At 37.6% G+C, this 144179-nt stretch overlaps 3 protein-coding genes, 1 long non-coding RNA gene and 1 other non-coding gene across 5 annotated transcripts; 2 read left to right on the top strand and 3 right to left on the bottom strand.

The window, feature by feature from the left end:
* Positions 1 to 10864: 10864 nt before the first annotated feature.
* Positions 10865 to 12688, top strand: LOC140889309 (uncharacterized). Its single transcript, XM_073297027.1, has 2 exons — positions 10865 to 12497; positions 12663 to 12688. Exons 1-2 carry the CDS (start codon positions 10865 to 10867, stop codon positions 12686 to 12688), a joined length of 1659 nt encoding a protein of 552 aa, XP_073153128.1.
* A 29494-nt stretch (positions 12689 to 42182) lies between these two features.
* LOC140886182 (uncharacterized) lies at positions 42183 to 85831 on the bottom strand. The gene is made up of 4 exons (XR_012151460.1): positions 85800 to 85831; positions 85452 to 85502; positions 85272 to 85359; positions 42183 to 42676 (listed from the first exon to the last, which is right to left on the bottom strand). It is a non-coding gene; the product is annotated as an uncharacterized lncRNA (long non-coding RNA).
* Positions 85832 to 86929: 1098 nt separating this feature from the next.
* On the bottom strand, positions 86930 to 89095 carry LOC140886264 (paired amphipathic helix protein Sin3-like 2). Its single transcript, XM_073292785.1, has 6 exons — positions 88987 to 89095; positions 88592 to 88894; positions 87708 to 87844; positions 87385 to 87460; positions 87275 to 87304; positions 86930 to 87094 (listed from the first exon to the last, which is right to left on the bottom strand). Exons 2-3 carry the CDS (start codon positions 88821 to 88823, stop codon positions 87738 to 87740), a joined length of 339 nt encoding a protein of 112 aa, XP_073148886.1. The 5' UTR covers positions 88824 to 88894; positions 88987 to 89095; the 3' UTR covers positions 86930 to 87094; positions 87275 to 87304; positions 87385 to 87460; positions 87708 to 87737.
* Positions 89096 to 101176: 12081 nt separating this feature from the next.
* TRNAP-AGG (transfer RNA proline (anticodon AGG)) lies at positions 101177 to 101248 on the top strand. Its single transcript has one exon. It is a non-coding gene; the product is annotated as a tRNA-Pro (tRNA).
* Positions 101249 to 121857: 20609 nt separating this feature from the next.
* LOC140889306 (uncharacterized) lies at positions 121858 to 123368 on the bottom strand. Its single transcript, XM_073297023.1, has 3 exons — positions 123090 to 123368; positions 122769 to 123030; positions 121858 to 122450 (listed from the first exon to the last, which is right to left on the bottom strand). Exons 1-3 carry the CDS (start codon positions 123366 to 123368, stop codon positions 121858 to 121860), a joined length of 1134 nt encoding a protein of 377 aa, XP_073153124.1.
* Positions 123369 to 144179: the final 20811 nt, after the last annotated feature.

Below are 144179 nucleotides of genomic sequence, written 5' to 3'. Positions count from 1 at the left end.
TTGATTTTGATCAGGGTCCTTTTTGCAAATTTTGGAAATTTCAGGGACTAAAATGAAAATATTGATTTTTATATATTATCTACACTTGAAATTGATTTCTAAAGTCTTCCTCCTCCTCCACACAACCGAGAGACTCCATTGAAGCGCCCCTTTTGGATTTCAAGCTTCCAGATTTCCTCCCGAGCTCGATCCGGCCGTTAGAAATTATTTCTGAAGGCAGATTATCGATCACTGCAGTGACAGCTCTGTTATACCGTAAGTATTTCTCCGATCAGACATGTTTTGTTTTTCAGAGGTTGTTAGAATCGATCTAGATTCTAGTATGTTGTTCTTGGCAGAGTTCTGATCGTTTATTATCTGTCGATTTTGAATTAGAGCGACGTTCGGATTTGTTGTGATTGTTGGAAGCCTTTTTCAAAAGTTTGAGTTTTGAGATTTGTTGGGATTGCTTTGTTTTTGTTGTATTAGCATTGTTATGAGATTATATCGGTATTGAACTGCTGTCCGCGTTTTCGGTTTGTTCAGTTTTTAGCCGTTATGCCGTCGGTTTGAGTTTTGGGATTTCGAACCATTTTTGAGTGTTGAACTTGGCTTGTAAGTTGATCATGGTTATTGATCTTTGATTTGTATCTGAACAGATTCGTTTGGAGTTTGTCAAGCCCAGGGTTAACAGCATTTGTTCGTTTCAGAGATTTGGACGAAGAACGGTATAGATAATTACCTTGAGCCTTGTTGTTGTTTAGATTGGTTAGACTTTGATACAATCTTTTGTTGTAGCTTCCCAGAAGTTGGAACTACTGCCTTGAAAGGTAAAAGCAGACATCGATAGCGGGATAGCATACTCGGGACATTTGGTTCTCGAGTTTCCCTTAAAATCACATACTTGCATCTACACTCGTTCTAGCATGAGGAACTTGTGTTTTGTTATTTTGATTGAGCTTTTGTTATATGGCTATGTTTTATGTTTCTGTTATGCATTCATCTTGAGCCAATCTTGTTTTCAGCGGGCAGAACCGCCCTTTTTGTTTAGACATTTGGGAACTATGATTGAGTGGCCTAGGTCATAGTCGTTTCGCCTAGTGCTAGCATACTCATTATAGTTGCTCAAAGTCTAGAGGAGTGGGATACGTGGCACCACCTCGATTGGGTGAGTCGGTGAGTCGTTACGTAATCTCACCCTCGGGATCCCAAAAGCACAGCAGAAATCCCTCGTTTATCAGATTTGATATCCCGGTTTAAAGACATGCATTTCATTACGTTGTTATTGATTTCGTTGTTGTTTTGAAAGCATGTTTGTTGTTGTATTACTTGTATGTTGCTTTTACTGGGATTATCATTCTCACCGGTTATCCGGCTGTTGCTTTGTTTTGTATGTGTACTTGGCAACAGGTGGGGCAGGATCAAGTCAGAAGAGGCATGGTTAGCTTTGAGGGAATGTTGTAGAAGTGAGACTCGGTTTAGAAGTCTTGTTAGCATGACAATCTAGTTTATATTTTGAAGCATGTTAAGAACTGGAACTTGGATTGGAAGTGGTCTTGCTTGTGGTTAGAACTCTTGTATTCTGTATTCGGCTTGTAATAGCTAGCATCGATGCGTGTTCTTCACTTTTATGTATTTAACTGCTATGTTGTTGGATATATATTAGTTGGATCATGTTAGAGTTCTTTTGGTTTTGATATTGCACTTTTGGAGGCTTGTTTTGAGCCAATTCAGCAGGCCATGCGCGCCCGCGCCTCGGGTGGCGCGCCCGTGCATCCCGCACTTCGTTTCGAAAGTTTTGGTCAGAGCTTCAGGCGCGCCCGCGCGAGGACTTGGGCAGGACGCCATGCGCGCCCGCGCATCCCCTTTTTTTTAAAAAAAAATGCTCTTGGCTTTAATTGCTTACTTATTGAATTACTCCTTTAATAGTTGTTTAGAACCGAGGTCTCACATAGGCGATCTAGCCTACAGATTAGCTCTTCCTCCTGCTTTATCTGCTATTCACGATGTCTTCCATGTCTCTATGCTGCGGAAGTATCATCCAGACCCTTCTCATGTTCTTCAGGCCGACGAAGCTGAACTCGATGAAACTCTGAGCTACTTCGAGAGACCGATTCAGATCCTTGACAGGAAGGAGAAACAGCTCAGAACCAAATCGATACCTCTGGTGAAGGTTCAGTGGAGTCGTCACGGTGTCGAAGAAATGACTTGGGAGACAGAATCTAATATGAGACAGAGATTTCCTGATTTATTCATCTGATGTGAGTTCTTAATTCTATTCTTGAGTTCTTAATTATCTTCTTATGAGTTATCTTTGATTGATTTCGAGGAAGAAATATTATTTAAGAGGGGGAGAATTGTAATGCCTCGTTTTTATCTTAATTGATGTTATTTGAGATAAACAGTGATTTAGGAATTCAAGAGCCGACTTTTTAGAGATCAGGGTCTAATTTGCAGTTTTCGAAATTTTCAGGGACTGAAATGCAAATATGGGATTTGTTATATTATCTACTTGACTTAGTCATTCTTTTTCATCCCATCTTTTTCCTCCAACTCATTTACAGCCATGGAAGGCGTGAGAAAGCTTTTTAAGCTTTTGTGATTTTTTTTCTAGCTCGATCCGTCCGGTAGAATTGAATTCTGACTTGATATCTACGATCACAGCTTCGAGTGCTCCGTTTGGAAGTAAGTTTTTCTTCGATCAGATATGTTTCATTTTTCTGATTTTGTTTGATTTGATTGAGATTTGAGTATGTTGTTCGTGGCGGAGTTCTGATCGTTTATTCTCTGTCGGTTTTGAGTTTGAGCGACGAATGGAATTGTTATGATTTTTCTTGCCTCTTTCAAAAATCTGATTTTTGGGATGTGATGGGTTTGAGTTTGAATGGTTGAATGATGATTGAGATGAGTTGTTTAGATTGATATCTTGCTATATGCATTTCCGGTTTGATCATTTTATAGCCGTTATGCCGTCAGTTTGAGGTTTGAACGTCGTTTTGATGTTTTGAGTTTGAAATGAGTTTGATATCGATTTTGATCACCATGACTTCTTCTGATAGATTGATTCGAAGTTCTTGGAGATTGTGAGACTCGTAGTCTTGATCAGATTTGAAGAGTTGAGCCAGTATTGTATCGATGTCTTCTTTTATCGATTGATGAACTTGTGTGGATATTGATTGAAGATTTGTTGTTTACAGATTGAAGATTGTGAACGGCGAAGAAGAGGTATAAGATGACTTGGATTAGAATAGGACGATGAACTTGAATCGAGATGGATTCGAGTGTCCTAGGAGAAATCACATATTGCATGTTTTGAATTGCTTATTTGATTATATGATTTAATTTATATGGAATGCATGAGATTTCATAAGCATTCATATTGAGCCTTGAATCATTTCATTTTGAATTAGACGATCTAGGGATTGTAGTTGAGTGGCTTAGTAGGCGATTTACTACTTTGTCGAGTAGCTCACTATAATGCTTTGGAGTCTAGAGGATTAAAACATATCACGTCCATCTCGAGAGGGGAGTCGATGTGATCGTTGGATGTTTTAACCTTGGGGATCCCAAACCGAAGAGGGAAAGAATAGAAGAATTTCAACTGATTATCTGAGTCTTATAATCCAGAGTTTTTAAAGACATGCATATCATTTTAATTCAGTACTTGATTGGATTAATTGTTTTTATGAAGATCGAGTTCATATTATGATTTGATATGTTTATTTGATAGCATGTTAGTCTCTTTTACTGGGAATTGTATTCTCACCAGATTATCCAGCTGTTGTCTTTGTCTGTATGTGTACTTGGCAACAGGTGGGGAAGGATCGAGTCAAAGACATCATGGCTAGACGATTGAGAGGATAGAGTGAGGCCCTTGGTTTTAGGAGTTGAATTGTATTCAAACTCTTGTTGTATTTTGGTGTTGTAAACCCTTAACCAAATCATGTTCTATTAATTTGGATGAATGTATAACTCTAGAACTACCTTGTATTTGATTATGCATGATTTTTGGATGATTGTTGCATGTTGAATGGTGTTAGTTTGAAAGAATTGGAATTGAATGAGTTGAGCAGCATCTGTTCTTTTCTGCAGAATTGGTGCCGCTCGATCGGTAGGATCTTACCGATCGAGCGAGCACCTTTGTTCAGAGGCAGAGGATGAGTCATTTTGCTGCCGCTCGATCGGTAAGTTTTTACCGATCAAGCGGGCACTGTTCCTTTAAAAAAAAAATATTTGTTTTAGTCTTGTTTCTTGTATTGGAATCGTTGTTTAGTTCCGAGATTAGAATATTAGAATCAAGGCCTCACATTGGAGACTCGAGTACAGAGGGTTGTATGCGCCCGCCTGGATTGTGAAGCGCCCGCACGTCGCTAGATTTAATTGTGGGAATTTTAATCGGGAAGGAAAGTTGATCTTTTCTTGGGCTTTTTGACTGGGCTTTTCATATGTGATATAAAAGGGAATTATTATCAGACTTTAGAAGGGGAGAGCCGCCACAACTGATTAACACGCATATCAGAGATTTGATCGTGATTTGAAGAAGAATTTCTGGAGCTTAATCTGAAGAACAAAGACGGAGTTTGATAGACCGGACACGGCATCGACGGCGGATTTGTTTTCTATCTTTTATTTAATTCTGAATATGTTTAGATTTATAAATTATTATTTTATTCAGAATTTTATTATGAACTAAATTTTTAGAGTCTAGAGGTCGGATGAAACCTGGTGTAGACACTTTCATGAATTCTTGATTTTATTGGATTGAGTTTCTTCTAGATTAATTGTTTTTCTAGAATTGATTGTATTTTCAATTATCTGATCAATAATTGATTTGTAATATTTATTTGAAATCTGGCACTCGGGAGAGGAGATTTTGAATATGACCAATAGAAAATACACTGTTAATTATTTATATTGCTCGGGAGAGTGTATAATTTTAACAGAGCTTTTAAAAAGAACATCGTCTTGAATTGATCACTGCAAGTAGATTCTTAATAGGGATATTGGAATTGAACTGTAGTTGATATATTTTATTTGGCACTCGGGAGAGGGAATAATACACTTAAGTGTTCTTGGCTATTAATTGATTGAAATTCATGAAGATTAATTAATTCGGATTGATTGTTGTTGAAACCATGTGAAATCTATACATCTAGACCATTTTTCTCTGATTGATTTTTAATCTGAAAGTTGTGTGCGTGCTTTTAAATCTCTTAATTATTTTATTTTTATTGCAAAATTCTCAAAATTTGATTTTTTAGATAAAGTTTGGACTATTTTAATTACAAGTACTAAATATTTTCATTTTACTCCCTGAGAGATCGATATCTGATTTAATCACTATATTAAAACTTGACACTCGTACGCTTGCGAGGAATTTTCACAACACTACCAACAACGAAAAATATTCAAATGACTATATTCGAAGATAATATTGCTTGCATTGCACAATTAAAGAAAGAATATATTAAAGGCGATTGAACAAAACATATTTCGCTAAAGTTCTTCTACACGCACGAAGTTCAAAAAAAAAGGTGATATCGATTTCCAACAAATTCTCTCCAATGACAATGTAGCTTATTTATTCGCAAAATCATTACCAACATCAACATTCAAGAAATTGGTGCACAAGATAGGGATGCATCAATTAAAGGACATTCGGTGTTTGAAATTAGGGGGAGAATCAAATGTTGTACTATTTTTCTTTCGTTCAGGTTTTTTCCACTGGGTTTTACTGACAAGGTTTTAACGAGAAAACATTAGACTCTCCACTAATCATCTAAGGGGGAGTGTTATATATAGATGATATTTATGTAGTGACCCTTAACCGGATCACCTACTAAACAGAACTTAGGCATGCAATTAACTTAATTAAATAGATATCAGAATAAAACTGCGGAAACCAATAACATTATACAATCCCAAGTAAAGGAATCTGTAATTATCCAATAATATACAACCAAATCGAATAGCTGTATAAACCCAAACAACAGTAAAAAAACCTAGACGAAGCTCCAGCTGGCCAACCACTGACTAGCCCCTCCTGGATCCACCCTCCTCGTCCAATCGCAAACCTGCCCCATGGAATAGGGTGTCCAGAAAATACAGAGTACGAGACGTGAGCATAAAACGCTCAGTGCGAGAGTATGAGTATACATGCATGCAAAGTGAACTCCCTATAGACTCGAGGTCAAGGATCAGATAACAGAGACAGACCGGGCCCTGGTATGTAGCACGCTGTGCCGTCGCTTCAGGAGGTGGCTCCCATACCGAGATAACTGTGGATACGCCGGACCCAAATCGATGGAAGTCCATCCACTAACAGGATAGGGTACAACCCTACTACAGACATCTCGAAGGAGATACAGCAAGATGCAAATGAATGCAGCATAATATCATGGCATATAAATCATGCAGTCATATAATACATGCATACTCAGTCAGGATATCTCGAACAGTACTTTCGTACCTCAATACAGTGAAAGCTCTACCAACTCTAGGTCCACGCCTATAGTCTGCTCTATACTGCCAAATGATACTACTATCATTAAAGTGCTCTAAAAGCCTTAACTAAGCTATTGCATACTCCTAAATATTTATAGGGAGCAAAAGCTATACCTTCGTCCGTCGTTAGCCCTTTGATGTCGATGCCTCCAGAACTTGGGCACGACTCCGCTACGACTACCGAACGCCTCTCCGACCTCCGGACCAAGCCTAAGAAGACCAGAACAGCTCCAAAAGGACTAGAAAGGAAAGGAGAACTCGGAATTGGCAAATGAAAGTGAAGTCTCGGCCTTCTATTTATAGACAACGATCGGAACTTCCGATCCTTGATCGGAACGTCCGAACCTCGATCGGAACGTCCGATCCTGTCATCGGAGCTTCCGAAGATCCTGATCTGCCACGTGTCAAAATATCACTTGATGACTCCGGATAGGGGTGATCGGAGCCTCCGGTCCTGATCGGAGCTTCCGATCCAACCACACGTCATGCCTGACGTAATAACATCGATGCCTCCGATCGCTCATCGGAGCTTCCGATCCTGTTCGGAGCTTCCGATCGTGCCTTCGGAGCTTCCGATCCGTCTGATACCTAATTCAATTAATTAGCATTAATCCTTTAATTACTCAATTAGGGCACGGGCTACTACAATTTAGGTGATTGATTTGATTGTATAATTCCTTTTGTGTAACATTCCCTCTACCCTATAAATAGAGGTGTATAGTTGAAATGAGAATTAATTGATTGCACTCATCTTTTCTCTATTGTATTTCTCTAGTCTTTGATTTTCTTCCTCCCTTTTATCCACTAAATTTATAACAATTACAAAAATTTGTAAGAAATATATTAATTTTTGGAGTTAAATTGTATATTAAACATGATATAATATTTTCCCAAAAATCTAAATTAATAATTAAATAAGTAGATATTATACAATTAGCCATAATTCATCTTCTTCATCACGTTGAATAACCTAGCTGCCATCCACCCCATCTCCCTCTCGTTTTCAACAGAAAACTCACATCATACACAAGCACTTTGAAAATTTAATCGATGTTTTGAAGCCCGTTCGTCCCGGTGATCGCGGTACGCGTCATATTCACGTTTTTCCTTCAAAGATCATCTAATGTACGTTCGAGTCCTCTTATTGGCCACCATTTAAGCCATATATTCTGATCTTTCATGAAAATCATTTATCTAGCATCCTATGTTTGATTTATATGAAGTTTATGAGCATATGCACAAGATGTCCATAGCTTCTTGTTCCTTTCATGAATTTTTACTCACGTTTTCTATCATGTCTTGGTTATGGCTGCTGGTGAATGGCTAGGTGGGTGTCTTAGGGTCCCTAGGGTCAATCTTGGTCAGGGTTTGGGGCTGGAATGGGCTGGAATCGAATCCATCTCTTCTGATGCATAACAGGTCGCAGTTTGAGCAGTTCCAGGAGATTGGTTCGTATACATTGTAGGGTGTGAGTTAGAGGTTGGTTCTAGTTAGGTTAGAACCCCAAGACATTGGGGAAGGTATTCCAGGTGGTTCTCCGGCCGTTAATGGCCGCAGCTAGCGGCCGAATGGCCTGAATTGGCGGGTCGCATTCTGCACAATCAGGAACTAGGGGTATATTTTTTTGGTTCTTTCTCCTTCTACACGACTTGGTTTGAGGTCAAATTTATTGGGTTATAACTTCTTGGATGTTGTCTATGTATGGGCAGTGGTTTCACGTCCAAAGCTGACCGGATCAGGTGGCACGATCAGATTTTCTGAAGCCGCTCAGGGCTGCCGTGAGTTGGGCTTAGGGAGAGGAAGGGGCTTAGGTAGAGAAAGGTTAGGGTTGTGTCTTGTGTTTAGGAAGGCCTGACTTGGGTTTTTTGGTCCGGATCGGGTATAAAATGTCACGGGTCAAGTTAGTTGGGTCCGAATCCGGGTTGTGTTAGTTGGGATCGGGTATTTTATTTTTAAGTTAATTATTAGTTTAAGTGTTTATATGGGCTTAAGTCTAAGTTAATTAAATAAATGGGCAACATGAGTTTTATTATTTGTCTTAAATAATTACAATTATTTAAGTAAGTTCATTAATTATTATGGGCCTAGAGCCCATGAAAATTATTGGGACAGTTTATGGTAAATTTGGCCTATTGGGCCAGATTAAGTTTTTAATGGGTTTGGGCTTATTAATGGGCCAAAAATGTACTATTGGGCTTAAATAAATTATTTGGGCTAAATTTAAGTTAATTGGCTTAAGTTGAGTTATTGGGCTAGTCTAAAAGTTTATGAGCCTAAGTCTAAGGAGTCAGCAGCCTGAACCAATCCATGAAAAATATGCATGGTCCGAAATATATATTTAATTATTGCATGAATATTTTAAGTATGAAGAAGTATTATTTTTATATTTATATTATTAATTAATTAAATATATATTTACGGGAAATATTTTATGAGAATAAGATCATGAAAAAATTTATGTATGTGCATGATGATATTTGTATATGTGTGATGCTGGACATGAAAAATATTTTAAGGGAGTTGAAGTGGGTGTGTGACAACCTACGAGATTGGAGATGGGATGCCTAGGCTGGAACCTTTCCATATGACACGGGACTGTGGGTCGGGATATTGGAGCCCGATTGCCTTTCCATACGACTATGATTATGATTGCCTACGGATCCGGGCTCAGCCTGGTAAAGGGGCCAAGAGGTGGAGATCTCACTGCCACGTACGCTGGTTTTAGATTGATCAATCGATATGACACGTCACACATCATGGATATAACATTTAGAATTTTTAATTTATGATATGCCCTAATTATGATGCTTGATGATTATGTTACAAGTATGTTTGCTATGTTATGAGATGATCACGAGTTATGTATTTTTGGACATGCATGTATATATATTATTTATTATGTATCGTGCATGTATTATATGTTGTATCATTTTTATTCATGTTGTTATTATTAGATAGAGCGTGTTGAGCCTTTAGGCTCACTAGACTTAAATGGTGGGGTTTTTTTATTTTTACTGTAAAAAAATAAATAAATTTTAAAAATACCGTAAAATAAAAAAAATTTCACAAATACCGTAAAACTCCAAATCTGACAGCGGACGATGATATACACGTAGGCATTGTCCTCCGCCACGGGGCGCGGACGCTGCCTAAGTGGCTCGTTTAAAATTATTTTAAATTATTTAACACTTAAAATAATTTAAAAAAATGTATTCACGCGTATTATTTGCGCGTAATACCCAAAATAATTTAAGGCGTAAACAATTAAATATATCATTTAACGCGTAAACAATTAATTTAACGCGTAAACAATTAATTCTACGCGTAATTGTATTACTATATATATGTTCAAAAATGTTATTCGGATATCACTCATAAAAATATCAATCTCTTAAAATTTTCTCATTTCTTTTATCCATTTTTCATTTTTATTTCAAAAAATCATGTCGAGAATGGAAAACATTGATATATTTTTATATTTTGGTGGTCATATTATTGTGGATAGTGGATCGATTGTGTATAGTATTCCTTATACTAGACCGATGCGAGTTCTACGTTCCATTACTTTGTCCGAGTTGGTTGAAGCTGTGCATCAAATATTGAGGATTGATCCAACTACTTTTACTCTCAAATTTTCAACGAAATATTCTTTCATGGAAAATTCATCTTGGCATGAAATTCAAGTCAATTTTATCGATGACAACACTTTAGATTTTATGATGCAATCTCCCAATATACGTATATTGCATTTGTACGTGGAAGCAAACCAAATTGACCATCACGTTGGTCATGTCGACCAAGAATCAGATATTTTACACGTCACCGAAGGAATGGACAACATGTATCTTTATCCTGAAAGTGGATCATGGGATCAATATATCGCCGGCACATGCAAACCTGATCCTGTAAGTTGGCCGCAAAGTACACGTGTTTGGGAACAAAATTCTGGTGAAGAAAATTGGAATTCAGAAATTCAAACTTTTGTGCCACGTGTTGATGATCCTAGGAGTAAAAACGAAGATGTCCAGAGAAGCGATACAGAGCCAGAGATGTCATACGGGGAGTCTGAGGAAGAAGACGATGACGATGTTGAAGAATTGAATGATGATGTACATGTGAATATCCATGCAAATACTGATGAGGAAACATCATCTCGTCCACCACCTCGTCAGAAATTACAGAGGCAAGATGTTCCATTCTTTTCTACCACTTCTGATATGCCATCTTTCTTCAATACATATTTGGGAGAAGAAATTCCTGATTCTATTGGCGTACCTCATGACATGCGGACAACATACTATAATGAGGAGAGAGGAGAACTGTGGGGACCCCGTAATTAAAATCTTAATATTTTCGGGCCTTACAAGAACTATGTGTAAACATGGTTTTCAAGGATAAAAAAGATCTGATTGCATCTGTGAAGGATTATTCGGTCAGAGTTTCTAGGCGCGAATATCTTGTTGTTGAGAGCACATGCATTTTGGGGAAAATTCAATGCAAAAATGATTCTTCCACTGTCAGATGTCATTGGGGTCTTCGCGCATCTTTCAAGGAGAAAACAGGTTATTGGAAAATAACCAGATATGGTGGGTCTCATACATGTATATCAACCAACGTCGGCATAGATCATCACAACTTGAATAGCAATATGGTTGCACATACACTATTGGGCATTGTACGATGTGATCCTTCGTATGAGATTAAATATATAATAGAGAGTGTGAAAGATAAATATGGATATCCAATCTCGTATACGAAGGCGTGGCGGAGTCTAAAATGTGCAGTGGAAATTGTTTACGGAACTTGGGAGAGCTCTGTTCAATTACTACCGAAATATATGCGTGCTCTTTGCAAATACAACCTTGGAACAATTGTCGACTGGAAGCATCTCAGAAACAATGAAGAAATAAAAACATTGAACTATTGTTTTTGGGCGTTCAATCCGTGTACTAATGGATTTCGACACTATCGAAAAATCATTAGTGTCAACGGTACACATTTGTACACAAAGTACAAACACAAAATGTTGATCGCTGTCACTCTGGATGCTAACAATCAAGTGCTACCATTGGCTTTTGCAATTGTGGATGAAGAAACGTCTGATTCCTGGAAATGGTTTTTGGAAAATGTTGGTCGGCATGTTGTATGTGGCGAAAATGGTGTGTGTCTAATATCTGATAGGCATAAGGGAATCGTGCGAGCCGTTGAAGATCTACCCTATTTCAAACCTCCACAAGGTGTGCATCATTTTTGTTTGCGGCACGTGTGCTCAAATTTTAATTTCAGGTTCAAAGATGTGCATTTGAAAGATTTATGCTGGGAAGCCGGGAGTCAACATCAAATTTGTAAATTTGATGCAACAATGGAGGCAATTAAGAACAAAAATATTTTGGCACATAGATATTTGGAAGGAATATCAAAGGAAAAATGGATTATGGCCCATGACGGAGGTTGGCGTCGTGGAGTGATGACGACCAACATGTCCGAGTGCTTAAACAGTGTGTTGAAGGGAGCTCGTAGACTGCCTATATCTGCAATAGTACACTTGACCCATCAGAAATGTGTCCAATACTTCATTGAACGTGTGACGAAAGGTCAATGTATGGTTCAAGAAAATCAACTGTGGTCGGATTATGCACGGCGAAAGTATGAGGAATGGGCAAAGAAATCTAGTGAACATCGTGTTGTTAAATATGTTGTACGATCACAAACTGCTCAGGTTGCGACCGGAGGAAATTCAAGTCGCGGCCAACACATGCAAGTGGTGAGAATATCAACAACAGATTGTTCATGTGGTAAATGGAAAATTTTTGGCATCCCGTGTTCTCATGCTATTTGCACCACTAAATGGCACTCGTTAGATCCCACGACACTTGTGCAGCCATGGTACAATATATCGGAGTACCTCGCAACGTATGAAGGAATATTTGAACCTCTTGCAGATGAAAGATATTGGGATCGTCCTACCTTTGAGTTGCAACACAACCCAGTTAGACGTGAAAGAAGAAGAACAGGTAGGGATACAACGACTCGACTAAGAAACGAGATGGACAGGCCGGTAGCGAGAGAGAGAAAACAACGAAGAACGAACAGGTATAAACATTGGAAATCTAATTTGTTACTAAAAATATATTGTGTAATATATTTTAAATTGTATATGTATATTTTTTGTATTTCAGGAGCATCAGATGAACGTGGACAATAGATTGCGTGACGAAAAATGTATAACAAATAAATGTTTGTAGGTAGCATATACGTTTTATAATTTTTTTCATATAATGTATGCATTTGAATAAGATATTTATTTGATATTGGTTTAAATGCATTTATCTATTACACTACTAGCATTTTTCTTCATATTGGTTTGAATCAACTTAATAAAGTATTTAAAATAATTGTGGTGTAATTAAACAAAACTCATACGGAAAGAAAAAAAAAACAAAAATCACATGCATAACTAATTATCAATTACTATAACACAAAAAAAAAATATCATGGTTGTTCATGACAATTGCAGTTATACAAATGACCACCGGTACCACAAGCAGGTGGTCTACGTCTACGTTGTCCTCTACGCACAACATGAGCATCAACAATTTCTTCACTCCTCTCTTGTTGCTCATCTGAATAACTAGGGAATATTACAGGTGACGGAAGTTTCTTTCAGGAGCCAGAGTATTGCGTTTACCAGTATTAAGAAGATCTGTAAAACTTTGGATATTTTCACAAAATGGAGTATGATAACGGGCATCAACATATGAACCAGATGGTCCTACACTGTAAAATCCACCGAATGGTCCGGTATTGTACAACCCACTAGATGGCCCTGCGTTGTAGAACCCACCAGATGGACCCGCGTTGTACAACCCACCAGATGGACCCGCGTTGTAAAACTCACCAGATGGCCGAGGAGGAACAAACCCCGATGATGACTGATGCGAATCAGGGGATGACACACTAAAATTTTGTGGAATATTATTGTGTCCGCCAATATCTAAATTCGATTGATATGGCCTAAAACCGCCCAGTTACTGCAGGAGATATAAACCGTACAGTAATGCGATCAAACCATGGAAAGTAATCATCATTGACTTGCCTAGATCTTCTGTGGTGTTCGCCTCGGGCAACATTACTCAATTTTTCATTCCAAATAATAATTGCATCTTTATGATACTCTCTCCAATCCGTGTTGCGATGACCTGTTCTATTAACAGTGTGTAGGTTATCGTTGTCAAATGCAGGCCTAGGAATAGATTGTTGCATTTTGAACTGCCTCAAGACCCGGTCAGGACGATGCATCTCCACAATATCAAAACAAATCAGAGGACAAACACATCGCCAGATTCTATTATCGTATGTACTAATGATTGCTTTAACATCAACATCTTTTTTGTTGTAAACTATCCAGTTAAACTGCATAATAATAATAAAATCATAATTAATAAATATAAATTAATATAATTGTTGTAAAGTTTCAATAATCCAATAACACACCTCGACATTAGTCATACGATCGAAGCAATCCCTTATAATTCTAACAGCGTGCGTTGGTGAATGAGTGTAACTAAACACATTTGACCACCTACAATAAAAAAAGATTATTAAAATTATTACAAAATGAATTTGTAATTTATACAATGCTAATATTTTTCAAATATTACCATGCACCATAAGGAGCATATGGAATATTTTCCTCGAATTCATTTTGACACACAGTAAGAGATAATCCATTCATATCAGGATTAACAAATGTAATCCTGCTCCATGCCCATACATGCCCTCAGTAATAAATTAAATTAGAAATTATTATAATGTGATATTAGATGAACATAAAAATTTATACCTGTAAGATAAATAGAGGCCCAGATATTATAGTTTTTCTTATCCGTGTTGCATTGCATAACTCACGATATAGGAATTCCAGAACTATACTTCCCCAACTATAAGATCTGATGCGTTCAATATCCCGAAGTAGTTGCAAAAAAATCAATCTAACAGATCCTCCTTGATAATCCGAAACCATGATTCCTCCAATAATCATTAATGCTACACAACGGGTATATTTTACGACATCTATGTCTGGACTATTATCATCGATATGTGCAGCCATGCAATGCTCATATAAAGCGGTCATCGATAAGTAACCACCTTTGAAATGCGACGTCAGTGGCGTAAATCCCAATAAACTCAAACATATATGCTGCCACTCCTCAACTCTGTATGAAACATCTATACCAATTACAGGTTCACCATCAATAGGCAGACCCTAAATAATGGAAATATCCTGTAAAGTGATTGTTGCTTCACCACATCTAAAATGAAAGGTATGTGTTTCACGTCGCCATCGTTCAACCAAAGCAGTAATTAAATGATTATCATATTGTCGAGATTCACACAGCAAAACACCATAAAACCCCATGTTATTCAAATATGTAATCACACGACTGTGCAAACCATGATCATTAAATAACTGCCAAATCAAATTATCTGATCGTTTGACTCGAACTATGTCATCAATTGTATTTGTAGAAACTGCTGATGACATATGTGTTGCTTGTAAATATAGCACACTGGAATCTATTGGCCCTCGATTTGTTGTCATCCTGACAAATATACTAACAATTATATAATGCAAACCAATAAACACATATTATAAAATTACAAAATAACAAAACATAAAAATAAAATAAAATATAATAAATGTTCATCTATAGACATAACAATATATGTCTATATGCATATATATCTAATATAATAACTATAACAATAAAGTATATATATTCATCAAAGCTGATTAATTTGTTCAAATATATATATATAATATATAATCTATATTTATATAGTATATCAATAATAAGGTAATATATATGCATATATATCTAATATAATAACAATAACAATAATAAAGTTTATATATATATATATATTATAAGATTAAAATAATAACAATACGTAACATAACTATCCTTTACAATACATAATACATTTAATTTTTATTATATTAATATAATATATGTAATTATAAAAAAGGAGAAATTTAAAACATATACTAAAACATATTATTAAAATAAACCTAAAATTCAAAATAATGCTTAAAAAAATATGAAAAATAATTTATACCTCCAAATGGCTTTTTTAAGTACCTACAACCAACAATTAAACATATTTTAATTATAGAAACTCAATTGAACCAAAACACCCAAATTTCAAAACTTTAGTCTCTAATTTATCTCCAAGTTTTGAAATAGAGCTCCAACCAACCTAAATATCTTCCTACTAGCTTAAACAACGATCGGCGGTGGTGAACGACTGTGAAAAACCACGGTTGGTCGGATAACGTTTTCGAGAGGGCGAAGAAAACTCGAAAAATTGGTGTAAAAAAAAAACTCTTGTTGCAAGAATTCCAAAACTACTCTTGAATTTGTAATTGGACGAACAATGGAGAAAGATGAACAAATGTCGTGAAAGAAAATGGAGAAAGAAAAAAAAAAGGTCTTTGTACATATACACAGAAATTGAAATTGAAGTAAACAATAATACAGGTGGGCCGAAAGAAATAATAGAGGTGGGCGGAAGAAATAATGCAGCTGACAATGCAGCCACATGGGCAGCGTCCGCTGTCACTAGGAGCGGACGCTGCCAATGTGGCAGCGTCCGCTCCTAGTGACAGCGGACGCTGCCTACTAGGCAGTGGACTCTGCTTAGTAGGCAGCGTCCGTGCCTCGTGGCGGAGGACGATGCCTACGTGTATATGATCGTCCGTTGTCAGATTTGGAGTTTTACGGTATTTGTAAAAAAAATTTTATTTTACGGTATTTTTGAAATTTATTTATTTTTTACAGTAAAAATAAAAAAAACCCTAAATGGTGCAGTGAGCAGGTATATTATCAGGTAGAGAACTTATCCCCAACTGGCGGTGAGGATGTATGAGCTCTCGACGGTTGGCTAGCCCGTGACCTACGCTTGAGTTTAAGTTTTCAGTGGTTTTCATGAATACTATTTTTCCGCATGGAATTAAGTGATGTTATTTTATGCATGGAATTATGGATATTTAAAGATATTTTATTTGCATGCAAAATTATGGAATTTTATGTAGAATATTTTATGGAAGTTTATTTTTAAGTTTAAATATTTATTTATTATTTTAGTGATACACGTTATAATTTATATATAATATATTTATGGTTTATTTATTTATATTAAGTACTTATTTTAAAAAAACTTTTTAGTAGAAGTAGGAACTAGTCGTTTCATGTTTCTTGAAGAATCAAACCTAGCTCGTATTATATTTGCACTAACGATGTTTCCTGTGATTAATTAGGACGAACACGGTAAGGAGAAGGAAGAAAGGATTAGTGAATTGTCAAATGATATCATCTGTTCGATTATTTCACGATTATCTACCATAGATGCCGTTAGGACTATCGTTCTGTCGAGGAAATGGAGGCATGCTTACACTTTTACCAGAAAATTCGGGTTTTTTTTTTGTCGAAAATGTTCCATAAATCCTCCTCATTATTATAGTGAGCGGGAAGAGTGGAATCTCTAGAAGAGAAGTTTTTCCATGTGGTGAATACCTTTCTGCAACATCATTCTGGTTCCAAGATAATGTCCTTGGAGTTGGTTTGTCCTTCTGAAGGACTAATCTCGGACAGTTTCCAAAAATGGATCAAGTCTATCGGCACTTTGGGAGCAGAACATCTTATCCTCGGATATTATTGTTGTCATGTGACAGAAATCAACCGGCCTCGTTTTTTTCCTAGTGATTTTCTTGGCGAAGCATCGTCCCTGAAACAATTATGTTTGTATGACATCTTGTTCCAAGCACAAAGCCGAAACGGTCCCAAGAACTTGAGTTGAACCATGTTCATTTGATTGCCAAGGAAATAGATTGCATTTTATCGAATTGTTCCAGCCTCGAGTTTTTGAAATTGAGGGGCTGTGATCTTCCTTCCAAATTAAGTATTCGGGTCCTCATCTCCAATTAAAGAGACTGAAAGTGTCTCACTGTTCAAATGTGGCTGAAATCGATTTGTCCGCCATAAATCTAATCACTTTCGAATTTTGCGACATCTATTCGGTGATATTATTATTCGGATAAATTGTGGATAAGTTATGTTAATTGTGGATAACATGGTATCAGAGCATTACCGTCTTGTGTAACTCTCCAAATTTCCTTTGATTTACAGCACCTTCTGGCAGTGCATTTCCATGGCTTCCGCATGTTTTGATTCTTCAAATCGTTCTAATTGTACGTCCGCCATTGATGATCTTTCCAGCCCTTATTTCCTTCAACATTCGGATAACCCAGGTGCTGGTGCTGGTTACTCAAGTTCTCACAGGTGAGAATTATGCGTCTTGGAATCGTGCCATGATGATTGCTCTATCTGTCAAAAATAATTTAGGCTTTATTGATGGTTCCATCACTAAGCCCATAACTACCGAAGTGCATCTGGTAAATCCTTGGAGTCGCAGTAACAATATTGTTATCTCATGGATTTTGAACTCTGTGTCTAAAGAGATTTCTGCGAGTCTTCTTTTTTCGGAATCGGCTATTGATATATGGATATACCTTAAGGATCGATTCCAGCAAAGCAATGGTCCTCGAATTTTTCAACTCCGGCATGAATTGCTCAATTTGCATCAAGACCAAGACTCCATCAGTGTCTATTTCACCAAACTTAAGGCGCTATGGGAAGAATTGAATAACTTTCGACCCATGTGTAGTTGTGGTAGATGTCAATGTGGAGGGGTCAAGAAGCTTGATGACCATTTCTAGATGGATTACACCTTGGCTTTTCTCATGAGTCTCAATGACTCATTTACCTCAATCCGTAGTCAAGTTCTCTTAATGGATCCTTTGCCTCCGACTAGTCGTGTTTTATCCTTGATTGTCCAAGAAGAACGACAAAGGTTGATTTGTCTTCAATATGTGGCTCCTACATCAGGACATGGAGTGGCATTTGCACTCAAGAATGAACACCTACATAAACGCAACCATACCAGTAAATCTACTTGAAAATATCAAAGGGAGATGCCATTGTGCACTGCTTGTCGTGCTCCAAGTCATACCATTGAAACGTGTTACAAGATACATGGTTATCTTCCTGGATATAAGCATCGTGCAAAGCCTACAAGAAACTCTTATGCTCCAGTTAACCAAATTTCCAGTTCATCTCCGTCTAGTGGAAATCTTGGTACTAATGAAGTTTCACCCGTGACTATATTTCAAAATTTCGATCGCTTTCAAGTGGAGCAAATCTTGACAATTTACTCAACACCTTAATACTGCTGTTGATTCCCCTATTATGCTTCAATATGGTCCAAGTACTTCTCACACATGTACTTGTTTCTCTATTGACCGTCATAATGTCCTTGATTCATCTTCCTGTTGGATTATTGACTCCGGAGCATCCCGCCAGATCTGTTCGAATAAGGATTTTGATGATGTCGAAAATTTCACCTCGGGTTCGGTCTGGTAGAGCGAATCTCCAAATCCTCCACAAGCGGGTCGGGTCGGGTTTCACGTGCTCTGCACAGACAAAAGCTAAGTTAGGGGGCGCCGAAGGTGTTTTCGGCGTGACTCCTTCGATGCCTAAGTCAGTGCTCGAAAAGTGAGAGAGCTTGACAAAAAGTAAGAACAAGAAATATGCGTGCGTGAGTGTGTGAACAAGAAGTGAATAGAAGAGATGAATCAATAAACCATGAACCATACCTGTATTTATAGGAGCTTGGAGGGGTAGGTTACCTTGTCAAGGTAGAACATGTGTTAGAGTAGGACTCTACCCTAACCAAGTAGAACTCTAATATCATCTTAGAGATAATATCAAATTTTGTATTCATTGAATATTGTCCTTATCTGTTGTAGATCTTCATGTGTCCGAAAATACTGAAAGGTTCTAGGTATTGGGCTCTTCCTGGGCTCGGGTCGGGCTCCAACCATACTAGTTAGGGCTCAAGCCCATGAATTTATAATAATGAGTCCATTCCCTAACAGGGCCATCCCAAACTGGGCTTCTCATAAAATAAGACTAGATGGGCCTCAAAGTATATTTTCAAAAATATGGATTATTGGGCTCGGGTCGGATTAGACTCGTATATTTTTTAGGGGCATCAGATTTGTTTACTTTTTTACGACAAGTGAATAATTCTACAGTAACGCTGCCCAATCACATGAATATTATCGTCAAGCTTTGTGGTGACATTAGACTTGGAACATTGTTATTTCTTACCGATGTTCTTTATATTCCGAAATTCAAGTTTAATTTGTTGTCGGTAAGTTCTCTATTGGCCACTACTGAATATGTGATCAGTTTCTATCATGATTCATTTGTGATTCAGGAGACCTCCACCAAGAGGTTGATTGGCAGGGGTAATCGTGCAGAAGGGCTGTATAGACTTGATATGGAGTTGCATCCACAAAGTTCCAGTATAAATCAAGTTTCAGTTCATGTTTGGCATAACAGACTTGGGCATCTGTCTCAAATAATTTTTATATTTTTAGACCTCATTTAGGTTGTACTGTGGTTGATTACAATAAATTTGAACCGTGTAGCATATGTCCGCTTGCTAAACAGCGGAAACTTTCTTTTGTTTCGCACCATCATGTATGTCACGCCCCGAGACCGAGACGTGCCACCGGCGTTGTTTTAAATTCATACAAATTATAAAACAACCAGCCTCGTAGTACAGTATAAACCAAACCAGTCTATTATCATAAATAAACTTCAAAACATTGTCTTACAACTCGATAAATCCAAAATAACAAAACCAATGCGGAAGCGTCTAAAAACTTAATAACAAAATATTAATGCAAAAATCCCAATAATAAAAATAACGAAATTTAGTTTTAATATTCCTCTATCACCATCCCCAAAATATGTCTTATTCACGATCCTCTAAATCGTCCTCTTCATCATCTGGAAGGGGAAAAGTAAGGGGTGAGTGTTTTGAGAAACACTCAGCAAGTGGGGGTCGATCGATCATACCAAAATATATACATATATATATATTTATTTCAAAAACTCACGAATTAATTTAAATCATAAACATTTCATATCATGTCTCAACATAGCATAGCATAGCATAAATAACATCATAACATATTTGACATGACATAACATAATCTTTGACAAGACACTGAAATTCTTCTCATTATTCGTGGCTAACTGATCAGTCCCCTATATGTAATCCCTCTAAGGGGTGAGGTCATAGAACGGTTATTATACCCACCGTATCAGGGCCATAACATAACATGGTTCGGAAATTCCCTTTCCACTTCTAATTCGATTCATAACAGTGTCAAAACATTTTTTTCAGCAAAGCATTATCATTAACAATATTAAATAGCAAAATTTCAATGATTAACATGAGCGATCAAATTTTAAATCATACATATAATTTTAAAGCAGAAGCCCACTTACCGTCACACGTGCGAAATCGGATAACTTGAATTGGCGAGGCTTGAACAAAACTGGAAAATCACAATTCGAAAAGTTCAGACTTGAAAGTCTCGAAAGGTTAGGAAAATTCTTTGGACTATCTCTTGAGCACTCTCTTTCCAATTCCTAGACCACCACTTCGAAGCTAAGGGAAAAATATACATATTAAAACTCTAAATTGCTAGTCTTGATTTTTGAAATTAATAAAATAGAGTGGACCCACCTTCAAAATAAAAGATGCAAGAATTCTGCACACTCCAACCCACTTGCAGCTTTGTACTAACGTGAATAAGGGAAAAGAAGTGGACAGGCTTCAACTTTGCAACATGGTTCAGAACTCGAGGCTGTGAGGATTTTTGGAGGTGTGTTGCTGAAGAATTTGCACGAGAGTGATAGTGGTGAAGGGAGGCGGTTCTTGTACTTAAATAGGAGGCCAATAATCGGCCAAAAAGGAGGAAGAAAATCTCCTTGATTTAAATTTCTGAAATTACCTTGATTTGTGTCCAAATTATCGATCATCAGATCTTGAAAAAAAAGGTAATATTATACTCTGCATAATTTGAGAGACCCTTCCATATTGATGCATACTTGCAGGCCAAGTTTCGGGGGTTCACATTCCTCCCTCCTTATGAGAAGTTTCGTTCTCAAAACTTGAGTTAACTTGCTCTTCAAATAAATAAGGATACTTCACCTGCATCTTTTCTTTCAACTCCCAAGTAGCTTCTCTTTCAGTGTGATTTGACCATTGCACTTTGACATAAGGGATGGTCCTTCGCCTAAGGACTTGGTCCATTGTATCCACTATTCGAATAGGGACTTCTTCATATTTCAGCTCTTCATTCATATTACTATCAGTCACTAGTGGCTCAGCTTCTAAAATATGATTTGAGTTTGAAACATACTTTCTTAGCTGTGAAACATGAAACACATTGTGAACCCTTGACATAGCAGGTGGTAAAGCTAGTCGATAAGCCAATGTTCCTACTTTGTCGAGGATCTCAAATGGTCCCACATATCTTGGGTTCAATTTTCTAGCTCTGCAAAATCTCACGACTCCTTTCATAGGCGAAAGTTTGACGTAAGCCTTTTTGCCTACTTCAAATTCCAAAGGTCTCCTTTTTAAGTCTGCCCAACTTTTCTGGCGATCTTGTGCAGCTTTAAGTTTTTCTTTGATTATTGCAACCTTTCCCACTGTCTCCTGAATAATTTCGGGTCCAATAACAGCCTTTTCTACGACTTCATCCCAATAGAGAGGAGAACGACATTTTCTCCCATACAGCGCTTCATACGGAGCCATTCCAATGCTGCTATGGTAGCTGTTATTGTAAGCAAAATCGATTAAAGGTAAATGTTCGCTCCAATTGCTGCTAAAATCCAGGGCACATGCCCGCAGCATATCTTCAAGGGTTTGGATTGTCCTCTCAGTTTGGCCATCAGTTTGAGGGTGATAAGTCGTACTGAGTGTGACTTTACTCCCCATAGCTTGCTGAAAGCTCTTCCAAAAGCGCGATACAAATCTTGGATCTCTGTCCGACAAGATACTGAATGGAACCCCATGTAGCCGAACTATATTATCCATATATAGTGTAGCTAATTTGTCCAAACTATACTTCATGCGCACTGGTAGGAAATGCGCAGATTTTGTGAGTCTATCTACGATAACCCAAATACCATCATGCCTCTGTTTTGATTCAGGGAGTCCCACCACAAAATCCATGGAAATGTGCTCCCATTTCCATTCCGGGATTTTTAATGGTTGGAGTAGCCCTCCAGGTCGCTGATGTTCTGCTTTAACCTGTTGGCATACTTGACACTTAGAGACGAATTCTGTGACATCCTTCTTCATTCCATTCTACCAAAAATTTCCTTTAGATCTCTATACATCTTTGTACTCCCCAGATGTACTGAAAACTTTGACTTGTGTGCTTCAGACATGACTTCATTCCGAAGATCATTGACGTCTGGTACCCACAAACGTCCTTTCATCCAAAGGACTCCTTTGTCATCCACTTGAAAGTCTGGTAATTTTCCCTCTTTGATTTGTTTCTTGAACTCAGCCAACGACGGATCCAGCTCTTGACTAAATTTGATTGTTTCTCGGAGACACGGTTGAGCCGTTAATGAAGCTAGAATCTTCTTGCTCATGTCTTTTCGACTCAAGGCGTCAGCCACTTTATTGGCCTTACCTGGATGGTAGCTTATGATTAGATCGTAATCTTTTAAGAGTTCGATCCATCTTCTTTGTCTCATATTCAGCTCCTTTTGCGTGAATAAATATTTGAGACTTTGGTGATCAGTGAAAATTTCACACTTGGCACCGTAGAGGTAATGTCTCCAAATTTTCAGTGCGAACACCACTGCTGCTAACTCAAGATCATGAGTGGGGTAGTTTTTCTCATGAGGTTTCAATTGTCTAGATGCGTAGGAGATCACTCTCCCTTCTTGCATTAGCACGCATCCCAAACCTTCCTTTGATGCATCACTATAAATTCCAAAATCTTTTCCTTCCTCAGGTAGCACTAGTACTGGTGTAGATGCTAACCTTTATTTCAAGGTCCCGAAACTCTTTTCACAGTCTTCATTCCAATCGAACTTTACGTTCTTCTGGGTGAGTTTTGTAAGAGGTATAGCTATTGAGGAAAATCCTTCTACAAATTTTTGATAATAGCCAGCCAACCCCAGGAAGCTTCGAATTTCGGTCACTGACTTGGGTCTGGGCCAGTCTGTTATTGCTTCAACTTTCTTGGGATCCACTGAGACTCCGGCTGCTGAGATAATGTGTCCCAAGAATGCCATACTCCTTAACCAAAATTCACACTTCTTGAATTTGGCATAGAGTTTATTCTCCCTTAAGGTTTGCAGTGTAATACGAAGATGTTCTTTGTGATCCTCTTCACTAGGTAAGTATACGAGGATATCATCAATAAAAACCACCACGAACCTATCAAGAAACTGTTTGAACACTCGGTTCATGAGGTCCATAAATGCTGCAGGGGCATTTGTCAAGCCGAACGGCATTACTAAAAATTCGTAGTGCCCATATCTTGTTCGGAAAGCCGTCTTCGGAATATCTTCTGCCTTGACCTTCAACTGGTGATAGCCCGACCGCAGATCTAGTTTGGAGAAAACAGTAGCTCCTTTAAGTTGATCGAACAAGTCATCTATCCTTGGAAGAGGATACTTGTTCTTGATTGTGATCTTGTTGAGTTCTCTGTAATCTATACACAGTCTCATGCTTCCATTCTTCTTCTTGACAAATAAGACTGGGGCTCCCCACGGGGATGCACTCGGTCTAATTTGCTTCTTGTCCAGCAACTCTTGCAGTTGCTCTTTCAATTCCTTGAGTTCCGTTGGTGCCATTCGGTAAGGAGCTTTCGAAATCGGAGCAGCACCAGGTTCTAGCTGAATTTCAAATTCAATCTCTCGGTCTGGAACCATTCCGGGCAGTTCCTCCGGAAAGACATCCGGAAACTCTCGTACAATCGGAAGGTCTTCTAGTTGGAGCTCTGGCTCTTCTTTTACCTCGCTCACCATATCTAGGTAAACTTCTTCGCGACCTTTTATCGCCTTCCATGCTTGGGAGGCCGACAAGAGGGGTTTTCGCATCTTGATCTTACCTTGGAATGTAATTTCTTCGTGGTTTGGGGTTCGAAGTTTAACATTCTTATCTCGACAGTTAACCACTGCATGGTTTCTAGACAACCAATCCATCCCAATGATAACATCAAATTCTACCATGTTGAGTTCAACCAAATCAGCATCAAAGATTTGTTCACAGACACACATCTTACATTTCCTATGTATCTTGAGTGTCTCAATTATTTTGTTAGTAGGGGTTGCTACTTTCAGTGGTTCAGTTAGTTTCTCATGGACAAGCCATATCTTCTTAGTAAATCACTTAGATATAAACGAATGAGTGGCACCACAATCAAATAAAACATATGAAGGCTTAGTATTGATTAAAATTGTACCTGCACGACTTCATTCGCGTCATCAGCCTCTTCTTGTGTGATAGCAAACACACGGGCGTTGGGCTTTGTCTCTTTAGGTTGGTCCTGTGTAGCACTACCATTCGGCCCGGTCCTTGGCTTCATAGGATCAGGACAATCAGACATTCGGTGTCCCAATTTGCCACAGTTAAAACAAGCGCCAGTCTTCCGACGACACTCCCCTTCGTGTCGAAAATTGCAGGTAGGACATGGTTTGATCATTGGTCGATTAGGCACAGGGGCAGTTCCCTTGAACGATCCACCAGATTGGTTCGGGCGCTTGGGTGTTGGCCCGATAGCAGAAGATTGACCAGACAGAGGTCGTTTGTTCTTGAAGTCGTCTTCCCGACGTTTGATATCCGATTCAGCTCAGATAACTGCTCCCATCAAGTCTGCAAAGTTGGCAGGTTGAAAAACTGCTAATGCCGACTGGATTCGGCTATTCAATCCCGTTTTGAAATGGTGCAGCTTCAGTTCATCATCTCCCATAATGGTAGGGGCATAAGATCCGAGCTCATTAAACTTATAAGTGTACTCCACCACTGTCATATCTGAAGTTTGTATGAGATTTTCAAATTCACTTAGCTTCTGAATTCGAACCTCAGCTGGAAAATACTGCTTCAGGAACGCAGTGCGAAACTGTTGCCATGTGATTGCTCCAACAGCTAACATAGCAGGCGAGACAGCTTCCCACCATTTCCTTGATTTATCCTCCAGAAAAGGAATTGTTACCTCCACTTTAAGTGCTTCAGGGAATTCAAGTAAACGCAATTGGTCCTCCATTTTCTTCATCCAATTTCTTCCCACTTCTGGGTCAGCATCTCCCTTAAACATTTCAGTTCGGTTCTTACGGAGCGATTCATAATGGAATTTGACTCCATTCTGAGAAGGTGGGGGAGGTGGCGGATTGCCGTTGACATTGGTATTTCCCATCCCTTGGAGGGTCGTTGCTACTATTGCTGCGATAGCAGCAAGGTCTTCTCGGCTCAGATTGATTCCTGGAGGTGGATTCGCATTATCCCCACGATTGTTGTTGCGTGTTCTTCGGAGTTCTCCGGCCATTTCCTACAGTAAGGGAGTTCTAATAATTTGTCAAAACATGATACTTAAAAAAAAAAAATAGCAGAATAAAATGAATCAATAAATAATCCCAAGAATAAAAGTTATTTTATTGATTCTCAAAATGTCATGAAGATAAATGAAGCAAAACAAACCAAGTCTCAAAACATCAAGGTATCTTGCTGAATCAAACAAAAACAATGCTGAATAAAATGACTAAGCTAGATGAAAGCCTAATCTATAATCTCTCCATCGCCCATGGCTTCATTTTCCGCAGGAACAATTTCGGGGTTCTCTTCTGCCACCATGTCTACTTGTTGTAGGTGATTGATATGCTCGAGCAGGGCTGCGTTAAATTCATCACGAGCTTGCACAGAGTTTTGCAATACTTGCACTTGGTGTTGGAGTTCTAACGTTTCCATCATTCTTTGGTTGCTTAGGTCTTCCAGTAAAGTGATGGTAGCTAGGGACGACTCCAACTTCTTTTTCGTCTCCTCATGTTCCTTCTCTTCCTTATCAAGATAATATGCGAGTCTTTCGACGTCGGCTTCGAGGTGGTCCCGATGCTCCTCCATCTCACTCTTGTTCGCCTTTAGCTTCTTCATGTCTTCTATCATCTCCTCCTTCTCGTATTGCTCCACATATAGTGAAGTCCTCAATGACTCGATAACTTGCTCCTTGCTTCGAACAACGTTTTTGCGAGCCGTGACTTTGGTGCGAGCGATCTTCCTAGAATAAAGAGGAATGGGTTCAAGTTAGAATTCAAATTGATGAAATTTCAGGCAGAATTTATATAGAACAAGATTTTCGGGCAATATTTCCAAAAATGGAAAATTTTTAGATTTCTTTATGGGAAGAAACTACAAGTCGAGGGTGTCATGGGACAATTCGCGAAATTGGATTTCGAATTTTCTAGGTGAAGTTATAAGCGTCCGAAAACTTTCCTAAAACGGCAAAAACGCGATTTCGGAGGCTTAAACGATTGAATTCGGGCTAAAAGCGTCATTAGTCATAAAAAATATGAGTTTAACTCAAAAGATCGTTTCGGGTAAGGATACGTAGGGCTTTGGTCAAAATTTGACAACGTCAAATTTTTCGGTACGGAATCCCATCCGGATTTATGAACCTGGCGGCTCTGATATCACTAAAATGTCACGCCCTGAGACCGAGACGTGCCACCGGCGTTGTTTCAAATTCATACAAATTATAAAACAACCAGCCTCGTAGTACAGTATAAACCAAACCAGTCTATTATCATAAATAAACTTCAAAACATTGTCTTACAACTTGATAAATCCAAAATAACAAAACCAATGCGGAAGCGTCTAAAAACTTAATAACAAAATATTAATGCAAAAATCCCAATAATAAAAATAACGAAATTTAGTCTTAATATTCCTCTATCACCATCCCCAAAACATGTCTTGTTCACGATCCTCTAAATCGTCCTCTTCATCATCTGGAAGGGAAAAAGTAAGGGGTGAGTGTTTTGGAAAACACTCAGCAAGTGGGGGTCGATCGATCATACCAAAATATATACATATATATATATATGTTTATTTCAAAAACTCACGAATTAATTTAAATCATAAACATTTCATATCATGTCTCAACATAGCATAGCATAGCATAAATAACATCATAACATATTTGACATGACATAACATAATCTTTGACAAGACACTGAAATTCCTCTCATTATTCGTGGCTAACTGATCAGTCCCCTATATGTAATCCCTCTAAGGGGTAAGGTCATAGAACGGTTATTATACCCACCGTATCAGGGCCATAACATAACATGGTTCGGAAATTCCCTTTCCACTTCTAATTCGATTCATAACAGTGTCAAAACATTTTTTTCAGCAAAGCATTATCATGAACAATATTAAATAGCAAAATTTCAACGATTAACATGAGCGATCGAATTTTAAATCATACATATAATTTTAAAGCATAAGCCCACTTACCGTCACACGTGCGAAATCGAATAACTTGAATTGGCGAGGCTTGAACCCAAAACTGGGAAATCACAATTCGAAAAGTTCAGACTTGAAAGTCTCGAAAGGTTAGGAAAATTCTTTGGACTATCTCTTGAGCACTCTCTTTCCAATTCCTAGACCACCACTTCGAAGCTAAGGGAAAAATATACATATTAAAACTCTAAATTGCTAGTCTTGATTTTTGAAATTAATAAAATAGAGTGGACCCACCTTCAAAATAAAAGATGCAAGAATTCTGCACACTCCAACCCACTTGCAGCTTTGTACTAACGTGAATAAGGGAAAAGAAGTGGACAGGCTTCAACTTTGCAGCATGGTTCAGAACTCGAGGCTGTGAGGATTTTTGGAGGTGTGTTGCCGAAGAATTTGCACGAGAGTGATAGTGGTGAAGGGAGGCGGTTCTTGTACTTAAATAGGAGGCCAATAATCGGCCAAAAAGGAGGAAGAAAATCTCCTTGATTTAAATTTCTGAAATTACCTTGATTTGTGTCCAAATTATCGATCATCAGATCTTGAAAAAAAAGGTAATATTATACTCTGCATAATTTGAGAGACCCTTCCATATTGATGCATACTTGCAGGCCAAGTTTCGGGTGTTCACAATGTATCTTTGTCTTCATTTGATCTTATACATTGCGATATTTGGAGTTCGTTTCATGTTTCTACATATAATGGATATCGATATTTCCTGATGTTAGTTGATGATTGCACACGGTTCACTTGGGTATTTCTTCTCTATCACAAGTAAAAAACAACTAATGTAATGTCTAGATTTTATACAATGGTTGAAACACAATTCGATAAGAAAATCAAAGCACTTCGTACAGACAATGCGAAGGAACTCGCTTTTATGGATTTATGTCAATCTAAGGGAATTTTTTATCAATTTTCTTGTATCCAAACACCTCAGCGAAATTCAGTGGTTGAACGGAGGCATCAACACTTACTTAATGTCGCCCGCGCCTTATTATTTGAATCACGAATTCATATTCAGTTTTGGGGCGAGTGCGTCAACACTTACTTAATGTCGGCCCCGATGTAATGGCTAGAGGACACAGGTTTCCTTGCCAGTAAACCAATGAATTCACCTATGGACTCTCGCTCGCATCTTACTCATGATGATTGAGAACTACTAGAAGATATTTCTCAGTATCGTCGTCTTATTGTTAAACTTCTTTATCTCTCGCTTTCTCGGCCTGACATCATGTATGCTATACACAAGCTTAGTCAGTTTGTTTCGAAGCCTCGAACGCCACATTTACGGGCTGTTCAGCATTTGTTGCGTTATATTAAGGCAGTACCTGGACAGGGTATATTTTTTCCTACATCGTCGTCTCTTGCACTTTGAGCTTTTTCCGAAGCAGATTTGGCCTCTTTTCCCGAAACCAGGAAATCAATTACTGGATTTTGCATTTTATAATTATCGTTTTCTGATGTACCGATGCTACAAAATTTGTTCTTGGAAATTTGGGGCAGCAACCAGATTCCTTGTGCATTCGGAAAGGTTTCGGAAGATCTGCCGCCTCATCTCAAGTGCGTGTATTTCATGTATTCAGCCAACTTCTCTGAGGTGAATTGAAAGAAAGAAATCTCTCTCACTTACTTAATTCCTAGTAATAAAATTAAGTAATATTCAATTTAATCTTGCATATATCTCAGAGATTTGAAACAGGTGAAATTAGCAATCTCAGCAACCTCAGACGATTGGCTTTGTTTTTATAACATTACAAAAAGCTCGATCTGCTACAACTTGCTACAATCATCCTAGACGCGTGCCCCCTCCTCCGAAAGTTCCATTTATCATTGGTATTTTAATCACATTACACCTTACCTTGCTCATTAATTCATTCATGGCTCGTGATATTTTCAATGGTTGTAGGATGAATCGTTGGCATCCAGAGAAAAGCAAGCGGCGGAGAATAGAGTGGTCAGGCTTCATACGCAGTTGAAGGAATTGGAATTCAGCGGATTTAATGAAATGAAGAACGAGTGAGATTTTATTTTATACATGCTTGAAAACGTGGTCTCCCTCCAACGATTCTCAATCTTCACGCGTTTTAAATCCTACGATTTAGATCATGGACGTTGGTTTCACACAGACGCTGATCCAAGGTATGGCCAGAAAAAACAAGGAATTATCCGCACCTGTTTGCGAGGACATGCAATTTCTAACAATCTTGACATAATTATTCTTTGACTAATTTAAAATTCAACGTAAGCCTTCTTTTGCCATTTTCTTGCTTTATATTCCATCATGCTTTTTTTGTCATAATTAAATTTAATGTTGATTATTCATTTTATTTAAGTTTTTTTCCATGTTGTCTTCTTTTTTTGTTTATATTATCATTGTTCAAGCGTCATGTCTTCCTATTTTTTATTTCTTCCTTATTTTAAGAGTCATTTGGTCCTTCCACAGTTTTCACCACCAATGACAACATATCAGTTTTTTTCTACAAATAATTTTTTTTAAAAAAAGATTTGAATAGGAACTTGCGTAGTGCCTTGATGTGTTATAGAAAATAGTTCTTTATTTCATATAATTTTTCTTGAACTTTTATAATCAAGATTATATGTGTTACAAGCATAAAATATAGATCTAAAATTAATATATTTCAAAATATTAATATTTAAGTGTCGAACTAAATGTATTGTATCATTATTTAAGAACTATGCAGAAACTAAAATATAAATCATAATTAAGATCTAAAATTTAAGATACTAACTGATATAGAATTGTGATGAAAATTTTAAGAAACAAATAGTGTAAGTCCAAAAGACTAAGTATGTGTTTGGATACAATAATTGTCTCTGTTGGTAGAGTGATCGAATAATGACACTTGGGTACTTGATGTACGGTTTAAAATATTTGAGTTGCACTATTACCACCAGATGTAACTTTTGGTAATTAAGCGGCAAACGCTTGGTCGTACAATTATTATTAGAGCCAAGGTCATGATTCGATTGTCATTGACTGCAAATTGTTAGGGTGCAATAATTATCCCTGCTGGCAGAGCAATCGAATCATGACGTTTGAGCTGCTGTACGGTTTAAAAGATTTGAGTTCCACCATTTACCATCAATTATAGCTTTTGGTAAAGTGGCAAGCGCTCGGTCCTACAGTATAAAAATTGTGAATAACATTTTCCTAATTAATTAGAATATTTTCAATATATGTGCTTAATTAATTAGAAAATTTTCATAATAGTATGTTGATAATTATTTTTCTGTATGAGTTAATGATTGCCTTACGAGCATTTTTTATTCCTACCTTAAGTTCTAATGATAATGTCTTGTAAGTTAAATACCAAATTAAACAAATTATCAAAATAAAAACTAATAATGTTAGTTTTCTAATATAATAAATATGAAACTCATATTCGATGAGTTTGACAAGAAGTCGCGTATAACAAAATATAATTTTAATGAAAAATTGCTCGATCTTAGAAGAAAACACGTGCATTGCACGTGGACGTAGTTCTATTTGAATCAAAATTAGATAATTCGGATAAAATTAAAAATAACAAGTATATATTTTTTAATTCATATTAATCACTCGTGCATCACTACAAGAAAGTATATATATATATTACACACTATTTTTCAATTAATCTTATAAGATAATATATAGATACTTAAAAAAAATTCATATATATGAGTAACAATTGTGAATTAACTTAAATATTTTTATTTTTTACACACTATTTTTCTTTTAATATATTATCTAAATCAATTATATATTATTTACTATTATAAATATGAGTTCTAATTATAAGTAATGTATATACCTTTGTTTTACTCTCTATTTGAGTTCTAATTATGAATTTACTTAAATATTCTTGTTTATTATACAATTTTTTCTATAAATTTTTTAAAAATAATATATGTATATTTAAATAAAAAAATTGTATAATGTACTACGTACCAATATTTTTATGTTTTTTACACATTTTTTTATCTACTAATATTACAAGATAATACATGGATACTTAAAATAAGTAGAAGTGTTGAATCCTGACTTTTGGTGATAACAAAACAATACCTTGTTTTTTTAGAACGGCCGCCATTTACTTGTATACACGAGTAATCTACCGACGTCAAGATATCAGCTGACCAAGAAATATCAGCTGGATTAGCAGTATCAGCTGATCAAAGCATGTCAACCATTACTTGTCAACCGAGCAAGACATATCTACCGGCTAAGATATCTACTGAACTTCAAAGGTGGTAAGCTACACGCTACATTTAGAAGTCACAGATTCCCAGTTCTGGGAAAGTTGACAAGACAACTTAAATGCAATGGATGAAGCATTTTAGGAGCCATCTGATAAAGTGAAAAAACCATAAATAACATTTAATGTGAGCGATACATTGAATAAACAATTAAAGGCGTTCCCAGTACAAGATATTTAGAAGATATTATCACTACCTACTTACCAGAGATTGACAACTGACATCAATAGACGCTTTCCTACCGTTGACAGAAGAGAAATACGTTGGAGAAAATTGAAATAAATATCAGAGCCTCTCTACAAAGAAAAACGACGCTTAGAAAAAATTTTCATACTTGAGCTCTTGAATCTGCATTGAATACTCGACCGCTCATTCAACCCTTAGCTAAAAAGAATATCCAATCTATAAGGAGATCTTTTCAAGAGTTACTCTAATCCTGCTGTTGTTTGAAGAACACTATCTGCTACTAGGATTTGAGAGTCTAAGTCCTCAAGAAACTTAGACATCTATCATTACCAACTGAAGAAAAGTTTGATAAGAGCTTTAAATCTGTTCACTGTGAATCTAGGAGTTCCATCTTAGGCATTTGATAAGTCCTAACTTGGATTGGGTGTATTGCAAGACGTTTTAATAACCAAAGTCTTCTAGTGAATCCTTCCGAGGTGAAAGAAGGGGTGACGTAGGAGATTGATCTCCAAACATCCAGAAACATATTTGTGTTTATTTACGTTACTGCATTAATTTACTCCATTATTATCATGTAGTATATTAAGAGCTGTTTCCGCACTACCATAAGTAGCTCTTATACTTCTAGCAAGCTAACAGAAAATCGGTTGAGTAAACTAACATTTTCTCAACTACATTGCAATAGAATTAAAGATTTTCATAAGTGTGTATTCACCCCCCCCCCCCCTCTACACACACATTCGATCCCCAACAAGTGGTATCAAAGAGGGTTTTTCTATTAGCTACTGATATTCATCATGACTTATCTAAATAAAATTCCTATGTTCCCTGAAGAAGATTATAATGACTGGAAAATCCGTATACAGGCATACCTTTCTGCTCGAGATGATGACATGTGGTACGTCATCACTGATGGACACATGAAGATTCTAAAAATCAACACTGCTGCATGCATTTCAGGAGGCGAACTGCAGATGGTTGAAAAGCTCAGAGAAGAATGGACTAATGAAGACAAGAAGAAAGAAAATCTTGATAAAGTGGCCAAGGACATACTGTACAAAACACTGGATAAAAACATGTTCATCAAGATCAAGACATACTCAATTGCCAAAGAGATTTGGGAATACTTACTCAACTATGCGAAGGAAATTATCAAAACAAGTAAAACAAACTCACTGTAGCCATTCAAATTTTTGACAATGCCAAAATGAAATCAGGAGAAACCATGGCTGAGTTTGATGAATTTTCAATAACAGTCATCCCTCCCTTTTTAGGCACTACTTTAATTGGACTCACCCATTCACTATCAGATATAAGATAGATAATACGTGTATCAAGGAGTTTTATCATCTCCTTTTTAACTACCTCTTGCATAGCCGGGTTGAGTCGCCTCTGTGGTTGAGTAGATGTCTTATGCTCCGCTTCCATCAATATTTTGTGCATGCACATGGTTGGACTAATCCCCTTAATATCAGCCAAGCTCCATCCTATGGCTCTTATGTGTTCTCTAATCACCCGCAAAAAGTTTTCCTCCTCACAACCTGTCAAAGAAGATGAACAGATTACTGGCAGTTTATCATTCTTTAATAAATACAAATATTTCAAATGAGAAGGGAGCAGTTTAAGTTCAAGAGTGGGGGCTCCTCGGTGGAAGTCTTCAGTGGTTTTGGAGTATGGTCAAGCTCCCCCCATCTTAGTATTGATGAGTCTGTCAAAGGGCAGACTCCAATCCAGATATCGTGCCACTTCATGAACTTCCTTTCTGACATGCTCCTCATCAATTTTTCCTGTCAAACATATTTCTAAAGGATCTACAAACAACTGTTCCTGCAGAAAACACTCAACCAAATCATCAGTAATATCAATTCTGAAACAATCAGAATTGTCTGCAGGATATCTAATTCCATGAAAAACATTAAATATCACTTTCTCATCATTAATACACAATATCAACTCTCCCTTATGCACATCAATCAATGCATTTCCAGTGGCTAAAAACGGTCTACCCAAAATAAGAGGTATCTCACTATCCTCTTCCATATCAAGCATAACAAAGTCCACCGGAAATATAAATTTATCTACCTTAACCAGCACATCTTCCACAATCCCCCTTGGATATTTAATGGATCTATCAGCTTATTGCAGGGAGATAGTGGTTGTCTTAACCTCACCAATTCCTAGCTTTTCAAAACATGAATAAGGCATAATATTAATGCTTGCACCTAAGTCACATAGAGCCTTGTTAAAAAATGAATTGCCAATGGTGCATGGAATTGAAAAGCTACCGGGATCCTTAAGTTTCGGAGGGAGTTTATTTTGTAAAATGGCAGAACATTCATCCGATAACTTCACAGTTTCAAAATCCACCTATTTTCTTTTGTTAGACAAAATCTCTTTTAAAAATTTTGCATAACTTGGCATTTGAGCCAAAGCATCTGCAAATAGAATATTGATATGAAGCTTTTTGAATATCTCTAGAAATTTTTCAAATTGATTATCCAATTGCAGTTGCTTTGCTCTTTGAGGGAAGGTGAGTTTACTCAAATCAATATGATCATTAATCATGGGGTTAGAAGAATTACCTTTCTTGCCCGTAGGCGTCAAGTCTGCCTGCTAGGGTGCTTCCCCTAACCCTTGTTCCTTGAGTGACTCACTTGCTTCCTCATCCTCGGTACTCTTTTCTGTAGTCTCTGCTTGCGATCTAGTCACCACCAGAATAGCATTGAAATCCTTAGGATTCCTCACAGTATTGGTAGGCAGCGATCCTGCTGGCCTAGTTGACAGCTGTGTTGCTATCTGACTCATCTGTGTTTCCAACTTCTGCAACATTGCCTCCTGATTCTGTAGACGGGTCTCAGTACTATCTACATATTTCATCATGATTTGTTCAAAAGATGGCTTCTTCTCGACTGGATTTGATGTGTTGGCTATAGGATCTGCAGCTTTCCATGAGAAGTTCGGATGATTCTTCCAGCCAGGATTATAGGTATTACTATAGGGATTGTACGGCTGTCTCCCTTGGTTTCCCATAAAATTCTCCGCATCAACCTCAAATACTTGCTGTTCCTCGGGCTGTTGAACTTGCACTTGATTGGCTGGGGCTGTTTGCATAACTGCCATCTGATGAATAAGAGCGTCAATTTTTTCATTCAGTGCTATCAGTGCATCTACTTCTAGTACTCCAGCCTTTTTCTCCTTCTTAACATCTGGCCATCCAATGTTGCTTTCAGCCATATTTCCAATGATTTCCCATGCTTTTGCCGGTGTCTTCCTGAATAGGCTTCTGTTAGCAGCAGCATCCAACATGAATCGAACAGATTGATCCGCCCCATTGTAGAAGGTCTGAGTCTGCTGGCTCTAAGTAAGATTATGTTGAGGACACATCCTCAACATATTTTTGAATCGAGTCCAAGCCGTATGTAGAGATTCATATTCCTTCTGCCTGAATGATATGATGTCAGAAAATAGTTTTTCCATCTTCGTGGGAGGATAATACTTGTTCAAAAAAGTCTGAACAAGTTGGTTCCATGTAGTAATAGAACCCACAGGCAATTCATCCAGTCATTCAACAGCTTCGCCTTGTAGAGAGAAGGGGAATAACCGCAGTTGCACTGCATCAGATATTACCCCATTAACATTGAACGTGTCGCAGATCGACAGAAAAAGCTCCAGATGAGCATAGGGGTCTTCCACATATGTACCCCCAAATATTGCTTGCAGCTGAATCATCTGAGTGATTGAAGGCTTCAATTCAAAGTTATTCACCTCAACAGCAGGGCGAACAATACTAGATCCATAGCCTTCAGTGGGTGGACATGATGTTTAGAACAGTTCTGTTGTCCGCCATTTCAACTTCTGATTCAAATTCTGACTCTAATTCAAGATTGATAGATTTCTTGGCTTTTTGGATCCTGCTAAACGTGCGTTCGATCTCTAAATCAAGTGGTAATAATTCCCTAGATTGAATGATATGCATGCACAACAGAAGGTACCTGAAAATCACCAAGAAATAATATTCAGAATTTAAGAAAATAAATAATGTCTAATATCAAGCGAAATAAAAATTCTGATATCAAACAGTCCCCGGCAACGGCGCCAAAAACTTGACCGCTAAAATCGGTGTGATAAAAATCAACTGGCAAGTGTACCAGGTCAAGTTATAGATAGTGAATAAAATCAGATGTCAAACCCACAGGGACTGTATAAACATGACTACCAGAATATGATTATTCCTACTTAATCTAAACAAATTAATAAGAGTGATTTCAGGATTTTAAACTAAGAAATTAAATTATAAATAATATTCAACTCAAAACACAGCAGAAATTTTTATTTAAAATTCAATTTGGGAAAAGCTCGATCAAGGACACACGTAGGTACTGTTGGAACACGGTCGTTCTCCGGATCGAAAAAGAAAGTGATACCCGTTGCAGCGGAAGTTTTAAAATTTTATATGGAACAATTCCATATCATGGGTATCAAATTCCTACGATTAAAATTGATAACATAAAAATTAAAACAATGTAAATTTTACCTTAAAATCTCGAAGCGAGATTATGGACACCAACAGATTAAACTGCTCTTGTTGTATATCCCAAGAACTGATGAACGAACTTTTCTTCAATCAGGTCTACGAACAGAAGTTTAATCCCTCTGATAGACTGCACTAGAAAGTCTATCAGAAGTTTCTACGAAGAGAAATAACAGATTTGATCTGCTAATTCAGACTGCAAATTCGAAATTTGCAGACTGAAATTCTCGAACACAGTAGAGGAGGAGGGCGGCCGAATTCTCTAGAGAGAGAGCTCTAGGGTTTCGAATTTTTATGCCTTGATTGTGTCAATTTCTGTACTGCAATAACTTATTTATAATGTGGGCTGCTAACAGCTTAGGGCCCATTAGTCATAAGTTCAAGTCTGACAAGCAAAGCCCGCATGTTCAGAAATTAATATAAAATTCATCGTGACTCAGATTGATAAACCAATTTCACCAATGTGCACAGAAACCATTTCAGCATCTTTTAAAGTCAAGACAAATTTTCTGAATCCGAATTCAGTGGTTTCCAAAAATGTCCATCAATATGTCATTTTAGGAAATCTTACTCCCTCTACTTTTAAATAAGAAGTCCCACTTCTTTATTCACTATATTTAACTCTTTAAATTTAATTATCTCAACGGGGATTAGAAATCCATTACTTGTGTGACCCTCAATGGTTCAGGGATACAGCTAGCTGTGGGCTCACAACTCCTTGTGACTCGGAACAACAATTTCCGACTTACCCAACGAATCATGGTAAGAGAGCCTAGCAACATCGCCCCATGATTCCCTAGGTATCACTGATAGTGCCTGCAAGAACCAATAGATTTTGGTTAGCGTACAGTACGGTCCCTTCATCCATATATCCAGATCGAATCAACAACCATTGGTAAATCTAGAGTCGTTCGAGATTCGATAACTATGCAATGCATCTTAAAGATCAAATAGTGACATCGCATGTGCTACTAGGAAACCAAGTAACCTAAAACACATCATATACTCTGGCCAAAGATTCGTCACACTAATATCTCTTCAGATTGCATAGGATATCCACACTCGCAAGTGTGCGGTGAATCCTTGACAACAAAGCATCGACTCCTATATGTGTCGTAACTGTACCCAATCCCGACACCTGATGACCCTAATAGAGTCGGTAAATGAGTCAAAGCACAGTACTAGCATATAGAGTCTCAATGATGATTCAAGTAATAAGGACTAATGGTGTACAACCAAAACCGCGGACTATATCCACTCGATAAGTGATAACCACTTGGAAAGTCCGAATAGGGTAGTTCGATCATTCATCATATGAATATCCATTTGCATGCTTCGAACATCTCTATGTTCCATACCAATGAAACATGGTACTCGGCATCGCAAATGCTAGTCTCAATCTCGAGAGATCCTTATCCTTATTTGTGGATGGCTCAATTGACTAGGAACTGTTTAGAATATACAGTGAACATAAGATGTGTTTCATGATAGTGATCTCTCTATATTCACTATCTCATCTTACTTTAGTATATTCAAGGTCTTTATCAAAATAGCAATAGTATATCATTATATAATAATAATATAAAGTGAACGCCATTTAAAGAACGTATATTATATTAAACAAAGATTGTTTACAAAAAGAGACTCTCAAAGCCCTTAGCCACAAGTTGGCTAACGGGGCATCAACTCTTTCAATATCTCACTTGCCCTAAAGCCAACTAGTCATACTACGTAGTCCCATTGCTTCGCGATGTTTGTCAAATAATGGTCCTGGCAAGGGCTTAGTAAGTGGATCAGCGATATTGTCTGCAGAGGCCACTCTCTCGACAGTGATGTCCCCTCTTTCCACGATCTCCCGGAGGATGTGGTATTTCCTCAGTACGAGTTTGAATCTTTGATGAGACCTTGGTTCCTTTGCCTGAGCAATGGCACCCGTGTTGTCACAGTACACCGGGACTGGACCAACAGCTTCAGGAATAACGCCCAACTCTTGGACGAAATTCCTTATCCAAACGGCCTCTTTAGCAACAGCTGATGCCGCAATGTATTCTGCCTCAGTGGTGGAATCTGCTGTGGTGTCTTGCTTAGAACTCTTCCAAGAGACAGCACTTCCATTGAGCATGAACACAAATCCAGAGGTTGACTTCGAGTCATCCACGTCACTTTGGAAACTAGAGTCGGTATAGCCTTCCAATTTCAGATCTCTTCCTCCATAAACCATGAATACATTCTTAGTTCTTCTCAAGTACTTAAGAATATCCTTCACGGCTTTCCAATGCATTTGACCGGGATTGGCTTGATATCTGCTCGTGACACTCAGAGAAAATGCCACATCCGGTCTGGTAGATATCATCTCATACATGATACTCTCTATGGCTGACGCATATGGTATGTGTGTCATTTTCTCTATCTCTTCGTCAGTCTTGAGACACATAGACTTGGATAGAGAGACTCCATGACACATAGGTATATGTCCTCTCTTGGACTCATCCATTGAAAACCTTTTCAATATAGTGTCGATGTAGGTAACTTGAGTAAGTCCTATCATTCTCTTAGATCTATCTCTATAGATCTGTATCCCTAGAATATAGGACGCCTCACCCAAATCCTTCATCGAGAATCTACCTGACAACCATATCTTTGTTGACTGCAACATCCCTACATCATTCCCAATGAGTAAGATGTCATCAACATAAAGTACTAAGAATGTCACAGCATCCTTAACTACTTTCTTGTACACGCACGGTTCCTCCGGGTTCTTGATGAAACCAAAGTCCTTTATTGTTTCATCAAATTTCTGGTTCCAACTTCTTGATGCCTGTTTGAGACCATAGATCGATCTCTGAAGCTTACATACCTTATGCTCACTTTCCATGGATGTGAATCCCTCGGGCTGCATCATATAGATTTCTTCCTTAATGTTTCCATTAAAAAATGCAGTCTTCACATCCATTTGCCATATCTCGTAGTCATACCAAGCTGCTATGGCAATAAGGATTCTTATGGACTTGAACATTGCGACTGGTGAAAAGGTTTCATCATAGTCAACTCCTTGTCTTTGAGTATAATCTTTTTTCAACCAATCGTGCCTTGTAGGTCAGTACCTTACTATCAGGCCCAAGATTTCTCTTGTAGATCCATTTACACCCTATTGGAACTATTCCATCGGGAGGATCTACTAAAGACCAAACTTGGTTTGCATGCATCGAGTCTATTTCCGACTTCATAGCTTCAAGCCATAAGTTCGAATCAGCATCAGAAATTGCTTCCTTGAAGTTTCTCGGATCACATCCAATGTCGGGTTCACTTTGATCCCCTTCAAGAAGAAGACCATATCTAATAGGAGGCCTAGAAGTCCTCTCGGATCTTCTAGTAATAGGCGTGTCTTGTGATGATTCTTGAGGTATAGGATCGTTATTTTGTATCTCGGGTTCTTCTCGAATTTTTTCGAGTTCCATCATTTTGCCTTTCTTATCCAATAAGAACTCCTTTTCCAAGAAGGTGGCATTCCTTGAAACAAACACTTTTGTTTTAGTAGGATGATAGAAATAATATCCGATTAAATTCTTCGGATACCCTACAAAATAACATAAGGTGGATCGACTATCCAACTTATCTCCCACTGTCTGCTTCACGTAAGCAGGACATCCTCAAATCCTCAAGTACGAATACTTAGGAGCTTTGCCATTACATAACTCGTATGGTGTTTTGTCCACTGCTTTAGTGTGGACGTTGTTCAACAACAATACCGCCGTTTCAAGAGCATAGCCCCAAAACAAAGGTGGGAGCTCAGTGAAGCTCATCATAGATCAAACCATGTCCAACAAGGTTCGATTGCGACGCTTCGAAACACCATTCAGCTGAGGTGTCATAGGAGAAGTCCACTGAGAGAGAATCCCATTCTCTTTTAGATAATCCAAGAACTCGGTACTTAAGTATTCTCCACCTCGATCAGATCGAAGTGCTTTAATACTCTTACCTAGTTTGTTTTCTACTTCAGCCTTGAATTCTTTGAACTTTTCAAATGATTCAGACTTATATTTCATCAAATATAAGTACCCATACCTAGAATAATCATCAGTAAAGGTAATGAAGTAGGTGTGACCAAATTTTGTACCAATACTAAATGGTCCGCAAACATCTGTATGGATCAAATCCAATAGATTTTGACTACGCTCAGGTTTTCCTTTGAAAGGAGATTTAGTCATTTTTCCTTTCAGGCAGGACTCACAAGTAGGTAGAGAGTTAATATCAGACATATTAAACATGCCCTCTCCCACTAGCTTGTTCATCCTCCTTGAGGAAACATGACTTAGCCTAGCATGCCAAAGGTTTGCCGGGTTTTGATTATCAATTTTCCAACCAAAACCGCGGACTATATCCACTCGATAAGTGATAACCACTTGGAAAGTCCGAATAGGATAGTTCGATCATTCATCATATGAATATCCATTTGCATGCTTCGAACATCTCTATGTTTCATACCAATGAAACATGGTACTCGGCATCGCAAATTCTAGTCTCAATCTCGAGCGATCCTTATCCTTATTTGTGGACGGCTCAATTGACTATGAACTGTTTAGAATATACAGTGAACATAAGATGTGTTTCATGATAATGATCTCTCTATATTCACTATCTCATCTTACTTTAGTATATTCAAGGTTTTTATCAAAATAGCAATAGTATATCATTATATAATAATAAGATAAAGTGAACGTCATTTAAAGAACGTATATTATATTAAACAAAGATTGTTTACAAAAAGAGACTCTCAAAGCCCTTAGCCACAAGTTGGCTAACGGGGCATCAACTCTTTCAGGTACCAGACAATTCATGTAACAAGCAGTTGATTTAAGACTCAGACTTAATCTTAATACACGGAAATTTTCCTAATTTGTTCAAAGAACTATTTTTAGAACAATCAAACCTATTCAAATATTGACGGATTAATCTTTCGTAATTCTAATCAAATTTGAATGCATGAAGAACTGTGAAAATTCAGATTACACCCAAACCGCATAATGAAACCGAATTCTATTTCTGGTCAGTTTTACACTATGTTGAATATCGAAGTGATCAAAATCAAAACCTCCTCTGTCGAGTTGGAATCAATTAACATGCAAGCAAATAACTGGCCAGAAAATTCACAAGACAAATATAAATTCGATAATCAATAAAATAAAATAAAGTCTGAAAATTCTCAAATAAACAAATCAAGTTTTCTACATAAATTTTCTGGCCCAATCACATGGCCTTGATTGAAGAAAAACTACTACTCAATAATAAACATAATTAATCAAACAAAGTCTAAAACCATAAACTAGAAAATACGAGAATAGAAGAAAAACTGGATAAGTGTTCAAGAGCAGCCGCCTTCAGCCTTCGTGCGCAACAATCAGAAGACAAAAAGTCCCCAAAAAGATCATAAAACTTCTATATAAATAGTCCGCGCCAATTAGAATCCTTCTCAACCTAGAAATTCTCGAACACATGAAGCTCCCGAACACGCACGCATGCCTGGAAGGGATCTCGCGCGCGTGCAGTGCAATAAAACAGTGTCTCGATCAACATCTCGTGCGCACGCGAGACATGAGCTCGCTCGTGCATGGCCTTCCTTCGAGTCTCTGGAATTTCCTTTTGCACGCGCGCAAGGAAGAAGCTCGCACACGTGCGTCTTGATTCTCATGTTTCTGGAACTTTGTATGGCGCACGCGCGAATCTTTATCACAGTTGGTTCCTAAAAGCTCCATTATCCTACAAAATTCAACCAGGAGAGTAGAATACATGCATATAAAATAAAATACCAATAAAACACACGAAATAAAATAAATGCATGCGAAATAAATATAAAAATGACACAAAATAATATATACACAACACACTTATCAGGCTCAAACAAGGTACTAAGGATAATTAAAACAGTGGGTAGCTTGAAAGGCACAAACAATTTTCAGAAAAATTTCCTAAAACATTCCTAAGTCACATTTTACCTGTATCTCGCCTCGAAGGGTGTCCGAACTAGTTCTAAAAAAATCTCAATTCACAATTAAATCCCATGAATTTCAACCAGTGCAGAAACAACAATCATCAACAGTAAACGATGATTTCTCAACAAAATTTCTCAACATGTACCTAATGTACTCATATAACTTCGTGAAAGCTCAATAGGGCAACTAGGGATAAAATTAATTCAATGAAAATTAGGCCCAAAGATCAAAAAAATGTCTCAATCATATCCATGTTTGCATGTTTTAAACTCAAACTCAAGCATAAATCATAGAGTATATAAGAATTTATTCATCTACTTGGTTTCACTAGATCAAAATTGCTCAGATAGGTCGACAATCATGGACTTCAGTTACCGAACAAAAATATTTTCATCATTGGCCATCATTCCAGTTCTTTCTTGATTTCTTGGACATACGACACTCACTTAAAATTCAACAAAAACAACTTAAAAACAATCACACCAACAACAAAACCATAAATCATAAATTACAACAAACAAAAATAGCAAAACATCAAAAATTAAACTCTCAAATTTTTGAAGCACCCCCCAAACTAAGGTACAATCATTTCCTTAATGATATGACAAGAAAGATGCACGGACATGTACCTAAAACGACGATCGTTAGTGGTCGCCGCCATCATTGTCCTCGGCAGTAGGAGCAAGATCCGAGAAGTCAGTAGTGGGTGGCCACTGTGGATAAAGAGGGAAAGGATGGGCCGAGCTTGCAGCATGTGGAAACTGGTGGCTCAAGGCATCCGTAAATCCCATCATGTAATTCATAAAAATTCCAGATGTATGCAGAAACTCCCGAAACTCGTGTCGGTGCTGGCGTAGATCCTCCTTGAGGTAAGAGACATGATTTGTAGTAACCCGTATCCAGAATTAACGATTTATGAGTAATTAATAATACGATCATGTTTAGATGTAATAAAACATGATTAAGGGAGTCCCAGATGAATTAACAGAGTTCGAAAATGGATTCAGAACGCTCAAAAATGGTTCGAGGGTCGTCGAGTTTGGAGGCTCCGAAGTCAGGGTTCGGAAGGTCCGAAGTCAGGGTTCGGACGATCCGAAGAGTGGTTCGGACGCTCCGAACGTGCTGCCGACAGTCGTCATGGATGACCTCATTGTGCTGACGTAAGAAATGACGTACTATTGAGTTCGGACGACCCGAAGTCGAGATCGGATGGTCCGATTGTGTTCGGACGCTCCGAAGTCCAGTTTGGACGATTCGAACTCCGTCTATAAATAGGAGGGCCGAGATTCAGATTTAGACTCACTAATCACCTCTTCTCTCTAGATTCCTTAGCCTTCTTGTAATACCCGAAAAATCCATAAATCTATTCATGATTTATTAAAAGAATTTTAAATGAGTTTTAAGTTATTTTATTTTATTTTATTTAATCAAGATTTAATACTTATTCTTAATTAAATGATTTCATGTGTTATGTTAAATGATTTTAATTGTTTTATGCACTTTAATTATGAAGTGTAGAGTTATGATTTAAATTATTTGATTTTAGGTATATATCTAATACATATTTATGCCTTACAAGATATTTAAATGTTTTCACGTTTGAATTAATTTTGGACAGAAGGAACGAGACTAACCTATGCACGAGATCATAAGAAATATTCTTACGAGTATTTTGAGTATAATATTGCCATAATTTTATTTTTAACCTCGAGAAGAGAATATCTCAATAATCCGATTTTAGGCGTGTTGAACTGACTACGTTTTATGTATCCAACACCACACATGTCGTATTAATTCCTATCATTTCCATCTATCTACCCTCTACCCCACCCCATTACTCTCTACCTCACGTAATTCCCCCCCTTCCTCTATCATTTTCCTCATCTTCTTCTTTGGAGTCTTTCTCCTGCGGTTCTTCATCTTCCAAGGTAATCCAAGCTTCCAAGTCCACTCGTGCCAAGGCTAGCTCGTTGCCAAGAATCCGGATAAACTCCATATACGGTTAAGGCAAGTTTTTCAACAAGTATTTTAAGGTTTTGAAACCCATTCAAGATTATAATTATTTTAATATGAAAATGTATGTTTATGTGCATGTTTTAATGGTTTATGATTTTGAAGAAGCATGAAATTACGAGTATCAAGTTATGAAGTTTTGAAATTGTGAAGCGTGGTCGTTCTTGACAAGTTTTTGATAGATGTGTAGAAAATAATGATTCTTTTGAAGATTATGATGTTATTGGAAGTTTTAAAGGTGAGATTATGATGTTATTGAAAGTTTTAAAGGTGAGAAATTGATGTTTAATTGAAAGAAAATGAATTTTTGAGATTTTGAAGAAGTTGAGAAATTTTGATAGTATTTACGGTTTAAAAGTTTTGAAGCAAAATCATTTAATATTTTAGTGTTTTGAAGTTAGTTAATCCATTTTCAATTACAAGAAAATGAGTTTTGATGATTTATGAAGTTAGGATTTTGGGTAAAAGAAGTATATGTTTGAAGTTAAAGTGTTGAAGTTGTGTCCGGTGACACCGGAATACCGATACTTGTTATGATTTTGAGGATAAAAATTAGTGTAGTGATCCAAATGATATGAGGCTAATTCTATTTGGAAAATAACTTATATATCTACAACTTTTGTGTTTTGAGTTTTATCAAAATCAGTCTGGAAGATTGGCCAAAATCGCTCCGAAGTGTGTCAAATGTTTTGAATTTCCGGCAGTAACACATCTCGGGGGAATCAGTATAACTTTTTACTGAAAAATCTTTTTTAGGTGAGGTTTTCGGCATTCGAAAGCCAAGATCAAGATCTACAGCTTTCATGTTTACCACGTTTTCAGATTCTGATTTAGGAATAGAGTTTTGGAGCGAGCAAAATGAACTAGTTGCGCAGGTCAGGCGCGCCCGCGCCTAGAAGTTGAGCTGGCGCCCCTTTCATTCGAAATTTATGATTTTAATATTTTATTTTAGGGTCCTAAATTCATGGTTATGATCTTTTAAGGCTTCTAAAATATATTTAAGAGTTTCTATGCAAAAAGTTTAAAGTTTTAAGTCAAGAACGACAAGAACGACTTACGTGGATTGATTACGCTATGTGATGCATGTAAATGTCTAAGTTTCTTCCATGAAACCTATGTTCAATATGAAAGTATGATTTTTATCATTTATTACATGCACGAAGTTATCGAGTAAAGTTTTATGTTCATGAAACAAAAGTTAAGATGGAAATTATGATGTTTCAATGATGCTTCAGGATGGATGAAATGATATGTTGATGAAATGAAAATGATGAAGCATGAATGAATAATGCTATGTTGAATTATGAAGATATAATATGTTGATGCATGAAAATATTTTGATGTCTTATGTGTTTTTGTGGTGGCAATACGGGAACGGTGCTCCGGTTTGGGCTCCGGAGTAGCCCTCCCAAATACGGCTCAATGTACGGGTTAGGTCCTCCGGGATGAGCTCTGGAGAAGCCTCCGAAAAGGAATGAACGAATGTTATGAGGCTTAGTGTCATATGCTTGTTGATCAACAGGAAAAAAAGATGAATGTGCCCATTATGAAGGTTGCCACAATTTCACATAATTCATCACCCCAAAGTGATAAGTTTTTATGTTATGTTCATGGTTTATGTTCATGAATAATTGTATGCTCAAATTGCATGATTTACATTAGATGTTATGTGTAAACGTTCATTTAAGAATGAAATGGTAAAGTTTTGAGAATATGCATGAGGTATATGATAAGTGTATTTAGTATGCATTATTTTATAGCATTTTGTGTTTAGTTTGCATGCATTTAAGTTATTTTTCGTTAGTTTTATTAGTGTTTTATGTTATGTGTTTGCAATAGACTCACCTGGTTGAATTTTGTAGGAAATTAATCAAAATTTGGGATTTCTGTGCGTTAAAGCCACGCGCGCGCGATCCTCTTTCTCGCGCGTGCGCAAAAGGGATGACCAGAGAGCTTACAGGGAAGCCGCGCGCGCGCGAGCTCCTTCGCACGCGCGCGCGAGTTGATTGAGAATTCGCTGTTTTTTAACACTACGCGCGCGCGAGACGTCCTAGGGGCGCGCGCGCGTGTCCGCATGACCTAAATTTCGAGATTTTTAGTTTGAATTGGATTCCAATTGGCGCGGCCCTATAAAAAGAATTTTTATGCTCTTTTTCCGGACTTTTGGATCTTTTGGGGAGCACAGGCGGCGGCTAGGAGCGAGTTCTTCAGATTTTCTGCTATTCTAGTATTTTTATTTTATGTTTTTAATTTGGATTATTGAATTATGTTTATTAGTGAGTAGTTTCTTTATTTCGATCAAGGCCACGTGTTTGGGCCAGACAGTTTATGTAAAAACTTGATTTATTTATTTGAGATTTTCAGACTTAATTGAGTTTATTGATTATCAGATTTATCTTTGCCTTACAAATTTCTTGGCCAGTTATTTGTTTGCTTGTTAATCGATTCCAATTTGTACAGAGGAGGTTTCGAATTCGATCACTTTGGTTTTCAACATAGTGTAAAACTGACTAGAAATAGAATTCGGTTTCATTATGCGGTTTAGGTGTTTACTGAATTTTCACAGTGTTTATGCATTTGGATTTGATTAGAATTATGAAATATTAATCCGTCAAATTTGAATAGGTTTGATTGTTCTAGAAATAGTCTTCGAACAATTTAGGAAAATTCCCGTAAATTATGATTAAGTCTGATATCTTAGATAGATTGTTTGTTGTGTGAATTGTCTGGTACCTACGTGTGTCCTTGATCGAAGTTTTTCCCAAATTTTAAGTAATCCAAAATATTCCAGCTTTATTTTAATTAATTTGAGTTTTATTGCAATTTTAGTTATTAGTTTAAAAACCTGAAATCGCTCTTTTTAATTAGCCTAGATTAAGTAGAAATAAATATATTTTGGTAATCATATTTTTACAGTCCCTGTGGGTTCGACATATGGACCGTTGTCCACTTTATTATAATTTGACCTGGTTCGCTTGCCAGTAGAATTTTATTCATACCGAAATAGCGGTTAAGTTTTTGGCGCCGTTGCCAGGGACTGTCTTTGATATCAAAATTTTTATTTCGCTTGAGATTAGACATTACTTATCTTCTGAATTTCTGATTATAATTTTTTGGCGATTCTCAGGTACCCTTTGTTGTGCATGCGTAACACTCGATCGAGGGTACTACTACCACTTGATTTGGAAATCGAGCGCACGCTTAGCAGGATCCGAAAAGCCAAGAAATCTATCAATCTAGAAGTAGAGTCAGAATCTGAATCTGAAGTAGAGATGGCAGATAATCGCACTGTATGGGATATCATCCGTCCGCCAACTGAAGGTTATGGATCTAGTATAGTTCGCCCCGCTGTTGAGGCAAACAATTTCGAGCTGAAGCCCTCTACTATTCAGCTGATTCAATTGCAAGCTAGATTCGGGGGCTCATCTGTAGAAGACCCCTACGCTCATCTGGAGCATTTTCTGTCGATCTGCGACACGTTCAAAGTGAATGGGGTAACATCTGATGCAGTATGACTGCGGTTATTCCCATTCTCTCTACAAGGAGAAGCTGCTGAATGGCTAGATGATCTGCCTGCTGGGTCTATTACTACATGGAATCAACTTGTTCAGACCTTTCTGAATAAATATTTTCCTCCCACAAAAATGGCGAAACTGTTCTCTGATATCATCTCATTCAGGCAGAAGGAAGCTGAATCTTTAAATGCTGCTTGGACTCGATTCAAAAAGATGTTGAGGATGTGCCCTCAACATAATCTCACTCAGAGCCAACAGACTCAGACTTTTGCAATGGGGCTGATCAATCTGTCCGATCCATGTTGGATGTTGCTGCTAACGAAAGCTTATTCAGGAAGACACCGGCAGAAGCATGGGAAATTATTGGAAATATGGCTGAAAGCAACATTGGATGGCCAGATGCTAAAAAGGAGAGAAAAGCTGGAGTTTTAGAGGTCGATGCACTAACATCACTTAATGCGAAGATTGATGCACTTACTTATCAGATGGCAGTTATGCAGACATCTCCAGCCAACCAAGTGCAAGTCCAACAGCCTGACAAACAACAAGTATTTGAAGTTGATGCAGCAAACTTCATGGGAAACCAAGGGAGACAGCAGTACAATCCATACAGCAATACTTACAATCCTGGCTGGAAGAACCATCCAAACCTCTCATGGAAAACTGCAGATCCTACAGCTAATACATCAAAGCCAGTAGAAAAGAAGCTCTCCTTCGAAGAAATTATGATGAAATATGTAGCTGGTACTGAGACCCGTCTACAGAATCAGGAGGCAATGTTACAGAGATTAGAGACACAGATGAGCCAGATAGCTACACAGCTGTCAACTAGACCAGCAGGATCTTTGCCTAGCAATACTGAGAGGAATCCAAAGGATGTTAATGCTATTCTGGCAGTAACTAGATCGCAAGCAGACACTGAAGCAAAGAATCCTGAAGACAAGGAAGCAAGTGACCTAGTCCAAGAAAAGGAGTTGGAGGAAGAACCAAAGCAGTCAGACTCGACGCCTACGAGCAAGAAAGGTAAGTCCTCGCACTCAGTTAGTAATGATAATATTGACTTGAGTAAACTCCCATTTCCCCAGAGAGAAAAGCAACTGCAATTGGGATAATCAATTTGCAAAGTTCCTTGAGATTTTCAAAAAGCTCCATATTAATATTCCATTTGCAGACGCTTTAGCTCAAATGCCTAGTTATGCAAAATTTTTAAAAGAGATTTTGTTTAACAAAAGAAAACTGGTGGATTTTGAAACTGTGAAGTTGTCGGAGGAGTGTTCTGCCATTTTACAAAATAAACTCCCTCCGAAACTTAAGGATCCCGGTAGCTTTTCAATTCCATGCACTATTGGAAAATCATTTTTTAATAAGGCTTTATGTGATCTAGGTGCAAGTATTAATCTTATGCCTTATTCATGTTTTGAAAAGCTAGGAATTGGGGAAGTTAAGCCAACTAATATCTCCCTACAATTGGCTGATAGATCTATAAAATATCCAAGGGGGATTGTAGAGGATGTATTAGTAAAGGTTGATAAGTTTATTTTTCCAGTGGATTTTGTCGTGCTTGATATGGAAGAAGATCGTGAGATACCTCTTATTTTGGGTAGACCATTTTTAGCCACTGGAAAGGCAGTGATTGATGTACACAAGGGGGAGTTGATATTACGTATGAATGATGAGAAAGTAATTTTTAATGTTTTTCATGGCATTCGATATCCTGCAAACAATTCTGATTGTTTCAGAATTGATGTTACTGATGATTTGGTTGAGTGTTCTCTGCAGAAACAGTTGTCGGTAGATCCATTAGAAATTTGTGTGACAGGTGCTACTGATGAAGAGCATGTTAGTGAGGCAGTTCAAGAAGTAGCACGATATTTGGATGAAAGTCTACCCTTGGACAGACTCATCAATACCAAGATGGGGGAGCTCGACCATACTCCAAAACCGTTGAAGTCATCCACCGAGGAGCCCCCTACTCTTGAACTTAAACCACTTCCATCTCATTTGAAATATTTGTATTTATCAAAGAACGATAAACTGCCAATAATTTGTTCATCTTATTTTGACAGGTTGCGAGGAGGAAAAGCTGTTGCGTGTGATTCGAGAACACATAAGATCCATAGGTTGGAGTTGGCCGATCTCAAGGGGATTAGTCCAACCATGTGCATGCACAAAATATTGATGGAGGCGGAGTATAAGACATCGGCTCAACCACAGAGGCGACTTAACCCAGTCATGCAAGAGGTAGTGAAGAAGGAGGTAATCAAGCTCCTTGATGCAGGTATTATCTACCCTATATCTGATAGTGAATGGGTAAGTCCAACTCAAGTAGTGCCTAAAAAGGGGGGAATGACTGTAATTAAAAATTCCAACAATGAATTAATTCCTACGAGAACTGTTACGGGGTGGCGGGTTTGCATAGACTATAGGAAATTGAATGATGCCACCCGTAAGGATCACTTTCCCCTTCCCTTTATTGATCAGATGGTTGAGCGACTTGCAGGGCATGCGTTTTATTGTTTTTTGGATGGTTATTCTGGATATATGCAAATTCTTATAGCACCTGAGGACCAGCACAAAACCACTTTTACTTGTCCGTATGGTACTTTTGCATATAAACGGATGCCATTTGGGTTGTGTAATGCCCCTGCCACTTTTCAGCGATGTATGATGGCTATTTTTTCATGATATTGTTGAAAAGTTCATAGAAGTGTTTATGGATGATTTCTCTGTGGTAGGATCATCTTTTGATGCATGTTTGTTTAATTTGAAAAAAGTGTTGCAGAGATGTGAGGAGAGCAATTTGGTATTGAATTGGGAAAAATGCCACTTCATGGTGAAAGAGGGCATTGTTTTAGGCCACAAGGTATCTGAGTTAGGTGTGGAAGTAGACAAAGCAAAACTTGAAGTAATTGAAAAACTTCCACCTCCCACAAATTTGAAGGGCATTAGGAGTTTTCTTGGGCATGCGGGTTTCTATAGGAGATTTATTAAAGATTTTTCTTCTATTGCTAAACCCCTGACTAATCTGTTTATCAAAGAGGTGCCTTTCCATATTTCTGCGGAGTGCTTGCAGGCTTTTAAAATCTTGAAGGAGAAATTAACAACTGCTCCGGTGATAGTAGCTCCTGATTGGAATCTGCCGTTTGAGTTGATGTGTGACGCCAGTGACACCGCGTTGGGAGCCGTGCTTGGACAAAAAAGGGACAAGGCACTTCATGTGATTTACTACGCCAGTATCACCCTGTCAGCTGCCCAACTGAATTACGCGACTACTGAAAAAGAGCTTCTCGCGGTCGTGTTCGCGTTGGATAAGTTCAGATCTTATTTGGTGGGGAGCAAAGTCATAGTTCACACGGATCACTCGGTCTTGAAGTATTTGATGAGCAAAAAGGATGCAAAACCCAGGTTAATTCGTTGGGTTTTATTGTTACAAGAATTTGATTTAAAAATTGTTGACAGGAAAGGAGCTGAAAATCAAGTTGCGGACCACCTTTCTCGTTTGGAAAATCAAGGCGTTGAAACACAGGTGATCCACGATGATTTTCCAGATGAGCAGTTGTTTGAGGTATCCAACCTACCATGATATGCAGACATCGTTAACTATCTGTCAAGTAAGTTTCTTCCCGCGCATTTAACTTATCAACAGAAGAAGAAATTCTTCTCTGAGTTGAAATATTTTTTGTGGGAAGATCCATTTTTGTTTAAGATTTGTGCAGATGGTATCATTCGTAGGTGTATTCCAGCAGAAGAGGTAAGATCTATACTTTCACACTGTCACACAGGTCTGACTGGAGGTCACTTCGGTGCAAGTCGCACCGCCGCCAAAGTACTTTAGTCGGGGTTTTATTGGCCTTCATTATTTAAGGATGTTTTTGCCTATGTGATTGCTTGTGATGCGTGTCAGAAGGTGGGTAATATTTCTAAGAGACATGAGATGTCCCTCAATAATATTCTTGTCTGTGAAGTTTTTGATGTGTGGGGTATCGATTTCATGGGACCATTTCCTGCGTCCGAGGGGAACAAGTATATTTTGGTTGCGGTCGATTATGTGTCTAAGTGGGTTGAAGTACTGGCTTGTAGAACGAATGACTCTAGGGTGGTTATAAAATTTTTGAAAAAATTCATATTTTCTAGATATGGTACCCCCAGAGCCATAATCAGTGATGGAGGAACCCACTTTTGTAACCAACAATTTGAGAATCTTTTGACAAAATATGGGGTTACTCACAAGGTGGCAACACCTTATCACCCCCAAACTAGTGGGCAAGTTGAAATTTCGAATAGGGAGTTGAAAAGAATTTTGGAGAAAACTGTGAATGCAAACAGGAAAGAATGGTCAAATAAATTAGATGATGCGTTATGGGCCTATCGAACTGCTTTTAAAACACCTATAGGAACTTCTCCATTTAGGTTGTCATATGGTAAAGCATGTCATCTTCCTGTAGAACTTGAGCATAAAGCACTATGGGCTACTAAATTTCTGAATTTTGATGTGCAGGCTACAGGTGAAGAACGATTACTGCAATTGAATGAACTTGACGAGCTTAGGTTGAAGGCCTATGAAAATGCCAGGATCTATAAAGAAAAGACCAAGAAGTGCATGATCAGCGTATTGTTTCGCGTGAATGTAAGAGTGGGTGCCCAGTGAGCCAACTGTGTGGCTATGGGCTTTGTTGACTCTTTGTATAAACAATCTTTTGTTTAATATTATTTACACTTTTATGGCAATGACTTTATATTACTTCATATTGTTATATTGTGATATACTATTGTTGTTTTGATAAAGACCTTGAATATACTATAGTGTATGTAAGATGTGGTAGAACATGGAGATGTCTATCATGAAATACATCTTATAGTCACTGTATATTCTAAAAACCGTTCCTAGTCGATTGAGCCGTCCGATAATAAGGATAAGGATCGCTCGAGTTTGAGACTAGCATTTGCGATGCGGAGTACCACGTTTCATTGGTAGGGAACATGGAGATGTTCGAAGCATGCAAATGGATATTCATAGGATGAATAGTCGAACTACCCTATCCGGACTTTCCAAGTGGTTATCACTTATCGAGTGGATAAAGTCCGCGGTTTTGGTTGTACACCATTAGTCCTTACGACTTGAAACATCATGGAGACTCTATATGCTAGTACTGTGCTTTGACTCGTTTACCGACTCTGAGGGGGTCATCAGGTGTCGAGATTGGGTACAGTTACGACACATATAGGAGTCAATGCATTGTTGTCAAGGATTCACCACATACTTGCGAGTGTGGATATCCTATGCGATCTGAGGAGATATTAGTGTGACAAATCTCTGGCCAGAGTACTTGATGTGATTTAAGAAATGGTTTCTTAGTAGCACATGCGATGTCACTAATTTGATCTTCAAGATGCATTGCATAGTTATCGAATCTTGAGCGACTCTCGATATACCAATGGTTGTTGATTCGATCGGGATATTTGGATGAAGGGACCGTACTGTACGTTAACCAAAATCTACTGGTTCTTGTAGGCACTATCAGTGATACCTAGGGAATCATGGGGCGATGTTGCTAGGCGCTTTACCATGATTCGTTGGGCAAGTCGGAAAGTGTTGTTCCGAGTCACAAGGAGTTGTGAGCCCACGGCTAGCTGTATCCCTGAACCATTGAGGGTCACACAGTGTAATGGAGTTTTAATCCCCGTTGAGATAGTTAAATTTAAAGAGTTAAATTTAATGAACTAAGGAGTTGGACTTCTTAAATAAGAGTAAGGGAGTAGGATTTCCTAAAATGACATAGGGATGGACATTTTTGGAAACCACTGAATTCGGATTCAGGAAAATTTATTTTGACTTTAAAACGTGCAGAAATGGTTTCTGTGCACATTGGTGAAATCGTTTCATCAATCGGAGTCACGATGAATTTTATATTAATTTCTGAACGAGCGGGCTTTGCTTGTCGGGCCCCAGCTTATGACTAATGGGCCCTAAGGTGTTAGTGGCCTGCATTATAAATAAGTTATTTCAGTACAGAAATTACAGACAACAGGTCATAATTTTTGAGAGCAAAAATCGAAAAACCCTAGCTCTCTCAAATAATATTTCGGCCGCCCCCTTGCTCTGTCACAGAGAAATTCCGGTCTGTGATTTTGAATCACAGTAAGAAATAACGAATCAAATTCGTGTATTCTCTTCGCAGAAAACTTCTGATAGATTTTCTAGTGCAATCTATCAGAGGGATTAAACCTCTGTTCGTGGACCTGATTGAAGGCGTTCATCGGTTCCAGGGAGAGACAACAAGAGCAGAATTGTTCTGTTGGTGTCCATTAATCTCGTTGCGAGATTTGAGGTAAAATTTATTTAATTGTTATTTAAATTTTACACACACAATAATTCAATCGTTGTATGGTTGATACCCACACCATGGAATCGTTCCATGAGAAAATTTTTAAACTTCCGCTGCACCGGGTATCAATCGTAATTGGTCTGGGAACTTGCCAGTTTTCCAACAGTGGTATCAGAGCCAGGTTGCTCAGATCAATCGATTGAATTAATCAATTGTACAAAATTTTTGAGTCTCGGTTTTTGAAACAAAATAAATATTTTTAATAAAAAAAAAAAAAAAAATTTTTCCGGGGGCGAAACCCGGGCAGCGATTGGATCGCTGCCCGGAAGGGGGCAGCGATGGTCGCTGCCCCCAGGGGCGGCGCACGGCGCCGCCCAAAGGGGGCGCACGGCGCCGCCCAGGACGGCGCACGGCGCTGCCCAGGGCAGCGCTGTGCGCTGCCCAGCGCAGCGCTGGGCGCTGCGCAGGGCAGCGCTCGGCGCCGCCCAGGGCGGCGCACAGCGCCGCCCAGGGGCGGCGCTCGGCGCCGCCCAGCGGCGGCGCCAGGCGCCGCCAGGGCAGCAAGCGTTGCTGCCCTAAGGGGGCAGCCGGGCTGCCCCGGCCCGCGCCCGGGTGCGGGCCAACCCGGGAGTGTCCCGGGTGGCCCGCGGGAAAAAATTAATATTTTATTAAAAATTAATTTTAATATGTTAAAATTTTATTTTTGGTCCGGTCAAAAATTGTTTTTGATTGGTTCACGAGATATCGGATCGAATTGTTCGAGGCCGTAAATTTTAAAATTGATTTTGGATAAATTTGAATTTTTGGAAAATTTTAATATTTTATCCGTAAATTGAATTTTGAAATCAATTATTTTGGTACAATTGATGATAAGATATGATCTTATGATATATTGAGTAAAATATGATTTTATTTGTAAAATTGGATTTTATAGATAAAATATGATTTTATTTGATATGGAGATAAAATATGATTTTATATGTGAAATGTGATTTTATATATAAAATATGATTTTATCTTGTTTAAATATGAATTGCCACAGCATGTTATCCAATAAATTAATTTTGAATTAAATGTTATTGGATAAGGATGATCGATTGCCATGACCAATTTTGTAGGTGTATGTTAGGAATTTACATTTTGTCTTTATTGTTGTTGGTTTTATTAATGGGCCTGGTTTATGGCCCGATATGAATGTCATATGTAATAAAAGTGGGCTTGGTTTATAGCCCGTTCCCACCCCCTAAAAATGTATCCCCTACTTGTCATTGTTATTTATTGTAAATACATTAGATTTAGTGGGAGATCAAGATTTGAAGATGGTGGGCCCAGCAGACAATGAAGACTGAAGAAATGTAAATTGGAAGCATATGTAATAGGATTGCATTTGCATACTGCATATTACCTAGGATTGGACTAAGACCCGTGATTGGCAACCACGGGTCAATTAGAAATGGAATCGATCATCCTATATAATATGTGATATTATGATTGTATGCATGTTTAGACATAAATTGCGTGAATCCGGCAATGCATGCAATAAATTAAATATGATGAGACAAATATTTTTATAAATAAAATCCCTCATTTTAAATATGATTTAAAATTTATATCAAGATAAATAAAGGAAATTTAAATATTGTTTAAATGTTCCTACCTTCCATCAACGGTCAATGTATGTGATGCTACCCGCGGATACGGTCCGGCTCATATTATTGGGGGGGCCGTCCGTCGGAAAGCTGTACATTGGATCGACAAATGTTGTAAGTTGGGTGGAACTCCCATGGGATCGGCTTATATTATTGGGGGATCCACATGGCGACCGTCCATCACAACTTAATATTGATGGGTCATCTTGACATGTCACTTTAAACGGCGTCATATTATTGGGCCCTTATTGGACATGAGGTAAATACATGGGGGTTGCTTTGGAAGCAATTGGGCTCTACCTTTTGAGAATTATGGTTGGCTGATATTATTCGGGACCATAAGTTTGTCAATTGGACTCCATGTTCTCACTAAGGAAAAAGTTTCCCGTTTTCACTAGAGGGTGGTGAAATCGTTAAAATAGTGGGAGTGAGATTCATAAAATTAAATTCGCCTATTTTATGTCTTAGTAAATTGTTAAACAATCATTGATATATGTCTGTTTTTCCTTTTCAGTATTTCATACAATGAATTCGCGAAATCCTTTATTCTCGATCCTCGAACAAAACAAGCTGACTGGCGCCAACTATACGGAATGGTTCCGGAAGTTGAAGATTGTCTTAACTTCGGAGAAAATGCTCTACGTGTTAGAGAAAGCACCTCCGAAGGAAGCACCAGCTGACATAAGTCCGGAGGAATTGGCCAAACTTGATGCATGGTGTGACCATGACATCAAGACCAAATGCTATATGCAAGCCTCGATGTCTGATGAACTCCAGAGGCGATTTGAGGACACGGTGAATGCTGCTGACATTCACACGCAACTCAAGGAACTTTTTGGGGCTCAGTCGAGGGCTGAAAGGTTCTCTACTGTTAAGGAGTTGATGACGTGCCGCATGCGTGAAGGGACTTCGGTCCGTGATCATGGGGTACGAGTGATTTGGCTCATACAGAAGTTAGCGACCCTTGATTTGGTGTTGGAGCATGAACTCAATATGGACTTGCTGCTTCTATCTCTTCCTTCTTCATTTGATGGATTCGTGATAAATTTTAATATGAACAAGATAGAGGCCACCCTTGAAGAGATGGTCAATATGCTCGTTACATATGAATCCACACTTAAGAAGGATAAGCCAGCTTTCTTGGTGGGCTCCTCATCTTCTGCTAAGAAGGGGCCAAGTATGAAGGGCAAGAAACGTTCTGCCCCACCCAAGAAAGTGGAACCCGAGAAGAAGCAAAAGACAAAGGCTTCAAACGATGGAAAATCCAAGGATGTTTGCCATTACTGCAAGAAGCCGGGTCATTGGAAGCGCAACTGCAAGGAGTATCTTGAGCAGTTGGGAACTGCAAAGGGTATGTTCTATATCGAAATAAACATGTCACTTAATACAACTTCTTGGGTATTGGATACCGGATGTGGATCTCACATTTGCAATGATTTGCAGGTGATGACAAGAAGTCGCAGGCTTAGAATGGGTGAGACCCAGCTGAGGCTCGGGAATGGTTCCAGAGTTGAAGCTACGGCCATTGGAGATGTTTGTTTGATTTTGCAGAATGGTTTTAAATTATTGTTGAGAGATGTTTTATTTGTGCCAGATTTAATTAAAAACATTATTTCTATTTCTATGCTTGATAGAGATGGTTATTCTTGTAATTTTGTGAATGGGATTTGCAATATTTACAAGAATGAATGTTTAATTGGAAATGGACAACTTGAAAACGATCTATACAATTTAAAACTAAAAGACGTTCCAGTAAATTGTATTGACAAACCGGCGACAACAAACAAAAGGAAAATCGATAGTCAAAACCCGGCAAACCTTTGGCACGCTAGACTAGGTCATATTTCCTCAAGGATGAACAAGCTAGTGGGAGAGGGCATGTTTGATATGTCTGATATTAACTCTCTACCTACTTGTGAATCCTGCCTAAAAGGGAAAATGACTAAATCTCCTTTTAAGGGGAAGCCTGAACGTAGTCAAAATCTGTTGGATTTGATCCATACAGATGTTTGTGGTCCATTTAGAGTAGGGACTCAACATGGCCACGCCTACTTCATTACCTTTACTGATGATTATTCTAGGTATGGGTATTTATATTTAATGAAATATAAGTCTGAAGCATTTGAAAAGTTCAAAGAATTCAAGGCTGAAGTAGAAAACAAGCTAGGTAAAAGTATTAAAGCACTTCGATCGGATCGAGGTGGAGAATACTTGAGTACCGAGTTTTTGGACTATCTAAAAGAGAATGGGATTCTCTCTCAGTGGACTCCTCCTATGACACCACAGCTTAATGGTGTATCGGAGCGTCGTAATCGAACTTTGTTGGACATGGTTCGATCCATGATGAGCTTCACTGAGCTTCCACCTTCGTTTTGGGGCTATGCGCTTGAAACGGCGGTATTGTTGTTGAATAACGTCCACACTAAAGCAGTGGACAAAACACCATACGAGTTATGGAATGGCAAAGCTCCTAAGTATTCATACTTGAGGATTTGGGGATGTCCTGCTTACGTGAAGCGGACAGTGGGAGATAAGTTGGATAGTCGATCCAGCTTGTGTTATTTTGTAGGGTATCCGAAGAATTCAATCGGATATTATTTCTATTATCCTGCTGAAACAAAGGTGTTTGTTTCACGGAATGCCACCTTCTTGGAGAAGGAGTTCTTATTGGATAAGAAAGGCGAGATGATGGAACTCGAAGAAGTTCGAGAAGAACCCGAAATACAAAATAACGATCCCACACCTCAGGAACCATTGCTGGACACGCCTGCACCTAGAAGATCCGAGAGGACTTCTAGACCTCCAGTTCGATATGGTCTTCTTCTTGAAGAGGGTCAAGATGAACCCGACATTGGATGTGATCCAAGAAGCTTCAAGGAAGCAATTTCTGATGCGGATTCGAATTTATGGCTTGAAGCTATGCAATCAGAATTGGATTCGATGCATACTAACCAAGTGTGGTCTTTAGTGGATCCTCCCGATGGAATTGTTCCAATAGGGTGTAAATGGATCTACAAAAGAAAGCTTGGGCCTGATGGTAAGATATTGACTTACAAGGCGCGATTGGTGGCGAAAGGTTATACTCAAAGGCAAGGAGTTGACTATGATGAAACCTTTTCACCAGTCGCAATGTTCAAGTCCATAAGAATCCTAATTGCCATAGCTGCATGGTATGACTATGAGATATGGCAGATGGATGTGAAGACTGCTTTTCTTAATGGAGACATTAAGGAAGAAATCTATATGAAGCAGCCTGAGGGGTTCACATCCATGGGAAGCGAGCATAAGGTATGCAAGCTTCAGAGATCAATTTATGGTCTAAAACAAGCATCAAGAAGTTGGAACCAGAAATTTGATGAAACAATAAAAGATTTTGGTTTCATCAAGAACCCGGAGGAACCTTGCGTGTACAAGAAAGTAGTTAAGGATGCGGTGACATTCTTAGTACTTTATGTTGATGACATCCTACTCATTGGGAATGATGTAGGGATGTTGCAGTCAACAAAGATATGGTTATCAGGTAGATTTTCGATGAAGGATTTGGGTGAGGCATCCTACATTCTTGGGATACAGATCTATAGGGATAGATCTAAGAGAATGATAGGACTCACTCAAGCAACCTACATCGATACCATATTGAAACGGTTTTCAATGGATGGGTCCAAGAGAGGACATCTACCCATGTGTCATGGAGTTTCTCTATCCAAGTCTATGTGTCCCAAGACTGATGCAGAGATAGAGAATATGACACATGTACCATATGCGTCAGCTATAGGTAGTATCATGTATGGGATGATATCTACCAGACCGGATGTAGCATTTGCTCTGAGTGTCACGAGCAGATATCAGTCTAATCCAGGTCAGATGCATTGGAAAGCCGTGAAGGACATTCTTAAGTACTTGCGAAGGACTAAGAATATGTTCATGGTTTATGGAGGACGAGAACTCAAACTGGAAGGCTATACCGACTCTAGCTTCCAAGGTGATGTGGATGACTCGAAGTCAACCTCTGAATTTGTGTTCATGCTCAATGGTGGTGCTGTCTCTTGGAAGAGTTCCAAGCAGGACACCACAGCGGATTCCACCACTGAGGCTGAATACATTGCAGCATCAGCTGCTGCTAAAGAGGCCGTTTGGATGAGGAATTTCGTCCAAGAGTTGGGCGTCATTCCTGAATATGTTGGTCCAGTCCCGGTGTACTGCGACAACACGGGTGCCGTTGCTCAAGCAAAGGAACCAAGGTCTCATCAAAGATCCAAACACGTACTGAGGAAATACCACATAATCCGGGAGATTGTGGAAAGAGGAGACATCAGTGTCGAACGAGTGGCCTCTGCAGACAATATCGCTGATCCACTTACTAAGCCTTTGCCAGGACCATTGTTTGACAAACATCGCGAAGCAATGGGTCTACGTAGTATGACTAGTTGGCTATAGGGCAAGTGGGAGATTGTAAGAGTGGGTGCCCAGTGAGCCAACTGTGTGGCTATGGGCTTTGTTGACTCTTTGTATAAACAATCTTTTGTTTAATATTATTTACACTTTTATGGCAATGACTTTATATTACTTCATATTGTTATATTGTGATATACTATTGTTGTTTTGATAAAGACCTTGAATATACTATAGTGTATGTAAGATGTGGTAGAACATGGAGATGTCTATCATGAAATACATCTTATAGTCACTGTATATTCTAAAAACCGTTCCTAGTCGATTGAGCCGTCCGATAATAAGGATAAGGATCGCTCGAGTTTGAGACTAGCATTTGCGATGCGGAGTACCACGTTTCATTGGTAGGGAACATGGAGATGTTCGAAGCATGCAAATGGATATTCATAGGATGAATAGTCGAACTACCCTATCCGGACTTTCCAAGTGGTTATCACTTATCGAGTGGATAAAGTCCGCGGTTTTGGTTGTACACCATTAGTCCTTACGACTTGAAACATCATGGAGACTCTATATGCTAGTACTGTGCTTTGACTCGTTTACCGACTCTGAGGGGGTCATCAGGTGTCGAGATTGGGTACAGTTACGACACATATAGGAGTCAATGCATTGTTGTCAAGGATTCACCACATATTTGCGAGTGTGGATATCCTATGCGATCTGAGGAGATATTAGTGTGACAAATCTCTGGCCAGAGTACTTGATGTGATTTAAGAAATGGTTTCTTAGTAGCACATGCGATGTCACTAATTTGATCTTCAAGATGCATTGCATAGTTATCGAATCTTGAGCGACTCTCGATATACCAATGGTTGTTGATTCGATCGGGATATTTGGATGAAGGGACCGTACTGTACGTTAACCAAAATCTACTGGTTCTTGTAGGCACTATCAGTGATACCTAGGGAATCATGGGGCGATGTTGCTAGGCGCTTTACCATGATTCGTTGGGCAAGTCGGAAAGTGTTGTTCCGAGTCACAAGGAGTTGTGAGCCCACGGCTAGCTGTATCCCTGAACCATTGAGGGTCACACAGTGTAATGGAGTTTTAATCCCCGTTGAGATAGTTAAATTTAAAGAGTTAAATTTAATGAACTAAGGAGTTGGACTTCTTAAATAAGAGTAAGGGAGTAGGATTTCCTAAAATGACATAGGGATGGACATTTTTGGAAACCACTGAATTCGGATTCAGGAAAATTTATTTTGACTTTAAAACGTGCAGAAATGGTTTCTGTGCACATTGGTGAAATCGTTTCATCAATCGGAGTCACGATGAATTTTATATTAATTTCTGAACGAGCGGGCTTTGCTTGTCGGGCCCCAGCTTATGACTAATGGGCCCTAAGGTGTTAGTGGCCTGCATTATAAATAAGTTATTTCAGTACAGAAATTACAGACAACAGGTCATAATTTTTGAGAGCAAAAATCGAAAAACCCTAGCTCTCTCAAATAATATTTCGGCCGCCCCCTTGCTCTGTCACAGAGAAATTCCGGTCTGTGATTTTGAATCACAGTAAGGAATAACGAATCAAATTCGTGTATTCTCTTCGCAGAAAACTTCTGATAGATTTTCTAGTGCAATCTATCAGAGGGATTAAACCTCTGTTCGTGGACCTGATTGAAGGCGTTCATCGGTTCCAGGGAGAGACAACAAGAGCAGAATTGTTCTGTTGGTGTCCATTAATCTCGTTGCGAGATTTGAGGTAAAATTTATTTAATTGTTATTTAAATTTTACACACACAATAATTCAATCGTTGTATGGTTGATACCCACACCATGGAATCGTTCCATGAGAAAATTTTTAAACTTCCGCTGCACCGGGTATCAATCGTAATTGGTCTGGGAACTTGCCAGTTTTCCAACAGTGAATTCGAGGTAGGCCAAGAGGTTTTACTATATAACTCACGCTTGAAGCTCATGCCAGGGAAGCTTCGTTCGAGATGGACAGGACCGTACACTATCAAACAAGTGATGTCGTATGGTACGGTAGAAATTTTTAGTCCGGCTACAGGAGCATTCAGAGTTAACGGGCATAGGATAAAAATTTATCGAGGTGGTATTGTGGATCAGACACAAACCGCCGTCGACTTGCAAGACCCGGCAAATTAAAAAGGGAGGTAGAGTCGGGCTATAGACTATAAATTTCGCGCTGGCTGGGAGGCAACCCAGTATTATTTTTATTATATTATATTTTTTTTTTATTTTATTTTATTGTATTTTTTATTTCTCATTTTTCTCGTATTGCAGGTAGAATTTCTGCTCAGTTTCACTGCGCGCGCGCGAGCCCCTTGCTCGCTCGTGCGCAGGCGTGCGCTCCAGAAACTTTGAGGATCAATCGCGCGCGCGCGAGCCTCTTGCTCGCGCGCGCGCAGAATGACCATCCAGTGTCCGCAATTATAGACTCGCGCGCGCGCGAGGAGCGCAGATTAAAGAAAAACGGGCCCTTCCCCCTCTTTTCTTTCATTCCTTTTCTCCTTCTCTTCTACTTTTTTCTCTTAAACCCTAAATCCCCAAATTTTTCTATTCCACTTTCTCCATTAATTCTTGACGTTCTCACTCTTAAATTGCAGATTTGTGGAGTTTTCATCTTTGGGGCCTTCAATTTTTTGTAGGAATCCTCTTTTTGTGCACTCTTCCGTGCATCACCAACAACCGCCGCCGCCCACCGCCTCTGCTCCGGCCGACCATGCCTGCCAAGAGAGTCCGTTCATCAGGCCCTATTGTCCCTAGCTCCTCGTCCTCCGCTCAATTCTCCAACAAATTCGTCTCCTTGGAAGCCCAAGAAAGGTACGAGCATGCTTGACTACATCGAAATCTTATTGCTGAGCGTGGGATTACTTTGGATTGTGATGAATCTGTTGCCTTGGGGATTATTCAAAGGAAATGGTCTGTGTTTTGTCGAGCACCCGAACCTGCCATTATTCTGGTGGTTCGGGAATTTTATGCCAATGCCCCTTCCAGGGATGATTCGAAAGCTTTTGTTAGAGGCAAACTCGTATCATATGATGCCGAGACGTTGAATAGATTGTATTATACTCCTGCTGTAGATGATAGTCAATTAAGCGTTTTAAGGCTACTCCAGATTATTCTTTGATGTTAAGCGAGTTGTGTTACACGGGCGTCCATTGGCATGATCCTCTCCATGTCACTCATTTTCCGGAGAGATTTCTGAAACTTGAGCCGGCGTTGTGGTATGCTTTCATTGCCCGACGATTTCTACCCGTGCTCCATACTGTTGACGTGCAAGCAGATAGGGCTATACTAGTTTACGCTATCACGAAGAGATGGCCGGTTGATGTGGGCAACCTTATCCACGATTCCATTCAGTATTCCATGATGAATCCGACGGTTGGTCTCTATTTTCCCCATACAATCACAGCCCTATGTCGCCAGGCGGGTGTGCCGATTAGTTCCGATGAGGAGTGGCTCCCACCTTTCAAGACCGTCGATGCGAAGCTTGCTATATCTAAACAAGCAAAGCGCAATTTAGAATTTTGTAGCGGTCAGCCTCAAGTGGGGAGTTCTTCTAGAAGTCGACCAACACCTCAAGCATCTCCTCCTCGCCGCACCGCGCAAGACATGGCCATCGAGAGCTCGGCTTTTGATCACTATGTCATGAGTTATTTTCAGGCTACTTCCACTCACTTACATAATGTGGAAGACATTATGCGCAGCATGGCGACGCAATTGGGACTTGATACTTCGGGCTTTCCAGCGGCTCCGCTTTACCCACCTCCATTCCCATTCCAGTCCACCGTACCACCTCCATATGCTCCGGTCGCCCCACAGGATCCCTCCATTCCCGACGAGGCAGACGACGACTAGTCACCAGGGGATTTTCTTTTATGTTTTGTGCATTCTGTTTTTTGTTTTGCATTTCATGTGTTCTTTGTTTATTTGTTGTTCTTGTGTTTGTGTCTTTCTGAAGCATTGAGGGCAATGCTTTTGATAAGTTTGGGGGGGTGTTTAGTTATTTAGTTATCATGTTTGGTGTTTAGTTATTTAGTTATCATGTTTTTTGTCATTCTATTTGTGTTCATTATGTCGTAGTTGCATCCAGTTCGTAAACATGGCATTTCATTTTGTTGCTTGTGTACTGAGTCATGATTGCCAATGATGATGATGTTTTTGTTGAAAAAATGGATTTTTGAAAATTTTTTGCTCTTGACTGGACATGAGAAACTGTAGGTTAAACCGTGAATATTTTATGCACTCATGTCAAACCAGTGGATTGTAGCGAAAGAATTGATGAAATTTCTGACTGTTTGACCATTGCACGACAATAGGTGGTTTGTTGATCTTGATTGTGTTTTTGATTTTCGATGATTTCTAGCACTACATTGATGATCTTGAGCGCACCAGTTTTTTTTGAAAAAAAATATATATATATATATATATATATATATATATATATATATATAAAAGAGCCAATTCCATCCGGGTCATAGACGAGGGGATTGATCTTTCAATCCTATCTTAGTTGTGACTAAGTTTGCGAAAAAAAAAAAAATCAATGGGATTGGATAAAATTTTTGAAAATTAACATCTCCATCCGGGTTGTGGTTTCGGAATTGAAATCCATGGCTAAGTTTGCGGATAAAATGGGGGTGTTTTCCTAAAAATAACCAAATTTTTTTTAAAAAATTTACTAACAATTCCATCCGGGCTTGGAGAGTGATTGAAATCCTAATTACTGTTCCATAGCTAAGTCTGCGGGTTCAATGGGATTGATGCTCCATCCGGGCTATAGACGAGGGGGTTGAAATTCTAATCCTATCAAGTTATAGCTAAGTTTGCGGGTAATAATGGGGCTTAACAATAGTCGGGTGCAAAATCCGGCGGTGCGTGTTTATTCTCAAGGGAAGTGTGCTTGTGCTAGAGGATTGTTGAGAGGAGGAGACACTTGAAGAGTAAAACTTACACTGATTTGTCATAGGCCGCTAAGAAGATTTGAGATGAATTCAGTCTAAGTTGCATGAAACTGGAATGACATTTCACACACACACGTTCACGTTAAATCGAAGATGTCTTATGAAAAGTTGAGAGCAATTCGGTGATTTTTGTTGGTACTTGAACTTCTCAGAGGTTTTGCACAGTCATGACTTGTCCTCACTTATGTTTTTGTTTGCATGTTGTTTTTGCATGTCTTGCTCGAGGGCGAGCAAGGTTTAAGTTTGGGGTGTTGATAAGTGTATTTAGTATGCATTATTTTATAGCATTTTGTGTTTAGTTTGCATGAATTTAAGTTATTTTTCGTTAGTTTTATTAGTGTTTTATGTTATGTGTTTGCATTAGACTCACCTGGTTGAATTTTGTAGGAAATTAATCAAAATTTGGGATTTCTGTGCGTTAAAGCCGCGCGCGCGAGAGCCTCTTTCTCGCGCGTGCGCAGAAGGGATGACCAGAGAGCTTAGAGGAAAGCCGCGCGCGCGCGAGCTCCTTCGCACGCGCGCGCGAGTTGATTGAGAATTCGCTGTTTTTTAACACTACGCGCGCGCGAGACGTCCTAAGCGCGCGCGCGCGTGTCCGCATGACCTAAGTTTCGAGATTTTTAGTTTGAATTGGATTCCAATTGGCGCGGCCCTATAAATAGAATTTTTATGCTCTTTTTCCGGATTTTTGGATCTTTTGGGGAGCACAGGCGGCGGCTAGGAGCGAGTTCTTCAGATTTTCTGCTATTCTAGTATTTTTATTTTATGTTTTTAATTTTGGATTATGAATTATGTTTATTAGTGAGTAGTTTCTTTATTTCGATCAAGGCCACGTGATTGGGCCAGACAGTTTATGTAAAAACTTGATTTATTTATTTGAGATTTTCAGACTTAATTGAGTTTATTGATTATCAGATTTATCTTTGCCTTACAAATTTCTTGGCCAGTTATTTGTTTGCTTGTTAATCGATTCCAATTTGTACAGAGGAGGTTTCGAATTCGATCACTTTGGTTTTCAACATAGTGTAAAACTGACTAGAAATAGAATTCGGTTTCATTATGCGGTTTAGGTGTTTACTGAATTTTCTCAGTGTTTATGCATTTGGATTTGATTAGAATTATGAAATATTAATCCATCAAATTTGAATAGGTTTGATTGTTCTAGAAATAGTCTTTCGAACAATTTAGGTAAATTCCCGTAAATTATGATTAAGTCTGATATCTTAGATAGATTGTTTGTTGTGTGAATTGTCTAGTACCTACGTGTGTCCTTGATCGAAGTTTTTCCCAAATTTTAAGTAATCCAAAATATTCCAGCTTTATTTTAATTAATTTGAGTTTTATTGCAATTTTAGTTATTAGTTTAAAAACTTGAAATCGCTCTTTTTAATTAGCCTAGATTAAGTAGAAATAAATATATTTTGGTAATCATATTTTTACAGTCCCTGTGGGTTCGACATCTGGACCGTTGTCCACTTTATTATAATTTGACCTGGTTCGCTTGCCAGTAGAATTTTATTCATACCGAAATAGCCGGTCAGTATACTTTCAAGATTTAAAGTTAAGTAAGTTGATGTCCAAGTTTAAGTTTCTTGCATCTTTTAAGAGTTTTGAAGTTCATGTTCAAGATTTTAAGTTTAAAGTTCCATGATGTTTACGTTAAAAATTCTTCAAGTTCAAGGTATCATGTTATGTATGCTCAAGTCATTTTAAGTTTAAATTATTTTGAAGCTATAATAACATCGATATGTATATTTTAATCTTGATGAGTCCTTTAGACTCACTATACTTGAATGGTGCAGATGTTTTAGCAGTTTTGATTTAAAAAGCTTTGGTAGCACGGCTGAAGAGTCCAAGAGGCGAAGACATTGCATGACACAATAGTTCAAAAGCTCTGATGTATTTAAAAAGAAAATATTTACCTATGTTTATTTATGTTATGTTGTTACAATATTTTATTTACGATGTTCAAAAGTAATGGTTTAATTATTTTCATGGTCAGTCTTCTAAAGATGAGTTTTGAGGATCTCAAATGCTTCGTCTTTTAAATATTCATTTCAGTTTGATAGTTGTTAAGTGAGTTTCTCAATTGCTTTCAACTGTATTTTATTTATATAATAATTAATTGAATTCACATTCCCTTTTCCTATTTAAATGTTAGTAGTAAGTTTTTACGTGTCGTATTTTAAATGGTCTTTGTTATTGAGTTGCATCAGTGTTTATTAGACTTCGTGAACACGGAGTCATGAGTTCTATTGTTAAAGATTTAGATTTTAAATTCTTTTGGAATTGGTGTGATGCACTCGCTGTATGACTTTTAAGTTATGAAAATTTTTTCCAACCTTTTCCGCAACTATTTTATTAAATGTTCTAGAATACGGGACGTTACAGTTGGTATCAGAGCAATTGGCTCTGGGATATAGTTCGTGTGTGCAATCTCGTCAAGGACTCGAATGCTCCTACCTCCATGACTGTAAGTTTAATGTTTGAAATTTTAAATTGTGTTTTCTCTTACAGTTATGATCGGGTGTGATTTTCAAAAGAAAATTTTTCATGTGTTTAATGGATTTTGGATTTGTGATCGTAACGAACTTTACTTGATTAAGAGCATCTTGAGGAAATAATGATCATTGTTCAAAGACATGAATTTAAATTAATGTTACTTTCTAAATTTGGTTAATAGTAATATCTTGTTTGGATAAATTAAGTGATCATTTTTCGATTTGAATGTGCTATACTTTGGATACTATTGTTGGAATAAAAGATTTTATGAGGGCACGGGATTTATTGATGAAAAATTCCTTCTTTGGGCATTACAACTAAGATTATTTTTCGTTTGATGTTATACTTGCACCATGAGAAATGTAAGATAATAATTAGATTTCAAATTGGGAAACCTTGTTGTATAGGATATACTAGTTGACGAGGAATGTTCTCGATTTTTGTTGCTTTGGATTTTAAGAAGAATGATTTTGGATTAAGCTTTAGACGAAAATTTGTTGACGTGTGAAATTACTTTTGAAATTTACAAGGTTAAGTTTGTTGGAACAAACTTATTTTTGAAATTAATACTTTGAATGCTAAGTTTTAGCAGATGAATTTGAGAATTTGATTGGGTTTAATTAAGCTCTATTATTACGACAATACAATATAATGGAAGAAAAAGGAGTACAAGCATTTGTAAGAACAAATAAAAAAGTTCGGGTGGATATTCACCGGTAAATACAAGGTACATGAGAAGGATAATCATGATGGTTTCAATGAATAACATTAAAAATGTCATCTTCTTCTTCTTTGAGTTCTTGGAGAAATACCTTGTGTGCGAAGGGTAAGTTGAGTGTGATTGAAATTTGTTTTGTGATCAAATTTATAGGGCAAAATAAGAAGAAAACAAGTCGTTTTGTTACCGTTTTCTTTGACTTTTAACTAGCGTTTGAGTAAAAATCACGTGTCTGAAGATATTGAGGATTTTGGTGATCTGAATTAAGTCTTAAAGCAGATTCATGGCCGACATAAAAAGATATGTTTCGATCTGAATTAAATCTTCAAGCGGATTCGTGGCAGATTCGAACAGATATATTTTGATTTGATAAGATTAGAATTGTAAATAAGAACGATAAATTTTTATCAGAGTGCGCAGCATATTGTTGATTTATAAGACAATAATATTGGAAACTAGACATGTAAGTGTGGGATTGTATGGATTAGTTGAGGAAAATTTTATAATTTTGGAGATTGATCAGTCAAATTTCGAGGACAAAATTACTTTAAGGAGGGTAGATTGTAATACCCGAAAAATTCCTAAATCTATTCATGATTTATTAAAAGAATTTTAAATGAGTTTTAAGTTATTTTATTTTATTTTATTTAATCAAGATTTAATACTTATTCTTAATTAAATGATTTCATGTGTTATGTTAAATGATTTTAATTGTTTTATGCACTTTAATTATGAAGTGTAGAGTTATGATTTAAATTATTTGATGTTAGGTATATATCTAATACATATTTATGCCTTACAAGATATTTAAATGTTTTCACGTTTGAATTAATTTTGGACAGAAGGAACGAGACTAACCTATGCACGAGATCATAAGAAATATTCTTACGAGTATTTTGAGTATAATATTGCCATAATTTTATTTTTAACCTCGAGAAGAGAATATCTCAATAATCCGATTTTAGGCGTGTTGAACTGACTACGTTTTATGTATCCAACACCACACATGTCGTATTAATTCCTATCATTTCCATCTATCTACCCTCTACCCCACCCCATTACTCTCTACCTCACGTAATTCCCCCCCTTCCTCTATCATTTTCCTCATCTTCTTCTTTGGAGTCTTTCTCCTGCGGTTCTTCATCTTCCAAGGTAATCCAAGCTTCCAAGTCCACTCGTGCCAAGGCTAGCTCGTTGCCAAGAATCCGGATAAACTCCATATACGGTTAAGGCAAGTTTTTCAACAAGTATTTTAAGGTTTTGAAACCCATTCAAGATTATAATTATTTTAATATGAAAATGTATGTTTATGTGCATGTTTTAATGGTTTATGATTTTGAAGAAGCATGAAATTACGAGTATCAAGTTATGAAGTTTTGAACTTGTGAAGCGTGGTCGTTCTTGACAAGTTTTTGATAGATATGTAGAAAATAATAATTCTTTTGAAGATTATGATGTTATTGGAAGTTTTAAAGGTGAGATTATGATGTTATTGAAAGTTTTAAAGGTGAGAAATTGATGTTTAATTGAAATAAAATGAATTTTTGAGATTTTGAAGAAGTTGAGAAATTTTGATAGTATTTACGGTTTAAAAGTTTTGAAGCAAAATCATTTAATATTTTAGTGTTTTGAAGTTAGTTAATCCATTTTCAATAACAAGAAAATGAGTTTTGATGATTTATGAAGTTAGGATTTTGGGTAAAAGAAGTATATGTTTGAAGTTAAAGTGTTGAAGTTGTATCCGGTGACACTGGAATACCGATACTTGTTATGATTTTGAGGATAAAAATTAGTGTATTGATCCAAATGATATGAGGCCAATTCTATTTGCAAATTAACTTATTTATCTACAACTTTTGTGTTTTGAGTTTTATCAAAATCAGTTTGGAAGATTGGCCAAAATCGCTCCGAAGTGTGTCAAATGTTTTGACTTTCCGGCAGTGACACATCTCGGGGGAATCAGTATAACATTTTACTGAAAAATCTATTTTAGGTGCGGTTTTCGGCATTCGAAAGCCAAGATCAAGATCTACAGCTTTCATGTTTACCACTTTTTCAGATTCTGATTTAGGAATAGAGTTTTGGAGCGAGCAAAATGAACCAGTTGCGCAGGTCAGGCGTGCCCGCGCCTAGAAGTTGAGCGGGAGCCCCTTTCATTCGAAATTTATGATTTTAATATTTTATTTTAGGGTCCTAAATTCATGGTTATGATCTTTTAAGGCTTCTAAAATATATTTAAGAGTTTCTATGCAAAAAGTTTCATGTTTTAAGTCAAGAACGACAAGAACGACTTACGTGGATCGATTATGCTATGTGATGCATGTAAATGTCTAAGTTTCTTTCATGAAACCTATGTTCAATATGAAAGTATGATTTTTATCATTTATTACATGCACGAAGTTATCGAGTAAAGTTTTATGTTCATGAAACAAAAGTTAAGATGGAAATTATGATGTTTCAATGATGCTTCAGGATGGATGAAATGATATGTTGATGAAATGAAAATGATGAAGCATGAATGAATAATGCTATGTTGAATTATGAAGATATAATATGTTGATGCATGAAAATATTTTGATGTCTTATGTGTCTTTGTGGTGGCAATACGGGAACGGTGCTCCGGTTTGGGCTCCGGAGCAGCCCTCCCAAATACGGCTCAATGTACGGGTTAGGTCTTCCGAGATGAGATCTGGAGGAGCCTCCGAAAAGGAATGAACGAATGTTATGAGGCTTAGTGCCATATGCTTGTTGATCAACAGGAAAGAAAGATGAATGTGCCCATTATGAAGGTTGCCACAATTTCACATAATTCATCACCCCAAAGTGATAAGTTTTTATGTTATGTTCATGGTTTATGTTCATGAATAATTGTATGCTCAAATTGCATGATTTACATTAGATGTTATGTGTAAACGTTCATTTAAGAATGAAATGGTAAAGTTTTGAGAATATGCATGAGGTATACTTTCAAGATTTAAGTTAAGTAAGTTGATGTCCAAGTTTAAGTTTCTTGCATCTTTTAAGAGTTTTGAAGTTCATGTTCAAGATTTTAAGTTTAAAGTTCCATGATGTTTACGTTAAAAATTCTTCAAGTTCAAGGTATCATGTTATGTATGTTCAAGTCATTTTAAGTTTAAATTATTTTGAAGCTATAATGACATCGATATGTATATTTTAATCTTGCTGAGTCCTTTAGACTCACTATACTTGAATGGTGCAGATGTTTTAGCAGTTTTGATTTAAAAAGCTTTGGTAGCACGGCTGAAGAGTCCAAGAGGCGAAGACATTGCATGACACAATAGTTCAAAAGCTTTGATGTATTTAAAAAGAAAATATTTACCTATGTTTATTTATGTTATGTTGTTACAATATTTTATTTACGATGTTCAAAAGTAATGGTTTAATTATTTTCATGGTCAGTCTTCTAAAGATGAGTTTTGAGGATCTCAAATGGTTCGTCTTTTAAATATTCATTTCAGTTTGATAGTTGTTAAGTGAGTTTCTCAATTGCTTTCAACTGTATTTTATTTATATAATAATTAATTGAATTCACATTCCCTTTTCCTATTTAAATGTTAGTAGTAAGTTTTTACGTGCCGTATTTTAAATGGTCTTTGTTATTGAGTTGCATCAGTGTTTATTAGACTTCGTGAACACGGAGTCATGAGTTCTATTGTTAAAGATTTAGATTTTAAATTCTTTTGGAATTGGTGTGATGCACTCGCTGTATGACTTTTAAGTTATGAAAAAAAATTTCAACCTTTTCCGCAACTATTTTATTAAATGTTCTAGAATACGGGACGTTACACTTCTAACTCAGATCTAGGGAATTCTAGGCATCTCATCGGGAATTCGGAAGTGCATAGAGATCCAGGCGTCGTAGCGGAGCTGTGGCCTAGTTTTGAGGCAATCGACAGCAAAGGGCTAACGACGGACGAAGGTATAGCTTTTGCTTCTTAAAAATATTTAGGAGTATGCTTTAGCTTAGTTAAGGTTTTTAGAGCGCTATAATGATAGTAGTATCATTTGGCAGTGTAGCGCGGATTATAGGCGTGGACCTAGGGCTGATAGCACTTGCCTAGTATTTGAGGTACGAAAGTACTGTTCGAGATATCCTGACTGAGTATGCATGTATTATGTGACTGTATGATTTATATGTCATTGATTTATGCTGCATACATTTGCATATTGAGCTATCTCGTTCGAGATGTCTATAGTAGGGTTTTACCCTATCCTGTTAGTGGTTGAACTTCCATCGATTTGGGTCCGGCATATCCATTGGTATTTTGGTATGGGAGCCACCTCCTGAAGCTACGGCACAGCGTGCTACATACCAGGGCCCGGTCTGTCTTTGTTCTCTGATCCTTGACCTCGAGTTTATAAGGAGTTCACTTTGCATGCATGTATACTCATACTCTCGTGCTGAGCGTTTTATGCTCACGTCTCGTACTCTGTATTTTTGGACACCCTATTCCATGGGGCATGTTTGCGATTGGACGAGGCGGGTGGATCCAAGAGGGGCTAGGCAGTGGTTGATCAGCTGGAGCTTCGTTTAGGTTTTTATTTTATTGTTTTGGGTTTATACAGCTATTCAATTTGGTTGTATATTATTTTGGATATTTGCAGATTCCTTTTTTTGGGATTTTATAAATGTTATGGTTTCTGCAGTTGAATTCTGATTTCTATTTAATTAAGTTAATTGCATGCCTAAGTTCTGTTTAGTAGGTGATCCGGATAAGGATCACTACATTTATGATATCAGAGCATGCATAGTATTCTTGGGATTTAGATTCTGCATAAGGTAACCGTGAGGTACTTTTGTAGATGGCAAACTACGATGACCAGAGTAGCCATGGTAGTGGAGGTGGACGCTGGGGAGATGACGATCGTGTGCGTCATCAGGACCGTCGTCATCGTCGTCGTGATGAAGACCATTTTAGCGTGCGCCGATTCTTGCAGATGGGTCCTAAGCCCTTGGTTGGAGGTGAGTCTCCGGAGGATGCAGAGAACTGGTTAGACCGCATGGAGACGACTTTTCAGACTTTCCACTGCACTGAGAAGCAGAAGATGGAGACCCTTGTGGCTATCTTCTGGATGGGCGAGCTCATAAGTGGTGGAGGTTTACTTCTGCACCCTTTGTTACGGCGAGAGGAGTGGCCACCTGGGCCGAGTTCCGCACAGCTTTTCAGAAGCTGTATTTTCCTCCTGCACTCCGTCAGTCGAAGGCGGACGAGCTACTGAGTCTGCGACAGGGAGCCATGTATATTGACGAGTATCAGCAGAAGTTCTTTGATCTGCTATCCTATTGCCCTGAGATTGCTGACAGCTCTGAGATGAAGTATAATCTGTTCCTTCAGGACCTTAACCCTGATATCCATGACTGTGTGGCAGTCGGTGATGACATGTCCTACGTGGGTTTGGTGAGCCGTTGTCACCAGGCAAAGGACAGGATTCTGCGGAACAGGTCTTTTTCTCAGTCGAGGCCTGCGAGTTCTTTGGGTCCCCGTGCCCAATCTTTCAAGAAGCCCGGATCTACTTCTTCCTCTGGTTCTGGAGGTTTAGTTCACTTTGGGAATAAGGACAAGTGCGACCATTGCAGGAAGAACCATCCGTCAGACAAGTGCCATAGAGCTTCTGGAGCTTGTTTCCGATGTGGAGAGGTTGGTCATATCCGGAGGGATTGTCCACTATCTGGGGGAGGCGGTTCTGGTTCAGGATCAGGTTCTCAGGCCACCGTTCAGCAGAGGTCGCAGGGACAGCCTGCTGGGAGTTCTAATTTGAGGCCGCGGGCTTCTGGTCAGTTGTTTGCCTTGAGGCATGATCAGGCTGCGGAGGAGAATGAGAAGGTCATCGCAGGTACATTTATACTTTATGGTATACCTGCTATCGTACTTATTGACACTGGTGCATCTCATTCCTTCATTTCTGCACGTTTTGTTAAGAGGCATAAGTTACCATGTTTACCACGTTTTCAGATTCTGATTTAGGAATAGAGTTTTGGAGCGAGCAAAATGAACCAGTTGCGCAGGTCAGGCGCGCCCGCGCCTAGAAGTTGAGCTGGCGCCCCTTTCATTCGAAATTTATGATTTTAATATTTTATTTTAGGGTCCTAAATTCATGGTTATGATCTTTTAAGGCTTCTAAAATATATTTAAGAGTTTCTATGCAAAAAGTTTAAAGTTTTAAGTCAAGAACGACAAGAACGACTTACGTGGATCGATTACGCTATGTGATGCATGTAAATGTCTAAGTTTTTTTCATGAAACCTATGTTCAATATGAAAGTATGATTTTTATCATTTATTACATGCACGAAGTTATCGAGTAAAGTTTTATGTTCATGAAACAAAAGTTAAGATGGAAATTATGATGTTTCAATGATGCTTCAGGATGGATGAAATGATATGTTGATGAAATGAAAATGATGAAGCATGAATGAATAATGCTATGTTGAATTATGAAGATATAATATGTTGATGCATGAAAATATTTTGATGTCTTATGTGTCTTTGTGGTGGCAATACGGGAACGGTGCTCCGGTTTGGGCTCCGGAGTAGCCCTCCCAAATACGGCTCAATGTACGGGTTAGGTCCTCCGGGATGAGCTCTGGAGAAGCCTCCGAAAAGGAATGAACGAATGTTATGAGGCTTAGTGCCATATGCTTGTTGATCAACAGGAAAAAAAGATGAATGTGCCCATTATGAAGGTTGCCACAATTTCACATAATTCATCACCCCAAAGTGATAAGTTTTTATATTATGTTCATGGTTTATGTTCATGAATAATTGTATGCTCAAATTGCATGATTTACATTAGATGTTATGTGTAAACGTTCATTTAAGAATGAAATGGTAAAGTTTTGAGAATATGCATGAGGTATACTTTCAAGATTTAAAGTTAAGTAAGTTGATGTCCAAGTTTAAGTTTCTTGCATCTTTTAAGAGTTTTGAAGTTCATGTTCAAGATTTTAAGTTTAAAGTTCCATGATGTTTACGTTAAAAATTCTTCAAGTTCAAGGTATCATGTTATGTATGCTCAAGTCATTTTAAGTTTAAATTATTTTGAAGCTATAATAACATCGATATGTATATTTTAATCTTGCTGAGTCCTTTAGACTCACTATACTTGAATGGTGCAGATGTTTTAGCAGTTTTGATTTAAAAAGCTTTGGTAGCACGGCTGAAGAGTCCAAGAGACGAAGACATTGCATGACACAATATTTCAAAAGCTCTGATGTATTTAAAAAGAAAATATTTACCTATGTTTATTTATGTTATGTTGTTACAATATTTTATTTACGATGTTCAAAAGTAATGGTTTAATTATTTTCATGGTCAGTCTTCTAAAGATGAGTTTTGAGGATCTCAAATGGTTCGTCTTTTAAATATTCATTTCAGTTTGATAGTTGTTAAGTGAGTTTCTCAATTGCTTTCAACTGTATTTTATTTATATAATAATTAATTGAATTCACATTTCCTTTTCCTATTTAAATGTTAGTAGTAAGTTTTTACGTGCCGTATTTTAAATGGTCTTTGTTATTGAGTTGCATCAGTGTTTATTAGACTTCGTGAACACGGAGTCATGAGTTCTATTGTTAAAGATTTAGATTTTAAATTCTTTTGGAATTGGTGTGATGCACTCGCTGTATGACTTTTAAGTTATGAAAAATTTTTCCAACCTTTTCCGCAACTATTTTATTAAATGTTCTAGAATACGAGACGTTACAGTTGGTATCAGAGCAATTGGCTCTGGGATATAGTTCGTGTGTGCAATCTCGTCAAGGACTCGAATGCTCCTGCCTCCATGACTGTAAGTTTAATGTTTGAAATTTTAAATTGTGTTTTCTCTTACAGTTATGATCGGGTGTGATTTTCAAAAGAAAATTTTTCATGTGTTTAATGGATTTTGGATTTGTGATCGTAACGAACTTTACTTGATTAAGAGCATCTTGAGGAAATAATGATTATTGTTCAAAGACATAAATTTAAATTAATGTTACTTTCTAAATTTGGTTAATAGTAATATCTTGTTTGGATAAATTAAGTGATCATTTTTCGATTTGAATGTGCTATACTTTGGATACTATTGTTGGAATAAAAGATTTTATGAGGGCACGGGATTTATTGATGAAAAATTCCTTCTTTGGGCATTACAACTAAGATTATTTTTCGTTTGATGTTATACTTGCACCATGAGAAATGTAAGATAATAATTAGATTTCAAATTGGGAACCCTTGTTGTATAGGATATACTAGTTGACGAGGAATGTTCTCGATTTTTGTTGCTTTGGATTTTAAGAAGAATGATTTTGGATTAAGCTTTGAGACGAAAATTTGTTGACGTGTGAAATTACTTTTGAAATTTACAAGGTTAAGTTTGTTGGAACAAACTTATTTTTGAAATTAATACTTTGAATGCTAAGTTTTAGCAGATGAATTTGAGAATTTGATTGGGTTTAATTAAGCTCTATTATTACGACAATACAATATAATGGAAGAAAAAGGAGTACAAGCATTTGTAAGAACAAATAAAAAAGTTCGGGTGGATATTCACCGGTAAATACAAGGTACATGAGAAGGATAATCATGATGGTTTCAATGAATAACATTAAAAATGTCATCTTCTTCTTCTTTGAGTTCTTGGAGAAATACCTTGTGTGCGAAGGGTAAGTTGAGTGTGATTGAAATTTGTTTTGTGATCAAATTTATAGGGCAAAAGAAGTAGAAAACAAGTCGTTTTGTTACCGTTTTCTTTGACTTTTAGCTAGCGTTTGAGTAAAAATCACGTGTCTGAAGATATTGAGGATTTTGGTGATCTGAATTAAGTCTTAAAGCAGATTCATGGCCGACATAAAAAGATATGTTTCGATCTGAATTAAATCTTCAAGCGGATTCGTGGCAGATTCGAACAGATATGTTTTGATTTGATAAGATTAGAATTGTAAATAAGAAAGATAAATTTTTATCAGAGTGCGCAGCAGATTGTTGATTTATAAGACAATAATATTGGAAACTAGACATGTAAGTGTGGGATTGTATGGATTAGTTGAGGAAAATTTTATAATTTTGGAGATTGATCAGTCAAATTTCGAGGACGAAATTACTTTAAGGAGGGTAGATTGTAATACCCGAAAAATCCATAAATCTATTCATGATTTATTAAAAGAATTTTAAATGAGTTTTAAGTTATTTTATTTTATTTTATTTAATCAAGATTTAATACTTATTCTTAATTAAATGATTTCATGTGTTATGTTAAATGATTTTAATTGTTTTATGCACTTTAATTATGAAGTGTAGAGTTATGATTTAAATTATTTGATGTTAGGTATATATCTAATACATATTTATGCCTTACAAGATATTTAAATGTTTTTACGTTTGAATTAATTTTGGACAGAAGGAACGAGACTAACCTATGCACGAGATCATAAGAAATATTCTTACGAGTATTTTGAGTATAATATTGCCATAATTTTATTTTTAACCTCGAGTAGAGAATATCTCAATAATTCGATTTTAGGCGTGTTGAACTGACTACGTTTTATGTATCCAACACCACACATGTCGTATTAATTCCTATCATTTCCATCTATCTACCCTCTACCCCACCCCATTACTCTCTACCTCACGTAATTCCCCCCCTTCCTCTATCATTTTCCTCATCTTCTTCTTTGGAGTCTTTCTCCTGCGGTTCTTCATCTTCCAAGGTAATCCAAGCTTCCAAGTCCACTCGTGCCAAGGCTAGCTCGTTGCCAAGAATCCGGATAAACTCCATATACGGTTAAGGCAAGTTTTTCAACAAGTATTTTAAGGTTTTGAAACCCATTCAAGATTATAATTATTTTAATATGAAAATGTATGTTTATGTGCATGTTTTAATGGTTTATGATTTTGAAGAAGCATGAAATTACGAGTATCAAGTTATGAAGTTTTGAAATTGTGAAGCGTGGTCGTTCTTGACAAGTTTTTGATAGATGTGTAGAAAATAATGATTCTTTTGAAGATTATGATGTTATTGGAAGTTTTAAAGGTGATATTATGATGTTATTGAAAGTTTTAAATGTGAGAAATTGATGTTTAATTGAAAGAAAATGAATTTTTGAGATTTTGAAGAAGTTGAGAAATTTTGATAGTATTTACGGTTTAAAAGTTTTGAAGCAAAATCATTTAATATTTTAGTGTTTTGAAGTTAGTTAATCCATTTTCAATTACAAGAAAATGAGTTTTGATGATTTATGAAGTTAGGATTTTGGGTAAAAGAAGTATATGTTTGAAGTTAAAGTGTTGAAGTTGTGTCCGATGACACCGGAATACCGATACTTGTTATGACTTTGAGGATAAAAATTAGTGTATTGATCCAAATGATATGAGGCCAATTCTATTTGGAAAGTAACTTATTTATCTACAACTTTTGTGTTTTGAGTTTTATCAAAATCAGTTTGGAAGATTGGCCAAAATCACTCCGAAGTGTGTCAAATGTTTTGACTTTCTGGCAGTGACACATCTCGGGGGAATCAGTATAACATTTTACTGAAAACTCTATTTTAGGTGAGGTTTTTGGCATTCGAAAGGCAAGATCAAGATCTACATCTTTCATGTTTACCACTTTTTCAGATTCTGATTTAGGAATAGAGTTTTGGAGCGAGCAAAATGAACCAGTTGCGCAGGTCAGGCGTGCCCGCGCCTAGAAGTTGAGCGGGAGCCCCTTTCATTCGAAATTTATGATTTTAATATTTTATTTTAGGGTCCTAAATTCATGGTTATGATCTTTTAAGGCTTCTAAAATATATTTAAGAGTTTCTATGCAAATTTCAAGTTTTAAGTCAAGAACGACAAGAACGACTTACGTGGATCGATTATGCTATGTGATGCATGTAAATGTCTAAGTTTCTTTCATGAAACCTATGTTCAATATGAAAGTATGATTTTTATCATTTATTACATGCACGAAGTTATCGAGTAAAGTTTTATGTTCATGAAACAAAAGTTAAGATGGAAATTATGATGTTTCAATGATGCTTCAGGATGGATGAAATGATATGTTGATGAAATGAAAATGATGAAGCATGAATGAATAATGCTATGTTGAATTATGAAGATATAATATGTTGATGCATGAAAATATTTTGATGTCTTATGTGTCTTTGTGGTGGCAATACGGGAACGGTGCTCCGGTTTGGGCTCCGGAGCAGCCCTCCCAAATACGGCTCAATGTACGGGTTAGGTCTTCCGAGATGAGCTCTGGAGGAGCCTCCGAAAAGGAATGAACGAATGTTATGAGGCTTAGTGTCATATGCTTGTTGATCAACAGGAAAGAAAGATGAATGTGCCCATTATGAAGGTTGCCACAATTTCACATAATTCATCACCCCAAAGTGATAAGTTTTTATGTTATGTTCATGGTTTATGTTCATGAATAATTGTATGCTCAAATTGCATGATTTACATTAGATGTTATGTGTAAACGTTCATTTAAGAATGAAATGGTAAAGTTTTGAGAATATGCATGAGGTATACTTTCAAGATTTAAGTTAAGTAAGTTGATGTCCAAGTTTAAGTTTCTTGCATCTTTTAAGAGTTTTGAAGTTCATGTTCAAGATTTTAAGTTTAAAGTTCCATGATGTTTACATTAAAAATTCTTCAAGTTCAAGGTATCATGTTATGTATGTTCAAGTCATTTTAAGTTTAAATTATTTTGAAGCTATAATGACATCGATATGTATATTTTAATCTTGCTGAGTCCTTTAGACTCACTATACTTGAATGGTGCAGATGTTTTAGCAGTTTTGATTTAAAAAGCTTTGGTAGCACGGCTGAAGAGTCCAAGAGGCGAAGACATTGCATGACACAATAGTTCAAAAGCTTTGATGTATTTAAAAAGAAAATATTTACCTATGTTTATTTATGTTATGTTGTTACAATATTTTATTTACGATGTTCAAAAGTAATGGTTTAATTATTTTCATGGTCAGTCTTCTAAAGATGAGTTTTGAGGATCTCAAATGGTTCGTCTTTTAAATATTCATTTCAGTTTGATAGTTGTTAAGTGAGTTTCTCAATTGCTTTCAACTGTATTTTATTTATATAATAATTAATTGAATTCACATTCTCTTTTCCTATTTAAATGTTAGTAGTAAGTTTTTACGTGCCGTATTTTAAATGGTCTTTGTTATTGAGTTGCATCAGTGTTTATTAGACTTCGTGAACACGGAGTCATGAGTTCTATTGTTAAAGATTTAGATTTTAAATTCTTTTGGAATTGGTGTGATGCACTCGCTGTATGACTTTTAAGTTATGAAAAAATTTTCCAACCTTTTCCGCAACTATTTTATTAAATGTTCTAGAATACGGGACGTTACACTTCTAACTCAGATCTAGGGAATTCTAGGCATCTCATCAGGAATCCGGAAGTGCATAGCGATCCAGGCGTCGTAGCGGAGCTGTGGCCTAGTTTTGAGGCAATCGACAACAAAGGGCTAACGACGGACGAAGGTATAGCTTTTGCTTCTTAAAAATATTTAGGAGTATGCTTTAGCTTAGTTAAGGTTTTTAGAGCACTATAATGATAGTAGTATCATTTGGCAGTGTAGCGCGGATTATAGGCGTGGACCTAGGGCTGATAGAACTTGCGTAGTATTTGAGGTACGAAAGTACTGTTTGAGATATCTTGACTGAGTATGCATGTATTATGTGACTCTATGATTTATATGTCATTGATTTATGCTGCATACATTTGCATATTGAGCTATCTTGTTCGAGATGTCTATAGTAGGGTTTTACCCTATCCTGTTAGTGGTTGAACTTCCATCGATTTGGGTCCGGCATATCCATTGGTATTTTGGTATGGGAGCCACCTCCTGAAGCGACGGCACAGCGTGCTACATACCAGGGCCCGGTCTGTCTTTGTTCTCTGATCCTTGACCTCGAGTTTATAGGGAGTTCACTTTGCATGCATGTATACTCATACTCTCGTGCTGAGCGTTTAATGCTCACGTCTTGTACTCTGTATTTCTGGACACCCTATTCCATGGGGCATGTTTGCGATTGGACGAGGCGGGTGGATCCAAGAGGGGCTAGGCAGTGGTTGATCAGCTGGAGCTTCGTTTAGGTTTTTATTTTATTGTTTTGGGTTTATACAGCTATTCGATTTGGTTGTATATTATTTTGGATATTTGCAGATTCCTTTTTTTGGGATTGTATAAATGTTACGGTTTCTGCAGTTGAATTCTGATTTCTATTTAATTAAGTTAATTGCATGCCTAAGTTCTGTTTAGTAGGTGATCCGGGTAAGGATCACTACATTTATGATATCAGAGCATGCATAGTATTCTTGGGATTTAGATTCTGCATAAGGTAACCGTGAGGTACTTTTGTAGATGGCAAACTACGATGACCAGAGTAGCCATGGTAGTGGAGGTGGACGCTGGGGAGATGAAGATCGTGTGCGTCGTTGGGACCGTCATCGTCGTCGTGATGAGGACCGTTTTAGCGTGCGCCGATTCTTGCAGATGGGTCCTAAGCCCTTGGTTGGAGGTGAGTCTCCGGAGGATGCAGAGAACTGGTTAGACCGCATGGAGACGACTTTTCAGACTTTCCACTGCACTGAGGAGCAGAAGATGGAGACCCTTGTGGCTATCTTCTGGATGGGCGAGCTCATAAGTGGTGGAGGTTTACTTCTGCACCCTTTGTTAAGGCGAGAGGAGTGGCCACCTGGGCCGAGTTCCGCACAGCTTTTCAGAAGCTGTATTTTCCTCCTGCACTCCGTCAGTCGAAGGCGGACGAGCTACTAAGTCTGCGACAGGGAGCCATGTCTATTGACGAGTATCAGCAGAAGTTTTTTGATCTGCTATCCTATTGCCCTGAGATTGCTGACAGCTCTGAGATGAAGTATAATCTGTTCCTTCAGGACCTTAACCCTGATATCCATGACTGTGTAGCAGTCGGTGATGACATGTCCTACGTGGGTTTGGTGAGCCGTTGTCACCAGGCAAAGGACAGGATTCGGCGGAACAGGTCTTTTTCTCAGTCGAGGCCTGCGAGTTCTTTGGGTCCCCGTGCCCAATCTTTCAAGAAGTCCGGATCTACTTCTTCCTCTGGTTCTGGAGGTTTAGTTCACTTTGGGAATAAGGACAAGTGCGACCATTGCAGGAAGAACCATCCGTCAGACAAGTGCCATAGAGCTTCTGGAGCTTGTTTCCGATGTGGAGAGGTTGGTCATATCCGGAGGGATTGTCCACTATCTGGGGGAGGCGGTTCTGGTTCAGGATCAGGTTCTCAGGCCACCGTTCAGCAGAGGTCGCAGGGACAGCCTGCTGGGAGTTCTAATTTGAGGCCGCGGGCTTCTGGTCAGTTGTTTGCCTTGAGGCATGATCAGGCTGCGGAGGAGAATGAGAAGGTCATCGCAGGTACATTTATACTTTATGGTATACCTGCTATCGTACTTATTGACACTGGTGCATCTCATTCCTTCATTTCTGCACGTTTTGTTAAGAGGCATAAGTTACCATGCATTGCACTAGACGTAGTAGTTTCTGTTTCTACTCCGACGGGTCAATCTGCTTTGGCCAAGCGTCTAGTGATGGGTTGTCCTTTAGAGTTCTAAGCGAACATTCTGTTGGCGAATCTCATGGTCCTTGCGATGGATGATTTCGATTGTATTCTGGGGATAGACATGCTGACTACCTATCGAGCTTTAGTGGACTGCTATCAGAGATTAGTACGCTTTCATCCGGATGGGAGTGATAGCTGGTTTTTTTATGGTGAGGGAGCGCGACCCCCGATGCCTTTGGTATCAGCTTTGAGAGTCTGTCGAGCTCTAGAGTCTGGCGGGGAAGGCTACCTTATCTATGCAGTTGATTTGTTCGCTGAGAGTATTGGGATAAAGAGTATTCCTGTTGTGGATGAATTCCCAGATGTATTTCTAGATGAGATTCCGGGTTTTTCTCCTGCTAGGGAAGTCGAGTTTGGCATAGAGTTGATGCCGGGTACTTCGCCTAATTCTCGAGCACCGTATCGTCTGGCTCCGTCAGAGATGCGTGAGTTAAAGAATTAGTTACAGGATCTTTTGGACAAGGGGTACATTCATCCTAGTGTATCTCCTTGGGGAGCTCCTGTTCTTTTTGTAAAGAAGAAGGACGGGTCTATGCGGTTGTGCATTGACTCTCGGCAGCTGAATCGAGTTACTGTGAAGAACAAATATCTATTGCCTTGCATTGATGACTTGTTTGACCATCTGCAGGGTACTTCGGTTTACTCCAAGATCGACTTGCGGTCTGGGTATCATCAGATGAGAGTCCGAGATCAGGACGTAGCCAAGACTGCATTCCGTACTCTCTATGGGCATTATGAGTTTCTAGTGATGCCATTTGGATTGACTAATGCGCCGGATATTTATGGATCTGATGAACCGTGTCTTCAGGGAGTATTTAGACAAGTTTGTCGTGGTCTTCATTGACGATATTCTCGTGTATTCACGTAATGCGGAAAAGCATGTTTCTCACTTGCGGTTGGTACTGCAGACTCTTCGGGACGAGCAGTTGTACGCCAAACTGAGCAAGTGTGAGTTCTGGATAGATCGAGTGGTCTTTCTTGGCCATATCATATCTAGGGAGGGGATTTCAGTTGATCCGAGCAAGATTGAGGTTGTTCTTAATTGGTCGCGTCCAACGACGGTTGCTGAGATCCGTAGTTTTCTGGGTTTAGCAGGATATTATCGACGCTTCATTTTGAACTTCTCTCAGCTAGCCCGACCGTTGACGCAGCTTACCCGCAAGGGTGTTGATTTTGAGTGGTCCTCCGAGTGTGAGGAGAATTTCTGTGAACTTCGACGGCGGTTGACTTCTGTGCCGGTGTTGGCATTACCGTCAGGATCTGGAGGGTATGTGGTATACACTGATGCTTCTCTTCAGGTGTTAGGTTGTGTCCTGACTCAGAATGAACATGTGATCGCATACGCTTCTAGACAGCTGAATCTTCACGATGACAACTACCCAGTCCATGATTTGGAATTGGCATGGTGTTCTCTCATGAAGGTATATATGCTACCTTCTTTTGAGCCCTATTCCATCACACTAAATTGTGACCACAATCTCGAACAGTTCAAGTAAATTCAAAAAAAAAATTACATAAATCTCTCAAAGTCAAGAATTCACCCCATCGAAATCCATTCTTCCCCACATTTCATAGCTAAAACACGAGTTCTTACAATTGTTCACAAGAAATTTAAAAGTGATATCCGGAGAAATCAGAGCCTTACTTGTACTCCACTTTGTTTTTTCAATTTTCCTCCCAAGCCTTGATGTGCGACAGCTTCTTGTCACCTTCGAATTTCGCAAGAGAAATATCTGCAAAATATTTCAGACATGAGTCATTCCCATTTTCATCTACAAAAATTCACTTGTTACTTCAATAAATAAAATCATGACCATGTATACACCTCTATCAAGAGATCCTTTCGAGCTTTTCTTTGCAACAGGTTCTGGAACATCTGCACCCAAATTCATAACAAGAAACAATGGATGAACCAGATCCAACAAATTGTAACTCAATCTGCCATCTTTGAGTATGCAAAGCGGGAAAATAAACTAAACATTGGGGGGGAACTAGTTGCACACAAGATATTAATGCTTCTAAAGGCATCATCTTCATCAGAAATTTCTTGGGTAAGTACTTCACATTTATTTACAACAGGTTCATGTTAATGGATTGAAGAGAAGCATTTGACACAGTAAATACGAGATTGAAAGAAAACAAAGCAGGATTTTTTGTTAAATCGATGCATTACCCCGCAGGAACTAGCATCAAATCTGTCCTCAGATCCTTCCAGATTGTATGGATGGAAAAAATGTCAGCACATCAACAAGGAAAACAAACAATACTTGGTGCACTGATCGACAAAATAGCAAACCTACTTGTTATGTTCTTTTGAAAGCTATGATCAATCTTTTTTGTTCTGGGATCTCGCCAAATTGCTACCTGCATCCCTTATAAAGTTCATGATCACTAAAAAGCATAAAAAGCACCTTTATCCGGTGAAAATAGCATCATTACCATATTTATAAAAATTGATGAAAGCAATAACTAAAGACACGCTCTATTGTGCATCTCTGCATACTATCATGAAAATATAATAATGTTCCTAAAAGCACAAAAACATAACCATAAAATTCTTGTAGGTAGGAAAACAGACAGAAAGATACTCTATAGCAAATTATCTCAAACGGGAATAGATATGCCTAAATGATGCAAGGACATACAATCAAGCTAATATGAAAAATATTCAAGTGCTTTCCACCATAGAGTAGAATCAGACGCAAGATGTAAAAAAATACTCATTAGGACTTAAAGATGATACATTATCCTCGAACAGTCGAGCCACAAATTACACAGCATAATCACATATTCGTGCAGATGAAATACAGTGATAAATATCCTATTAAGAACAACATCAAAAAATAAATATGCTTCTACAAATCATAGCAAGAACTTCATATGCTATGATTGTTAGGATACTTGCCTGTAAATCCGCATGAATGCTATCAAGAACTTCATCCCTCGTCCTATCAAAAAATAGGATACCCTGCATTTTGTTTCAAATTAGAAGGCTCCAAATGGATGCGAAATTCAATTCCACTCCTTTTCAGATCATATTTTACAAGAGGTGCTAACACTTGTTAATAATTTGAAACGGTCTTGTTAATAACTGAATATATCTTGACACCAACACAATATGCTCGTTAGACAAAGTTAATTTGCAATACTGGATCACAAATGGGGATAGTTAGACAAAATAACAATAAAAATCTAACTTCATTCACTATCATCTGGATGGATGGAAAATATACAGAAAATAAAGTGATGCTAACAAACATCAAGCATACTCACTAAACATTGTTTTTAACCTATAACTGGGAGAACAACTTCGACAATCAGAAAGGTCAAGTTCTTGAATGGACTTTCCCTAGTATTTTAGATTGTATCTCTCCTTCTCTTTCCCATTTTCCACTTCACACCTTTGTTCTTTCTCTTTCTCCTCTATTTTCAAGGCTTTCGAGGAATTTCCTTCAGTCCATAATGTTTCTGCAATAAATAAAGCTTTGTTGCTAAACTATACAACCATAAACTGAATAGCTGCTTATAGTCCGGATAATTTTTGTCATATAAGTCAGGAAGAGGAGGCCAGTTATTCCAAGTAAGTAGACGCACAAACAGATATATAAATGCTCTAAACAATAATCTTCAGTGGGAGGAAATACATACTTTTGCTCATAACTCCAGCCAGAAATCCATCTGCACAACACACTACCAATAAGAACACAAAATGATTCAATACATAATACAAATCCACCCAAGTGAAGCTCAGCAATTACCAATTCTCTCAATCTGTTCAAAAAATTCGTTAAATCCCTCCATAAGGTTAGGAAATTTTCCAAGTAAATCAGCAACCTGAAAGCACATATGTAAGAGCTGGACAGAGCAATATATTCACACATTCCAACCAAATTTAAGGGGCGGAAAGGACATAGGAAGAGTTAAGAGCTTTTTAAAGCACTTGTGAAAGTTAAATATAGAGAAAATTGGGCGAGCAGATATGCGACAACTTCTGAAAAAAAAAAACAATTAAATTAAGCAAGTGATGAGATCTCTAAACCCCGATATCCGTGATTGTGAAATGTTGTGATAGATTGCGTACCAATCCCTGCAGCTCCTTCCTTGCAATGATTTATGTGCTGTAAATGTGAAGACATTTCAGGAATTCCTGGTAATCATCTTTACTGCCAAGCCTCTCTTTAACTTTTTCACAGAACGTGAACTCTTGACTGTACATGCCTGTGCGAAATCAAACTCTATTATGCCAAGTTAGTTTCATTTTTCTTTTCCCAAAACAAAAATATATCTCATCACCTTTTAAATATTTGTACCAAAAATATATTTACTAGTTTCTAAATTTTCAACATAATCATTACATTTAATTTATCTCTTCGCCGCTCAACAAAGTTCTCTATTCTTGGGTTATATTTTTAAAAGATATAACATAGTTTAACATTTTAAAATATCTACTTTTTTTCAAATCCCGACTCACATATAACAAGAATGTTTATTACCAAACAAATAATTACATGATGTGATATGCACAATTAAAATTGTTTCCTTGGAAAATATTAATACTAAACAATTTTTTCTATCTCGTAAGACTATTTCCTAAAATACTATAGAAAACAAAAAATGTGTTAAATGTTTAAATGTTTATTCTTTGTTATGTTGAACATGCTAAGGATTTATCGTTACCAGAAGCACAGTGCAAAAGGACAAATCATAGAGGAAGATTTACTCGCTTTCTTTAACTAGTTCCCGCTTTAACTTGAATTTCCCTTTTATCCTTGATTCTTGAAAAAAAAATATTGTTAAGCATGTCATGCATAACACTCAATTATCACTTGACAGACTAATATTCAGCAGCATCACCAATTTTTTTGTCAGATAAAATGTTTTAGGACGACCATTGTTCATACGAAGTCAAACCAAACTTTCAACAAATAAAATAACAACGGGGGCTTCTTTAAGATTTTAACTCACTTTTCAATGCATCTTTGTCATCATAGGATGCGAGATTTGAGTTTCCTCCAAATTCTCCGACTTTCTTAGCAGATTTATTTCTATCAGGGAGCCGGTGCATGCCAATGTCTCCATTGTTTTCATTTTCAGGGTCTATGTCTTCTTGATCACGATTTCTTTTATCCCTGTTCTCCTTGTCTACATGCTTCTTCTGATCTTTATGCAACTTCACAACTGTCTTTTCATCATCCATATCTGGACGCTCAACACTAAGATCACGTTCTCCATGGGGGGGCCAATGATACGATCCCGTCGTGGTCGCTGCTGGAAGTTTGTAGGCATAATTTTCAATTGGAAGCCAGTGAAAAAAGGTAAATGGTGGTATCGTAAGACGAATAGATGACAAAAAACAATACCTTATCCATCAGAGTATGTATCATTGGGAGCATGGCAGAGCTCCTCTTGTCATAACGGTGAAAAGGACGGCCAAAAGATGCATGCGGAGCAAAAGAATCTGGAAGAAATCTAGTGAACTCGTCAAGGAGATCTGGATGGTCATCAAAACTTCAAAAAACGATTCCCCCAAAACCCAAAAACGTGAAAAGGAAAAAGTCTTGTTCGCACAAACACTGCACCCTTTGAAGATTCAGGTCGAAATTCCATCAAATGCAACTACGGTCGAACAGAAAAGTAGAAATGAAAAGAAATTTAAAAATCAAACTTCTCACGCAACTACGGTCGAACAGGGCACGACTTTGAAGATTCAGGTCGAAATTCCTCGCTACATTGGAGTCAACACCATGGTTAGGTGAACCGATGCATAATTTACCCCAAACATTTAACAACGAACCGCAAGCGCAAAGAGGAGGGGGAGAATTCAAGGGACGGCGATGAATGCCAAGGAGGTATTTGGAGGCGATGGGTGGGTGGTATTTCAGCTCGGGTAAGGGGCGGAGGTGGGTGGAGGAACTGGAAGGAGCAGGGCGGGGGAGAGGGCGGTGAGCTGTGAAGAGAAGCTAGGGTTGGGTTTCGAAGCGGGGCGGCGAAGAGGGGAATAAGTGTGAGAGTGAGAGTGACGAGAGAGAGAGAGAAAATAAGTGCGTTTAATTTTTAATATAATATTAAAACCAAACCACAACGGATGAGTAAAGTATGGAATAACCGTTGTTGTATATCACAAAATATACTTTTATAGACAACGGTTAATAAAAACTGTTGTCGTAGGTTGAAAAAATCCGCTCATAGACAACGGTTATTAAAAACCGTTGTCGTAGGCTAAGAAAAATGTGTTACCTCTCATAGACAACAGTTAATTAAAACCGTTGTCTTTGAACTATTAAACACAACGGTTTTTAGAAAAACTGTTGTGTATGAGCGTGTTTTTTTGGACATATTACAACAGTTTTAAATAAAATTGTTGTTAAAGAGTAAACAACAACGGTTTTCGTTGAAAACCGTTGTCTTTATAGTGTTGTGTATGACCATATTTGTTGTAGTGAGCAGTTTTCGAGATTGTATTTTTCATGGTATGAACATGAATGCTTCTGTCTGAAAGGACATGTGAATTGTGGACAACGACGTTTTCATAGTGCAGATGATTTGGCGGAGATTTTCGCTAATTCTTGCAATAGTAGTATCCTTTCAGTATATTGAATTCGCCTGTAGTATCTAGAGTAACTCGGTTCTGTTTTCTCATCAACGGTTTATTTGAAGGTTTTGACTCTGGGATGAAAGCTTTGGCACAGTTAGCCAATAGAAAATATCGTAGACAGTTGTCAATCGAGGATTAACATTGGAGATATCAGAACCAGTGTCAGATCAGAAAGGTGATACATTGGAGTTTGAATCGTATACATTTACTTGATGACGACACAAGATAGTTGAATGTCGACTACCTAAAGGATTATCGCAGAAGCAGTGTGTTTCCAGATTTTATTAGTGGCTAGTTGCAATAGATGATTGCAATTCTGCAAGGGTGTTCCGTGGCTAGTTGAGTGGTATTAACTCAGATCTGTAAGTCAGTATCGTTCCTTCAGTGTGAGCCGGTAGCATGTGAGTTGTTAGAAGGACTACTCGTACTGTCTATTGATGGTGCTAATTGATGATATTTCTAGCCATAGTGTTGCAAGATCTAATGAGATAATCATGGTACAGTCTAGTTAGGAAACACCACTGTTGATTATAATTTTTATAAATTAGATATCTAAGGAATCTTGACTTGGTGTGGTACCAGCTATTGTGATCAACTGCCAGTGCGTTGAGATCTGTAAGGATTTTAGGAGATCGCTTAGTGGTTCGATGGAAATTTTCACGTGAATTAATGGGATTCAAGAGTAAGACCAGTCTTGTATATCTGCTATGATATTAGGTGATTAGACTGTCATTGAATTCGGCCGCGTGAATAAGGAATTTGATGATTAAGCTTTTTTGACTCGGCCAGTGATGCTTATAACTTCAATCATATAGAGTGCTATAGTGTGGCATCAGTTTTAAGATGCATTAGTATAATGCCAGTTTAGACCGTATTCAGTTGTTCGAAACAAGAGTAAAGAAAGTTTTACCTATGAAGTTGAGTTTCGCATCTGATGAGAGGACAAGGAAATTAGGATGACTTGTTCGCTAGTCTTAGCTAAGCAGTTAACAGATGACAATGTGAATCTTTAGCAAGGAGGTGCTTGACAATAGAGACTTAGTACCAAATACAGTGCAATTTCAAGGATATATTGTGATTGTATTAGAATAAGTACTAATTTCAGTATTGCGGATGTTGTAGTCCGGTAAAGGATCTGAACGTATGTGTTTTCGATCGGGATTTTTTGGTTGCTAGAAGTTAAATTCTCTTGTGGTTTAGACCAATGATCAATCAGTAGTTTTGGAATCTTGTTGAGGGACATTCTCAGGAATGACCAAGACTTGATTTCGAGTACGAAATCTCTTAAGGTGGGGAGAATGTAGTAGCATGATTTTTTAAATAAGTGATTAACTGTCTAAGAATGTTTTAAATGATTATAAAATGATTAATGAATTCTCGGTTGAGATTATTAAGTAGCAAATAAGATTCAGGACGTTCGAAAATGGTCCGGAAGGGTCCAAGAGATCGAATAGTTCGGAAGGTCCGAACTTGATCTAGGAACAGTTCGGTGGTTCTGATCCCTTCGGAAGATAGATTTGAGTTCGGTAGCTCCGGGAAGTTCGGATGCTCCGATCCTGAGTTCAGAAGATCCGAACGTTTCCCCAATAGACAAATATGGGTTTTTTGATTTGTGACTTGACTTGACTTGAAAAGGATGAGTTCGGAAACTCTAAACCCCTAGTTTGATAGGTCCGAACTCTATCGACAGCTATGTTATACAATCAAAGGACACGTGTTCAGAGGAGGGAGTTCGGAAGGACGATCGAAAGTTTGGAAGTGCGTTCGGAAGCTCTGAACGAGAGATCGGACGTTCCAATCTTGGTCTATAAATAGGGGAGCCGAGACCTTCATTCTTTGCTCATTTCCCTCTCTTATCTCTCGGTTCCTACTTTCTTCTTGTTGGTTTTTAGTCATCCCAGGTGTTGTTTCGAAGGTTGGATGATAGCGAGGCGCTACCGGGATCGTAGCAGAGTTGTGCCTAGGTTTTGAGGTCATCGCCATCAAAAGGCTAACGACAGATGCATGTATATTGCTAGACTCTGATTAGCTTCTGTGAGTAGCTATTAGTCTAGTTTAGGCTTTTAGTATGCGATAAGTGATATAGTAATTATCTTCTTATAAGCTTGGACTTGAGTACCCGAGTGGCTAGATTGCTTGAGTTGCTTGATTAGAGCTAGATACAGACGTACTATCCGAGATATCTTGGTTGAGTATGCATGTTCTATGTGTGCATGATTAATATGGCATATTCTATGTGCATTGATTATGTAACTGATATTATGTTGCATAGATTATCATTTTCAGTCTATACCTTGTTATAGCAAGGAGTGAGGTTGTTGAGCCCCGTAGTTTGAGTGGATGGTGGATCCATGGATTTTGATCTGCTGATATGCCATATATACCTCTTGATATGAGAGTCACCTCCTGATGCGACGGCCCAGTATGCTACATACCATGATGCCTTCAGACTGAGTAGAGATTTTTATTGTGATATGTTTTCGATACCCATTCATTTGTATTTACATTCATATCATGTGTATACTCATACCTTCGTGCCGAGCATTTGATCGCTCACGTCCGTGTATTTTTCTTGGACACCCCATTCGGCGGGGAATTTTAAGGTTTCCTAGGTTCGGGGACCAGTTTGTAGTTAGGGACCATGGGGTTTTGGACTCAGGTGGTGACCAGGGGGTTTTGGACTCAGGTGGTGTTAGCAGAGCTAGTTGGGATTGACCCTTTTGTGCTTTGTATTTCGATTGGGTTGTTTATTATTTCTGGTTACAGTTATTTACCGATTGTATTCTGTCGGGTTAGTATTTGATTTAAGTTTCTGTGGTTATCAATTGATTAATGTTGTTTAAGTTTTAATTGCATGTTGTTAGTTTGTGATTCCGAAGTGGGTCACTACATTATCTCTCTGATTAAATTATCCTAGACTTGGGAGGTTAATTAATTTTTATTTTTCAAAAATATATTAACCCAGTCAACTTTCCAAATTTTCGTGATAAAATCGATGGTGCAGAATAATAATAATAATAATAATAATAATAATAATAATAATAATAATAAGAAGGTTGTGGTATATAAAATTAACGATGTCGGGATTCGATATGAAAACATTTGATGGTCTTCACGACTCAAACATACGAGTTTTGTATATTTCGCTCTTATTATTCTGAGTTCATGACTTTAGGAAAGGATTTCAAATTCAAGAGTATCATATCATGATATCAATAACTGTTGAAGCTTTTAATTGTTTTCAAACTTTTTTTGTTTGACTGAAATATTTATTTGACATAATATCACAACTGTCCCAAGAATTTAATTGAATGGAGATTATCTTATATACTTGAAATGATCATAAAATATTTAGAAGAATATATTAGAATCGAAATTCGTGCCACGGACCCGCCCTTGTACTAATTCAATCAGTACTACCGGGTGTTTTCATGTTATTAAAATTTTAATGTATGAAAATTTAAACAACTTGGTTGGGAGTTTGTGGGCTATATATGCAGTGTAATATTGGAAAAATATTAAAAATGTCAATCTGATTACCAACAAATAAAAAGGGTAAAAAAAATTATGTACAATTTATTTTCCACTAAATTCCAAGAATTTGTGCACCGCACGTGCATTGTGGTCCAATGCTAGGCAAGAGCTCTATATGGGGCTATATGCTACTGGTACTGTTACTAGAGTAATATTCCGTAAATTGTATTTATCAACCTTTTGAAATATTAAAAAGTCATAAAATAACTTATGTAAATTGGGGGAAGAATAAATCGTTTCTGTTAAGAGAAACGTGGTGTTGAGTGATCACTACAAGAAAAACGCAAAAAGACAACGAATTTTCTCCATTGTCGTACGGGATCTAAAACCGTTGTAACTGATGGTGTTGTAAAAACTGCTCCCCTACGACAACGGATAAAATCCGTTGTCGTTTCCCTCAAAGACAACGGATAAAATCCATTGTCTTTGAGGGGCAACGATAACGGATTTTATCCGTTGTCGTAGATACAAATATGTTGTCTTTGAAAGAAATGACAACGGATAAAATCCGTTGTCGTAGGGGCGCAGTTTTGACAACACCATCAGTTACAACAGTTTTAGACCCCCCTACGACAACGGATAAAATTCGTTGTCGTTTTCTATATAAAAAACAAAAAAAAATAAAAATTTTTATATAAATTTTAATATTATAAATAAACAAAAATTTAAAATTTCATAAATAAAATTTCATATACAATTTTTTAGTATTACAAATTACTCGAAATTAAAATTCTAATTCAATGCACACTACAGAAAAATGCAAAAAAAGTTTAGAAACTAAGGACTAGAGACGTGAACAAAGCGAACATAATCTTTTGCTTCCCATCCACGTTAGTGTTCTCACACGCAGAGTATGCTGGAAATCCTCGTTCAACACCAGCGACTGCAATTCAATTGATGTTGAATATTCTGCTGCACCAAATATGAGTTATGAAGCGCAATAGTAACGAGTGAAAATGTAGGCTATGTTAGTTTCACCCTTCACCTGATAATCATATAGTTTGTGGTGAGAAAAAATCATAATTGATAAGATCAAACCATTTAAGTTCACAGAGAAGATTAGTTAAATAAGCAAACAAAACAAAAGTTTAATTGGACTTAGTGGGGTAGGTTCCTGGCTCGCACCAGTTAAATTTGAAAACAAACATGCCTCAGTCATTTCCTTCGCAACAAATCAAGAACTATGTTCCATAATACCAGCTATTCTCCAGACAACAAAAACCCAAGGCTAACATTTTTGGTGAATTAAATCAAATACCAAGTAAAACCTTTCACCTTTTTTGGTATAAGACACGCATCACTAATTTCACTTATGACATAAGACACGCTCGGTCGAATTAACCTGATATACTGAGCCCATTGAAGCATTGTCTATATCATTTTATATGTGTCACTACAATCACTATTTCTTAAGTTGCATATTATTAGTGATTACACAATTTTTTAGAACAAACACATATATATGCTAATCAACCTGCGTGTTTATCGTACTAGAATAGCTATATTTAGGTATAACATAATAATGGGTGAAAATTAATAATTAGTAGAATATAACAAATCTTATGGTTATTAAAGTCAACACTTGTATCAACGAAATTAAACTTACTCAATATAGCTTCTTGCATGTTACACTTAAATTTATTATTAAATCTCTCACGATTATTACAGACAAATAACTATAAGTTACTAATGAATAAACTCTGTATAATTAGTCAGTGATATGCTGATAGTCTGCCAATCGAGCATAAATAGTAAGGATACAAATAAATAGCACAAGACATCAAAAACAGACGAGAAAAATGATTTTTGAAGTAGACAAATAAATGACCAACCTCCATGACTTTAACTTCATAATCATGTAGCTGTTGTGCATATGTCATTTCCTTATTTGAAACTCTGAAAATATAATTAGAAATCCATCCAACCGTAAGACCTAAAACCATAATCATATATCACCTCACAAAACCAAGATATTCGATCTAACATACTGATTTTTGTGACGAAGCTGAAGATCAAAAACTATCCATGATCTTCCTGGATAAACTTGCTTGCAAAGAATGCTTTTTTGAAGCACCTGACATTATACGTAGGCTTGGTTTCAAAAATTCTTGAAGCTCATATTTAGACCTACAACATACAAGTCAAGAATTGTAAATCAAGTGTTTAGCCTCGTGTTAATTTTTGGTCTTACAGGTGGGGTAAAGTGACAAGTTCTGTAAATAACAAAACTAAAAAAGAAACAACAATTGGTCTTCATCTCAATAAAAAAACGGTCACCAATTAACAATTAAACCCACCTGATAAATCTTGAACGCTCTTCATGGGCAGCGTCTGGTCCAGGTTTTGACACTCCTTCAGGAATATAAGCCTCGTAAATAGAATTTGCCGACGCATTTCCACCAACCTCCATCATCGCATCAATTTAATCATCAGACCATTCATCTAATGTCACGGACAAAACTAGTAGGATAGAAATTACGAGGTGAAAACAAAAGGAATCAAAGACATTAGCAGAGACTGAATGGGGCCCTTCAGAGGTTAGGGTAAAAATCTCGTAAACGAGTGTCAATCACCTTAGAAATATGAGTGCCAAGGCTTCTGTGAACTCCGCAGCACTTCAAGCATATAAACACTCCAATATTTGCGGACCTGAAGGGGGAAAAGAATAATTGATCGGACCATAACTAGGAACAAATGAATTCTCTTCGAAAGTTTTTAGATATCTTCGTCTCCATTCCATCATCACTCTTTTAAAAGCATGACGCTCCTTTCTAGCCAGAAATTTTTGTTTTATTTTTGTTTAAAACAAGCTATCACAACAAATACAGGGACGAAAACCACTTAATCTGGTGTCTGTGATCGCTGATAAAGGGCAAACGCGAGCACCTTGAATCTGTAAGGCCACATCTATGGGGAGGCCAATAACTACATATTTTTTAAGAAAATCAATATCAGTAATTTTGAGTCGAAGTCGTCTCCATCTTTAAGCCTCACAACAAAAACTCGGATAAGAATGCCATATGCTATATTTTCTCCTAAGGATTGACAGGAATATAAACAAGTATTCGAGAATGGAATAGAAGTATTTAGTAACTAAAATCACCTGGCATTGTTGACCTGATGAAACTTAATCCAGTAAACATCAGTAAATGACTCGCACTCTTCATCATCCATCGGCTTACATCTGAACAAAACACACCAAAATAATCAAAATATTAATCAATTACTGATACTAAAATTCTGCTTCCACAGAATAAACCTATATTTTTTAGGTGATAACTGACACCAATAAACCCCAAGCACAACAAGATGAATTCTATGGGGAAATAAAGAATAAAAAGAAAACATGATTCAGAAACTGCCCAATTTCCAGTTATTAATAGTGAAACATGCATCCATGTCGAATATCGGATGATTAACAAGCACTCACTCTTCAACTTTGCCATAGGTAGAGAATAAATTTAATAACTCATCACCGCAGCCAAGCTCCGGAACGTTCCTCACAATAAAATATCTGCAGTAAAAGTATTTTGATACCCAATTATTACTTGAGTAAATCCAAAACTAAAACAGAATGAATTTGTGGGGAATAAAAAGTTAGTCACAAACTTGTATTCATCACAAACTGTATACACTCGAACGGCAGGAACCTCATCTTTGTATTTAGGCATTTTCTTACCTAATCACGCCTAAAAAATCCCCAATCGCCTTTCGTCAAATTTTTTCCTGAAAAAACAGAGAGGAATACAAGTGGACCTAGAGATCGGGAGCTTGGCCGGAGACATGAGCCTGTACTTAGCTCCATTGCAAGATCCACCTATGCCGCCGGGTAAAGTAGTATCCGGAGCCGCCGCCTGGAAAATGCTCGGGAGTGAGAGAGTGACCGAAAGCCTTCCATCATCGATCCTTCTTCTACAACCGCTCTCGATCTGAAGTCGGCTAGAGTGCTATGGCAGCTAGGGTTTGATAATGGATGGGTGAGAGCGACGAGGAGAGAAACGAGAGACGAGAGATGAAAAGAGAACGAAAGGGTGTTTCTCATTATAACATATTTAAAAAAATTTAATTTTATTAATATATAAAATAATAATACAACGACGGTTTTGTAGAATCCGTTGTCATAGGCCATAAAAAACACGCTAAAAAACAATGGATTTTAAAATCCGTTGTCGTAGGCCATAATCCGTTGTCGTATGACCATAAAAAAACGCCCATCGACAACGAATTTTAATATCCGTTGTCGTAGGCCATAAAAAAAGCGCTAATAGACAACAGATTTTAAAATTCGTTGTCGTAGGTCATAATCTGTTGTCGTTCTTTAACAAAATAAGGCAAACGACAACGGATTTTAATAAATCCGTTGTGAAAGCTCATGAGACAACGGTTTTTTTACAAAACCGTTGTCGTTTAGACGTTGTTGTACATCAAATTTGTTGTAGTGGATTGTATAGTTTAGATAGTTACACTCAACTATAATTTTTGTCAAAATGACAAACACTGAATCTTCCAATTGATGTCATTATTCAGTTCCAAGATATTCTAATAAGACGTAAATTTTAAGGTAATGTCATTATTGGGAGAAATATTGTTAAGGAACAATAAATTTATCTGCTAGGGTGTAGGTGAGTTGTCAAGATGTAAAGTTTGAGCTATTGCATGGTTTGAAATATGAGTTACAAATATTAGGGAAAATTGCAATTTTAGTTTGGTAATTTTATCATTTTGTGATTTTGATTTTTTTTTGTTATAAGATTTTAGTTTTTGTCCTGTATATTCTGATTTTTGGCAATTTTAGTCTCTTTTCGTAGAAAATGATTATATGACACTACATATGTCAGTTCCACATCTGTGTTGCATTGATGCCACATGAGCATCACGTCAGAAAAATGACTAAAACTGTCCAAAATAAATGAAAAAAAATAATAGGTTAAAACTGAAATCACAACATAGTAAACCAAAATGACAAAAAGACAAGCATACTAAACCAAAAAAATAATTTTCTCCGAATTGGACAACCAACTACCACTTTTGGTAAATTGTGAAATACTCGACCCTAGAAATATTGTATTTATTTAATTAAAGTAGGTGTTTTTGCAGCGAAGTCCAGCCAAATGGCTTATCATTATTAATGGGATGCATGGGCCTGACTACACGCGCACCGCCATGAAGAAATTCCACAGCTAATTAATTTCTTGTCTTCTAGGCTCCATTTGGATCTTGGAGATCTCCTCCCAAAATGAATATAAATATATATATATATATATATACACACCAAAAAACTTTTACGATATTGTCTCACCATCAATATTTTTCTAAAATGTATCTCCTACGTACCCGAGTAACCCGACTCATGAAAAATTATTATTTTTTTATGACAAAATTACTATTTTTCAATCCTAATATGAATCGAATTGACGTGTCTCGCGAATATAGATCAATGATATGTTTCACGTACATGAGACCAACTCATATATATATATAAATGATATGTTTCACGTACATGATATATATATATATATATATATATATATATATATATATATATATATATATATATATATATATATACACACATTAAATCCCTAATAAAGGCCACCAACAGAGAAATTAAAAATGGTTTATCAAATAGGCCGTGATCTCTTAATTGATTAAGACCGTCTCAGGGGAAAAAATATCATGTACGTATCAAACTAATTTAGAACATATAAAAGATTTCACACATATATGTACAAAATTCATATTGTGCAGGGGATGATTATTCATTCATGTAGCCAAGTTCACCAATTTTTCTCCTAATCGTGGTCTCAGTACTTAATTTGAACAAACACAAACTTTTCAACCCATGTATATATAATCTATTTTAACACCTGGTATAACAATTAGTCGAATATATATGATCGATTATTCGCAGTTTTAACTTAGCCAATGAAATGAGACATCCCATTATATTCCAAAATCTGTGATTACGTACATCAAGAATTAGTGTTAGGCTACCCGTGACAAAACCAACCGATCGATAGAATTTGGTATATTATGTCAGTGTACTAGCTAGTACGTACTTTTGCTCAATCGTAGCCATATAATACAAACAAATATACACACACGCACACGTAACCACCACCTCCAATATATAAAAGGCCAAAGAAGAAGCTCCAAAAGCAAAGCAAAGCAAAAATAGCTCATTTAATCTTTGTTAATATCATTGGAAGGCCATGGAACTCAAGACTACAATTCCTGGCATTATACTTCTCTTCTTCTTGCTCGAATCGCCATGTCTTTCGACAGGTTCTTTTTTACGCCGATAAATGTGCTTGCCCTTTTAGATATATATTAATTTCTTTCGTGCCAAATCAAAATTTTAGTGGATCGACGTGCAATCTAGCTAGCTACATATAAATTCAAACTCATGTTGTACGTACACTAGTGTCTTGTTATAGCTAGGTTTGTTCCGGTTTTTAATATGTTTGATTGATATCGTACATTAAGCTAGGTATATATGCGTGATTAGTAAAGATATATATATACATGTTTTGCAGGTAGGAGATTGCATGTTACTGTTAGAAATGTGGAGTCTGAGGTTTATGACATTGATTACCGAGGCCCGGAGACTCACACCTATCTTCCACCCCCAAATCGGGTCGGGGACTGACCCAAACTCCGGCAGGAAACAACTTTGGCTCCTCACAATGTGATTAAGAATTAATAATTTTTGTACGTACGTAATAATGGTTTTGGGGCATGAATTTCTTCATTTCAGCTAGGGTAAGCAAATTCATGGATGTAGAAGGATCTTGAAATTGGTCCTCAATATATATATAGATTGAATGAGATCATGTAGTATCATAGTTTTATGTATATATGTTTGAACGACACATTTATTCAGTACGTACTGTTGACAAGTGATCATGTAAGTGCTGCTAATTGGCATCTCGAGGTTTGGTGCTAGTAGTTTTCGTCGTCGTTAATTATATTCGACAATAATCTTGTTAATTGTTTTGATTCAGAAAATAAATTAATTTCATTGACTTTCTAGTGTGATAATTATATCACTATATGTATAATTATACTACGCTCGAATTGATAGATTGTTTTTTAGTAAAGGATATTTGACGAAAGTTTTAAGGTAATGAAAAATGACATATATCTTGGGTTTGTTTGAAATGATCAAGTGTAGTTAATATTACTGTAAAAAAAAAATTTGTAGTTAATATTGAAATTTCTTGATGCGTTACTATTTGAAATTCATTTTAATTTTTTTTCCATCTAAGCCAAAGAATTTGAAATCATCTGCTTGAATCCATTAATCCAATTAAGTACAAGACAACATAAAACCGAAAAAAAAAAGTATAAATTAAGTATGTTTTTTATAAGTAATATATTTAGTTTTTTATATAAAACTGTATTTTAAAAAATAACAAAATGGGCATTTGGTCTAGTGGTATGATTCTCGCTTAGGGTGCGAGAGGTCCCGAGTTCAATTCTCGGAATGCCCCCAATTACCGAAATAATTTTTGTGCTTCTTCTTTTGCTTGGTCATTGGGCCAATTGAATCATTTTTTTTGAACCCTATTGAATCCAATATATTGGGCATAAAGTCATCACTCGAGCAAAAAAAAAAATCATCCTCACGTAACGATTTGAAAAAATAAAATAAAATTCGTATAGTATATATAATCTTGAATCTTCGAATTCGTCTGTCATGAATTAATAATTTACTTTTATTTAATTTTAAAAATTTATCGGAACTTAGCCAAAATTCTTTGAGTGCTTGTGCATGTTGCTTTTTGACTAAACATTTATCCAAGTACACGAGTGTGGCTTGAATGCTTCTCATGACTTAAAACCTATTATTAATACTCCCGTAAAAAAAAGGGTAAATTATAAAAAAATCTCTGAAGGTAACTTTCATTTATAGATCAGTCTTCATGTATGAGACTTTTTAATTATATATTCTAAATAACTTTTATTTTAGTTTCACTCTCTAATGACATAAAAAGACATCACTGCCCTTATTTTTTGCACATGTTGTGTACATGATCTTTTCTCTCTTCATGCATAAACCTTTTTCTTTCCAACTTTCTTAAATAAAAAACTCAATAACAAAAAAATTGGTTCCTAAAAATAAAAAATAATTGGAATATAAATTAAATCTCATCATTATTTTTTCTTATATTTTTTTTGAGTACTAAAAATTCAAATATCATATTCTTATTTCATTATTGTCAAATAAATTCATTAAATATTGAGTTCTCAAATTTATTTTTTGACAAACAAAGCGAATATGAGTATTTCGAGAGCCAAATCAAGTATTATTTGAATAATATTAGGTGTTATTTGTATCGATTCAAATCATCTTCTTATTTCATGAATGTCAAATAAATCATTCAATATTGTGTTTTGAATTTATTTTTTGACATAAAATAATCGAATATAAGTATTTCGGGAGTCAAGTCAAGTACTATTTGAATAATATTTGGTATTCTTTGTACCGATTCAAGTATCATCTTATTATTTCATGACTTTCAAATAAATTCATTCAATATAGAGTCTCGGATATAATTTTTGACAAACAAAATAATCTACTCGGATATAATTTTTGACAAACAAAATAATCTAATGTGAGTATTTTCGGGGCGAAAAAAGAATACTATTTGAATAAAATTAGGTACTCTTTATAACAATTCAAGTATCATCTTATTATTTCATGACTTCCAAATAAATTCATTCAATATTGAGTCTCGGATATAATTTTTGACAAACAAAATAATCTAATGTGAGTATTTTGGGGGCCAAATGAAGTACTATTTGAATAAAATTAGGTACTCTTTGTATCAATTCAAGTATCATCTTCTTATTTCATGAATGCAAAATAAATTATTCAATATTGAGTCCCGAATTTATTGTTTGACGAAAAAATAATCGAATATGAATATTTAAAGAATCAAATCAAGTACTATTCGAATAATATTAGACACTCTTTGTACCAATTGAAGTATTCTATTCTTATTTAATGAATGTCAAATAAATTCAAATTTATTTTTTAACAAAAAAATAATCGAATGTGAGTGAAACGACCCGTTAGTGAAACGTCCCGACTAATTTTTTTTCAAATAATTTATTTAAAATAGTGATACTACATATACGCCTATATATATATATGTACTTATACTTAAAATAGTTTTTCATAAAATATAATATATAATATAACCGTTTGCATGCAATTAATTTAAACACACAACCATAATTAAATATCCTATGCATGCAAGTTTTATAAATTAAATACGTAAATAATATTTCATCGTCAAATCTCATGCATACATCTAAAATCTCAAAACCATGCAAAACAGTTGAAGTAAATAATATTCATGTGCGGAATAAATAGTAATGTATGAAAATCCCATAAAATATCGTATCATAAACTGTATCATAACGTGCAATGGTCATGGGTGTGCTAGCTGTTACGGATGCTCAAACGTCCTCATCACTAGTAGGGAACACATCCTTTACTATAAAATCATCCTCACTTGCATATCATTTAAATCTAGAGAGCCTAAAAGCTCAGCATGTTCCATCCAGTAATAACAAATAATATATAATAAGATCGCATGCAAACACATATCATATAAAAATAATATCTTGAGAATGTCTTATGCATCCAAACACATATCATATAAAAATAATATCTTGAGAATGTCTTATGCATCCATGATCGTAAAAACTTATGCGTAATGCTGAGTAGTAACATAATCATAATCATAATACATAATCTTAATACATAACATAAATATGACATGTTGATAAGTGTGTTGTTATTCATTATTTTGTTCTAGTTTCAAGTTGAGTTTGCATGCATTTATTATATTTTTGGAGTTGTTTTTGTTTAATTAATTAATTTATTTCATTCATGTGGTATACATTTCATTTTTCTCGGTTTGAATGAAGGTACATTGAAGAAATCAAGATTTTGGAGCAAGAGAAGAGTCGCAAGAAGGAATTACGGAGCAGCAATGGTCAAAAAATTATTTTGATGCTAAAGAGATCCAAATCCGATCTTCATTGTTAAAAATTACGTTCAAGATGTTTTGAAGCTTCTATCTAAATTTCAGCTTGATCCGACGGCTAGAACTCCTAATATGATTTTTTCAAAAATCCTGCGCGCTTGGAAAAAATAGGTTGTGTTCCAGCGGGGACTTTCTTGTGCCCTAGCGCAACTTGTGCGAGGAAAAAGTTTGGGACAGAAATTGAGGCGCTCTAGCGGGGCTTTTCTTCCGCTAGAGCGCGAAATTTTGTAAATTTGAGTGTTGGATAGAAACTTGGGTGCTCTAGCGGGGCTTTTCTCCAGCTAGAGCGCGAATTCGGGAAGAGTTTTATTTCGGAAAAATTCTCGGGTTGAAAAAGAAGATTTTTGATGGGATTTTGGAAATTTAAATAGAAGATTTATCACGAATCGAAAGGTTTCAGATACCAAAAAAACGTGAAAGGCGGTTGGAGGCTTGTAGTAGTGAAGATTTCTTCTAATTTCGTCTCCTTCTATGTTCTTTCTTAATTTTTGTTGATTAAACTTTTGTTTGAATATTGTTTTCGATTATTGAGTAGTTTTTCTTTAACCAAGACCACGAGATTGGGTCGAACTTAATTTATGTTTGAAACTTGGTTACATGTTTGATTTATTTTGAATATTTTCAATTATTGATTGATGTTAGTTTAATATTTATTGTGAATAGTCTGATCACCTAGTCACATGTTTGTTGATTAATAACGAATCGAAAGAGAATTGATTAAAGATAGTTTCAAAAATATCAATCAACATATGGTTTTAAACCGACTAAAAATAGTATTCGATTTCAGTATGCGGTTTTAGGTGAAAACTGAATTTTCATAAATATTTAATGCGTTTGAGTTTGATTAGAATTAATTAAAAATAATTAATCCGTTCAACTTGAATAAGTTTAGCAATTCTAGAAATAGATTGATGAATAAGATAGAAAAATTCATCGTGATTGGAATAAACATAATTTTAAGTCTGTGCCACATGGATGCATAAATTAGTTTGATACCTTCGTGTATCTTGGTTGTCTCGTTTTAATTAAATTTATCTTTCAACTATTTTATTTCTTATTTTTTAAGTAATTGAATTTTTATTTAAATCATCGCATCCTTTTTATTATTTTGTATAGATTAAGTAAAATAATCAAATATTGAGAATTGACTACAGTCTCTGTGGGATCGATTCTTGGACTCGTTGTCCATATAACTTGACCTAGTGCACTTGATAGTCATAACCGAAATCGTCGGTCAAATTTTTGGCGCCGTTGCCGGGGACTATTTTGTTAATATTAGGATAGATTATTTGCTTGAAACTAGACATTTTATTATGGTTATTTATTTATTATTTATTATTTATTATTTTTTTTATTTTTTTACTTGTGAGACACTTGGAGATGGATGATCGACAAGTATTCACAAGCTTTTCCCAACAGTAATCGGAACCATTCTATGTCTCATGGTGAGATTCAATGATTTGGCTAACAAATTTCAATTCCACAAATTTTCAAATTGGTGCTTTCTCGATTTTTTCTATGTTGGATTGGATGAGACAACAAGAAGTTGAGTAGATTATGGAGGTTTTTCAAATGGCAGTCACTTGTTCAACAGATATTACAACAGTGCGATGCACTTGTTAAATGATATGGAAGATTTTGACTACCACTGCATTGGGATTCTTCACTGCAGGGTTGGAGTCACCAATATCCTCCAACATCCCACTACCCAAAATTTTCAAGTCAACCTCTTGAGCATAACGTGGAGAATGGAGTATATTCTGAAGAGTTTTTGAATCAGTTGCAGAAAATTATTAATAGACAGTCAGAGATCAACCAGAAATTTTCAGAAACTCACATCAATTCTTTGAGTTTCTTGGATGAGAAGATTGAGATTCTTATGAAATCAGTTCCGGATAACAACCAAGAGAATGAAGCGATTTGTGTTGATCAATTATCATGGGAATATGATTCTGCAACAATAATTGAGCCAGATCAAGAGAAAATATTATTTGAGGAATCTTCATGCACAGATGAGCCAAAAGTGACCTTGAAGGATGAAGAAACATACAAGGCGATAGATGTGAACTCGTCAATGGTCTTTACATATGCACCATTAGAAGATTCATTCTTTCCATTGACGCCAACTCTAAAATATTACATCCTCTATGAGTTTCAGCCTAGATTCAGAGTCTCTTCCCAAAATAATTAGTTCGTGCCGATTGTTGTTGGAGTGACGAGCTTACAATGTCAATATCACGCCAAGCTTGAGGGCGTACAAAATCAAGACCCATACGTAGAGTCGTATGATTCTTACTATGGGCGACATCCTCTCTTTGATGGTTGCTTCGGTATAGTCGGACGATAGACTATAAATTTAGCGCTGACTGGGAGGCAACCCAATTTTTTTCCTTTATTTTTTTATTGTTCTTTTTATTTATATTTTTATTATATTTTTCTAATCCACAGCCTTACCCGTCGCTTTCTATGTTCAATAGGTTGCCCCGATAAGTGAAGTTGTTGTTGGAGTTCTACAGTCGGAGGAAGAGGAAGAATCATGGACCGGAGGAGTTTTATTTTTGTTTTCATTGTGTTTATGTTCATCTTTACATTTGTTTGTTCTTGCCTTATTTTCGTTGTTTCTGAAGCATTGAGGGCAATGCTTTGTATAAGTATGGGGGGAGGTGTTGGAAAACTGGCGAGTTCCCAGACCAATTACGATTGATACCCGGTGCAGCGGAAGTTTAAAAATTTTCATGGAACGTTTCCATGGTATGGGTATCAACCATTCATCGATTGAATTACGTGTGTGTAAAATTTAAATAACAATTAAATAAATTTTACCTCAAATCTCGCAACGAGATTAATAGACACCAACAGAACAATTCTGCTCTTGTTGTCTCTCCCTGGAACCGATGAACGCCTTCAATCAGGTCCACGAACAGAGGTTTAATCCCTCTGATAGATTGCACTAGAAAATCTATCAGAAGTTTTCTGCGAAGAGAATACACGAATTTGATTCGTTATTCCTTACTGCGATTCAAAATCACAGACCGGAATTTTCTCGGGCAGAGGGAGGGAGAGGCGGCCGAAAACGTTTTTGAGAGGGGCTAGGGTTTCGAAAATCCTGTCTCAAAAATTATGACCTGTTGTGTTTAATTTCTGTACTGAAATAACTTATTTATAATGCAGGCCACTAACACCTTAGGGCCCATTAGTCATAAGCTGGGGCCCGACAAGCAAAGCCCGCTCGTTCAGAAATTAATATAAAATTCATCGTGACTCCGATTGATGAAACGATTTCACCAATGTGCACAGAAACCATTTCTGCACGTTTTAAAGTCAAAATAAATTTTCCTGAATCCGAATTCAGTGGTTTCCAAAAATGTCCATCCCTATGTCATTTTAGGAAATCCTACTCCCTTACTCTTATTTAAGAAGTCCAACTCCTTAGTTCATTAAATTTAACTCTTTAAATTTAACTATCTCAATGGGGATTAAAACTCCATTACACTGTGTGACCCTCAATGGTTCAGGGATACAGCTAGCCGTGGGCTCACAACTCCTTGTGACTCGGAACAACACTTTCCGACTTGCCCAACGAATCATGGTAAAGCGCCTAGCAACATCGCCCCATGATTCCCTAGGTATCACTGATAGTGCCTACAAGAACCAGTAGATTTTGGTTAGCGTACAGTACGGTCCCTTCATCCAAATATCCCGATCGAATCAACAACCATTGGTATATCGAGAGTCGCTCAAGATTCGATAACTATGCAATGCATCTTGAAGATCAAATTAGTGACATCGCATGTGCTACTAAGAAACCATTTCTTAAATCACATCAAGTACTCTGGCCAGAGATTTGTCACACTAATATCTCCTCAGATCGCATAGGATATCCACACTCGCAAGTATGTGGTGAATCCTTGACAACAATGCATTGACTCCTATATGTGTCGTAACTGTACCCAATCTCGACACCTGATGACCCCCTCAGAGTCGGTAAACGAGTCAAAGCACAGTACTAGCATATAGAGTCTCCATGATGTTTCAAGTCGTAAGGACTAATGGTGTACAACCAAAACCGCGGACTTTATCCACTCGATAAGTGATAACCACTTGGAAAGTCCGGATAGGGTAGTTCGACTATTCATCCTATGAATATCCATTTGCATGCTTCGAACATCTCCATGTTCCCTACCAATGAAACGTGGTACTCCGCATCGCAAATGCTAGTCTCAAACTCGAGCGATCCTTATCCTTATTATCGGACGGCTCAATCGACTAGGAACGGTTTTAGAATATACAGTGACTATAAGATGTATTTCATGATAGACATCTCCATGTTCTACCACATCTTACATACACTATAGTATATTCAAGGTCTTTATCAAAACAACAATAGTATATATAACAATATGAAGTAATATAAAGTCATTGCCATAAAAGTGTAAATAATATTAAACAAAAGATTGTTTATACAAAGAGTCAACAAAGCCCATAGCCACACAGTTGGCTCACTGGGCACCCACTCTTACAATCTCCCACTTGCCCTATAGCCAACTAGTCATACTACGTAGACCCATTGCTTCGCGATGTTTGTCAAACAATGGTCCTGGCAAAGGCTTAGTAAGTGGATCAGCGATATTGTCTGCAGAGGCCACTCGTTCGACACTGATGTCTCCTCTTTCCACAATCTCCCGGATTATGTGGTATTTCCTCAGTACGTGTTTGGATCTTTGATGAGACCTTGGTTCCTTTGCTTGAGCAACGGCACCCGTGTTGTCGCAGTACACCGGGACTGGACCAACAAATTCAGGAATGACGCCCAACTCTTGGACGAAATTCCTCATCCAAACGGCCTCTTTAGCAGCAGCTGATGCTTGCAATGTATTCAGCCTCAGTGGTGGAATCCGCTGTGGTGTCCTGCTTGGAACTCTTCCAAGAGACAGCACCACCATTGAGCATGAACACAAATCCAGAGGTTGACTTCGAGTCATCCACATCACTTTGGAAGCTAGAGTCGGTATAGCCTTCCAGTTTGAGTTCTCGTCCTCCATAAACCATGAACATATTCTTAGTCCTTCGCAAGTACTTAAGAATGTCCTTCACGGCTTTCCAATGCATCTGACCAGGATTAGACTGATATCTGCTCGTGACACTCAGAGCAAATGCTACATCCGGTCTGGTAGATATCATCCCATACATGATACTACCTATAGCTGACGCATATGGTACATGTGTCATATTCTCTATCTCTGCATCAGTCTTGGGACACATAGACTTGGATAGAGAAACTCCATGACACATGGGTAGATGTCCTCTCTTGGACCCATCCATTGAAAACCGTTTCAATATGGTATCGATGTAGGTTGATTGAGTGAGTCCTATCATTCTCTTAGACCTATCTCTATAGATCTGTATCCCAAGAATGTAGGATGCCTCTCCCAAATCCTTCATCGAAAATCTACCTGATAACCATATCTTTGTTGACTGCAACATCCCTACATCATTCCCAATGAGTAGGATGTCATCAACATAAAGTACTAAGAATGTCACCGCATCCTTAACTACTTTCTTGTACACGCAAGGTTCCTCCGGGTTCTTGATGAAACCAAAATCTTTTATTGTTTCATCAAATTTCTGGTTCCAACTTCTTGATGCTTGTTTTAGACCATAAATTGATCTCTGAAGCTTGCATACCTTATGCTCGCTTCCCATGGATGTGAACCCCTCAGGCTGCTTCATATAGATTTCTTCCTTAATGTCTCCATTAAGAAAAGCAGTCTTCACATCCATCTGCCATATCTCATAGTCATACCATGCAGCTATGGCAATTAGGATTCTTATGGACTTGAACATTGCGACTGGTGAAAAAGTTTCATCATAGTCAACTCCTTGCCTTTGAGTATAACCTTTCGCCACCAATCGCGCCTTGTAAGTCAATATCTTACCATCAGGCCCAAGCTTTCTTTTGTAGATCCATTTACACCCTATTGGAACAATTCCATCGGGAGGATCCACTAAAGACCAGACTTGGTTAGTATGCATCGAATCCAATTCTGACTGCATAGCTTCAAGCCATAAATTCGAATCCGCATCAGAAATTGCTTCCTTGAAGCTTCTTGGATCACATCCAATGTCGGGTTCATCTTGACCCTCTTCAAGAAGAAGACCATATCGAACTGGAGGTCTAGAAGTCCTCTCGGATCTTCTAGGTGCAGGCGTGTCCAGCAATGGTTCCTGAGGTGTGGGATCGTTATTTTGTATTTCGAGTTCTTCTCGAACTTCTTCGAGTTCCATCATCTCGCCTTTCTTATCCAATAAGAACTCCTTCTCCAAGAAGGTGGCATTCCGTGAAACAAACACCTTTGTTTCAGCAGGATAATAGAAATAATATCCGATTGAATTCTTCGGATACCCCACAAAATAACACAAGCTGGATCGACTATCCAACTTATCTCCCACTGTCCGCTTCACGTAAGCAGGACATCCCCAAATCCTCAAGTATGAATACTTAGGAGCTTTGCCATTCCATAACTCGTATGGTGTTTTGTCCACTGCTTTAGTGTGGACGTTATTCAACAACAATACCGCCGTTTCAAGCGCATAGCCCCAAAACGAAGGTGGAAGCTCAGTGAAGCTCATCATGGATCGAACCATGTCCAACAAAGTTCGATTACGACGCTCCGATACACCATTAAGCTGTGGTGTCATAGGAGGAGTCCACTGAGAGAGAATCCCATTCTCTTTTAGATAGTCCAAAAACTCGGTACTCAAGTATTCTCCACCTCGATCCGATCGAAGTGCTTTAATACTTTTACCTAGCTTGTTTTCTACTTCAGCCTTGAATTCTTTGAACTTTTCAAATGCTTCAGACTTATATTTCATTAAATATAAATACCCATACCTAGAATAATCATCAGTAAAGGTAATGAAGTAGGTGTGGCCATGTTGAGTCCCTACTCTAAATGGACCACAAACATCTGTATGGATCAAATCCAACAGATTTTGACTACGTTCAGGCTTCCCCTTAAAAGGAGATTTAGTCATTTTCCCTTTTAGGCAGGATTCACAAGTAGGTAGAGAGTTAATATCAGACATATCAAACATGCCCTCTCCCACTAGCTTGTTCATCCTCCTTGAGGAAATATGACCTAGTCTAGCGTGCCAAAGGTTTGCCGGGTTTTGACTATCGATTTTCCTTTTGTTTGTTGTCGCCGGTTTGTCAATACAATTTACTGGAACGTCTTTTAGTTTTAAATTGTATAGATCGTTTTCAAGTTGTCCATTTCCAATTAAACATTCATTCTTGTAAATATTGCAAATCCCATTCACAAAATTACAAGAATAACCATCTCTATCAAGCATAGAAATAGAAATAATGTTTTTAATTAAATCTGGCACAAATAAAACATCTCTCAACAATAATTTAAAACCATTCTGCAAAATCAAACAAACATCTCCAATGGCCGTAGCTTCAACTCTGGAACCATTCCCGAGCCTCAGCTGGGTCTCACCCATTCTAAGCCTGCGACTTCTTGTCATCACCTGCAAATCATTGCAAATGTGAGATCCACATCCGGTATCCAATACCCAAGAAGTTGTATTAAGTGACATGTTTATTTCGATATAGAACATACCCTTTGCAGTTCCCAACTGCTCAAGATACTCCTTGCAGTTGCGCTTCCAATGACCCGCTTCTTGCAGTAATGGCAAACATCCTTGGATTTTCCATCGTTTGAAGCCTTTGTCTTTTGCTTCTTCTCGGGTTCCACTTTCTTGGGTGGGGCAGAACGTTTCTTGCCCTTCATACTTGGCCCCTTCTTAGCAGAAGATGAGGAGCCCACCAAGAAAGCTGGCTTATCCTTCTTAAGTGTGGATTCATATGTAACGAGCATATTGACCATCTCTTCAAGGGTGGCCTCTATCTTGTTCATATTAAATTTATCACGAATCCATCAAATGAAGAAGGAAGAGATAGAAGCAGCAAGTCCACATTGAGTTCATGCTCCAACACCAAATCAAGGGTCGCTAACTTCTGTATGAGCCAAATCACTCGTACCCCATGATCACGGACCGAAGTCCCTTCACGCATGCGGCACGTCATCAACTCCTTAACAGTAGAGAACCTTTCAGCCCTCGACTGAGCCCCAAAAAGTTCCTTGAGTTGCGTGTGAATGTCAGCAGCATTCACCGTGTCCTCAAATCGCCTCTGGAGTTCATCAGACATCGAGGCTTGCATATAGCATTTGGTCTTGATGTCATGGTCACACCATGCATCAAGTTTGGCCAATTCCTCCGGACTTATGTCAGCTGGTGCTTCCTTCGGAGGTGCTTTCTCTAACACGTAGAGCATTTTCTCCGAAGTTAAGACAATCTTCAACTTCCGGAACCATTCCGTATAGTTGGCGCCAGTCAGCTTGTTTTGTTCGAGGATCGAGAATAAAGGATTTCGCGAATTCATTGTATGAAATACTGAAAAGGAAAAACAGACATATATCAATGATTGTTTAACAATTTACTAAGACATAAAATAGGCGAATTTAATTTTATGAATCTCACTCCCACTATTTTAACGATTTCACCACCCTCTAGTGAAAACGGGAAACTTTTTCCTTAGTGAGAACATGGAGTCCAATTGACAAACTTATGGTCCCGAATAATATCAGCCAACCATAATTCTCAAAAGGTAGAGCCCAATTGCTTCCAAAGCAACCCCCATGTATTTACCTCATGTCCAATAAGGGCCCAATAATATGACGCCGTTTAAAGTGACATGTCAAGATGACCCATCAATATTAAGTTGTGATGGACGGTCGCCATGTGGATCCCCAATAATATGAGCCGATCCCATGGGAGTTCCACCCAACTTACAACATTTGTCGATCCAATGTACAGCTTTCCGACGGACGGGCCCCCCCAATAATATGAGCCGGACCGTATCCGCGGGTAGCATCACATACATTGACCGTTGATGGAAGGTAGGAACATTTAAACAATATTTAAATTTCCTTTATTTATCTTGATATAAATTTTAAATCATATTTAAAATGAGGGATTTTATTTATAAAAATATTTGTCTCATCATATTTAATTTATTGCATGCATTGCCGGATTCACGCAATTTATGTCTAAACATGCATACAATCATAATATCACATATTATATAGGATGATCGATTCCATTTCTAATTGACCCGTGGTTGCCAATCACGGGTCTTAGTCCAATCCTAGGTAATATGCAGTATGCAAATGCAATCCTATTACATATGCTTCCAATTTACATTTCTTCAGTCTTCATTGTCTGCTGGGCCCACCATCTTCAAATCTTGATCTCCCACTAAATCTAATGTATTTACAATAAATAACAATGACAAGTAGGGGATACATTTTTAGGGGGTGGGAACGGGCTATAAACCAAGCCCACTTTTATTACATATGACATTCATATCGGGCCATAAACCAGGCCCATTAATAAAACCAACAACAATAAAGACAAAATGTAAATTCCTAACATACACCTACAAAATTGGTCATGGCAATCGATCATCCTTATCCAATAATATTTAATTCAAAATTAATTTATTGGATAACATGCTGTGGCAATTCAAATTTAAACAAGATAAAATCATATTTTATATATAAAATCACATTTCACATATAAAATCATATTTTATCTCCATATCAAATAAAATCATATTTTATCTATAAAATCCAATTTTACAAATAAAATCATATTTTATCTAATATATCATAAGATCATATCTTATCATCAATTGTACCAAAATAATTGATTTCAAAATTCAATTTACGGATAAAATATTAAAATTTTCCAAAAATTCAAATTTATCCAAAATCAATTTTAAAATTTACGGACTCGAACAATTCGATCCGAAATCTCGTGAACCAATCAAAAACAATTTTTGACCGGACCAAAAATAAAATTTTAACATATTAAAATTAATTTTTAATAAAATATTAATTTTTCCCGCGGGCCACCCGGGACACTCCCGGGTTGGCCCGCACCCGGGGCGCGGGCCGGGGGCAGCCCGGCTGCCCCCTTAGGGCAGCAACGCTTGCCGCCCAGGGGCGGCGCTCGGCGCCGCCGCCTGGGCGGCGCCGAGCGCTGCCCTGCGCAGCGCCCAGCGCTGCGCTGGGCAGCGCCGTGCGCCGCCCTGGGCGGCGACGGTCGCCGCCCTGGGCGGCGCCGTGCGCCCCCTTTGGGCGGCGCCGTGCGCCGCCCCTGGGGGCAGCGACCATCGCTGCCCCTTCCGGGCAGCGATCCAATCGCTGCCCGGGTTTCGCCCCCGGAAAAAAAAATTTTTTTATTAAAAATATTTATTTTGTTTCAAAAAACCGAGACTCAAAAATTTTGTACAATTGATTAATTCAATCGATTGATCTGAGCAACCTGGCTTTGATACCACTGTTGGAAAACTGGCGAGTTCCCAGACCAATTACGATTGATACCCGGTGCAGCGGAAGTTTAAAAATTTTCATGGAACGTTTCCATGGTATGGGTATCAACCATTCATCGATTGAATTACGTGTGTGTAAAATTTAAATAACAATTAAATAAATTTTACCTCAAATCTCGCAACGAGATTAATGGACACCAACAGAACAATTCTGCTCTTGTTGTCTCTCCCTGGAACCGATGAACGCCTTCAATCAGGTCCACGAACAGAGGTTTTAATCCCTCTGATAGATTGCACTAGAAAATCTATCAGAAGTTTTCTGCGAAGAGAATACACGAATTTGATTCGTTATTCCTTACTGCGATTCAAAATCACAGACCGGAATTTTCTCGGGCAGAGGGAGGGAGAGGCGGCCGAAAACGTTTTTGAGAGGGGCTAGGGTTTCGAAAATCCTGTCTCAAAAATTATGACCTGTTGTGTTTAATTTCTGTACTGAAATAACTTATTTATAATGCAGGCCACTAACACCTTAGGGCCCATTAGTCATAAGCTGGGGCCCGACAAGCAAAGCCCGCTCGTTCAGAAATTAATATAAAATTCATCGTGACTCCGATTGATGAAACGATTTCACCAATGTGCACAGAAACCATTTCTGCACGTTTTAAAGTCAAAATAAATTTTCCTAAATCCGAATTCAGTGGTTTCCAAAAATGTCCATCCCTATGTCATTTTAGGAAATCCTACTCCCTTACTCTTATTTAAGAAGTCCAACTCCTTAGTTCATTAAATTTAACTCTTTAAATTTAACTATCTCAACGGGGATTAAAACTCCATTACACTGTGTGACCCTCAATGGTTCAGGGATACAGCTAGCCGTGGGCTCACAACTCCTTGTGACTCGGAACAACACTTTCCGACTTGCCCAACGAATCATGGTAAAGCGCCTAGCAACATCGCCCCATGATTCCCTAGGTATCACTGATAGTGCCTACAAAAACCAGTAGATTTTGGTTAGCGTACAGTACGGTCCCTTCATCCAAATATCCCGATCGAATCAACAACCATTGGTATATCGAGAGTCGCTCAAGATTCGATAACTATGCAATGCATCTTGAAGATCAAATTAGTGACATCGCATGTGCTACTAAGAAACCATTTCTTAAATCACATCAAGTACTCTGGCCAGAGATTTGTCACACTAATATCTCCTCAGATCGCATAGGATATCCACACTCGCAAGTATGTGGTGAATCCTTGACAACAATGCATTGACTCCTATATGTGTCGTAACTGTACCCAATCTCGACACCTGATGACCCCTCAGAGTCGGTAAACGAGTCAAAGCACAGTACTAGCATATAGAGTCTCCATGATGTTTCAAGTCGTAAGGACTAATGGTGTACAACCAAAACCGGGACTTTATCCACTCGATAAGTGATAACCACTTGGAAAGTCGGATAGGGTAGTTCGACTATTCATCCTATGAATATCCATTTGCATGCTTCGAACATCTCCATGTTCCCTACCAATGAAACGTGGTACTCCGCATCGCAAATGCTAGTCTCAAACTCGAGCGATCCTTATCCTTATTATCGGACGGCTCAATCGACTAGGAACGGTTTTAGAATATACAGTGACTATAAGATGTATTTCATGATAGACATCTCCATGTTCTACCACATCTTACATACACTATAGTATATTCAAGGTCTTTATCAAAACAACAATAGTATATATAACAATATGAAGTAATATAAAGTCATTGCCATAAAAGTGTAAATAATATTAAACAAAAGATTGTTTATACAAAGAGTCAACAAAGCCCATAGCCACACAGTTGGCTCACTGGGCACCCACTCTTACAGGAGGGGGGTAGTCTAGATTTTGTTTCATTATGTTTTGTGTTTTTGTTTGTGTTGCATGTGTTCATGTTTTGGCCTATTTGCATCTTGTTCATTTTTGTGTTAGCTTGCATGTGTGTCAAGTTAGGATAATTAATGGGATCCGCTGATGATTAAGAAGTAAGAAAATTGAATTTTGTTGAAAATGTTTGCCCTTGACTTGACATGAGAAACCTTAGGTTGAACCGTGAATATTTTCACGCACTCCTGTTAAACCAGTGAATTATAGCGAAAAAGATAAAGTTTTTGTCTGTTTGACCATTGCACGACAATAGGTGTTTAGTGATCTTAATTGTGTCCTGTGAATTTTGATGATCCTCTAACATTGCACTTATGATCTTGGGCGCACCATTTTTTTTAAAAAAAATGATAAATTTTTTTGAAAAACTCAACTCCATCCGGGTTTCGGATAAGGGATTGAAATCCTAATTGCCTAGTCTGAAACTAAGTCTGCGGGTTGGGGTTGATGCTCCATCCGGGCTATAGACGAGGGGATTGAAATTCGAATCCAATCATAGTTATAGCTAAGTTTGCAGGTAATTTATGGGGCTTAAGAAAGCTGGGTGCAAAATCCTGCGGTGCGTAATAATAGATCTCAAGGAAGGTGTGTTTGTTAGAGGTAATTTGAAGGAATGGATGCATGCGAGTGACTCTTGCACTGATGTGTTATTAGGTCGCTAAGCAGTCTTGAAAACGATTCTTTCTAAGTTGCATGTAACTGGAATAACATCACACACACACACGTTAATGTTAAACCGAGGGTGTATTGTGAAGAGTTGGGGGTATTTTTGAGTTTTGCATATTACTTCACTGAGGTTGTTACTTCCCATGAATTTGTCCTACTTTTATGTTGTGTTTTGTGTTTGTTTCATCATTTGTCTTGCTCGAGGGCGAGCAAGATTGAAGTATGGGGGAGTTGATAAGTGTGTTATTATGCATTATTTTGTGCAAGTTTCGAGTCGAGTTTGCATGCATTTATATGTTTTTAGAGTTGTTTTTGTTTAATTAATTAATTTATTTCATTCATATTGTATACATTTCATTTTCATCGGTTTGAATGAAGGTACATTGAAGAAATAAAGATTATGGAGCAAGAGAAGAGCCGATGGCCAGAACTCCGGATATGAATTTTTCAAAAATGCTGCGCGCTGGGAAAAAAAGCTTGCGCCCCAGCGGGAACTTTCTTCCTCCCACGCGCGACTTGTGCGAGGAAAGTCTAGGACAGAAATTTAGGCACTCTAGCAGGCCTTTTCTTCCGCTAGATTGCGAAAGATTGTAAATTGGAGTGTTGGACAGAAACTTGGGCGCTCTAGCGGGGCTTTTCCCCCGCTAGAGCACGAATGCGGGAAGAGTTTTATTTCGGAAAAATTCTCGGGTTGAAAAAGAAGATTTCTTATGGGATTCTGAACATATAAATAGAAGATTTATCACGAATTGAAGGGTTCCAGATACCAAAAAAACGTGAAAGGCGACTGGAGGCTTGGATTAGTGAAGATTTCTTCTATTTTTATTCTCCTTCTATGTTTTTTCTTAATTTTTGTTGATTAAAATTTTGTTTGAATATTGTTTTCGATTATTGAGTAGTTTTTCTTCAACCAAGACCACGAGATTGAGTCGAACTTAATTTATGTTTGAGACTTGGTTACATGTTTGATTTAATTTGAATATTTTCAATTATTGATTGATGTTAATTAGTTTAATATTTCTTGTGAATAGCCTAATCACCTAGTCACATGTTTGTTGATAAATCACGAATCGAAAGAGGATTGATTAAAGATAGTATCAAAAATATCAATCAATATATGGTTAAAAAGACTAAAAATAGTATTCGGTTTCAGTATGCGGTTTTAGGTAAAAACTGAATTTTCATAAATATTGAATGCGTTTAACTTTGATTAGAATTAATTATAAATAATTAATCCATACAACTTGAATAGGTTTAGCAATTATAGAAATAGATTGTTGAATAAGATAGAAAAATTCACCGTGATTGGAATAAACATAATTTTCAGTCTGTGCCACGTGGATGCATAAATTAGTTCGATACCTTTGTGTGTCTTGGTTATCTCATTTTAATTAAATTTATATTTCAGCTATTTTATTTCTTATTTTTTTAGTAATTGAATTTTTATTTAACTCATCGCATCTTTTATATTATTTTGTCTAGATTATGTGAAATAATCAAATCTTGAGAATTGACTACAGTCTCTGTGGGATCGATACTTGGACTCATTGTCCATATACTATAACTTGACCTAGTGCACTTGCTAGTCATAACCGAAATCGTCGGTCACATGTCATCATCATAAAATCTTTAGTGCAAGTCATATCAGTGATGTGTGACCATTAACATTAGCGATTGATCAATCTATAAAACCAATGTACATGACGGCGAGTATAATGGACTTGGTGCATCTCTCTGCCTCTGGCCCATCTGGCCTTAGCTCTGGGGGCCCGCAACCATACTCATGGTCTTCTTCCCACTTGGAAAGGAGAGTTTTTGCCCTCCCCAGGATTCGAACTTGGACCACTGGTAGCGCTTATCGCGTACGCCCAAATTACCCGACTCAATCAGATAAACAAATAATGCAGTAGCGTGAGTAGGGATCTTTCCCACGAGGAAAGGTAAATTTAAAAGTGTTATTTAAAATAAAAGGGGGTTTTTGAAGTTGAGATTAAATACTAAAAACTTTAAGCAATTAAAATTCACTAGCATGCAAAACTAAAAAATTAACTGAGGAAATCAATGAGAAACAAGCCTTGGTATCGGTCGACTACACCCTTGATATTCATTCATTTAATCATCGATTCACTAAAATAATAATTAATCTTATCAAATATTCATCATCAGAAATTTAATTCCTGTTTCACCTTAATTTTAGTTAACTAGACAACAGTAGTCTAAGTTAACCCTTACCCCATAAACTAACCCAATACCAGCGATCAGATTTAAATCCACGGTAGCATTCAAACTAGTGAAACTGATAAAGCTAGACAACCCATACACAAGCGGATGAATTTAGCCTAGTTAATTATTATTCCTACGATTTAACAAATTCAACAGCAGAAAATATTAATCATAGTTGCTTCGCAAATCAGAGGTTTCAAACAATTACGGATTTGAATTCTAATTTAGCATTCGATTGTATAATGAAATCCTAAGATGACCAATCTAAAAATCTCATACACAAGCATATCAATCAATTCAAAATAATTCTTGATACTTGATAAAAATCAAACATTGAAAATCAAAATCTCATGAATAAGTAAAATCAAGGGCTTCGTCTACATCAACCAAGTACTAAAGTTTAGCCAACAATACTCATGAATTCTCTACAAAAATTCATGAGAGAAAATAAAATTAAAAAAAAGATAGATGAAAACCTAGCCATCCAGAGAGAGTTCTTCGCGTTCTAAGCGTGTAGAATCATCTGATAATCTCCCTAAAATCGACTTAAAAATCAAATAAAAGTCTAGAGCCTTAATTAAAAGAGTTTCCAAAATTACAACTTTTTCCGCAATAGACTCGCGCGCTCGATCCGAGAAAATGCTAGGATCGAGCGCGCAAAACTGGGCAACCTTCTGCCTCGAAAATTCCTTGAGTTCGCTCGATCCGAGACTTCCACCCGATCGAGCGCGCGACCTTGAGCATCCTACTGCCTTCAGAAATCTTTGACCGCGCTCGATCCTACAACTTTCCCGGATCGAGCGCATCACTTGTTGATGAAAATTTTGACTTCTCCTATTTCCTTCGACGCATGGACGCGTTCCATTTTCTTTAACCAACAAAATATCAATTCCTACACAATAAACCAATAAAACATTAGGAAGCTAAATGCACGACATAAAATAAAACTAGACTAAAACATAAATAATGACACAAAATGCATGCAAAACACTAATCAAAACGACACTAAAAATGCAAACAAAACACTACTATCAAATACCCCCACACTTAAACCTTGCTCGCCCTCGAGCAAGTTATGCAAAAACAAAATGAAACAGAACAAAAACATAAGCAAGGATGAATCACGCAAATCATAGCCTCAGAGAAAACCACATTCATCTAAAAAAAATAAGTTCATAGCAACTCTCAATTATCAATGATATACCTTCAGTCGAATGCGAACGTGTGTGTGTGCCATGTTACCCCAGTTATATACAACTTCAAAAGAACAAAGTTTCAAGACTGTTCGCCGACCTATAACAATTCAGTGCAAGCCTCACCATCAAGAACTCTCCTCCCAACAATCCTTCAACACAACACAACTGCCTTGAGAATAATTACGCACATCTAGATTTTTCACCCGGTATTTCTTTAGCCCCAATAATTACCCGCATACTTAGCTATAACTAAGACAGGATTAGAATTTCAATCCCCTCGTCTATAGTCCGGATGGAGCATCAACCCCATTTCATCTGCATACTTAGCTTTGAATTTGATCTTTTAGGATTAGGATTTCAATCCTTTTCAGGCCCGGATGGAGTTGTAAATTTTTTTTTTCTAGGTGCGCCCAAGATCGTTTATGCCATATCAAAGAAATCATCAAGATTCAAACACTATCAAGTTCCACAAACACCTATTGTCGTGAAATGGTCCAACAGACATCCACAATATCTAATACATTGCTACACTTTACTGGTTAAACATGCGTGCTTAAGAATATTCAACAAATAACCTACGGTTTCTCAAATCTGATCAAGAGTTAAATTTTTTTCAAAAATCATCATTTTTCAACTATCTCATCATAGGCTAACAATTTCATCCTCAACTCATGCACACAAAACACTCATGAAACAATTTACGAACTATATGCAAGTACGCAACAAACACAATGCAAAACAAACAACAAAACATTGAATGCACCCCCCCACACTTAAACGAAGCATTGCCGTCAATGCTCGAGAACTAAACTAAACAACTAACAACACAAAAGAAAATGAATGCAATGCAAAGAAATGAAAATATAAAAAGAAAACTCCCCAGGTTTATGGATTGGCGTCCGCCCCATCCTCATCATGCTCTGGCGGTGGCACTGGGTCGACCCATGGAAACTCAAAAGGTGGCGGGAAAGGAACAGCTGGTGGGAGCGTGGTGGGATCAATCCCTAATCTCTCGGAGATGCCACGAGTTATTGTGGGCACCAACAATTTCGGCTTTTCTAGCAAAAAATGGCCTTGGAGGAGTAGAGAGGAGGAAAAAAAAATGAAGATTCCAAGCCCTTGAATGATCCTGTAATAGATAGATCACCAATTGTGAAAAATTTGGAAATTTTGAAAATTTGGAGAAAATTGGTTCTAAGGGCCGAGGGGAATTTTGAAAGGGGGAGTGGGGGAAAGAGGGAGGAAACGCACGACTATAAAGTAAAACTGGCGCGCGCTCGATCCGGGAAAAATACCCGATCGAGCGCGCCTAAATAAAATGCGAGGCAGTGAGTTTGTGCAATCTGCGCGCTCGATCCTATGATTTGTCTGGATCGAGCGCGCCTGTTAAAATGTGCGGGCAGAGGACTTATGATTTCGGCGTGCTCGATCCTATAAAATGCCAGGATCGAGCGCACTCTACTTCAGAAGTTATATTTTTAATTTTCCAAAAATTTTCTGAAACCAAAATTAAAAACAAAAATTCAACGAAACAAAAAATTAGAACGAAGCAAAAACAAAAAACTAATTGCTGGGTTGCCTCCCAGTCAGCGCCTTTGTTTACGGTCGTTGGCTCGACTGAATGTTGCAGTTCCTCAGGGTGGTTTAAATCTGGTTCCTTTGTCCACCTTTACCCATTTCATAATTTTTCCAGTCAATGTTCCATGCTTTTTCTGCTTCGACTTCTTGGAGATTCTTTTCGCTCGGTCAGGAGGATGTTTTGTCGCGGTTTTTGGTGCCTGCATATCAGAGATAAAATTTTCAGCAGTAGAAATTTCAGCAGGCGTTGCAAGTATATTAACAACACTTTCACAAACAGAATTTTTCAGGGCATCAAAAATATTAAATTTGGCAATTTTTCCATCGAATTCCATAGTGAGAGTACCGTTATCAACATCTATTACAGACTTAGAAGTTTTCAAGAATGGTCTTCCTAATAAAATAGGGCTATTCAATTCATTTTTATTCATGTCAAGAATATAAAAATCAGCCGGGAAGACCAATTCGCCAACTTGCACTAGGACATCTTCTAATAAACCCCGTGGAAAAATAGTAGATCGATCAGCCATTTGGATAACAATATCAGTTTCATTCAAAGGCCCAAGATTTAAGGAAGCATAAACAGAGCATGGCATCACATTAATCGATGCTCCTAAATCTAGCATGGCTGTATCAAGCTGATCATCTCCTATTTTACATGGAATCGAGAACATACCTGGCTCCTTGCATTTTGTAGGTACCTTTCTTTGAATAACGGCAGAGACCTGTTCTCCCAATTCAACTTTCTTACAACCCTTCAATTTTTGTTCTCTTTTCGCAGTACATAATTCTTTCAAAAATTTAGCATAGCGAGGTAATTGCTTAATAGCATCTAACAGTGGAATGTTTACCTCGCATCTACGAAAAGTTTCATAGAGATCCTTAATCCCCTCATATTTCCTAGAGTCCTTTAAAGCTAAGGGAAAAGGGGCTACAGGTTTATACTCAGAAAAAGGAGGAAACTTACCTCTCGGTGCTTCTTTAGGAATGGGCTCATTCTCCTCCACCTTAGCTTCTTTGTCCCCTTCAATCTCTGCCGGTTCTTTGACCAATCCATCTTGAATCTGCAGCTCCTTTCCACTCCTCAAAGTAATAGCACTCACGTTCTCCTTCGGATTCACCACTATTTGTGAAGGTAAACGGCTGAAATTTTGTGCTTCCAACTTGCTAATTGCTGCAGCGAGCTGGCCCATTTGGGTATTTAAGTTTTGGATGCTCGTCCGGGTGTCCTGTTGAAAAGCCAAAGTATTAGTGGCAAGATTCTGAACTATGTTTTCAAGAGACTCACCTGGCGTAGGAATCTGAGGGCGCTGTGTGGTGGAGGGTACGGTGGCCTATAAGATTGATTGTGCTCTGGTGCTTGAGGTCCAGGTGGATTCGCTTGTGGATTTCCGTATCTGAGGTTCGGATGATCCCTCCAACCTGGATTGTACGTGTTGGAGTAAGGATCATACTTCTGTTGAGGTGGTCCTGGAAATCCTCCAGCTGCATTGACTTGTTCAGCATATCCCTCTTGAAGAGTGGGACACATGCAGTTGCATGTCCCACTTGAGTACAAATTCCACATACCTTAGCAATTTGTCCATTCCCTATAGCCATATGACGCACAAGAGACGTCAATTCGCTCAATTGTTGTTCAAGGGAAGAAACATTTACCTCGTTACTTTTCCTGGGTGCAGGATCACTTCTGTTGGTGCCAAATTGCTGAGAATTGGCAGTCATATTCTCTATTAAATTTCTTGCTTGCACCGGAGTTTTGTCCACAAAAACTCCTCCACTAGCCGCATCCAGCATACTCCTGTCATGAGACAACAATCCTTCATAACAGTATTGAATTAGTAAATTTTCACTTATCTGGTACTGCGGACAGCTGGCGAAAGTTTCTTGAAGCGCTCCCAATACTCGTGCAGTGACTCTCCCATCTGCTGTTTGCACCCATAAATTTCTTTCCGGATGTTTGCTGCTCTAGAAGCTGGGAAGTACTTCTCTAAAAATATTCTCTTCATCTCAATCCAGGTGGTGATGGATCCAGAAGGTAGGTAGTACAGCCAATCCTTAGCAGAACTTTTTAAAGAGAAAGGAAAGGCTCTGAGCTGAATCTGCTCCTCTGTAACTCCATGCGGTTTCATGCTTGAACACACCACGTGGAATTCCATCAGATGCTTGTGCGGATCCTCACCTGCAAGACCATGAAAAGCAGGCAGTAAGTGTATCAGTCCAGATTTCAATTCAAAATTAGCATTATTTTATAAAGTTGGAAAAGTAATGCATAAGAGCTGTTGATTTGGATCAGGAGTGCCCAATTGTCTCAAACTCAGATTGGCGTTAGCAGCCATCTCTTCTTCTGGGAATGCAGCTCGAGCAGCTTCCTCTTATTGTTTTCTACGAAGTTCTCTCCTCCGCGTATGCAAGGTCCTTTCTATTTCCGAATCGTAGAGAAAATCTTCTTCAGCAGAGTCACCTGAAAGCATGAACAAACCAGAGTAGCACTACGAGGAATAAAAAAATAAAAAATTAAAATTAAAACTAAAATAATAAGAACACAATAAATTAACACCGTTCCCCGGCAACGGCGCCAAAATTTGGTAGCGCTTATCGCGTACGCCCAAATTACCCGACTCAATCAGATAAACAAATAATGCAGTAGCGTGAGTAGGGATCGTTCCCACAAGGAAAAATAAATTTAAAAGTGTTCTTTAAAATAAAAAGGGGTTTTTGAAGTTGAGATTAAATACTAAAAACTTTAAGCAATTAAAATTCACTAGCATGCAAAACTAAAAAATTAACTGAGGAAATCAATGAGAAACAAGCCTTGGTATCGGTCAACTACACCCTTGATATTCATTCATTCAATCATCGATTCACTAAAATAATAATTAATCATATCAAATATTCATCATCGAAAATTTAATTCCTGTTTCACCTTAATTTTAGTTAACTAGACAACAGCAGTCTAAGTTAACCCTTACCCCATAAACTAACCCAATACCAGCGATCAGATTTAAATCCACGGTAGCATTCAAACTAGTGAAACTGATAAAGCTAGACAACCCATACACAAGCGGATGAATTTAGCCTAGTCAATTATTATTTCTACGATGTAACAAATTCAACAGCAGAAAATATTAATCATAGTTGCTTCGCAAATCAGAGGTTTCAAACAATTACGGATTTGAATTCTAATTTAGCATTCGATTGTATAATGAAATCCTAAGATGACCAATCTAAAAATCTCATACACAAGCATATCAATCAATTCAAAATAATTCTTGATACTTGATAAAAATCAAACATTAAAAATCAATATCTCACGAATAAGTAAAATCAAGGGCTTCGTCTACGTCAACCAAGTACTAAAGTTTATCCAACAATACTCATGAATTCTCTACAAAAATTCATGAGAGAAAATAAAATTAAGAAAAAGATAGATGAAAACCTAGCCGTCCAAAGAGAGTTCTTCGCGTTCTAAGCGTGTAGAATCATCTGATAATCTCCCTAAAACCGACTTAAAAATCAAATAAAAGTCTAGAGCCTTAATTAAAAGAGTTTCCAAAATTACAACTTTTTCCCGCAATAGACTCGCGCGCTCGATCCGAGAAAATTCTAGGATCGAGCGCGCAAAACTGGGCAACCTTCTGCCTCGAAAATTCCTTGAGCTCGCTCGATCCGGGACTTCCACCCGATCGAGCGCGCGACCTTGAGCATCCTACTGCCTTCAGAAATCTTTGACCGCGCTCGATCCTACAACTTTCCCGGATCGAGCGCATCACTTGTTGATGAAAATTTTGACTTCTCCTATTTCCTTCGACGCATGGACGCGTTCCAATTTCTTTAACCAACAAAATATCAATTCCTACACAATAAACCAATAAAACATTAGGAAGCTAAATGCACGACATAAAATAAAACTAGACTAAAACATAAATAATGACACAAAATGCATGCAAAACACTAATCAAAACGACACTAAAAATGCAAACAAAACACTACTATCAACCACCAGGCATATCAAGTGGTACCAGGATTGAGTTGAACTTGGATATATGTCTTGTGGTCCATGTTCGAATCCTAGGGATGAGTTGACCCACCCAGAGCTGAGCCTAGATGATGGAAGATACAGAGGGTGTGGTCATTACAGCGAGGTTCACCCAACTTTAAACCAGAGATTCCCTATGCCTCTATACTGCCACTTCACAAAACCAGCGAGGTTCACCCAACTTTAAACCAGGGATTCCCTATCGTCCAAAAAAGATTGATTTATGAAAAATTACCTCAAGTATGATTATTTAGTTAATTATAACGATAGATGAAGAATAAATTAATAAACTAAAATAAAAATAAGAATTAAAAGCAAAATGATAAATTAAGCTCAGAAAATAAATAAACGATTGCTAAGATCTCGGTTCACCTACCCCTTTATTTTATAATGATTGAATTTTAATTCTAAAGTCATGATTTTAACGGAATTCCCTAATCTATCAATATACTCTCTCGAGTTATATTAATCTTAACGAATTGTATTAACCAAGTCTCCTTATGTTATTTAACAATTGTAATTGCATTAAAGATTTATGAAATCCTCTAGCTTTTGACCTGGTGGACTATGACTATCAACATGTATCCAACCTCATATCTCTATGCAAGTTGTAGATCCATGTATTATATTACCCTATCATGTTATAAAATATCCTCTCGGTATCAATTATAACACATAAAATCAATAAGAAGTTGATCAATCTTCAAAATTGCAATAAACACAATAATATAATCAAGAACGCTAAAAAACCAAATTCAATCTTAAAAAAGAAATCAAAGCATAATTTTGGGGGTAGGATCCCCTAAATCCCAACAAATAAAAGAAAAAAAAAAAGAGAAAACTAGTGTTTGCGGTTCTTGAGTTTCTCAAGTTTCCTCCCTCTTCACGTTCTTCTCCTTGGATGGCCGCCTCCTCCCTTCAATATAATGTTTGGAACCCTTAAAACGTCAGATTTTTTTCCTATTTATAGTGCCCAAGAGTTATTTCCATGTAAAACACCAGCAAAATATAAATTTTCAACTTCGCGAGGGCGCTCGGTCAGTAAAAAATGACGGCCCGAGTGCTGAAAATTATTCTTGCTTTCTGCCTGTTTTTACGATGCGGCGCTCGGTCTGCAATAAATTGCAGCTCGGGCACCCCGGTTTCTTCCCAGCGCGAGACATTTTTGAAAAATTCATAACTTAAGTTCTAACCGTCGGATTGAGCTGAAATTTTGACAGCATCTTCAAAACATTTGAACTTTAATTTGGACAGTGGAGATTTGATTTGGAGCTCTTTAAAATTAAATTTTAATTTTTGACCAAGGCTGCTCCATAATTCATTCTTCAAAAACACATTTTCCTACAAAATTAATCCGGAGAGTCAAATGCACATGCATGAGATTAATTACAAATAAAAAATATAAAAACACAAATGAAACCATATGAATGCATGCCAAATAGACATAAAATAATGCACACAAAATGTACTTATCAACACCTCCGTACTTAAATCTTGCTCGCCCTCGAGCAAGACATGCAAAAAAATATGCAAACAAAAACAACAGTAAGAATGAATCATGAAAGTGCACAGCCTCCGAGAAGTTCCCACATTCAAAAATTAAAAAGCACAAACTTCTAATTTTTCACAATACACTGTTAGTTTAACGTAAACGTGTGTGTGCCCATGTTATTCCAGTTTCATGCAACTTCAAAAGAATCGATCCTAAGAATGTTTAGCGACCAATGACAATTCAATGCAAGTATCACAATCCAGCACTCCGTCATCTCAATAATCCCAAACAAAAACATGCACTTTCTTGAGATTAATTACGTACCTCTAGATTTTGCACCCGGTATTTTTTATAAGCCCAAATAATTATCCGCAAACTTAGCTATAACTAAGATAGGATTCGGATTTAAATCCCTTCGTCTATATCCCGAATGGAGCATCAATCTTATTTAACCCACAAACTTAGCTATGAAACAATGATTAGGATTCTAATCATTGTCCAAGCCCGGATGAAATTGTTATTTTAAAGGTACGCCCAAGATCACACATGCAATGTCTAACAATCATCAAGAATCCAAAGACACTATCATGATCAACAAGGATCTATTGTCGTGCAATGGTCAAACAAACAAGAACTTCATCAATTACTTTGCTACACTACACTAGTCTAACATGCATGCTTAATATGATTCACGATTCAACCAACAACTTCTCATGTTCAATCAAAAGCAACATTTTTTCAAAAATAATTTTTTTTCACAACTCTATCATCATCGGCCAACATTCATCATTATACTTATTCACACAACAAAAACACAAAACATAATGCTATGCATGAATATGAACTATATGTAATAATCTAAACCATATGAATGAAAAATACAATGATAAACGAAACAAAACTAAATAACACCCCCCCATACTTATCCAAAGCATTGCCCTCAATGCTCTAGAACAATGAACAGAATGAGAAACGAACAAATGCAAAACAAAAATAAACACAATGAAAACAAAATAACACTCCCCTAGTCAATCATCGTGGTGTATATCCATATGCCGCTGCTGCACCACATCTCTTAGGCCATCAATATTCCCATATATTCACCTTGCAAATCAAAATTTTTGAGGGATTAAACATGATCAACTCAATATAAAGCAACAACTAGATAAAAACTAACACTAAAAAAATGAAGTAAAAATCTTGGGTTGCCTCCCAAGTGGCGCTTGATTTTCATTCTTCGGCTCGAGCCTCATAAGCACTCATTAAAGAGCGGTTGACTCCCAAAGTAAGTGTCATATGACACCACCAATGGGTCTTTGTTCCATGTGCCCTCAAGATTGGCCAGATGTATGCAGTTTATGCTCTTCACTTGAACAACACTCCATAGCAACTGATAAACATGGGAAGAGATCATCTCTGTGGGCTCTCGAAGAACAAATTCTTGTGAAACCGGTGTTGGCGGTGTATCTATATATATTTTATCCTTAAAAACTCCTTTCGGTTGAGGTTCAATGGGAAGAGAAGACTCAAACACCTCAAGATATTCAACATGAATTGATTCGCACTCCAAATCATGGTTCTCTAATTCATCATCATCGTACCAAATTTGGGGGATCACTGTTTGAGTATCTTTCTTCACTTCATGTTTTTTGGTGTTCATGGAGAATTGATATTTTGAGATTCTCTATCTTCTCCTCAAGGTGGCATCTAGAATTGATTAGATCTTCTATAGCTCGCTCGTTCATGGCCACGTACTTGTCCACCATATCCTCTAGTGAATGAAACATCAATTGAGAACAACTTACCTCCTCTTCTTGAAGCTCAAATGGTTGGTCTGAAAATTCTGGGTAATGAGCATCTTGTGGGTCTTGGTGGCTCCAAATCTGTGGTGTAAGATCCCAATACCTGTGGTAGTCAAATTCTGTCATATCCTCTAGTATGTATATTGAACTATCATCATCTCGGCAAAATAGTGGACAACCAGTTTGCAAAGCTCCATTAATTACCCATCTCCTTGTCACTGCATCCAAACCATTAAGAACAAATTTAAGAAGATAATAATTGGAGAAATCATGATACCGGAATGTGTTCGCCAAATTATTGAATCTCTCCCATGCTGCGTAGTGTAGTGACCCTGCATTGAATCACCTACTAACTGGCAACTAATAGCATGCATTAAACTTAATAATGCAAAAATGCTTAACAGAGTAAAACGTGCGGAAACATAATCCATAATTTACATATCAGCTTAGTAAAACATATCCATGCTTAATACTGTAGTGATACAACCATATCAAAAAGCTTAAAATAAACTGTCTAAATCATTTATACAGCTAAACAAATCATGTTGTATAAAATCCCTTGAAAAGCTCCGGCTCCCTAGTCCTACCTCGAGCTACCAGCTCCGTCCATCCTGCGACCTGCCCCATGGAATAGGGTGTCCAAGATAACAACTAGGACGTGAGCGCTAACGCCAAGTACATAAACATGAGTAAACATATGTATATGATGCATGCAACATGATGACTGGTAAAGGGTCATCTAAAAAGTCATGCTCAGTACCGGTGCCACATGAGTGCTGCCACCACGCGGATCAACCTCTGGATGCAACCACACTCGTCTAGTACACCAGAGTAGTCAGACATACATGTCCCCGCCGTCGCGGTACTCTCAGTGACAGACTATTGAGTATAGAGCTGAGCGGCTCTATAATCAGGTATAACAAGGTATAGACTCAACGTGTATATGCACATGACATATGAATATGTAAAACGGTAAATCATATATCATGCCATATAATAATGCCAAATAAATGCAACATATAAACATGTATACTCGCTGGTAATCTCAGTCAATGTGTATGTACTTAACAACGAAGTCTGAACTAAGTTGGAAAAAGACAACCCCTAGCTGTCCTAGGTCAACTCCCGACCCGACCAGGCCTCTTGGTCCGACCCCAAGCTCTTCCTTCCCGAGCTCCCGAGCTACTCCTTCCTGAACTCCTGAGCTACTCCTTCCCGAGCAGAAATATGAAGTGAGATGGAAGTGGTGTGTCAATATCTGAACTCTCAACTCCTATTTATAGGGAATGGGCTGGGACAAGTGTCAAACGAATGCGTGATATCTTGACATCTGGCAGGACACTAAGCATTCAACTCCTAAGATCTTGACACCTAGCATGTCAACTCATGCATTGATTCTGGTTCCGCCATGCAACATTCCCGACCCGACCACAATGTGCTCTTCCCATGGCCAAACACTAGCTTGACAAAGCACTTCACTTTTTTGAGCACCCTAGGACCCGGCCCGAGCCATGCTTTTCCTTGGCCGAGCCCCTCGTGTCCGAACCCTCCCTTGGTTCACCATGACCAACCCGAGCCCCAAGGAAACATCCGAGCTCAAACCAAGCTCCGCGCCCGAGCTAAATCCACCTCCATGCCCGAGCCCTAGTGCCATGCGCAAGCCCTAGTCAAAGTCACACACACACGGCCAAGCTCTTGATGCTCAACCATGTCCGACCCGAGCCACTCATGACCGACCCGAGCCCATGGTCAAATCCATCAACCCTAGCTCATTCTCATACCATGTGTTCTTGATCTTGACTTGCGCTCTGATTTGTTTAATTAGTAACCTTTAATCATGTTTAATATATTATTATCTTAAAATGGAATCTGGGTTACTACACGTAGAATGGCTCTCCATGTTGCTGGGTAAAACTCGTGAATACTTGTTGATGGAACATCTCAAAGTATTACACCAGATGAATTCCTGAAAAAAACAAAATAGAAAATGGTAGATCACGCAGGAATAAAATAGAACAAAGAAATAAAAAAAATTAACTAAAAATAACAAGAAGTAAAAATTGTCTATTCAATCCCCGACAACGACGCCAAAAACTTGATCGAGCAAATACTACAACAAAAAATCAACTTAAATATATATATATCAATTAGGCTTGAATAAATTCGCAAGTGCACGATTCAAGTAATAATATAGTGTACGGAGTACGAGTATCGTCCCACAGAGATTGATTTATGACAAAAATTACCTCAAGTATGATTATTTAATTAATTATAACGATAGATGTAGAATAAATTAATAAACTAAAATAAAAATAAGAATTAAAAGCAAAACAATAAATTAAGCTCAAAAAATAAATAAACGATTGCTAGGATCTCGGTTCACCTACCCCTTTCTTTTCTAATGATTGAATTTTAATTCTAAAGTCATGCTTTTAACGGAATTCCCTAATCTCTCAATATACTCTCTCGAGCTATATTAATCTAATTAACGAATTGTAATAACCAATTCTCCTTGCGTTATTTAACAATTGCAATTGCATTTATGATTTATGGAATCCTCTAGCTTTTGACCTGGTGGACTATGACTATCAACATGTATCCAACCTCATATCTCTATGCAAGTTGTAGATCCATGGATTATATTACCCTATCATGTCATAAAATCTCCTCTCGGTATCAATTATAACACATAAAATCAATAAGAAGTTGATCAATCTTCAAAATTGCAATGAACACAATAATATAATCAAGAACGCTTAAAAAACCAAATTCAATATTTAAAAAGAAATCAAAAAATAATTTTGGGGGTAAGATCCCCTAAATCCCAACAAATAAAGAAAAAGAAAAGAGAAAACTAGTGTTTGCGGTTCTTGAGTTTCTCAAGTTTCCTCCATCTTCACGTTCTTCTCTTTGGATGGCCGCCTCCTCCCTTCAATCTAATTTTTGGAACCCTTAAAACGTTAGAATTCTTCCTATTTATAGTTCCCAAGAGTTCTTTCCATGTAAAACACCCGCAAAATATAAATTTCCAACTTCGCAAGGGCACTAGGTCGGTAAAAAATGACGGCCCGAGTGCTGAAAATAATTCCTGCTTTCTGCCTGTTTTTACGATGCGGCGCTCGGTCTGCAATAAATTGCAGCTCGGGCGCCCCTCTTTCTTCCCAGCGCGCAATATTTTTGAAAAATTCATAACATAAGTTCTAACCGTCGGATTGAGCTGAAACTTTGACAGCATCTTTAAATCATCTGGAACTTTAATTTGGCTGGTGGAGATTCGATTTGGAGCTTTCTAAAATTAAATTTTAATTTTTGACCAAGGCTGCTCCGTAATTCATTCTGCAAAAACCCATTTTTCTACAAAATTAACCCGGAGAGTGAAATGCACATGCATGAGATTAATTAAAAATAAAAAATATAAAAACACATATGAAACCATATGAATGCATACCAAATAGACATAAAATAATGCACACAAAATGCAGTTATCAGCACCCCATACTTAAATCTTGCTCTCAAACAAGACATGCAAAACAATATGCAAACAACAACAAAAGTAAGAATGAATCATGAACGTGCACAGCCTCCGAGGTTCCCACATTCAAAAATTAAAAAACACAAACTTCTGATTTTTCACAATACACTGTTAGTTTAACGTAAACGTGTGTGTGCCCATGTTATTCCAGTTTCGTGCAACTTCAAAAGAATCCATCCTATGAATGTTAAGCGACAAATGACAATTCAATGCAAGTATCACAATCCAGCACTCCGTCATCTCAACAATCCCAAACAAAAACATGCACTTTTTTGAGATTAATTACGTACCTCCGGATTTTGCACCCTGTATTTTTTATAAGTCCCAATAATTATCCGCAAACTTAGATATAACTAAGATAGGATTCGGATTTCAATCCCCTCGTCTATAGCCTGGATGGAGTATCAATCTCATTTAACCCGCAAACTTAATATGAAACAATGATTAGGATTTCAATCATTGTCCAAGCCCGGATAAAATTGTTATTTTAAAGGTACGCCCAAGATCACACATGCAATGTCTAACTGTAAGGCCCTGAAATTAATTATTTCAAGATTAGCAGAGTTGATTATTATTTATTTTGGAATTAAGGGAGATTGATTGAGCCGAGATTGAATTGATTTAATTGGGATTTTCAGGGACCGAAATGCAAGATGGGACTTATTATTATTATTATCCTTGCAAGTGGTCCTCCCCATCACTTCACCATCACTTCATCTCCTTCTCCCTCTCCTCCCTCTCCATTTTCGTACGTGCTGAAGCGGAAGCCATGAGAGGCGACTTCTTCAATCTTTTCTTCCGTCCGATTCGCTCGATCCAACCGTTAGATTTCAGATTCGAGTTGAGATTCACGATCACCGCAACAAGGGCTTCATTCTGACGTAAGTTTTGTTACGATCCACGAACTTTGAATTTTGTTGGGTTGTCAGAATTTGATAATTTTCGGGTATGTTGTGCTTGAGCTAGCATAGATAGTGTATTCCAAGTCGGTTCGGAAAAAGAACAAAGTTTGGATTTTTTATGATTTTAGGAGCCTAATTTCGAAAATGGGTCTTTGGATTTTGTTGTGTTTTGATGGATTGGAAGATGATATGAGTTGTTTGGAATGGTTTGATGATGTTGAGGATTTTTGGTTTGACCGTTTATAGCCGTTATGCCGTCGAAATCGAGTTTTGGATTATCAGTTGCTTGTTTCGGTTTGATTTCCGGAATTGTTTGAGTTGATGAATTGACATCGAATCTGTATAATCTTCATTTTCAGATTTGGATTGAAGTTTTGGATTTGGATCGAACTTGGGAGTTGAATCGATTCAGAATTGAAGAACGGTATAGTATTGAACTTCTTGAGATGGCTCGACTGGTTTTGATTCGGTATTGATTGAGTTTCTTTGCTTCGATTGTTTTGATTCGATTGATTATTTATTTGAGTTCGTTGTTATTTCAGATTGAATCCTCGACGAACTTGAAAGGTAAAAAGACGACGATTGAATGAACGGGACGATTAACTCGAATTTGAATTAATTCGAGTGCCCGAAAGAAATCACATACTCGTATGCTTTTCGAATTATTTGATTTTAAATGGAATGAGTTTAGTTTCATTTGCATACATCTTGAGCCGAAGATTCGATTCGTTTTGAATTTAGACGATTTAGGGAGCTATATTGAAGTGGCTTTGGATTTCGAGTTTTTTCAATTGCTAGAATGCTTCTTATAGTTGCTCTGAAGTCTAGGGGTCTGAGTTGAGCGACATCCACCCCGAATGGGTGTGTCGATGAGTTGTTCGTGAAACCTTGACCCTGGGATCCCAACCGAGTACCGATTGATATTCGATTATCCGATTAGATAATCCCGAGTTTTGAAGTCATGCATTGCATTTTAATGCATTTCGAGTTGATAGCTGATATGCCCTTTTGAATTAATTGACTCGTTGTTTTATATAGCATGAATTGTTATATTATTTGAAATTGCTTTATTTGTCCCTTTTACTTAGAAATTATATTTCTAACCGGTTTATCCGGCTGTTGTCTTTTTTTGTATGTGTACTTGTCAACAGGAGGATCAGGAGCTGGACCGAGTCGTCTTGGTTAGCTCGGGGTGAGATTGATAGAAGTGAGACTCCGCGTCGTAGGGTCGAGTTCGTTGAACTTGTATCAGTTTTGTTGAGTCTTTTGAACTCTATTCTAAAACTCGACTTTTGGTTGTAATTGTTGGGCAGAGCTTAGAACCCGTTGTATGTTCTAAATATGGATTTGTATTGTATTTGAGTCTTGGAATATTTAGAATTGCTTTTGTTGATTTCCCAGGCTCTCCCTCCCTCTCTGTCCATTTTGCCTGCGCGCGGGCGAGGCATCACCTCGCGCGCGCGCGAGGAGCCTGGAGAGGCTCGGGAGTTTTTGTCCGCGCGCGCGCGAGCTTTCCTCTCGCGCGGGCGCGAGCATTTCCGCTAGCCTTTGATCGTGTAGCCTGCGCGCGCGCGAGGTGATGACCTCGCGCGGGCGCGAGGCTCTCTTTAAAAAAAAAAATAAAAAAATAAAAAAATTTTGATTCGATTTTACATGGCTCTTCGTGTTCGATTTTGTGTAATTATTCGAGAATAGAAGATTAGAAACGGGGTCTCACATTAAGTGGTATCAGAGAGATAAGATTCTTGGAATTGAACTAGAGTGAGCGGGGTAGATCGAGTCTGCATGAATTGAATTCTCGCATGTGATTGATTTATTTAAATGATTATTTAAATACTTGCGAGCATAATTTATTGATTCTTGAATTAATTGAATTACATGAGTTGTGATTTAATTTTCGAATCACGATTACTTGATTTGATTGAAAGCATGCTTTATTATTTGTAAATTACTTGAAATTACATGATTATGTGATTTAAAATTTAAAGCATGAATTACTTGAAATATGAACTGTATTTTAATTTCGGATCCGAGTTCCACCATCTGCTTGAGCTAGCAGATCAGATATTGTTTGCGATGAGAATTAGAATTCGATTGAGAACCGAAATTCAGTGATTTGTAGTTGAACGAACCTATCGAACAGAGATGTGGAACAACGAATTTTGAGATGGATATTTTGTGTCCATTTCTTACTAATTATTAGAATTGTCTCCTGAAGAACTTTAGCAGACGACAACCAGCAGTAACTCCTTCGAATGATCTAGATCGTACCACTATTGCACTGATAGATGTCACACTGACACCGATGGGAGTACTACCGAGGAGGTTTTAGTCGTTTAGATTACCAATTTTGAAGAGTACCGAGAATGCTGTCTGATGTAGAAGTTGAATAGAAGAGATCGATCAGTTGGGTGATTCTCTGAACTACACAGATGACCGGAGAATTCGGTTGGTGTGGTACCGACTTAGAGAATTGATACAAGTTGGTAGAAATTGGAGAAGAGAGCATTAGGGAATCAAGGTTCAATCACTTTTTGGAATCCGCTTTCATCCGAATTTCTTTGACAGTTTCCTTTTCATCGTTTGATCAGAGTTAGAGGGACTTAGAGATCACCTTTGATCGAAGAGAAAACAATTTATGTAATCAGTGAGTAGTGCGTTGAGATCAGAAGACGCTGTCAGGTCTGTCATCAGCCTGGACACTCTGCCAGAGTTCGTCATCATGATATTATCGAAAGATCTCCGAAGAGAATTTCCTTGTGTCTTTAACTCCGACAAGGATACTAGCTGTTTCAGTTGCTCCTTTCGGCCGTATTAACAGAATCTATGAGAACTTAACCGTATGACGAATCAATCTTCGAGGCAACAGATTCTAGTTGTACTCTTATCGAGGATCAGATTTAGATTTCACCGATGACGACCGCAGGAAGAAATGGAGTATGGTTTCTAGTCTTATTCTGATATGATCGATTACGCACCTTATCTTCCTTCTTATTGATACTTATCGATGCACCTCGTTTGTTGAATTTTGATTATCCGTAGTCGCAATTCTTTGAATTGATGGGATAAGTTGGAACCGAACATTATTGTACTTTAGATTCTGATTTGATTAAGATTTTGATTTGATTGTAACTGAGCAGTATCGTACTTCAGTTATCAGATTTCGAGTTGATTTTCCGTTAGCTGCTTTATCCAGTACAGGATTACTGTGGATTGTTTCAGGAAGTTGACAGATTCAGATCCGAGTCAATAGGCGAACAGAAATCCTCCGGTAAGGATTCTCGATTCCAGGATCCCTTGTTAGTTGATCTGCCGAATGACCTTCTGATTTCAGAATTTCGCGGAGGAATTCTCTTGTTCACAGCCGATTTCCTAGAATCTAGCCTGAAGTGGTTGATAAACCAATGGTTAGAGAGTTGCTGTTATCATCCAGATGAGATTTCTGGATTGCCTCTGAGTCATGAGGTTAGATTCAGCAATGAATTGAGATCAGACATCATCAGCTGAGAGTTTGATAGAAAGAAGTATTGAAGACTGGACTTGGATCGAGGTATGACTGCTTTGGAGTATAGTCGTACCGTTTGGAGTGAAATTCGTCTACAGTGTTGTAGATCTTTTGAATTGAATCTATCAGAGGTATTTGGATGAAATTAGAAATTCTTATCGATCTTTTCGGTTCTGTTCGAAGAATAGTACTGATCATACAGAGTATTGGAGAATGTTCTTACAGAATTGAGTGTCGAGACATTGCATGCTTCGCTATAGAAGTCTGAATTTTGATTGTATCGACATGTCTTTTCCTCGATCATATTAATTCTAGAGCTGGAATTTCTGTGATCATTGCAAGACCGAAGCTATTTTGATTGAAGCCAAACCGGTATTTGTATCTGAGAATTGAAGATTTTGAGTTCTATAGCAGATTTTCGAGAGATTTTTATCATCGTGGAGCCGATTTCTCATCTAACTCCAGAGAATGCTCTTATACCTAAACCGAATCTTATGAGATCGGTTGTTTGACATGAAGAAGAGATCGAGCCGAGCTCCAGTATTTCTTATTTCCTTTGTACTGATGATCTTCAGTGCATTACTTTCTCTTATCCAGATTCTGGAGGTATTCTTATTCAAAAGAAATATGTGTTAACTCAGTCATGGTAGCAGATGGAGCAGTTCGAGACTCAACATCCGATTCGTGATATTGAATTGACAGTGATCTTATTGCTTGTTAGATCGGGCATCATTATCTCCAGTGGAATTTTCGAGGTCTTTTCTGAACTGAGAAATCAGAGTATGAGTGTCGCAACCGAACTGATTTTGAGATCGAGGAACAGATTGATTATGATGCAGAATCTGATGGTGAATTCCAGTATGATCCGGAATAATTCGATGCAGCAACGGAGGTTTGAACAGAATGATCTATTATTATTTTATCTACTACCATTATTCTCTTTGAGCCGATGGATCTGTTCTTATTTTATCTACTATCCTTGATTTCGCCGACCGATGAGTGTTTCACTTTTGATTTAGAGTCTGGAACAGATATGAAGTCTACCAGAATGATTTTATCCGAACTGAGCCAGAATTGATTTAGAAGATGGGGATAGCGCATAAAACAGATTCGAATTGGAGAATTTAATGAAGAAGAGTCAGTACTAGACACAAGCTGAGTTTCAGGATAATGACAATACCTCAATTTTGAGTAATTGTTTTGTCGTGTCAGAGATTTTTATTGAGACAGAGTACCTTGATATTTGCACTTTGCACTTATGCATTATTCTCTCAGACGACCGAAAGATGTTCAGAGGATTAAAGAACCAACTGTCTGTGGTACAGCTATTGTTAGATTTTAAAGAAGATTATTTTTCGATGATTAACTTTCCGAAGCTATTGTTCAGTCGGGAAATTAGTAGTCAGCTGAACTATTAGACCGATTACAGAATCTGCTACTGTTTTTCCGTATGGAATGAACTCCAGACTCGACCCAATGTTGACAAGTTGGTCAGAAAGAGTTTCAGATTGTTTTACTCTGTCGCCGTTTTATCCGTGCAGAATGGAATTGGGAGCGTTCGACATGTGGTCACGGAGGTATAGAACTATTTGATTTGGAGATGCTATCTGATTATAATCGAGATATGACTGTAGTCGGCTTCTGTTTCGTACCGAATGAATTTCAGACATGACAATGTGAATGAGATTGTTGTCAGGAGAATTTTCAGATAGTTGACTTGTTAAAGTCTGTCCTCTCAGAATGAGATTTTGAGCTAACTCTCACCTTGAACTCAGTCTTTAAGATACTTTGTTATTGGATTATTATCGGGTTCAGTTTATTGTCCTTAGAACGACGGACAGCCAAGAAAAAGCGATATAGACTTTTAGAGGATATGCTGAGCTGTAGTGCTTGATTTTGGCACTAGCTGGATGTATTTTCCTTCTTTTGTGAGGTTTCCGTACAACAGCTATCAGACGAGGTATCATCTTTTGTAGACGAGTTGTACGAGAAGAAATGAGAATCCCAATTTAATTGGGATGATTTTCTGAGTTCCCTGACTTGGGATCAGTTTTGATTCGAGGTTCGATAGACGGATGGAGAATTCCTGTCTGGGATAAAGACAACTTGAGAGGAAGGATGAACGAAGTATTCGAATTCCGGTGCAGATCTATGTACTTATGTGCAGGGAGGCCAAGTAATTAAGAAGATTCCTCCTTTTGGAGGCTGTGGCATATTGCTAAGAGAGAGAACTCTCTCGATGAACTCTCGAGTTCTTTTGAGATTCTAAAGGAGATAGACGATCTCGCCTGCCGACTTGTACTCTTGCAGTTCTTCTTGTTTTCCACTACTTTAATCTTCCGTGTCCTTCGGGTTTTCGCGACATGCTTCACGTCTTTTGTTTCCAACTTCGCAAATTTCTTTGAGGTTGAGACTAGAATTGATGTGTCACCAGTTTTGTTTGAGACAACCGATTCAGAGTTGACCAATTATAGTTGCAGCTTCTTAGCGGAACCGTTTCAGATGAGTTTGTGCAGTTAAGCCGATACGGATTTAAAGAAACGGTGCAGGAAGCGGAGTTTAATTAGAACCGCGATTTTAGAGTTTTGAGAGAAGAATTATTATAGCAGTCATCGAACTTTATCTTGTTTTCTGAGATGGAACTGCTTTAATTTCGAGGACGAAATCGATTCTTAGAGGGGGAGAATTATAAGGCCCTGAAATTAATTATTTCAAGATTAGCAGAGTTGATTATTATTTATTTTGGAATTAAGGGAGATTGATTGAGCCGAGATTGAATTGATTTAATTGGGATTTTCAGGGACCGAAATGCAAGATGGGACTTATTATTATTATTATCCTTGCAAGTGGTCCTCCCCATCACTTCACCATCACTTCATCTCCTTCTCCCTCTCCTCCCTCTCCATTTCGTACGTGCTGAAGCGGAAGCCATGAGAGGCGACTTCTTCAATCTTTTCTTCCGTCCGATTCGCTCGATCCGACCGTTAGATTTCAGATTCGAGTTGAGATTCACGATCACCGCAACAAGGGCTTCATTCTGACGTAAGTTTTGTTACGATCCACGAACTTTGAATTTTGTTGGGTTGTCAGAATTTGATAATTTTCGGGTATGTTGTGCTTGAGCTAGCATAGATCGTGTATTCCAAGTCGGTTCGGAAAAAGAACAAAGTTTGGATTTTTTATGATTTTAGGAGCCTAATTTCGAAAATGGGTCTTTGGATTTTGTTGGATTTTGTTGTGTTTTGATGGATTGGAAGATGATATGAGTTGTTTGGAATGGTTTGATGATGTTGAGGATTTTTGGTTTGACCGTTTATAGCCGTTATGCCGTCGAAATCGAGTTTTGGATTATCAGTTGTTTGTTTCGGTTTGATTTCCGGAATTGTTTGAGTTGATGAATTGACATCGAATCTGTATAATCTTCATTTTCAGATTTGGATTGAAGTTTTGGATTTGGATCGAACTTGGGAGTTGAATCGATTCAGAATTGAAGAACGGTATAGTATTGAACTTCTTGAGATGGCTCGACTGGTTTTGATTCGATATTGATTGAGTTTCTTTGATTCGATTGTTTTGATTCGATTGATTATTTATTTGAGTTCGTTGTTATTTTCAGATTGAATCCTCGACGAACTTGAAAGGTAAAAATACGACGATTGAATGAACGGGACGATTAACTCGAATTTGAATTAATTCGAGTGCCCGAAAGAAATCACATACTCGTATGCTTTTCGAATTATTTGATTTTAAATGGAATGAGTTTAGTTTCATTTGCATACATCTTGAGCCGAAGATTCGATTCGTTTTGAATTTAGACGATTTAGGGAGCTATATTGAAGTGGCTTTGGATTTCGAGTTTTTCCAATTGCTAGAATGCTTCTTATAGTTGCTCTGAAGTCTAGGGGTCTGAGTTGAGCGACATCCACCCCGAATGGGTGTGTCGGTGAGTTGTTCGTGAAACCTTGACCCTGGGATCCCAACCGAGTACCGATTGATATTCGATTATTCGATTAGATAATCCCGAGTTTTGAAGTCATGCATTGCATTTTAATGCATTTCGAGTTGATAGCTGATATGCCCTTTTGAATTAATTGACTCGTTGTTTTATATAACATGAATTGTTATATTATTTGAAATTGCTTTATTTGTCCCTTTTACTTAGAAATTATATTTCTAACCGGTTTATCCGGCTGTTGTCTTTGTTTGTATGTGTACTTGGCAACAGGAGGATCAGGAGCTGGACCGAGTCGTCTTGGTTAGCTCGGGATGAGATTGATTGGAGTGAGACTCCGCGTCGTAGGGTCGAGTTCGTTGAACTTGTATCAGTTTTGTTGAGTCTTTTGAACTCTATTCTAAAACTCGACTTTTGGTTGTAATTGTTGGGCAGAGCTTAGAACCCGTTGTATGTTCTAAATATGGATTTGTATTGTATTTGAGTCTTGGAATATTTAGAATTGCTTTTGTTGATTTCCCAGGCTCTCCCTCCCTCTCTGTCCATTTTGCCTGCGCGCGGAAGAGGCATCACCTCGCGCGCGCGCAAGGAGCCTGGAGAGGCTCGGGAGTTTTTGTCCGCGCGCGCGCGAGCTTTCCTCTCATGCGGGCGTGAGCATTTCCGCTAGCCTCTGCTCGCGTAGCCTGCGCGCGTGCGAGGTGATGACCTCGCGCGGGCGCGAGGCTCTCTTTTAAAAAAAAAATAAAAAAATAAAAAAATTTTGATTCAATTTTACGCGGCTCTTCGTGTTCGATTTTGTGTAATTATTCGAGAATAGAAGATTAGAAACGGGGTCTCACATTAATAATTATCAAGAATGCAAAGACACTATCATGATCAACAAGCATCTATTGTCGTGCAATGGTCAAACAAACACGAACTTCATCAATTACTTCGCTACACTACACTAGTCTAACATGCGTGCTTAATATGATTCACGATTCAACCAATAGCTTCTCATGTTCAATCAAAAGCAACATTTTTTCAAAAACAAATTTTTTCACAACTCTATCATCATCGGCCAACATTCATCATTCTACTTATTCACACAACAAAAACACAAAACATAATGCTATGCATGAATACGAACTATATGCAATAATCTAAACCATATGAATAAAAAATACAATGATGAACGAAACAAAAGCCAATGGGTCTTTGTTCCATGTGCCCTTAAGCTTGGCTAGATGTATGCAGTTTATGGTCGTCACCTCAACAACACTCCATGGCAACTGATAAACATGGGAAGAGAACATCTCTGTGGGCTCTCGGAGAACAAATTCTTGTGAAACCGGTGTTGGCGGTGTATCTGTATATATTTTCTCCTTCGGAACTCCTTTCGGTTGAGGTTCAATGGGAAGAAAAGACTCAAATACCTCAAGATCTTCAACATGAATTGATTCGCACTCCAAATCATGGTTCTCCGAGTCATCATAATCGAACCAAATTTGGGGGATCACTATTTGAGTATCTTTATTCACTTCATGTTCTTGGTGTTCATGGAGAATTGATATTTTGAGATTCTCTATCTTCTCCTCAAGGTGGCATCTAGAATTGATTAGATCTTCTATAGCTTGCTCGTTCATGGCCACGTACTTGTCCACCATATCCTCCAGTGAATGGAACATCAATTGAGAATAACTTATCTCCTCTTCTTAAAGCTCGAATGGTTGGTCTGAAAATTCTGGGTAATGAGCATCTTGTGGGTCTTGGTGGCTCCAAATCTGTGGTGTAAGATCCCAATACCTGTGGTAGTCAAATTCTGCCATATCCTCTAGTATGTATATTGCACTCTCATCATCTTGGCAAAATAGTGGACAACCAGTTTGCAAAGCTCCATTAATTACCCATCTCCTTGTCACTGCATCCAAACCATTAAGAAAAAAATTAAGAAGATAATAATTGGAGAAATCATGATACCGGAATGTGTTCGCCAAATTATTGAATCTCTCCCATACTGCGTAGAATGGCTCTCCATGTTGCTGGGTAAAACACGTGAATACTTGTCGATGGAACATCTCAAAGTATTACACCAGTTGAATTCCTAAAAAAAATAAAATAGAAAATTGTAGATTACGCAAGAAAAAAATAAAACAAAGAAATAAAAAAAATTAACTAAAGATTACAAGAAGTAAAAATTGTTTATTCAATCCCCGGCAACGGCGCCAAAAACTTGATCGAGCAAGTACTACCACGAAAAATAACCTTAAATATATTTATCAATTAGGCTCGAATAAATTCGCAAGTGCACGAGTCAAGTAATAATATAGTGTACGGAGTACGAGTATCGTCCCACAGAGATTGATTTATGACAAAATTACCTCAAGTATGATTCTTTAATTAATTATAACGATAGATGGAGAATAAATTAATAAACTAAAATTAAAATAAGAATTAAAAGAAAAACAATAAATTAAGCTTAGAAAATAAATTACCTCATGCTTTTAACGGAATTCCCTAATCTATCAATATAATCTCTCGAGCTATATTAATCTAATTAACGAATTGTAATAACCAAGTCTCCTTGCGTTATTTAACAATTTCAATTGCATTAATGATTTATGGAATCCACTAGCTTTCGACCTGGTGGACTATGACTATCAACATGTATCCAACCTCATATCTCTATGCAAGTTGTAGATCTATGGATTATATTACCCTATCATGTCATAAAATCTCCTCTTGGTATCAATTATAACACATAAAACCAATAAGAAGTTGATCAATCTTCAAAATTGCAATGAACACAATAATATAATCAAGAACGCTTAAAAACCAAATTCACTCTTCAAAAAGAAATCAAAACATAATTTTGGGGGTAGGATCTCCTAAATCCCAACAAATAAAAGGGAAAAAAAGAAAAAAACTAGTGTTTGCGGTTCTTGAGTTTCTCAAGTTTCCTCCCTCTTCACGTTCTTCTCCTTGGATGGCCGCCTCCTCCCTTCAATCTAATGTTTGGAACCCTTAAAACGTCAGAATTCTTCCTATTTATAGTGCCCAAGAGTTATTTCCATGTAAAACACCCGCAAAATATAAATTTCCAACTTTGCGAGGGCGCTCGGTCGGTAAAAAATGACGGCCCGAGCGCTGAAAATTATTTCTGCTTTTTTGCCTGTTT

This window comes from Henckelia pumila, chromosome 3, assembly GCF_033568475.1.
Source record: "Henckelia pumila isolate YLH828 chromosome 3, ASM3356847v2, whole genome shotgun sequence".
Lineage (NCBI taxonomy): Eukaryota > Viridiplantae > Streptophyta > Magnoliopsida > Lamiales > Gesneriaceae > Henckelia > Henckelia pumila.
The sequence above is the reverse complement of the archived record's forward strand: the minus strand, read 5'-3'. Positions and strand labels throughout refer to the sequence as shown.

Coding starts and splice junctions, on each gene's coding strand:
- LOC140889309 (XM_073297027.1), top strand. CDS start 10,865: ATGGTTTTCAAGGATAAAAAAGATCTGATTGCATCTGTGAAGGATTAT. Junction 12,498..12,662: donor ACGTGAAAGAAGAAGAACAG/GTAGGGATACAA, acceptor TTTGTATTTCAG/GAGCATCAGATGAACGTGGA.
- LOC140886264 (XM_073292785.1), bottom strand. CDS start 88,823: ATGGATGATGAAAAGACAGTTGTGAAGTTGCATAAAGATCAGAAGAAG. Junction 87,845..88,591: donor TGACAAAGATGCATTGAAAA/GTGAGTTAAAAT, acceptor GATTTCGCACAG/GCATGTACAGTCAAGAGTTC.
- LOC140889306 (XM_073297023.1), bottom strand. CDS start 123,368: ATGTGGAATTTGTACTCAAGTGGGACATGCAACTGCATGTGTCCCACT. Junction 123,031..123,089: donor CCCTCAGATTCCTACGCCAG/GTGAGTCTCTTG, acceptor GCTTTTCAACAG/GACACCCGGACGAGCATCCA. Junction 122,451..122,768: donor TCCTAAAGAAGCACCGAGAG/GTAAGTTTCCTC, acceptor CATGTAAAATAG/GAGATGATCAGCTTGATACA.